Source organism: Zeugodacus cucurbitae, chromosome 6, assembly GCF_028554725.1.
Source record: "Zeugodacus cucurbitae isolate PBARC_wt_2022May chromosome 6, idZeuCucr1.2, whole genome shotgun sequence".
Lineage (NCBI taxonomy): Eukaryota > Metazoa > Arthropoda > Insecta > Diptera > Tephritidae > Zeugodacus > Zeugodacus cucurbitae.
This window is the reverse complement of record NC_071671.1, coordinates 62,837,895-62,960,773: the sequence shown is the minus strand read 5'-3', so window position 1 is coordinate 62,960,773 and position 122,879 is coordinate 62,837,895. Positions and strand designations below refer to the sequence as shown.

The 122,879-nt window shown below is 33.9% G+C and overlaps 2 protein-coding genes across 9 annotated transcripts; one reads left to right on the top strand and one right to left on the bottom strand.

Annotated features, from left to right (window-relative positions):
* Positions 1–23,749: 23,749 nt before the first annotated feature.
* Lgr4_0 (insulin-like growth factor-binding protein complex acid labile subunit) lies at positions 23,750–31,457 on the top strand. Of its 2 annotated transcripts, none has more exons than XM_011179655.3 (5): positions 23,750–23,772; positions 28,170–29,486; positions 29,542–29,758; positions 29,882–30,141; positions 30,208–31,457. In XM_011179655.3, exons 2-5 carry the CDS (start codon positions 28,225–28,227, stop codon positions 31,169–31,171), a joined length of 2,703 nt encoding a protein of 900 aa, XP_011177957.2. In that variant the 5' UTR covers positions 23,750–23,772; positions 28,170–28,224; the 3' UTR covers positions 31,172–31,457. The 2 variants fall into 2 exon arrangements, with proteins under 2 accessions (XP_011177957.2, XP_011177955.2); XM_011179653.3 differs by lacking the exon at positions 23,750–23,772 and adding an exon at positions 23,790–24,144.
* A 2,979-nt stretch (positions 31,458–34,436) lies between these two features.
* Positions 34,437–96,891, bottom strand: Shoc2_2 (Leucine-rich repeat protein SHOC-2). Of its 7 annotated transcripts, none has more exons than XM_054233447.1 (5): positions 96,786–96,891; positions 92,901–93,272; positions 75,540–75,604; positions 53,427–53,441; positions 34,437–37,494 (listed from the first exon to the last, which is right to left on the bottom strand). In XM_054233447.1, the coding sequence occupies exon 5, from the start codon at positions 37,363–37,365 to the stop codon at positions 35,197–35,199; it is 2,169 nt and encodes a 722-aa protein (XP_054089422.1). In that variant the 5' UTR covers positions 37,366–37,494; positions 53,427–53,441; positions 75,540–75,604; positions 92,901–93,272; positions 96,786–96,891; the 3' UTR covers positions 34,437–35,196. The 7 variants fall into 7 exon arrangements, with proteins under 7 accessions (XP_054089422.1, XP_011177947.1, XP_011177949.1 ...); XM_011179645.3 differs by having other exon boundaries at positions 96,726–96,877; XM_011179647.3 differs by lacking the exon at positions 96,786–96,891 and adding an exon at positions 96,538–96,675.
* Between the last annotated feature and the right edge of the window lie 25,988 nt (positions 96,892–122,879).

Below are 122,879 nucleotides of genomic sequence, written 5' to 3'. Positions count from 1 at the left end.
CGGCAAGCACAAGTTCGTGCTTAGCTCGGCGATGCAATAAATTCACACACGCGTGGGAAGTGTCAAAAATAATTCACTTTAGGAGCTCACGTCAGTTAGAATAGTGTGTGCATTTTAATATTGAATAAAAGTGTTTAATATTAATATTAAATATAAGTATAAAGTGTGTATAATTAATAAGTAAAGTATTAATAAAGTGCGTGTGTTTCTGTTTGCAAACATAACTTTTGTCTTACAAAATGCAATTTTCATGCATAAACGTGCACAAAAATGCAAGCGTCCACAGGTTAACGAAAATCATTTGTCATCGGCTCGCGTAAATTCGCTCGTCCAACAGTGCAGTGAAATGTACATATACATATGTATGCAAGTGTGCTAAATAGTCAATGTAGGTAAAAAGTGTGTAATTCATATTTATAAAATAAGTGTGAATAAGCAGAATAAATATGTATGTATGTAGAAAAAAGTGTGAATAAATATGTATGTATGTAGAAAAAAGTGTGACTTCAAATTGGAAGGTGCAAGTTTCAATATTTTTTATGACATGGCAAAAGTGCAGAAAATGTATTGTGGTAAGAAAATATGTGATCTTTCGAAATAATATAAAAATAAATACAGTTGAACTGTCAAAACTCGATCTCCATAATTCAAACTCTTGAATTGGCAATATTCAATTAGGAGACAAATGTCATACAAATTTCATTCCATAACTCAAATTTCCATACGTTTCTCTAACTCGGACGATTTTTTTTTATTATTATATTTTTTATACCCTGAACAGGGTATATTAAGTTTGTCACGAAGTTTGTAACACCCAGAAGGAAGCGTCGGAGGTCCTATAAAGTATATATATAAATGATCAGTATGTTGAACTGAGTCTATTTAGCCATGTCCGTATGTTTGTATATATACGAACTAGTCCTTCAGTTTTTAAGATATTGTTTTGAAATTTTGCAGATGTTATTTTCTCTTCAAGAAGCTGCTCATTTGTCGGTACTGCCGTTATCGGACCACTATATCATATAGCTGCCATATAAACTGAACGATCGGAATCAAGGGCTTGTATGGAAAACTTACGCTTTTTACTACATATCTTCACGAAATTTGGTGTGAGTTATTGCTCATAAAAATAATTTAATCTCCGAAAAAATTGTTCAGATCGGTTCACTATAGCATATAGCTGCCATACAAACCTAACGATCGGAATCAATGGCTTGTATGGGAAATTTTCGCATTTGACGTGGTATCTTCACGAAATTTGACATGGATTACTGCTTAAGGTAATAATATAATCTCCGAAGAAATTGTTCAGATCGGTTAACTATATAACCTTTATGTTTCTAGCAAACAACCCGGCTAAAAAGAATTAGTAAAATGTTTTCTTTTTTGTTTACTTACTTTTTCTTACGTCTTTAGATTTGCTTAAACCCATAGTTACTAAAAGAAATGCACCTGTGAAGGGTATATTAGCTTCGTTTAACGTTTTTTCTTGTTTTTATTTGAGTTAGGGAAGTTCAACTGTATTTAAAATTTTTGTAATTCCCTCAAAATGTGCAAGGACTGGCTCAAAGTTTTGAAACTATATTCTTAAGCTGTTATTTATGCTAAAAAATATACTGCAGAGCTATTCGAAGAAATTTACCTCCTGTGTAGTGTCTGAGAAACAGTGTTTTAGTACGAAAATACTATTTATTTTTCTGGTTTAAATTACGTCTAAGGTATTCGGTAAATTACTATGAAACAATGAATTTAATGTAGGCTGAACCAAAACGCGTGGGTATAAGGCCTGTACGCCCGCACCGCTGCGACAATGTCAAAGCTCATGTTATAAAATTTCTCAGCTGTTCGCAGGTATTACCGAAGCACATCTCATAAATACGTATCAAAACGTATTGCCATGAGCTGTATTTCACTGTTCCGTTTTCGTTTGCGAACATCAAATCGTAACAATTTCGTATGTGCCAGAAAACAAAATGGTCATATATTTTCCGTTTTGAAATCGGTCGGCCGTAGGTACGCGAATCATATATTTTATAGCGCGAAATGTGGAAAAATGTTGATGATTTGGTTATTAAAGAATAGTTAGTTAAGTTTTTCTATGTATGTATATAAAAATTTCATGTCACGTTCTTTGTCCCGGATTGACGCTTAAACGACAGAACCAATTTTAATGAAATTTTACACACGTCTGCAATTTGTTCCAACCTAAAAGATAGGATAGTTTATATTTCAAATTTTTGTCGCAATGTCCATCCGTCTGTCCGGTCGGTCGATTGATCAAGCGATAACTTGATCTACATATCCTAATATAATTTGAAACACTTAATCCTTATCGCTATGTGAAGGTTGGTATTGTAGATGGTCAAAATCGGATTACTGCAACGACTAAAAATATGCAGTTAAACAAAAAAGGGAAAGTTTCAAATTAAGCTAACTACGGAAGGGCATCAATGGTTAATGGTTGTTAGGCAAATTGGCAAGGTCACAGCCCAAAAGAGATTTTAAGGGACAAAGTCGACTACACCTTCCAATATGACATAACTTTAATTTCAGCTAAGGCCTATGTAGATAATGTCAGAATAAAACGTGGCAAAATATTTGAAACGACAAGCTTTCCGAAGGGGTTGTTGGGGAATATTGATTATATTTTCAAATAATTAGTGACTCCCTAAATAATTTCATTTTATCAAACAGTTAATTAAAATATAATTTAATATCTTACACACAGCAAATCGTAGCCCGGTCACTAGTATTTAATAAATAAAACATACAAAAAGTTAAATTGTTCACATAAAGTTATTCTAAATTTGTTCCCTTATATTTGCCGAATCAGTATGAAAACGGCCTGAACGGCAGGAACGGCTATCAAGTTCTATCAATGAAAAATATAAAATATGAAGCCGATATATATATGTTTTGGTAAGCACAGCACACATGTAAAGTATTAAAAATATATTTTCAGAATTTTTGTTGTCAATCTCTATATAATCTATTAGAAAACAATGTGAAGAAAGCGAAAGTGTTCTCCACATATATTTTTTAGAAATTTTTAACTGTCAACTATCAGGACGCATTTTTCTAAAAGACTATTCCTGCAGAAACCCTATTCCAATATTATTTGGAATTATATTTTATTCGTCCGTTTTTAAATCTAGCCACACTGCTCTGAAGTTTATATCGGCTTATTAAATCTACAACATTAATAAGACAACATTATTAGATCTACATATGTATGTGTATGTTATGAAAATATGACAACTCATACTGGCAATCAGCTAATAAATATTGTATGCCATTTATTCAAATTTAAGGCGACTGTGCGCAGCTAAAAGCTAAGATACATTTTTAATTTAAAAGTTTCGCGATAAAAAATTACCCAGAACAAAACATTGCATGCTATCGTATTGGGCAATATATCCACATACATACAGACTTTGAATTTGTGGTAACTCATGTTACGCTGCGGGTGGAGGGGTGTGTTGAGCACCAAGTAGAGGCTAGCCGAGGTACTCTTTTAATGGCATTCACTGATTTAGGACACCGCCTGCAGTCATGCACATTCTTTCACACATATATACATACATACATGTGTGAATTATAACGGCAAATGGCATAACTCACACCATTCCCTTGACTTTGTTAAAGGAGCAGCATTTCTACTGTTTCTTGTATTCGACAGATAACTCATATGCTTCGTTGTATTTCTAAGATGCTGCAGACTTGCACCCATACATATACACATAAGAAAAGTAATTTAACATTTTTACGAATATTTATTTCCATTTCGCTTATCAGCACGCGAAAAAAAATCATCTCAAGCAACAAGAACAACGGTAAGCGGAAACGGAGCACACATTTTATACTTTCGTAGGTAAATAAAAGTAATAAAGCAAATCAGAAGTAATATAGCGTAGCTCTTCATACATAACCTCACAACCGAACAAATGATTCCTTAGTTGGCGGGATGATTGGGTAGCTCGGTTGCTGCCTCCAACTTTTTTCGCGGTGTGAAAACTGCATAAATAAACCATAAAGCATTCATGTGTGTACCACTACACCGTTTCCGCTGATGCGATTTCCGTTTCGCTTGTTGTGGTGTGGGGGTTAGTGCCGCTCGTGGTGGCTATGATATGAGTACTGTGAGTATTTATTGTGCTGTTGTTGGCAATTACTGCTTTTATTTTTTCACTGTTGCCCATGTATTTACAAAATTTACCTCATTTGTTACAGCGGAACATTTAGGTGGTACTCATAATTCATTGCCAGCACACTATCGCTCTGAAGATGCATGAATACTGGCGTATTTCCTTTTAGTCACTATCTCTTTATTTTGCATATACTGGAAACAGCATCAAAGTCTTATAAATGTCTTACTGCATGAATGGAAATTATCATGATTTTTATTTCTTTTTTATTTTCCGATATGGATTTTTTCTCAGAGTTATTAGTTAACACTGCTGTTAATAGTGCTCTGAATACAAAGTCATAAATTTGCTTTGAGACATTGGCAAAAATGTGGAATCTATTAAAAAAATTACTGAAGACAATTCGGAGACACTTCCTCTAGAAAATTCTTAACTAGATAAATTTAATCTACATAAAAAGGCTTCTTAATGTTGTATAGTTTCCATCAAGTTCTATTGATTAGCAATATCCCAGAAAAGTCAATTATGAAACAGAGCACTTAATATAAAAAGGAGCTCAAAAAAATCTCGTTTGGATTGACTTAAACAATTTTCAAAAACTATGAAAATTGTTTGATAACAGTACACTAATCATTCATATTTGCATTTTGGCCAAAATGCAACAGATATTTTGCTTCCAAATACCCATTAAGATACGTTTTAATCTGTCATATAGTTCATTGAGAGGTTACATGGGTTTAGTTCGGCCTAATTACATAAAAAATCTTCATATTTTTTAGTGTCTTAAATATACATATTTAATGAGGAATTATAGAAATCTTTTAAGAAAATTATTAAAAAGTCTGCCATTGTGACCACGTATCCGGCGAATCTTCAGCAAAAAGGTGGTCGACATTTTCAAAAAATCGATTTTTTTATTTTTGCTTATTCTAAGTTTATACTTTCAAAATTAGCTTGTGAAAGCGAATAGGTCGTATTTGAATAGTTTTTGAATGGCATCGTTATAAAGAGCGACCGCTCGCAGGTACATGCAGCTATAGTGGAAACTTTAAACGTGTTTTTCTCGAAACGACATTTCTCAAAATTGCTGATATCATAACTCAATGAGAAATTTATCGATATGGCATTAAAAAACACCATTTCTTACCTAAAAAAACGATTTTTGCTTTTTTTCAGAACTATACCATTTTGTTAATTTTTGATATATTTCTAAAATCGTGGATCATATAGGAAATATCTTCAACTTTATTAACCTTTTTGAATTTTTATGTTTAATCTATTCATTCGACCGGAATCATGCTAGCAGTGGGGAAACTTTTTTTGCACCTCCGAAGACGGCACATAACTCCGTTATTTTTTAACATTTTTGGTAAAGAAAATCTTAAAAAGTAGCCGAAAATATACCTTATAATGTCCAAAACGGTTCGAAACATTCGATCGAGTACTTTCTTAAAAAAAAAAATCACGAAAATCGCCTAATTTTTCATGCGTTACACAGGTATGCCCCCTTAACAGCATAACTTCTAGTAGAATAATCTAATGTGAAAAAAAACGTACGTGTTTAGTTAAACGGGAACTTGGACGAAGAAGAAAATAATCAAAATTGGATTTTCGGTAAAAGCTTTTACGAAAAAAATTGGCTAAAATTTCGCTGCATTGAAAAAAATCTTAAGCATTGTAAATTGTAATTGTCTGAAATTTTATCAAGATCAGTTGTGTAGTTCTCGATAAATCTTGATAGCCGATTTTGAAAGCAAAATTTTTAGAAAATCGCATTTAAAGTGAAGTTCTTGAGTGACAACAAAGTTACCCTGGATAGAGCAACTTCTTCAGACTTAATAAATTTAAAGTTTTTCACTCTTAATATCAATAAGTCAACACTAATACTTTCTGAGATTTATGCCTGCATTACTTCCAGAAACAGACCATTTTACTTTATTAGCTCTGTATAGCACTTCATCATTAAACTTTTAAAAAGTACACTTCATTTGAATTTATCTTCTTCTCTATTGGGTTATTCCTTGGACATACATGAAAGCCTTTTGCAGGCCACAAGCAGTACTCAGTCGCTCCTTTAACCAGCAAATGGAAAAGTTCTGCGAAACAATTTATCAGAAGAAATAATAATAAAGCAAAATTGCACACGAATTATTGTTTAATAAAAAATTACTAACATAACTTCGGCACTTGAAAGCAATAAAGCACGCCAGTATTTTTCACCGCTATCAAAGGTGTTATTTCAATGAGCGAAATATTTACAAATCATAGCGTAAATACCACTACAGTTATGTGCACAGAGAGCATAGTAATTTTAATTAATGGATAAAGTTGTTTGTGCGAATTCCATTTGCGTGGCAGCAAATAAGGAAGGCGTGCCAGCAAGCGTGTGAATTCTATAATTTGCATCCAGTGGAGGGAGCAAGCCAAATAAATAAATAAAGAGATTCTTGCGCGAATTTCTTGGTTTCTCGGTTGGCAGCAGCGTTGGCTTGGTATTGGCTGGCTCTGGCATGCTTTTGGTGTTTTGTTCTTATCTTTCATTTGCACATAACTGAGAATTACTTTTTTCACTTCATTGTACTTGTATCATATATGTCTGTTTGTGCATGTGTGCAGCAAATATCCTGCATTACATTGTTTAGCTTTGTTTGTGTTATTTAATGTTTTTTTTTTTGTATTATGGGCGTGTTTTCGCAAGTTCTGCTATGACTGGAGAAGCTGGTGAAGGCACATATGTATGTACATAGATTTTCAAATGGGTGCTCTTTCTCCACTTATTTTTCCAACCCAGTGGAGGCTTTCTTTTTTTCTTAATACAATTCTAGATACAAGCCTTGCCTGACGTAGCCGTTGTGTTTAGGCTATTCCATCTTTTGTAAATATATAAAAGTATATCGCAGAATCTTCAGTCAATTCGATCGCCGCAAAGCCACTTCATCGAATGTTTGTTATCGTCCACTCTTCTGTTTTCTCATTTATAACTTAACGTAAATACCATTTAGTGAACTTAATGTTTCGCACAACCCACTTAATACTGTCTTTGTAGAATTATTACATGGTAGTTAGTTGGTTGTAGGATCGTCCTGCTTGCGCTTTGCAAATTCTAATTTTCCTAAAATCGGTTAATAAAATATATCTGATACCTGGTCTTCTGGAAATCAGCCCATTTTTTCACTGATTTTTTCTTCATTACATAGGACTACGAACGAAAATCACCAAACCTATTTTTATTCTCCTGATGAAAAACTCAACACTTTATCCTTCTAATCGACATCAACCAGACCGTCGAAAGCACGCTCTTTATGTCTGGAATGAAAGAACAATGGCACAAAAGTGTATAGGATAAGAGAAAATCTGGGACATCTACACTTCTTGATCTTAAACGATTTATGGCAATGTTTAGTCACCGGTCCAGAAATTGATTAGAGATTTATAAGCTCTCAATTTTCTTTAGTTAGAAAAATATGGAATGTCTTGATAGGTCAATTTCATTGCAAGATTCTTTATAGGTAAAGATATGCACATCTTAAAGCTTGAATCAAAGCTTAGATACAAAGACCAAAAATAGCAATATGTATCAGTGGAAGGCGCATTCATATACGTATGTATTTATATATTTTCCTCAAAGGAAATACTCGCAATTGAGCAGCGAATGAAGTGAAAACACTGTCAAAAGAACAAACGTCAACTAAATGGTGAACAGAATGTACCGCTAGTTAGAGTATTAAAAGGATAACGGCCAATTTGTTAAAAGGCATAACAGCAGCAACACATACCAGTACTCAGACATCTAATGAATGAATATAAGAATAAAACCAAAGCGAAAACTAAACGAAACACAAACAAACAAAGCGTCGCACAAAGAAACAAACTCTCAGATTTCAGGCGCATACCAATCAATGGCTGTCAAGACGCCGCCAACAAGCGGATGGAAGAATATACGTATACATATATATACATCCAAAGATGAAGAAAATTTTCGGGCAATTAATACTGCAAATACAAAGCAAAACTACTCACTACAAATGTGACCTTATCCCACCTCTCTCCCCAAAACAAAGCTGTGTCCACACCGTGTGATGTAACGGCAGGGGCGCTGTGGGCACTCATAGCATTAGTGACTTTTGTAATGGCGTTTGCCAAAAGAGCGGCGGTGTGGCGAGATGGTGTAGTCGATAACTAGTGGCCGTGGCACAGTCGCACATAAATAGTTTTGTGGCTTTGACTGATATGCCAGGGCAATAAAACTAATGAGCCTGCTTTTGGGCGCTGTGGTACATAGCGGCAGTGGCCAATGCGAGTCAATGATGCGACGATGATGACAACAACAATGACGGGGTTGAACGCTCATATACAGACACACTCTTATGGGAATGTTGATATGTGTGTGTGTGCTGATTGCGGTCGTTGGTGGCGTTTGTGTGTAAGGACATGTCACAAATTCCGCTTGAATGCAATAGCTGCGGTCGTTATTAGTTATTTCTAACTGCATTTGTTTTTGTAATAAAGTATAGCATTTCAGCTTTCGAACATTCGTGCGGCCATTTATATGTATGTCTGTATGTTCGATTTCGATTCTGAGTTGGTGTTTATGTTTGTGCTTTTGCGGTGTTGTTAGTTTGCTGTAATTTGCCAAATTGCGAGCGCAAATACAAGTCTACCGTAATACAAATGAATAAAAGTCCAATTAAATGGTCATAAGTAATAATAATACCACTTTGATTTGTGATTTGTGTTGAGTTGTGTGGCAGCTTTCGCGCACTGCCAAGCGGGTGTAATAAGATGATATTTGGAGAGAGTTTCTCCGAAGAGCCGGGCAGTACTGCAGTTTTAATATAATTATTTATTTATTTGCGTCCCGTTCCGAGTGTCGCTTTGTGGTTGTGTCATATTACATGTTGGTGGTAGATAAATTAGTTAATGACTTTATTTTGTGTTATTACCATTGATTCACCACTGGATGAGTATCAAGTGGCGGTGTGCCTTGCAAATTAAAGAATTATAAATGGATGTACGCCAATTACAGCTTTACTGGGCTTAAGTATATTAATTTATTGACCACAAAGTCTAGAGGAAATGTGATTTGTTTTATTATTTTTTTTCCTTTGAAATGGATGCATGTTTTTTTTTTGCTACAAAAACGATTTTTTTAAATTAAAATGCTAAAATATTTAGAATATTGTCTCAACATTTCAAGTCGATCCGAATAATAATTTTTGAGACACAATCTGAAAATATTGAGCGCTCCAAGGTAGCTGGGCATCACACAAAACTTTTAATGCATTTTTCTCGAAGCTGTGTTTTTAAAATCGGTTGTCAAGATTTCTCGAGAACTACGCTCTTGATGTTTTGAAATTTTATATAGGTCTTCGAGTTGTAATTTACAAAAACTTGGACGAAGGTTTTTTTCAATAACAATTATTTAAAAGAAATGCCACGAAATTTTGGACAATTTTTTTGTCGTAAAAACCACTTCCAAAATTCTATTCTTATTTTTTCGTCCAAATTCTAGTTTAAAGTCTTAACTGAACACGTATTTTTTATTTTGCCTTCGGATGATCCCGATGATGAACTTCTAGTTATGAACACACCTTTTTTCGAGGGTTCATCGAAAATACCGTCACAAGTTCTCACGGCTGAGTATTTAATAGTTCTCTTTAAAAACTTCAGTGCTCCCCGACGACCACACCTCTTGGAAAGTAGTACATATATTTTCTTATATAATCTGCTGAATACATTTTATTTTTTCTAAACTTCCCTCTATCCTAGAAATGTTATGATATACTTGGTATCTAGTTTTCTTTGGCTGAACATACTTTGTATCTTAATTTTTCCCCTTTATAGTCCCCTAAATTCTACAAACATGAAGCACACATCTCAGTAGCACACTCAGCAACCCCCCGCGCCTTTGCATTTTCCCAAACAAATAAGTTTATCATAAGTGTAGCAAAGTTGCATATGCGCTACATTATTACTGGCTGCGCTACGATTATTATTTATTTTCTTAATTACGCTTAAAACCTGCGTAAAGGAAAGAAATTTACCAACACACACACACATACTTTCACACTTGCGTACTTTAATAAGACACATGTGCTCGCACAGCTCTTCGCTCATAAATTGCCCTGATGTCCTTAGTCTTTAGGGTAAATCCTGCGTCATAATATACGAGTATTTGCTTTACTATCCTGTAAGGATAGCGAAACGCTATCAAATTTTTCTTGAATGTACTTTCAGCGTTACGCTGTGCAGGCACTTGGCAAGAAGTCTTCTAGCTGGTCCAAAGGATGTTTGGCGGAAACCCAGCGCAGCGCAGTGTTTGTGGAATTTCGGGCTGTCATAATGCAACTTAGTATGCTTGCAAGTGTTTGGGGAAAGTGCGTGTACTAGCAGTCCCTCCGTTACTAGACCAGCGCGCTTGCTTTACATACTACATGCAAGCACAAATGTGTTAGCGCGGCACACATGCTGCCAGTTTTGGCACTTCGCTAAGCTCCTGGCGTAAGTTAGCTTCCTATCACACCTTATCCTGCCGTCTTAGGTATTTTGCTTTCACATACCTTTTTTCATACATATTTACTGCTGTTCTGCCTGGATTTTTGCGCCTAGCGAACTCTTGCCTATCCTTTTGGCAAACTAATGAAGCTGCGTCTTAAGAACGCGCACTGTTTAATTATAATTTATGGTGATGCAACGAAATATATTTTTTGGAGATTATTGTCATAATTTGGAAAGTGGTGTGAGCCTAGAGTGTAGAGTAGCGATGAACATAAGAAATTATTTTTTTGAATGCTTTGAATTAAATGAGAATCAGTTTTTTAGCTTGTTACGCCTAACAATTTATTATCTGTTAATACTAAATATTGATAATTTTTCTATTAATATCATAAGATAACGTTACTAAGCCTGTTAGTTGTAAGATTACTCGTAAATTAAGTAAATAGTATAAATTATTTATAAGTTATGGCAAATTGTATTTTTTATTTCATCTTTTTTATACTCTCGCAACAAAATTGCTAAAGAGAGTATTATAGTTTTGTTCACATAACGGTTGTTTATGTCACCAAGAAATATAAGAGTTAGATATGGGGTTATATATACATATATAAATGATCATGATAACGAGTGGAGTTTAAATCCGGATATCTGTCCGTCCGTCTGTCCGTGCAAGCGATAACTTGAGAAAAAATTAAGATATCTTAAGGGGTTATATACAGTTAGACGGCCGAAAAAAAGTGAATTTTCCAGAATTTTTTCTGAGAAAACTTTTTAATTTATTGATCCAAAAATTTATACACATATTATGGTATCTTTTAACTGTATTTTAAGACTTAGTACTAGTAAAAATATTTATTTGGAAAAGAGCTACAGCTGATCTCCAGGAGCTCCTCTCAAAAAAGACGTTTTGCGATGACCACTATATCTCGGAACTGGATCATCCAAAATTAAAAAACCAAACAGATTTCGTTAAAATGATGTTAAATCTAGTAATTAATCGAAGGAATAAGCAAAATAAAATTTTTTGACAAAAAGGCGGTTTCTCAAAAAAAAAAATCGATTCTTCACCGAAATTTCGGCCTCAAAGACTCTGAGAGAAAAAATCTTCGATTAATTACTAAAAAATATATTTAAGAATCTCGTGTTAAAATTTGAGACTAATCGGTCTAACCGTTTTCGAGTAATGTTGGTCACCGACTTTGAAAACACCATTTTGAGAAAAACGCGTTTAAAGTTTGGAAATTGTACTTAAAAGCACTCTGAAACGCCTTTTCAAATTTTTCATTTGCTTGTAACTTTGAAAATATTCACCGGAACGATATGAAATTTTCTGTGTGTATTCTTAAATATATGTACATTAAGAAAATGAAATAAAAAAAATCGATTTTTTGAAAATTCTAACTGTATATAACCCCTTAATGACACTTGGAACACATATTCCTTGGCACTCTGAGGAGGTTGGCCAAAATCGGTCCACTGCCACGCCCACAAAATGGCGGAAACCGAAAATCTATACAGTGTCATAACTGGGCCATAAATAAAGTTATGAAAATAACATTTGGAACATAGGATCGCATTAGGGAGGGGCACATTTGAATGTAATCTCTCAGATGTTTTAATTTAATTCATTCCCTCTTAATTTTTTTCTTATAACAGTTTGTCTCTGTACCAAAAATTATTAAAATCGGGTAATAATTTCTCCCATATAACTATAAGCGTATAGTCTTCGGTATATTGTATCTTAGTAGTGAAAACGAGTGAAATCGGTTCAGGATTTACCTTAGTCCCTATTTATGATGATTTTCGTTATTCTATTGAACTTTATGCCGAATACATATATTGGTCAAATTGTGTGTTATCTTAATATAAGTATAAAATGTTCGGTTGCACCCGAACTTAGCCTTTCCTTACTTATTTTCCTTTTTCTTTTTACAGATCTTAATTTACATCATCTGACTGGAAATTTGTGTGACTATTTTAAAATGTATAAAATAATTTAATTTCAAAGCTTTGTTTTTGTATATTTAACCCTTGAATTATTTCGGATCTATCGAGCCATTTAAATACGTTTGAAAATATATAGCCAGCAGTGATTGTTTTATGGAACGAGTAAAACGGAAATTAAAATGGAGGTGAGTCTTAATTTACAAAGAAATATAAACTTTATCATTTAAAATCTTTCAATAATTACACACATTACCTCCTCCGACTAACCGTGGAAACAATTTTTATAAAATTAAAACTATATTAAGAAATGAAATATCATTTTGATTTGATATTAGAAAAGATTTTTCAGTATCTTAATATCTTTGCTCCAAATTTTCATTTCGTTTCGTATACTGCTCTTCAGGGGGTAAAATTAAGGATGCAAAAGGTTTTTGGGTTTAGGATAGCAAATATGTCTAATTCTCCGAGCTTCTTTTTCAGTTTATTATTAACCCAAACGATTACCCTCCTCCCGCCCAACCGACGCGTGGGGCGCAGTCCGCATACGAGCGGAATTTGCCGAGTCTAGAAAGGCAAGAGATTTTTAAGCGTCCGGTTCTCAAACTGCTCAGCTACAGAAAGAAACATTTCAACAGCTGAGATTTAAAAATATATAAAAACAAAAAGTTAAAAATTTCTGAATATTATTTATTAAGAGAAGACAAAATAGTTTTTTTGATGCTAAATATTGAGTCAGATGGATCAAATGTGCTGGAATGCGAATTAAAATCATGACATATTCGGCAGAATGGTTCATTTAACTCAAAATTTGTTCTAGAAGATTTTAGAAATAATGGTCTAAACTGCCTGGATGAACGCAATGGGACATTAAACTTAATATCAGACAAAAGAAATGAACTACAAACTGAACCATTCAGAAGTTTTACTAGAAAAATTATACCTAGCATTTCTCTGCGACTAGTGAGTGTGGGAAGACTTATAAGTTTTAAACGACTAGTATACGGGGGAAGATTCAATCTTGAATCCCAATGTAAGTGGCCTAAAGCAAAAAGTAAAAATTGTTTTTGAACGGACTCAAGCTTATCAGAATGGGATTGATAGCTAGGATTCCATACCACTGAACCATACTCCAATATAGGCCTTACCAATGTTGTAAAAAGAATTTTAGTAATATACGGATCACTAAATTCTTTAGACCAACGTTTAACAAAGCTAAGAGCACCTTTAGCTTTTAAGACAATTGAATTTACATGAGAATTAAAATTTAGTTTAGGGTCCATATTAACTCCTAAATCAACAAAGCTAAAAACTTGCTCTAAACTGAAGTTATTTATTACATAGGGGGAAAGATCAACAGTTCTACGGGAAAAGCACATCGTTTTACATTTTTTAAGATTCAGTGGCATATCATTTTTGTGACACCAAGTAACTAAATTATTTAAATCCGATTGCAACTCAGTCCTTTCTTTATGAGAAGTATATGATTTAAAAAGTTTTACATCATCATATGCTATTTGTGCATAGTAAAATAGATAATTATATTTTAAAAGATTTCGTGACGTCTAATTTAATTTCAATACTTTAGATTTTTACATTACACTCAAAATGTACATTAAATGCTTGAATAATATCTGACAATCTTTCCTAAAGTATCTCCGATAGTAATCTGTCTTATACCTGTTTAATTTGTTACCCATATTGCACTAATTTGATCGATTCTATTCTTTCTACAGACTCCTAACCTCAAAAAATATTTACTACTGTAAGATTTCAAAATCTCTTCTGCTCACATTATAGAACTTTTTTACTGAGGTAACAATCTTTTACCTATTTTGTTCCATCATCAAATAGGTTCAGATTGTTCTATAATGTGGCTTGGGTCTAATATCTGTGCTCAAAGCCAATGATACCGTTTTTTAAATATTTTCTGATCCAAAACCATTTGACCTTAATTTTCACTTCATTAACAAACTTGGAGTCTAAATGACTTCTGAAAAGCATGCCTGAAACAATTCCAAAAGAATTCTCCACAGCCAACGCAAATAAATTTCAAATAAAGAAATAGAGTGTGAAAATATGCATTTAATTCAATTTCGGCTCAACTCAATTCATTTTAATAAAACCCAAAAGAAATGAAAAGTTTTCAAGCACGTCGTCTTTGGTCCTTTCCGATGTGTAAGCGATTGTGCGTGCTTTTGTAAAAACGATTTTAATGGTGAAAGTTATTTACGACAATAATTACGCAAAGCCAAAATTACCCCCAAGAGAGTTACCACCTGCAAACACATGCACCCATACAATACTTATACGTGCGTCTTTCAGTATATTTAAGATGTATGGCGTTGTCCGCTTTATTAGCTCCAATAGCGCTCTACTGACTGCTTTCTTACCAACAGCAGGCCGCACAGAAGAAGAAGTCATGCCGAGTGTCCTAATGTAAAAATGATAATCCCATTGTCAAGCGATAATTCATAACCACAAACAAATACACAAACTAAACTCATTCAAACGGCGCCGAGAGGTTATAAATTTCCGAAAACCTTGGGACTTTTCCACCAAAAATTATGAAAGAAATGGCAAAATTGCAAGTAAATCCAACAAGTTGCAAGAGGTTAGTTAGTCCATAATGAAGTGAGAGAAGGTTGGAATTTTCACCCACTTACTAGTCATATATATCTTTAGCGCCACAAAGTATGCAATGGAAAAGTCGGCAAGAATATGCAATGCAAGAAAAGCATGTGATATGAGTTATGAGCATATATATAATTATATATATATTCTCCGATGAAAGTATCTACGTTCGTGGTCATTTTATGCATATTTTCTTTGCATAGTTTTAGGCTTTCATACTTAAGAGCTGCTTACAAGTGTGTGTGAAGTGAATTTGCTTAGCATTCTCATGCAAAAATTTAGTATTCTTATAAGTGTAGCACTTGTTAAACAAAAAAATATTATTTCACCATAATTGTCAGACACCTGCTTTGTCTTTAGAAGTTTTCCAGTTTTACGCCTGCGGCTTGCTATCGACGGCCGTCATCTCTGAAAAGTCGAGATTTCCTCATAACGCGGCTAAAGTGCCATAGCAGACGACAAGCAGAACTGGGAAAACGCTTTGGAGGTGGTAGAAGGCTTAAAATAAGTCAATGCATATTTACGATGGCAAACCAACCGGTTAGCTTTGGTTAGCTGAGCTGATGTCTGGTGGCGAACGCAAGGGGTGTTGCTCATCTAGCAAGATGTATGCGCTCGCGCTGCTGGAATAAATTTTATAAAACTAATACGAATTGATTTATTACCGTCTTTAAGCGTTTCCATTACGTCTAACCAACTGCACCGCAGTGATCTTACCTCCTGTCATACACCCGCTATTTCACATTTTGCTCTCGCTATTCTTCATTTGCCCCCCTGCTGGTGATTGCTTTGTAGACAATCGGCTTTGGAGCGAGCGAGTGCTAGCAGCGGGGTTTAAGTATCTGTATGTATGTGTGTATTTATGCGAGAAGAAATTATATGTCTTAATATCAAAGTCGGAGATTTTTAAATCAGAAAGGCTTGCCAACAGGCGTAATTCGAAATGCTATCTTCAGCAATGTTCTCTTGTCGGCCGTTCTAATGTGTGTGGGGTAATCGTGGTGGCTCGCCATTCATTTGCCGTGCAGGTGTACCAAACTCTCACACCTCCTCTGTGCCCGCTTCTGTTTCTCTACTTCTTCTTCCTTATGTAGGAGAGTGTGTATCTTAGATATTTGCTTGCCAAAACTTTTTGTATGATTTGGTGGCATGTTAAAAATGCTTAAGACCCATTTAACCCCATTACACTCATTACTCGCACCAAGCGTGTCTCGTGTGAGGTAACATTGTTGCTACTACCGAGTAGCTTGTGCTGCCGAAGGGGTGCGATCTAGCGCTCATTCCTCATAATTGTGAATCAGCAGTAGCAGCAGCAGCGGCATTATTCTTATGAGTTTATAATTCATAAAGCATTTAAGTTGGCGAAATCGAAATTTATTGCTATTTAAGATATCTGGCAATTCGCTGTCAGTTGGCCAAATACCAAAGCCAAGCGGAGAGATTTCATTTGTGCTCGTAGTTCGGGGAATATGGAATGCCTTTAAGGAATAATAATTGCGTTTTTGATTTTTTCTGTTTTTGTTCTTGTATGCTCGCGTACGTTTGGAATGTAAAATGTGGTAGAAGAAGTTATTGCTACTCGCAGCTTTAAGCGATATTAAAGGGGTGTAGAATCTTACTTTGTACATTGTGAGGATAAAGCTGAGTCTTTGTTCGATTTCTTTAATGTTTTACTTTTAATGCCCAAATTTGTCAAACGTTAGTTGCAGTAGTAAGATGGTATTATTTTTAAAGTTTAAATCCCTACTAAATTTTCTTCCTCAATTTGTATCACATTTTAGGTGTTGAAGATTTTTTGAAATGAGTCCATGGCTTAAATATATGGTTATGCATTTCCGAAATATTTAATATTTATACTAATTAAGTTAAATAAAACTAAAAAAATGTCCGGCCAATGAATATTCTCAAACAGAACACACATTTCTCCAACCATACAAGTATTACCCACCCAAAATGCCGTCACACCACAATATTCAAATCCGAGACAATAAAATGAAATACATAAAATCAAATAACAAAATGCAAATGTACGCATTTTTGACGAATCGCCTGCCAGATAAGCGCAAATTGTTTTTTTATAAATGTATTTTGGCGTTATATAATGTGTGGTGACTTCGCAGTATTCTAAAGTAGAAGGCATAATTGCAGGCGTTAAAGCATTAAAATAATCAAAACACCACAAAATAACAATAAAGGCAAGATAGCAAATGTATGCCGTACGTAGGAGTGACAGCAAATTGCTTATGTTGTGATTATGCGCGATTTCTTGCCACTTACTCACCCTCAGGCCGCAGGCATCAGACATTTAGACATTCATTGGACATTCGTCGTAAGCAATGGCGAATATGATTTGCTACGTATGCTATCTTTATGGCATCGCGGGAGCCAATAAAAAATACTGAAGTTGCTGTGCTTTATTCGCTGCCAAAAAAAATACTAAGCGTGTACTAATATTGTGCTAAGAAATCATTACTGAGTGGCAGCGCAAATGTCTGTGACAATTTCTAATCATAATCATAAAAGCAATTGTGTTTGCCACTAGCATGACATCAGCATTTGCTTTCCTTCCGTTACAGACGGCTGTACACTCGTAACTGTTAAGCGTTTGAAATCCTATCATTTTGTTATTTAGTCAGCAATGTCAGCAAATCTTAAATGCTTCTTTTTTTTAATTTTATGACTCCACCTTTGATTTTCGTCAACTAAATTTATTTGGAATTTAAAATTATTCTGACTTTTCATAAATTTTTGATGACTTAGACTACCCTGTGTTCAAGTTTGATAGGTTGAGGTCCGAGTTTCCCAATTTTATTCAATATGAGACTACTAACAATATCTTGATATATGAACTTGACAACATTCGCCATGGCACTAACAGGTAGTAATCTCTTACTGCCTTGTCCGCACTATAAGGTGAATGCATCAGAACCCCCCCGCCAAACTTACACGGCCTCTGGCGAAACACCATCGATGCGTGCCTCCTTTATTGAGTAAAGCTGGCCTCATCTGGACGATTGCTTCCTTCTGACGGTTCAATTATTGACATTACAGATCCGAATTAAAAATTTTCTGATTCTCTGTCAATCCTAGGAAAACATTCATGACCGCCAATTCAGACTTGGTCACCGTTGGCACCGACTCACTGCGTTTAGATCACGACAATTTTCACTTGACGTTGTCGATATTGAATCACTTTCAACACCAGTATTCATCCGTTTCAGAAATGGATAGATTTTGTTGCGATTTGGTCCGTGTATGACAGTCGGCATCGAGTCCATTTCCATTATTTTATCGCTACTTCCGACGATTGACCTTCCAGAACGTGGTGCATTTTCGATCTTCAGAATCGACTGTGCTTTTTTGTCTGTTTAAATACTACTCATATTTTCAGCCAACCATCTTGATTGATGGATTACACAGCCACACAGTACTACTATACTATTATTCTACTATAGATACTATAAGTTTTTGCGGTCGCTGAATCCGAATCTCAGGCCCATTTAACCCGATTAGATCAGGGTTTTGAGATAACCCCAGAAAACCAATATGGCGGACAGCGATCTTTGAAATTAATTCGCTTGAAACTCGTTATTCGGAGGTTTTCGGGGCCACTGACTCCGGTGTCGGTTTTTAAAAATTCAAAATGGCGGATCTAATAACAAAACTGTGAAATATGACGTATTTTCTCTTGGCTGAAGTCCATATTTGACGTGTGCATAAAAAGTACTGAGTCAAGCAACCAATAAACTTTCTGAGAAGATCTTTTAGTACAGAATATAAAGGTACAATTTTGTATTAAAAGAACTTATCGGTCAATTTATTGAACAGATCACAGTTACAGGTAATAACAGCCATCTAGGTAAAATAATGGATTTCCCTCTATAGTACTAATATTATTAATATAGTAATCAAAGAAATATTTTATTTTAACTTTAAATAATAAACTGCTACATTTTAAAAGCTTTAAAACCTTACACAAACACACCTCCTTGAATATACAGTATGACATCAAGGTCCAGCCGCAAGCATGTTTAAGCAGCTTACTTAGATTTTCACTTTTATGACCTCCTTTTATTCCAAATATACATAATATACATTCAAACGTACAAGCCACCCAATCATGCACACTCCTCACTAAACATCCATACCTAAAACAAGCAATAGGTACGTCCAGCATAAACATTAAAAACTCGACTTTAAATGGAAATGAGCCTCTTTCTTAAGCAAATCACCGCAGTAAAGCCAACTAAAGCCCAAATGAATATAAAAACATTTTGTCATGCAAAAACCATAAAAATTCTACCAAAAAGAAAAAAACAACAACTTTTTCACTTATTTCTTATTTTTAGATGCTTTTGTTTTCTTTTTGTCTTACTTGCTCGACAAATTTCGAAAGAAAAATCCCCAAAAAGCACGTGAATAGTAATGTAGGATTAGAAAATTTCGAAATCAATCCATTAACAAAGAACAGAGAGCACAACGTAGATACCAAAGTAAATTCGATGAATGATGGTGCTTCCCTCTCTCCAATCCTCCAACCATCAAGAGTCGGAGGGCAAACACTTGACAAGGGAATTAACTTGTGATTTCAACTGTGCGATTTCACATCGTCAACGTACTGCGTCGAGCCGCGCATACGCGCCTTAGCATTCAAAATGCGGCTAATTATCCACTACTGAGCGGTGGCATTGAAGCGCGGAAGCCCCAAAGTCGCAAGTCTTGCGATGCTTCATTAAAATGACAAAAAGCGTAAAACCGCGATTTTCTGGCGCTAAGCACTCTTTTCTCTGCTCATTATTCGCGGACTTATCGTACGTCCATCCGTCCCGGCAACTCTGTCACCCATCCAACACGCAGCTTTTGTGGCTCGTAACCTAGCGGTGCGTGTCAACTGAAAGATTCACTTTTCAATAGTTTCCAATCATTTTCATTTAACGGTGATGACAATAATGTTGACATTGAGTGCTCGCTGGCTCTGCTGTGGGATGAGCGTTGAGCTGTGAGCTCGGCCGTAGATGAGGCGAATGAGCGATTGCGACAGAGCAACAGCTGTCAGCGCAATAGTGATGACATTGTCGGTGATTATACGTCCGTCCACAAAGGTAAAGGTAACAGAACAGAAACAGAGGGGTGGCGCGATAAATTACCGTTCCTTTACATTTGTACGTATTTACCTTCGAACATCTTGCGTTGATTTTAAATCGCGCATATTTTGATCCTTTACACTTAAGTGTGACGACAATAAGAATATAAGAAAAGCGAAAAACCCACCCGCAGCTTCTTCAATTGTCATCACTGTTTCCGTTCTGCCGCGCCAGCATGGCTTTATCAATGGCAATTGGCAACGGAGTTGTGACTGCTTCAACGCCGTTTTCTTCAATATTGAACTTTCGGGTTTGCCATTTGTTATCCGTTTGTAGTCTGGCATATCCTTGTTTTTTGCTGAACTTTTTTCTATTGCTCAAGTCGTTGACATTTAGCCGCAGTTGTTGTTTAAATTTCTTTTTATTGTTTATTTATCTGTTTGTTTATCACTTCGCAAGTTTGTCTAGTATCTCATATGCCGACAATTGTTCATATGTTTGTTCGTTTGTGGCCTGACAGTTGTGATTCGCACACGCTTCATTACAATAATTCGTCTTGAGACATTGCTGTCGTAGCTGCTTTCCGCACTTCATCTGGTAACGAAGTGTTGACAGTTACAAGAGCTGAAACGACAGTGATGTAGCAATAAGAAATGTTTTCTAAAATTTATGTTAAGATTAACTTTTTTGGTGTTTATGAGAGCGTTATAACGAGATTTATTGCAACTTATTTTAGCACATGTCTATGATCTATTCAAGATAGGTTCCAAATATATAAGGAACCCTGGAGAAAATATGTGTATGCTTCTTCATTGGAACTATATTCGGTTTATAATTTCAGTTGAGTCCGAAATGGCGTACCAGCGTATTCTTTACTAAGAAGTAGGGTTTCTTCATCCATTCCTGATTTTCTGATTTTATATAATATATTTAGATTTGATGTCTAATTTCTATATGATATCTTCGAATCAGTCAAAATTGTGTAAATATCAAACATTTTACTTTCAACAGTGACTTTCCTTCGAAACCGGACTACAAATTGGTGTTTATTTATGTATTTACTGCAGTAATTTTTCGAGATTGGGCTTATAAAAATGAAATGAAAAAATTCTTTTCTTGAATGAAATATTTTTTAGATAGATTCCACATATGAAATGAGATATGATTTTATAATAATTTCTTACCGGTTTCTATGTAACGACTTACTATAGCTTAGCCAAAACTTCATCGGTAACCGCAGCTTTGTTGTTCTTAACACCCGCTATTTCTGCTCGATATTGCCTACAGTCGTTTAATAAAATTTCAAAACCTCATTTATAATAGAAGATTAGAAATCATGCTGTTTTTTCTTACTACTCTCAAAGTACCATAACATGTTACCTGGCCTACGGTCCTAAGTTTTGAGAATCTCTGCTTTTAAACCCTCCAAAATTTCTTCCATTACACTGTCTCTGCATTTGATCCTTTTAGCAATCAACCATATAAATAATCGTAAATGGCAACGGAAAGACAGTACCAGTACTTACCCAATCTCTGCATCTGTTAGTTGAAGAAATGCAATGAACACGCTTGCAGCGCGCAGCTGTAGCCAAAAATGAAAATGAGTGCACTTGTATTTAGAGCATAAATGTTTGTTTGTTTGCATATGCAGCTACTTATTTTTAAACTTAATAGTCGGTGTGCAGAATGTCAGCTCCATTTGGCAACGCGAATTATTGTTGACAAAATTTATTTAAGACGTTCGTACTCCTCCCTTTAATGCTCAAAATGTGGTACTACTTGCCTAACACTCCATGTATCTTTATATGTATATTCATTTTCACTCACGCGACTTACTGGTGACAACTGAGTAACTGTTTCAGAGAGAGGTGCAGTGGTTCTACTCAGGGTTCTTACTTAGGGTAGGGAGGTATTTGAATGCAAGGAACGGCATATAATTATCTACTATGGGTGTTTTGTTAGCTGGTTCAACTTACTATATTTTTCTACGATTTACTTTAAATATTCGTTGTAAAGCTTATATGATAGTGTACCCTTAAACTGAACTTGAAAAATAGTAGATACGAATGCAAAAAAATATGATATGTATATAATATTTATTTAATTTTTTTGGACACAGTTTTTAGGGATGAATTTTTAATAGAATAAATATCATTGGAAAATATTCTATAGCACTCAGTATGTATCTTTGCATTTTTCTTGGCGGTACTTATTGAACTCCCCTACTATGTATAATACAGCAAATTATGTGTTATATGAAAGTAGACATGTGTACAAAGCGGAAACGACAACTACAGTTGCAGCTGTCGTAAAAGTAATACTGATTAAAATACGAAAAAACTCTTAAAGAAAATTCTCTAGCACTAAATACTTTTTTTCTTTCAAATTCTAATTTTATTATAATTTATTTAGTTTACTATGGCATAAACTTCTCAATATTAATCAAACTACTCAAAATTAAATCATAGCAGAACACAGAACAGTGCGTTCGATTTGGCTTAATATATTACAAATCTGCCTCTCGACAAAAAATTGGTATCTGAAGTAACAACAAATAAATATATTAGGATAGTGTACGGATACCCCATTAATGAGATATATACAAACTTATCCTCAACTTAATTATTGCAGTCTTAATATTTGCGGTCAGTCAAATTGCTTGTTCGATTCACCACACTTTAAATTTGAACAACTGCTAATATTTTGAATTTAATAATGTTTTCAATCGAATATTTTTATAAATTTGCTTTAGACACCAATTTATATTATAATAATCATTTAATGCCGATATTTACGACTGACGACTTTTGAGGGGTATTTCTGTTCCGTTCTTTCGATCAATACGTTTGATCAATGTTATGTGATTTTGAGGGGTATTTCTGTTCCGTTGGGCAGTAAATGATTTGTTAATATACAAACCCTAATCATTCGTTTTATTATTCACATATAAAACGCTAATAAACCCAAGGATAAGTTTCTTGGACTTATCTTAAACTTTAATAACTCTTGCTTAATTTATATAAAATTTAAGAATAGGGTGACCCGAAAATACTAATTTATTCTCCAGCGGGAAACTTTCAAGTTGCTATAGGGCCGTCAACATTTCAATACTCTCCTCATTATATTATTCCACAGAAAAATAGTGCAACACTGTTCGTAACACTTTTTCACGCAAATATTCACCACTTGCCCATTTAATCTTCACACATATTCATATTCATACACACATATTTATATTTATATTTCTTGAAACGGAATAGGAGTCAAACTGTAGACAATGCGTACCCCGTTATCAATGTGGCTTATCTTATCGGAACGTTAGCCATGCCGGGCGAGAGTTATATGTAAAAGTGTTGAATGAAAGGAGGGCCGCCTATTATTTGGTGACTCTGTCCATGTGTCTGTGTGTGTCTAAGTGAGTATCTTTTGCTGATAAGACAACCCGATCCGTATGCTGAACGCAACAGGTAAATGCAATCAGTAATCGAATGAATTTCGAATGAGTCGCGTTAACGAACCGTAGGAAAAACGCGCCGTACCCTTTGATACACATACACATTGTGATAGCTGAAATATATACTAGATCAGCGGCGGGGTGCAGTGAGGAAGTGAAAGCTAAAATTTGAAATATGTGAACAGCAATAAAGAGGCAGGCATTATTGTGCAAGTGCATTACGGGCGAACAAAAAAATAAATCGAGTTACATACATGAAAATTCCACTCCGAACAAATACTTAATTATAATCAATATTTTTTATATAATTATATAAAAATATTTTAGTTTTTACTTAAAAAAAATAGTATTCTTCATAACGCGCACGGTGCTTGAAAGTATTAAGGTATGACTAATAATATGTTCATGATACATATCAACATACTTATATGGGTTGTGTTGTTTGTGCTTTTGTTGTGATAAGGCAAATAAATACCTCTCTTTGGTTTTAATGTGTTTTAGTACATATAATATGTATAATACTATAAATAAATACGAGTAATGCTAAGCGCATGCATTCAAATTTAATGTTCTAAAAAGCGAAATTATCTCCTTAGTGACGTTATTGCTGATAACTCGGTTTTTTATATACACTGCACAAATTAATTGGCATAAATAAACTAAGGATGCACACTTGTGTATGTATTAATTGTACACCTTGTTTGTGTAACTATATGTATACATATATAGTATCTAGTATACACATAACAATATTTGTATTTGACAAAGCTCTTCGGCGGACGTGTTTTCATTTCTGATAAGCTTCGTGTAAAGCAAAGAAAAATTAGCTACATAGTTCCGCTGCTCAAATACAGACCTCTACGACAGGTGTGTAAATTATATTTCGAGAACACAGGTTACTCTAATATTCTGTAAAATTGCTAGTTTTAACTCGAGGTATAACTTGATATGAATATAGACCTAAAAACTACGATGATATTGTGAAATTTCGAACAAAGAACTATAATGTTTAAATATTAGAGGAATATACATTAGGATGACCCTAAAATATCTAATGGATATTTTTGCAATCGCATCCGATAAATATAAAGATAAAAATTCACAACTCAGATATATTTTGGTTTTGACTTAGTACAATTCAGATAGATAATCAAATACAAAAGTTAGTTTTGGAAATAACGACGTGTCACATAGAGTTGAAAGCTCAAATTTCCACAAGAGCCCCCTTAAGAAATGAATTTTATATATGCATTTTTGGACAATAGTAGTACAAAATTAATATATAACGTCTTTCTATATTTAAGGACCATCCTAATGTAGACAAATTCATGATATAGCAGTTAATATGTACTTTTGAAAAAGTTCACTAATATTGCTTGAAAAGAAATATTTTATTCATTCCAATTATAGCCTTGGTAATAATACCACTTCTATTTTCTATTAATCAATTGAATGTTACATTAGTTAATGCGGCAAATGATAATTATGATATTATGGTAATCTATTCCAAATTTTCTTACAATGGAACCATGTGTTCTTCTAATTTCTTTGTGGAATGCAATGTACATACATATATATGTATGTATATAGTGTATGTAGGCTTATTTTATTATTATATTTTCATGCATTTTTACATTGATACGTAAAGATAAAGCTGATAAGAATTCATAAGCAAGTGTTGTTAATACAGTGTTGCATACAAATATAGTAGCAAGTGGACGCTTTTTGTTGGATATTTTATAGTTCGGAAAAAATGTATAATATTATGAAGTTTTATGAGCAAATAAAAACTGAAATAAGCATACTTTCAGTATTTTTGTAAATATAGTAAATTAAATATTTAGTTCAAACTCTTTTTACCTTAAAGATATATATTTAATAAATTAAAAAAAAAATTTAAAAAAAAAATCCTTCGTCAAAATACGTAAAAAGAACGCGCAACTTCTTCAGACATAACTCCAAAATATTACTCGGATTGACTGGATTGTTTTATAATTTAATACTATACAATCAAACAAAAAAATCAATTTTTGAAGTCATGTAACACCTTAGTACGAATTTAAATATGACCAAATAACTTCAATAATTATTGTTCATTTATATATAAACAATTTTCGAATATTTTCATAACAACGGAAACAGACCAAAACAACTTAACATACATATATTCAAACATACACAGCTGTCTGTAAATATGAAAAGCAACTTCGCACTATCGCTATCTTTTGTCCAGTAATCTGTATAAAACAAAGTATTTTTACTTTTCATTTACACTTGAAAATTGTCTATTATCAGAGTTCATTATCTCTTCAACACACATATGCAAATATAATACTTATTACATTTACATATTTACATATGTACACACATATATAAAATGAAAGAAATTCGCTATTATGGCGCAATTTCCAATGAGCGCTGAAGAACCTTGGAAAATTATACTAGAAATTAATTTAAAACAACTGACTTGACTAATGTTAATTATACTATAATCGTGCATACTGCTATACATGCGTAAATGTATTAATACATTTAATACACACACTTAAAGAATTGTTTATGCGCTTAAAAACACCCATACATTCATGCAAACATACATACAGACGTCAAAGATTGACCGATAACATTGTAAACAATTATTATCATGAATTTTCTGTGGAGTTGCGACATTTTTAAAACGTATGCAAATTATTTAAACAGGTGTATACGGATGTGTGAATGCATGTGTGTGCATATATTAAGAAAATTCATGTATAAAGCCATTTTTTTGTAACCATCCGCGGCTTTCTCGATTGATTATTTTTATTATCTGTGCTACTATTAAGTTCCTGCAGAAATGACTCAGCTAAACGAATAAAAGTTTTTTTGAGTGTTAAAGATTGTAAATTAAAAACAAGTAAGGAAGTGCTAAGTTCGGTTGTAACCGAATATTTTATACTCTCGCAATTTATTAGTTGGAAAATTTCAATCATTTTTGGCACGGAGGCATATTATTAGAAGAAAAATATTCCCTCTGAATTTCTTCAAAACATCTGAGACACTTACCTACATTTTCGGTAAACTTTTTATTCGAAGCTCTGAGGTCTTCATGTTCAATGTATGGGCCCTTGAATATTTATGGTCCGATTACGGCGACAGAAGGGCGATGCTATACTATAATTGCAGTATTTGTGCAAAATTCTGCTCCGATATCTTCAATAGTGCTCACTTTATATATTGTAAAGTAAACTATTCAGATCGACTTCAAAGTTCTGGTATATAGAAAGAAGGCTTGGCTGCATACCGATTTGGCCCATTTTCAAAACATATCATTGAGATGACAAGAAAATGTTATGAACCGAATTTCATTAAATTTGGTCGAGTAGTTTCGCAGATTTTATTTTTGAGCCATAAGTTGGCGGAGCTACGCCCATTGCAACTGTTTGCTTAAGGTTTATAGTGTTGTTCCTTAGTGAATTAAAGCATTTTTTACGGGAGGTGGGCGTGGTTATTATATAATTTCTTTCTTTTTCGAGCTATATAAGGAAATGGCTGAAGGAAACGACTCTAGAGAGTTTGGTCGATATAGGTAGTTTACGAGATATGTACAAAAACCTTAATAGGGGCGAGGACACGCCCACTTCCTCAAAAAAAAAACAACATCCAAATATAACCCTTAATAGTGCGAACCTTTGTACCAAATTTTATATAACTTTTATAACTTTATTTATGGCTTAGTTATGGCACTTTATATATTTTCGGGTTTTGCCATTTTGTGAGCGTGTGCATGTTCCGATTTCGTCCATTTCCAATACCAACCTCCTCAGGGTATCAATTTTTACTCAATTTATCTCTTGCACGAACAGACAGACATCCGGATCTAACTCTTTTATTTCTGGATGACATAAACAACCGTTATGTGAACAAAACTATACTCTCTTTAGCAACTTTGTTGCGAGAGTATACAAATTATTACGTTCTGAAATAATTAAATATTTTTTCTTCTTAATAATTATAAATGCCGTACCATCTATAAACAGATCCTTTAATCTATCAATATTTGCCATAATTTTAATTTTTTAAGACAAATTTTCAAATCTATTAATTTACTTCTAGCAGTAAAGAAAATTGTTTATTATTTATTATATAAGAATACCTATAAAACATCCGGAAAAAAATCCAGGACTTTAAGAATTACTCTGAGATTAGTCACTTTTTAGGTCCATTGATCATAGTTCTAGAAAGAAAACGAATTAAATTATTTGATCTCTAAGATTATAAAGAATGGAATGGAAATTATTATATTTATATATATCCACTATGAATGACTTAACGTTTTTCTTGGTATAAAGCTTGCCTATTCTAAATATAAAATGTCATGGGTTTATTTTCTAATACTGTATATGAATATTTTCCATATTTCCCTTTCAGCACATCTTTATGTCACATAACACACCAAAAAGATTGTCGCTTCATTGTGTAAAAAATGTCACAACTCCGCCATTACCTCAGTATCAGCCTGCTGCTCTATCTCACTATGTCAGCAACGGCGCTTAATTGTCCACAAAACTGTAAATGTTTTTGGGTGCTCGACAGCCTCTGCGTGGAGTGTGCACACAAGGGCCTAACGGAGTATCCCAACTTTGCGGATTTACCCATCGATCATCTCGATTTGTCGGGCAATAATTTCGATCATTTTCCCTCACAATTCGCCGACATCGAATCACTCGTCTACTTAGATCTCTCAAACAATAATATAAGCCAGCTGGATGCTGATGCGCTAATAGGATTTACAGCGCTACGTGTATTACTGCTCAAAAATAATAGTTTTGACAGTTGGTTGGATCTAACTCCACACGAAGCTTTTCGCAATGCCATTAGCTTGAAGCACCTCAGTTTAAGTGGCAATAACTTAGAAATCTTTACCGGTTTTAAGTTGGAACAAACGCTAATCAGTGAATCGCTGACCAATTTGGAACTGGAGCATTGCAGTATTACGACAGTTGGCGGTGATCATCTCATAAATGGACTGCCTGCGCTGGAGCGTTTGGTGTTGTCGGGTAATCCACTCAGCACCCTAAATAATATACCATCGAGCACCTTACGCGTGCTGGAGCTCAGCAACTGCAGTTTGCTACACATACCGTTATCGCTCATCGAAGGTCTGCCAAATCTGGAGACTTTAAACATTTCGTGGAATTTCGCTTTGGAATTCAAGGATGCGTTAATATCTGAAACACTCTTGGAGTTGGATGCCTCCTACTGCAATTTGGATGCAATAAATTTGAGTGGCTTTCCAAGTTTATCACGCGCCCATCTGCGTGGAAATATGCTACGCATTCTGGACCAGTATACCTTCGCCAATAACACTCAGTTACAGACGTTGGACTTGGCCCGTAACTCGCTGCGCAACATACAACCGAATGCATTCGTTAAACTCGCACATTTGACGACGCTCGACTTGTCCTTCAACGAAATAGCGCGACTCGATAAGAATTTGTTCCGTTCCAACGATGTGCTCGTTGCGGTCAACCTAAGTCGCAATGTTATGGAGAAGTTTACGAAACTTGTATCGAATTCACTGCGTGAAATCAACTTAAGCGGTTGCGAAATAATTATGATCGATGGCAATGCCTTCACAGGCTTATCGGTAATACAGCGGCTCGACTTGTCCAAAACACTTATCAAGGAGTTTCCATCGAACATGCACTCCGAAACGCTACAGCGCTTGGATTTGAGCAACTGCAAGTAAGTAGATTTTCCTCGTGTCCCAAACTTTTTGATAAAAATTTGAATTTCATAGACTATCGAGCATACGAAACTCAACATTCGCCGGGTTTCCGGAATTGGCTTGGTTGTATTTGAATGGCAATCGTTTTACGAACCCAATACCGGCTGAATATTTTCGCTCAAACCATTATCTGGATGCTGTCTGGATTAGCGATAATCCATGGATTTGCAACTGCCATGATCCAACCTTCATCGACTTTTACGATTTTCTGACTGCAGCTCCACAGAAGGTAGAGATAATTAGGCTAATAAAGGACTAATAAAGTTATTATATTATTTTATTTAATTTTGGATATTTCTATTCTATGAATACAAAATAGTTCAAACAAAATATTTCCTCTCTGTCATTTCAGTTGAAGGATCGCAATAATGTACGTTGTGCGTCACCCTCCTACCTCTACGGTAAGACATGGGAAGGCGCTTGTGGTAATGTCTGGATACCGAATGGACGCTCTTCCAAAGCGGAGCGAGCATGGACTGTGATAATGTTGTGTTTGTTAGCGTTAGGTGTAGGAACACTCTTATATACCGGTTTCAAGAAATTTGTGAAAAGCCGAAAGCAGCGACGCAATCGGGAGGAGTATCGACAAAATCGTGATGAAATGATGGAGATGTAAGTTTTTTTGCTTTGAACTACAAAATTTAACAATTTAAATTAATTCGCAATTTATATTTTCAGCCGCGAACAAAATCAACGTATGCTTGAGGAGGCCGGCACGCCGAATGCGCCACATCCTTACGAGAACAATTTGCCTTCCTACGAAGATGCCATACGCATGCCGAAGCTGGAGCGTCCTGTAAAATCCATGGTGGATCTGACCGAATCGGGCCACACGCGTCGCAACAAGTTACGACGCTCACAAACCAATCCCGATGGCGATATCGAGGATGCCGATTTGATGTTGGACGATCGTCAGCGCTTCCGCAGCGAAGAAATGCTGTCGAATCGTGTGAAAGAGCGCACAGAAAATATAACACCTTTCGCACGCACCGGCTATGTGGCGTATAGCAATTCACGCAGTCGCCGTTTGAGCGTTGAAGGTTCACGCTTCCCAGCGGCGCACTTGAAGTCACAGAATCTGCAAAGCGCCGAGAAAATAGCGAACTTCCAGGGCTATGAGCATAGTCCGTATACAAAACGACGGCCTAAAGTGGCCGAAATACCGCCCTTCAAACGTGCCACCATGCGCACCGACAGCGTAGAGTTCCTCACGGATCCCGAATTTGAAGATCATAGCAAACCGGGCAGTCCATTTGCGCGTCGCAAACCGAAAACACCAACAACACCTGCTGGAGCGGCAGCGACACTCGCCGACAGTCCATTGGCGCCAGCGGTGGAGGATTATTTCGGTAGCGTAAGCAAACCGCGCGATTCCATGTCGGATGACAGTGATTTCCAGGTGGTAATTGATGCGGAGCATTCCTCCATAGCGGAATTGCATAATACCTCATCGAGCGGCGGAAATTCAGCGACGAACTCTGCCGAACGCGGTAGACGCAAGAAGCGACTGAACTCGACGAATAGACGTGCGAGCGGTAATTTCACAGCCGCAGCAGCTGCAGCGGGCGAGACTTCATCAACTTCATCCGATAGGGATCCCATTGTGGTAGTGCATAAGCCGATGCGTGAAACGCTTTTCTAGCTGAGGTACAATAAGAGTTACTGGAGGACTACTGCTGATGCACTTGAGGGGGGCTCCATCACATACATAAATACATACATTTATTTATACAACTGTGTGTGTGTCGCTGCGTTTAACAAAAAGTATTTAACTTGTAATAGTATAATGCATATGCATAATTAGCAGTAATATTGTTAGTCACTTGACACTTAGAAGATTGTATTTTTTTTTAAATCCATTACAAAAAGTAACAATAATGTATTAATTTAAAAGACGATACTATAATAAAATAAACTTAGTCAATTTATTAACAAATTTCTTTTCATTTGGTGCACGCTATGTTAAATGGTTTGTGTATTAACTAAACGCGCATTATGGCGGCCGCTTTCTGTCTCAACCATTGTCGACAATTTCACTCACAGGTGGCGCTGCCAGCTGTGTATTAAGTTGGTTGTTGACTCTGCTCAGTGTGACTTGGCTATGAATTTTTGCACCCAGCAGCTGCCTACTGCTGTTTACGATCGCCTGGTGAAACTGGTAGTTGGTGCACGCGGCAATTTTCATGTAAAGCGCAGGCAGAGCGCAGCAACGTCGGCAGAGCTGCGTGACTGAGAGCGCAGTATGGGCATTTGGGAAGGAATTGAGCAGAATATCGTTATTTGACGCAATTTTAATGAAATTTTTTACAGAATTAAATTAAAATAAATTAAACTAATTAATTTTAATCAAAAAAATATTTTAAATTAATTAAAAAAAATTGAAATTGTTTATTTTTATTAAAAATTAAGTGTTTATTAATCACAAATAAATTAAATGAAGAAAATTAATAATTATAATTAATTATTTTAATAAAAAAAATTTTATGTACCTATTTTTATAAAAAAATTTTTTGAATTATTTTTATAAAAAAAATTAATTATTTGTATGAAAAAATAACTATTTTTATAAAAAAATTAATTATTTGTATGAAAAAAATAACTATTTTTATAAAAAAAATTAAATTATTTTTATAAAAAAAAAATTATTTTCATAAAAAAAAATAATTATTTGTATGAAAAAAAAAACTATTTTTATAAAAAAATTAAATTATTTTTATAAAAAAAAATTACATTACTTTTTAAAAAAAAATAATTATTTTTTATAAAAAAAAAATAAATTTTTAAATAAAAAATATAAGAAGAAAATTAATGACATTAATTCTTATTTTTTATAAAACAAGTTTTATATTAATTATTTTTAATAAAAAAATTGTAAATTGATTATTTTTAATAAAAATTAAGTTATTACTAATAAAATGAATTAAATGAATACGATTAATAATATCATTAATTAAATTTATAAAAAAAATAAATTAATTATTTTAAATAAAAATTAAATTGAAAGCAATGAAAAAACTAATAAAAAGTATAATAATTTTTTTTTATATATTTTTTATTAAATTTAATTAAAAATGGTGTGGAAATAATTTCCTTCACCGACCGACGTCTGCAGCATTCCAAATAAAAAACATTGCTTATATTTCGTTTTCTTTTATTATTTTTTTTATTTTTAATTAAATTAAATAGAATTTTAGAAATATTTTAATCATAGCAGTTAAATGTTTAGAATTTCTATACAATAAAACTAAAATGAACTGTTATACATACACATTTTGCGGTGAAGCACAAATAAATTAAAACAAAAATTGCTGTGAGTTTTAAGACTGAAAACTAATTTTGCAAAGAATTTTTTTAGGAAAAAATTAAAACATTTTTAATGTTTATATTTATGTATTTTTGCGCATTTTGTTTACAGGCAGCTTAGGTTATTTTTATGCAATAATTGTTGTTGTTTCTCTTTAAGACAAATGAAAAGCTCCTCTAATAAGTAGTTGCTGTTATTATATAATAAAGGAAATAATATATTGTAAGTAAAGAAAAGTAGGCGCAAATAGTTGTTTAAAGCAAACTAAAAATTACAATGCTTTAGAAACTCTTTTATGTATGTATGTATGTATGTATGCATAATAGATAACTTTGGTATTACGCTAAAATTACATTAAATACATTATAATTACATACAAACAAATTTTATTTTCATTAAACTAACTAAGAAGGAATCAAATGTTTAGTTAAATCAACTGCAGTGCTGCTAATTTATCAAATAAAAAACTAAAATTTTATTTTATTTAAAATAAAAATAAAAATTGAATTTTGAAAAAATCGAAACTTTCACAAAAAATATTTTTTAATAATTACTTTTTCGCTACATTTTGTTGACTCAAACTATTTGATATGCTTGTTGGCTAAAACACATCGCTTAAAACTAATTTTATATCAAAATTATAATATATTTTTTGTTTTTCTTTTTCTTTTTTCTTTTTTCTTTAATATTTTGCTTTTCACGCACAGCTCGTAGTCATTACATTTAGAATGTACATGTCGTTACAAAAACAATTTCGAAAAATATATAATATTTTCGCATTCACGTAGAATACATAACTGTATACATAGGCGTGTATTAAATAGTATTTTTTTTCTTCTTTATAACTACATATATATTTTTGTGTGTATATATATATATATATATTTATTTAGACTTTAATATATAGTTCGAAATATAGTAAATATTTTAAAATACAAACTTTTTTTTTACTTTTAAATATAAATTTTCACATTAGTTTTCTGCTTGCTTTCGCGCTTTATACAATTATATATGTAAGTATCAAATATTTTGTTTTAAAGAACTTTTGTTTTTACAAAACTGCATTTATCATTTACAAAAAAAAAAAAGAAAAATAGTTTTATTATTTAAATAATTTATGTATGTATATAATTAACCTATCACATTATAATGTTGCTTTTTCTAACTGTAATTTCGTTAGTTTTGTCTTCAACAGTTGGCTGATATTTATTTTTTTCCATTTTTTTTTAATTTAATTCGCGCAGCTTGGCTTAAGAAGGCCGTTTGGAGCGTTTTTCATACTCATAAGTGCTGGTTGGTATAAGGCTGGACTTCACTGATGTTTTTACGGAAATTTTTATTAAAATGTGACATTTAAAAGCTTTAAAAATCAAATTATTTTCCAAAATGGCCCTAAATTTCGAGTTTTTCACTGAACTCGTAATCTTGATTCTTGATCGGTCTCTGACTTTCTAATGTGACTTGGAGCTTAGTATATGTCCATAGTATATAAAAACATATTTTTGTATAATAAAATTAATTTTTGCGTTATTTGTATGTAAATATTCTTCATTTGAGCAAAAATTTACGAAAATACCGAAGTTTTTCAAGAGGAAAAAATCCACTTAAGCAAGTTTGGTTATAATGTCTGCGCGATATTTACGAGAATATATAAGAATATGTGCATATTTTCATTAGAAGCTTAGTAAACTATTTAATATTTATAATTTCTTTATTTATCTTATTTAATAATATTTTGTTGTTGTACCTTATTTTGAAACAAAGATTTCTTTAATCTAAGGCACTATTTCTTGGCACAAGTGTTCCGCTTTTTTCTTAATAGATTTACAATTATTATGTTACAGTGGTTAATAAAAGTATGTTTACAAAATAAAAGATAACAATAAATTATTTGAAAGTGCAGACTTGAAAATAACTGTGAAATATTTAAAAAATAATTTAATATATATACTAAGCTCTCACGCCAAAAAAAAAACTCCAATGAAGGTCATAGCTCAGACACCATTACCACAATATTATATTTATAACTTCAACCAGCTACTTAATAACGATCTCAAAGTGGTCACATCGTCAGTAAAACGTTTATGAACCTACTTATAAACTAGTTCATTTGACTAACACCTCAACCCTTCCTTCTCACCTCAATTGTAAAAAAAAACTTCCAAAGTCTCTTTTCCTATACAATTCGCGCTGCCAGATGTTTGTATTTTCTTCATTTTTAGTTGTTTGTATTTCATTAAAAATTTAATTTAGTAGCATTTAGTTCGTTTAGCACCGTTTCGACGCGTACGCGGCAGCACACTCGTGTTCGGCTCGCTTTCGGCACACTTTTCAATGCATCGCATCGCGTCACGCCACACCGCTTAGTGGCCATTCACCAGCGTCGCCGTCGGCGCATGCACACCGGGCACAGACAGACTGTTATCGATGCCGTTCGTTGCCGCTACAGGCGTCGTTATGATATCACCCGCATTCGATTTGCTGCGTGTCACCAACATCGGTGTCTTGGGACGGGGGGTTTCGGTCAACTTGATCTTGACACGTCCCGTTTCGGGTGAGTACACTGGCGAGTAACGTCCCAGCTTCGGCGACGAAGGTAGATGACTATCATCGTTGTTATTGTTGTTGTTGTGTTCGGCACCCTCTTGTGGGTATTGTGCATATTTGGAGGCGCGTGGCGACTTCGGTGTGGGGTAACGCGGTGTGATCGGATGGTATTCATGTGGTGCGGATGCCTCTGACACTGGTGCTGCTTGCTCTTTGCTCACTTGATCGTTTGGCGATGTGCCATTGCTGCCATTCAGCAGTGGTTGTTGTTGGCCGGGACCATCTTTTACATCGCTCGCGTCGTAGGGTTTCTTTTGGCCGGTGCCGTTGATCGGTTTCGCGAGATCAGATTTGGTTTGATCGCCAATGAGTGGCGCATGTTCGTTGCCGTTACGCAACGGTTTGCCCAAATTCTTTTTATCCATGTCGAGTAATTCGGTTTGGCGTGGATTCTCAGCGTCGTGTGCGGCATTGCGACTGTGCTTGCAGCGCTTGATGCCCACATAGAGTATCAAGCCGACCACAATGAAGCCGAGTACGGCCAATAGGAAATATGTGGCGTTACTGTCGTCCTTCTGTTCGCCAGCCACGTTTGCGGTCAGAACGGCGCTTGATTCACCATTCGTTGTACCTTCAGTACTTACATCGGGCACACCCTCGGCCTCCACGTTGTGGTGTACAACCGGTACAATGGCTTCCTCTGTAACAGGTTCCGCAGCTTGTGCGTTTTTCACACCACTTTCATCAGTATCGAATATGCCCATACCGGCGCCGAAAATATCAGCTGATTCCTTTTGTTCACCCTCCTCTTCGGGTTTGGGCTCCTCCACTGGCTTACTGTCGAATGCGTCATCGGTGTCATCCTCATCGGGTGTATCGAAATCATCTGTGATCAAGCGGTCACGTGCAATACTGGGTATGATGAGTATGCCAGCACCGCTGCCAGAACCATCATCATCCTCTTCCTCCTGCTCGATTGGCTGTGGTGGCGCATCGGTGGTTACATGTTCTTGCGAACTCTCCACGGCTGGCAAAACTGTAGTCATAGCTAAGTTCACAGGCGCATTGACATCACTCAAATCGCCTGAACCCTCAACAGTATCGAGTTGTGCGACATTTGTCTTCGCTGTGCTTGCTTTATCGAGTGGGATGAAAGCTTTACCCAACTCATCCTCATCGTCCTGATCACCGGAACCTTCAACTGGTTGATCGCCCATCATCAGTTCATTGTCCTCCTCATCGTTGAGGCGTCCGTTCTTCTCATGCTCACAAATGTCGGACTGTTTCACCTGCAACCATGACTTACCTTTCACTTCGACGGGATACGTACAGGTGACGGCGTGTTCCATGAAGACATGACGCTCCTGCAGCCAATTGCGCACCTCCAATGTTTCACATGAGCAATTGATTTGATTGTGACTCAATTCGAGTGTCACCAAATTTGACAGACGTGTCAAATCCAATGGCAAATATGTGATGTCATTATGTTGTAGATTCAGAACTTGCACATGCGCCGGCAGTTTGGACAATTTGCTCGATGTTATGCGATTATGCTTGAGGTTCAACTTCTTAATGCGACGCCCCAAATGACCGAATTCGTGCAGTTCATTGTGCGACAGATCGATGGAGGTGACGCTGGGTAACCGCTCCAGCGGGTGTGACAAGCGTTTCAAATTCAAGTAAGACAAGTCCACCGAGTGTATGGGCAGTGATGATTCTTTGGCCTCATATAGACGTAAACCCTCCAAACTGGTGCATTTCGCATGCAACATTGGGGTGTGTGTGTTATGCGTCAAAACGCATTGACAATCAGCTGGGCAGTTGTATTGGTTGTTGCTGTCAGTTGTGGCGGTAGCATTTACCGTACTAATTGCCTCTTTGCTAGGCGCGGGCGTACCTTCAACGAGTAGACAGCAGAGTAAAAGCAAAGAAGCGTAGATTATCGGAAGCTTTAGCGCTCCGGAGTGTGTACGTAAGAGCTGCATTGTGTTGTGTTTCTAGTGACTAGGTACGGCAGCAACTGGTTCGAAAGCGCCCAAGTGGAGCTGCTGGGCGTAGATAACAGTAAGCGGAGGAGAGGTAATGATGCACGAATCAGCTGATTATGTTGCGAACTGTGGAGTGGAGGAAGAAATAATGATTACGTAATTAGTAAAATGAAGTAAATATATTTTATTATATAATATATACATGTTATAAACAAATAGATAAAGTAGTAAGAATTATTATAAATTTTTATTTAATTAAAACCACAAATAGTTATTTTCTCACTTTTCGCTGAATATTCTAAATCGTATCAAAAAACATTGTGAACAAAATTTCGTTGTTATTAGTTCTATAACCCAACCCAAACTGAGTCTAGGCAAGTTCCGCGCTCGTTTGCACACTTGCCAATTCTTTCCACACCTGCTCCACACCATTTTGATAAGTTATCAATAACTCTAAAAATTAAATTCGTTCTCGCACGCTCTCTCTTCTTACGTCAACTGTTTTTTCTTAACTTCTACTAACTTAGTAGCGCGCTCTTCTTATCTATTTCAGCTGTAGGTCTTATGCTTAAAATGAGTTGTGACTTTCCAAAAATAAACGTTAATAGTTGCTTCTTAATACAACAACAGCAGGCACAGAGTGTATCTAGTGTATTCATTTATAAACTGCTGGCCACTAAATGCAAAGTTATCTTTATAATTAATGTGCTTAACACTTTCTTATCATATTCGCAAATAGAGGTATCTCTGTAGCTACGTCGGTTAGTTTTTTAATTAAATTTTATTTGACTTGTTATTTAGAATTCCACTTTTCTAGCGAAATCACAAAACATTTTATTCATATTTTGCATGGCAGTGCGTACCAAGTAACCATATTAATGACACACTCTTATGCCTGCTTGTCAGTTAATTACGTCACACGAATATATTTACAAGATAATGACGCGATTTGTTTTCAACCTGTTTTTTTATGGAATTTTAGCTTTGTGGGAACCTTCTTGAAGATCAATATGGATACATATCAATGAACAAATATTCAGATGCTTCTAGAGAGATCATATTACCGGATAAGAATATATATACATATATTAAGGAAAACCAGTTTACTAAGATACTTAACATTGTTATCGAAATGATAGTTGGAAACCCTAATATTAGGTATGGAGACATATTATTAGAAGAAATCCCTCTGAATTTCTTCAAAATATCTGATTTTTCTGCCTATATTTACGGTAAAAAAAAATTAGAAGCACTGAGGTCCTCATGTTCGATATATGGGGCCTTGAAAACTTATGGTCCGATTTCGGCGATTTTTAGAAAGGGAATGCCACACTATAAATGCAGTATTTATAGAAAGTTTTGTTCCGATATCTTCACTAGTGCTTACTTTATATATTGTAAATCAACTTCAAAGTTCTGGTATATAGGAAGTAGGCGTGGTTGTGGACCGATTTGGGCTGTTTTCACAAAATATCATTGGGATGCAAGGAAAATACAACCAACCGTAGTTTCGCAGATATTGTTTTTGGCCCATAAGTGGGCGGAGCTACGCCCATTTAAAATTTTTGTATACCAATTTGAATGCACCTCTTCTTTATGAAGAAATTTAAGTTTTCTGGTGTTTTCCCAGAATTGAATCATTTCTAGTGAATGAATTAAAGCATTTTTAGTGGTTTTCACCATAACTTTTGTAAGGGTGGTGGGCGCAGTTATAATCAGATTTCCTCCATTTTTGGACTGTATAAGGTAGTACTTAGAAGAAACGACTGTAGAAAGTTTGGTTGATATAACATTAATAGTTTAATAGTTTACAAAAAACATATTTTGGGACGGGGCCACGAACACTTTCCCAAAAAATTACATCCGGATATGGCTCTTTCTAGTGCGATCCTTTGTACGAAATTTTTCTTTTATAATTTTATTTTTAGTTAAGATATCTCAATTTTTACTCAAGTTACCGCTTGCACGGAAAAACGGACGGATTTCAACTCCATTCGTCATCCTGATCATTTATATATACATAACCCCATATTTAACTCTTTTATTTCTGTGCGACACAAACAACCGTTATGTGAACTTATGTTCGTTATGTGTTTATGTTTTAAAGCATTGTTACAGCGATCAGCCAGGAGATGGCGAACCCGATCCCCCAATCGATGACGATGGAACAGATGTTCCATTACCCGACCATGAAGAAATTCGAATAGCAATTACCCGCTTGAAGAACAACAAAGCAGCGGGGGCCGATAGATTACCGGCAGAACTATTCAAATACGGCGCCGAAGAACTGATAAGGTGCATGCATCAGCTTCTTTGCAGAATATGGTCGGAAGAAAGCATGCCTGACGATTGGAATCTCAGTGTGCTCTGCCCAATCCATAAAAAGGGAGATCCCACAATCTGCGCCAATTACCGTGGGATCAGCCTCCTAAATATCGCATACAAGGTTCTATCGAGCGTACTGTGTGAAAGACTAAAGCCCACCGTCAACGAACTGATTGGACCTTATCAGTGTGGCTTTAGACCTGGAAAATCGACAACTCACCAGATATTCACCATGTGCCAAATCTTGGAGAAGACCCGTGAAAAGAGGATCGACACACACCACCTTTTTGTCGGTTTTAAAGCTGCTTTCGACAGCACGAAAAGGAGTTGTCTTTACGCCGAGATGTCTGAATTTGGTATCCCCGCAAAACTAATACGGCTTGACGTTGAGCAACACCAAAAGCTCCGTCATGATTGGGAAGGACCTCTCCGAGCCGTTCGATACCAAACGAGGTTTCAGACAAGGTGACTCACTATCGTGCGACTTCTTTAACCTGATGCTGGAAAAAATTATAAGAGCTGCAGAGCTAAACCGAGAAGGTACAATCTTCTACAAGAGTGTACAGCTCCTGGCGTACGCCGATGATATTGATATCATCGGAAGCAACAACCGCGCCGTTTGTTCTGCTTTTTCCCGCATGGATAAGGAGGCGAAGCGAATGGGTCTGGAGGTGAATGAGGACAAGACGAAATATCTCCTGTCATCAAACAAACAATCGGCGCATTCGCGCCTTGGCTCCCACGTCACTGTTGACAGTCATAACTTCGAGGTAGATAATTTCGTATACCTGGGAACCAGCATCAACAATACGAACAATGTCAGCCTCGAAATCCAGCGCAGAATAACTCTTGCCAACAGGTGCTACTTTGGACTGAGTAGGCAATTGAACAGTAAAGTCCTCTCTCGACGAACCAAAATCAAGCTCTACAAGTCGCTTATCATTCCCGTCCTGCTCTACGGTGCAGAAGCTTGGACGATGTCAACATCAGATGAGACGACACTAGGAGTTTTCGAGAGGAAAATTTTGCGCAAGATTTATGGTCCTAAGAACATTGGCAACGGCGAATACCGCAGACGATGGAACGATGAGCTGTACGAGTTATACGACGACATTGACATAGTTCAGCGAATAAAAAGACAGCGGCTACGCTGGCTAGGTCATGTTGTCCGAATGGACGAAAACACTCCAGCCCTGAAAGTGTTCGATGCAGTACCCGCCGGAGGAAGCCGAGGAAGGGGAAGGCCTCCACTCCGTTGGAGGGACCAGGTGGAGAGCGACCTGGTTACACTTGGGATCTCCAACTGGCGCCGAACTGCGAAGGAGAGAGAGAGATGGCGCACTATCGTCGATTCGGCTATAACCGGCTAAACGGTTGCAACGCCAATCACATACATACATACATACAGCGATCTAGCAAAACTTGAATGCGAAATCCAATTAAAACAAAATATATCTTTACAAAATGTGACATTTTCCACTAATTGAGTAATATAGATTACATATGTATACCTGTAAATATTCATCTACATACAACCAACTTAAATGCCACCATAACAATTCGATTATAAACGATAAGGATCTCTTGCAAATTTCCACAAGTTTAACCAAATAGACTGAACATCAATTTTAATTTCATGGCAACTAAATTAGAAAATACCAAATATGTGCAGCAGCCTGCTTCTGTCTGTGTGTGTGTATTTATGTATGTAATGACAGTTATTTGTATAAAATCCGAACTCTTGCAGTTTACCATATCAGCGATCGCCGCATTCAGATACCGATCGCAGCGCATTATTTATGTGTTTGCACATATAGAGGTGGTGTGTGCGTCGGCGCACTCACTTTACGCTTGCGCTGACCAGTTTGTTGTGGCGTGGTGCACATGAAAATCGCAAGTCGAAAAGGAAAATGAAAAAGAAAAGGCGTACAGCAACACACGTACTTACATGGTCAATTACGCGCAACAAGTTGCTTAAAATGCAATTTTCCTAATGCAAATGTGTTAAAATTGCTCAGATAAATGGGTGCGCCTCAGTAATTTCGAAGATACGCGCAAATGGAGATAGTGGAGCACAGATGCACATATGTACATACACAGAGCGATATGTATTATACAGTATTGGTAAGCTAATTAGAAATGTTTTGCGAAAATTTGTAATGATCGTTATAACGGTAAATTTTGGTAATACAAATAATTGGAACATTAGCGTGACTTTGAAATAATTATAGCAGCGTACTCAAGACCTAAACAAAGTGCCGATGCTTATAGCTGATTTGCTTAAAATCTTTGGCAAGAGTGATTTCTAGTTTGTAGCTTGGAGAATAAATAGTAAAAATATAATAAAAATCGATTGTTCTTTCAAGTATTGGCTTTGTGCCGAAAATATGTGTGAAATACGCTTAGTTCCCTAAAAATATACTTTTACAAAGATCTATTTATTTATTATTTAAAAAAACTTGCTAAAATATTAAAACTTCCTTTAAAAACAAATATAATAAGTTCCAATAACAACAACAATTATTTTTTCCAATTGTCTTTTGTGACTAACGAAATTTATAAAAAACAAAATTATTCAAAAAAAAAGATTTTAATTATAAAAAAATAATTAAATTATAAAAATATATACATAATAAAAATTAAAAATATTTGTATAAATTATATTTTTTTGTAAATTTATAAAATTTTTATATGAATAATAAATTTTTTCTCCAAAATATGTATTGCCTTATGTAATGATAGAATCACTTTCAGTCGCGAATGTCGCATACCATTTATTGCAGACTGTTACTGTCGTTTGAAACACCCAAGTAACGCGGTCCGTTACATACACCCACACACATGCGCCGGGCAGGTGGAGAAATGCAAAAGCAAGTTTGTAAAACGAAAAACGATTGCTGTGCTTTATTTTAGTGTCAACAACATATTTGAAATGTGGGAAATTAATGAAGTATTTGCAATAGCTGCGGGAGGCAAGTCAACATAACTAAATAAAAAAAATCAGATGCCGATGTTAATAAATCACTGAGCATATTAATAATTGTATGTTTGCGTGAATTTATACGAAATATGCGAAATGCGAAAAGCCATTCATATTTTGGGTGAAAGCTCTAATTGGCTGTTTTCCACGAGAGCCTGCCGCATGCAGATACATATGTATATCCCAGCGAATCGACCCGGCTTTTTACTTTACTATTGCGTTAGATAGTTTTCTGTACACTTGGCCTCCAAATGTCCGCGGGCCAATGGCCATGTGACAGTTTTATTATTTGTTATTAATTTATTTGGCCGGCTGTCGGCCAACTGTTGCCGCATACGATTGTTTGTTGCAAACAGCAATGTCAAGCTGTTAACTGCGGGAAGTTTATTTGAGGCAAACATATATATATTATATAAAATTTGTATATGTACAGATGCACTTATATGCAGTGACTGTGCGGGCGCTTAAGTGATCGTCAACGACTTTTTGCCTTTCGACTTTTTCGCCTCAAATAAACCCAATCAGAGTCAACCTAATGGCTTTTGCCACTGATATGGCATCATGCAACAACACCTACGCAGTGTTGCAAATCGCCTGCGCTGTTATAAATCACTAAAGCCACGACCACGAACGACAACCGCTGTTTGTTGCGTTGGCTGCTCCTGCACTGTCACTTCTTGGCACAGTGAAATGGTCAACATATTTGGTCACAAATCGAGGTGTAGGTATGTGTTATAACGGTTGCAAAAAGCGTAACTAGGCGTTCACGGAGATATATTAAAAGAAAATGTGGCAACTAGTTCGTATTGAAGATTTTCCTTGAACATATTTTTTTTATTTTAAAGTGGGTCTTTAAATGTTTTTAAATGACAATTGAATTTCAGTTTTTGAAAGCATAAGCACCCACACTTACTTCATGGATTTATATACAAATATGAGTCAAAGCGCTTAAGCTTTATAACTTTAGAGTTATATTTGTTAATTTCCCATATGATCAAACAATTGTCAGCGCTGATGGCGTTTTTTTCCTCATTGCTTTTAATTAATAAATTTAATTCTAAAAAATATAAAAAAAACTCTGTCCGAAGACATCGCAATGTCATTGCTGCTGTCACTGTCACTGTCGGCAAAGTGAAAACACGAGTTATACCACTCAAAAGGCTGCAAATATATTGTATATTAAGGTGACCATTTTTATTGTGATTTTTGCTAAAAGAATACGATTTTTTTGGTATTAAGTAATGTACGAAATGTAGAGAATTTTTTTTTCGAATATATCTAGGTAAGTTCGACAAAACCTGTGGCATCACTCTTTCAACACAAAAGAAAAAAGCTTTACCTTCACTGTCCGATTGCAAAAAGAAAAAATAAATATGTCAGCACTGTTTGTGCCACCCTAATAGTACTAACTACCCACTTCCATTAGAGTTATATAAAATTACGTATTTTAAATACATATGTATATGGCATATCAGTACCGTTGTATGTTTGCCTCTTAAGTTAATTAAATTGTCTGCGATTACTGCTTTACTTTATTAGATTGTTAATAATTATGTGGTGAGTATGAGAACGGCGGCAGTGATCAATTTAATTACGTTAAACTAACCAATTCAACCTACACAAATCCTTTAAAGTTGATATAATTTTGAAACCAAATATTCAAGGTTAGAGCTCGCAAAGATATGAATCATGATTGATTTTCTGAAACAACGCTCAACAGTATGATTTTATCATTTCATACAGTGATGACGAGTATAAGATATTATGAGAGTGCACTTTTAAATTCCTAAGAGAACATATCCTTGTTTTACTTAGCAGATTTTCAGATTTACAATTTGACATTTCACAAAATCTTGAACTGAACACCCCTCTAGTTTGTAATAGAAACCATCATATGATGGTAATATAAGTAAATCCAACAGACACAAATTATTTTACCAACTTTTCCACTCACAGAATTTGGGTTTGCAGAACTTAAAGTCAATATAATTAGTTTAATATTAAGTCTACAACTTTGCTTCCGCCGATTTTTTTGTAAATTTAAGGCTTTTTTTCACTTAGGACAGTTTCACCGTACGTATCCGAAAGCATGCGATGAGCCTCAGCCGCACTTTACTTGGAATTAAAAAAGAAAAGAAAATTTAATTTTACAGAAATGTCCAAGATCGATATAAAACAAAAATTGATTTAATCGACCAGTGCTTGACTCTAGAGACATTTATTGGAAAACGGCGGAAGTAAAGTTGTAGACCTAATAAAATATTTCCGAAGCTAACAGCTTCTGTGTTTGTCAAAAAATATAATAATAAAATGTAATAATTTATTTTCATAATTAATTTAAAATTTGGCTCGAAACACTATTTATAACTTTAAATTTTTGATTCTGTAAACGAGTTATTATTAAGAAAAATAATTTAAACAAGTAAGGAAGGGCTAAGTTCGGGTGTAACCGAACATTTTATACTCTCGCAATTTATTTATTTAACTTTATTTATATTATATAATACACAATTTGACCCACATATTCGTCATATATATTGTATAAAGTCCATTGTATTGAAAGTTGGAAAACATAATTTTAGGTTAGAAGCACCGAGGTCCTCGTGTTCGATATATGGGGCCTTAAAAACCTATGGTCCGATTTCGGCGATTTTTAGAATGGGGCTGCCCACTATAAACGTAGTATTTGTGCAAAGTTCTGCACCGATAACTTCACTAGTGCTTACTTTATATATTGTAGAGTAAACGCTTCAGATAGTCTTCAAAGTTCTGGTATATAGGAAGTAGGCGCGGTTGTGAAGCGATTTGGCCTATTTTCACAACATATCATTGGGATGTAAGAAAAATATTAACTATTACAAACCAAGTTTCATTGAAATCGATCGAGTAGTCCCTGAGATATGGTTTTTGACCCATAAGTTGGCGACGCCACGGCCATTTTCCATTTTGTACAAAAAAATCTGAGTGCAGCTTCCATCTGCCATTTCTTATGTGAAATTTAGTGTTTCTGACGTTTTTCGTTAGTCAGTTAACCCACTTTTAGAAATTTTTAACCTAACCTTTGTATGGGAGGTGGGCGTGGTTATTATCCGATTTCTTTAATTTTTGGACTGCATTAAGAAGTGGCTAAATGAAACGACTGCAGAAAGTTTGGCTTATAGAACTTTATTGATTTGCGAGATAAATACAAAGAACCTATTTGAGGGCGGGGCAACGCCCCATTCTCCAAAAAAATTACATCTAAATGTGCCCCTCCCTAATGCGATCCTGTGTTCCAATTTTTTTTAATATCTTTATGGCTTATCTTTATGGCTTAGTTATGACACTGTATAGATTTTCAGTTTCCGCCATTTTGTGGGCGTGGCAGTGGACCGATTTTGCATTTTCGAAAGCAACCTCCTCAGGGTGCCAAGGAACATATGTTCCAAGTTTCATTAAGATATCTTAATTTTTACTCAAGTTATCGCTTGCACGGACAGACGGACAGACGGACGGACAGACATCCAGATTTCAAATCCACTCGTCATCCTAATCATTTATATATATATAACCCCATATTTAACTCTTTTATTTCTTGGTGACACAAACAACCGTTATGTGAACAAAACTATGATACTCTGTGCAACATGTTGCGAGAGTATAAAAACTTTCATAATTAATTTAAAATTTGGCCTCGAAACACTATTTATAACTTTAAATTTTTGATTCTGTAAACGAATTACATTACTAAGAAAAAATTGTAAAAAAAAAACACGTGCATGAGTAATAAATTCAAGTCAGAGTATTTTAAATGATAAGCATAGACACCAATAAATAATTATTCAAAGTAATAAAATTATTACTAAATAAACTCAAAATATATGTATAAGAATATATATATTAAAAAAAAGATATATATAATATATATATATATATATATATATATATATATATATATATATATGTATATGAATGTATATCAACGAAAAAAATGTAATAAATCAAAGTAAATTCAAATTGATAAAAACTAAATTAACAGTAATTAAAACCAAGGACAGGAAATGCAATATGAGTTTGCGCCAAAAGCCAATTCACGCTGCACCAACCGGTATAAACATACATGCATACACACAAACATCTCTGCACAAAATTGCATTGCATTCCCACTTACCAACATTATATAAACATTTTACAGAAGGCGTTTGAAATTCGCAGAATTTCAGACAAACAGCATTCAAAACATTTTCATACATATGTACGAGTAAGTACGTGCGCACCAAGCAAGGCAGCAGGCAGGAAGTCAACAAGCACACGCACTGGCACATAAAGGCGGCTTGCCATATTTCTCAAACACAGGAAACTATTTGCTAAGCAGCTAAAGCGCCAAAGCAAACAATTTTGCGGCTGTAGCTTTTGCATTGAACTTGAACTTGACCCTTCCTTATGCATGTGTTCATGTGTATGTGTGAGCAACAAGTGGCTGCGATTGGTGATTGAGTGTAATGCTTGTTGCCGCGTCATGTATCGCACTATCAGTGACACACAGCACATAAAATCAACAAAATGTGGGCAAATATTTTTGAAATATATTTTTTCAGGAATGTACATAAATTCACTGCCAGACACAGACACTGCTGCTGGCAGCGATGAACTTGAAGATACAATGCGGCGTTTCGCTAAGAACACAAATGAATCGAAAAAACAGCAAATCACATTTTAAATCTGTATTAACATTTTCAGATTCTTAATCAAAAAGCCATAAAGTGCAATTAAAAAGAAAAAAAATTAAAATTTTTACGTTTTTCTATCTTACTTCTTATGCTGTCATAATTTAAGTGTGTTCAGTTATTTGCAGTATAAATGCCGAGGCGCAGACAAATATATAAATATAATAATAATAAAATAATTAAAATAAAATACTTCAGTAATATATAAGAATGCATACACGTACCAGTAATGTATAAACAAGGCGAATTAATGTGCGTATATATTATTTTGCGCGCAACAACAATAACAATTTTTGTGGCCCGGTGCCAAGTGAAATGAAATCGGAAATTAATGTATTCTTATGTGTATACATGATGCATTAGGACGTGGCTGGTGGTAGCCATGGTGGTCTAGAGTGCAAATATACATATGTATAAATGCATATTTTGGTTTGAAAGTGAATTTTTGCAGACAATAAAGAAGATAGAGAATATATAGGTAGAAAATAAAAATTCTGAGGCATTCTTATTATGAAATATTTTGTTTAAATATGTATTAGAATGTTCAATTAAAAACCAAAAAAAAAATTAAATTAATTATCTTAACAACAGTTTTAAAGTATTTTCGGACAATATACATAATTCTTCACGTAAGGTCTTTAATCTAGCAAAATCAAAATTTTTTGATAACTTTCATGCCTAGAATATCCGCCCATCTCCAAGATTATAAGATCTTTAAAATATTTGAACTCATTAAAAAGTAATAAAAAGTTAATTGTTTATTGTATTTTAAGAAGAATAAAATTATATTCTAGAAGTCATAATATAAAAGGAATATTAATTAAAGGGTCACATAGACTTTGTCGCATAAAAAAGGCCTATTTTCAATAGTTTTTTTTTCATGTAATTCAAAATTTTTTCTGTCTTCTAGATACATATTTAAAGAATAATTTCTGAAATTTTCAAAAAAAAAAAAAAACGTAAAACTCCTCCATTGCGACGTCATTTCCAGTGACCGCTCGGAAAAAAGGAGCGTCCGCGTTGTCAGCATAATTCCTGACAGGATCAGCCAAAATGAAAAAACAAAAATAAGTGTTTTAGGTTAGACCATAATCTCGTGCTTAAACGAAGGAAAGACAAAAAAAGTGAAAATTGGAATTTTGGCAGACATTTTTCCAAAAAAAAAAAAAATCGGTCAAATTTGCTTGACATGTTTTTTTTTTTGTTAAATAGTTGTAATTGAAAACAAAAAATCCTTCGTTCAAGCATGAGTAAATTGTATCTTGAACACCTGTTAAAAATTTCAACAAGATTGGTTGAGTAGTTTTTGAAAACATTTGACAACCTATTTTGAAAAACAGGTTCCAAGAAAAACGCATTTAAAGTTTTGAGTAACAATAATACCTGACTTGGAACGCACACCTTCAAAAGACTGTATCTCCGAAACTATTATTCGGATCGACTTGAAAATTTAGGACAATATTGTCCTATTATGAGATGTTGTAGAAATTAATAAGCCAAAAAACAAAAAATTGAATCCACGAAACCCATGTAACTCCTTAAGGCAATATTTGTTCAAGAAAGTACATATGACTCCTTCTTTCATACGAGATTTAATCAGAATTAGTTAATAATATGAGTTAAAATTTGTGATGCCTTCCTATAGTCTAACACACTCACATAACTCATACGCCATGGTGTCTATGATGAAAGTGGCAACAATATGTCCTTCTAAATTATGAAAAGCTCACATCACTATCACTTTAATTTAGGTTTGCATAATATTGTATAAAACATTTATATTTATTCACATTAACTTTCGCTTAATTCTATTTAATTAAAATCAACTAAATTTACATATTTTCTTTCCACAAGTAGGTGTGAGCTATATTGATGTACCTTTGTATGTATGTATATTCATCGAATATTTATATTTCGTATTAATATTAATATATATACATTTTACTGTTACACCTTTAACATTTTTCTAACTGCTATGTAAATAGACAGGGCATTTAGCGTTGCTATCTTTTTACTATAAATAGATGGAGGTTTGAATGCATGAAAGTAAATACGTCTATAAAGCAGGTGCTACGCACAATTGCAAACGCAATCAAGTGATTAGCAACGTTTTAACGCCTGAATTAGTGGCTTGTTTATATACGTGAGCACAGTGGCGAGGGAGCGTGTGAGGTAAATAATCACAGCAGCACGCTTATCAATACACACACACATGCATGCCTACATTTTCTAAGAGCCATTTAATACATTTGGAGGAGGATGTGAAAATTTCCGTAATTTTTCGCAAGCGAACTCACGAGTGGCACTTAACTGTGAATGAAACATTTGTTTGTGCAATAAAAAGTGCTGAAGTGTAATGTAAACATTTTAATATTTATATTTTCTCTATGGTTGAAATGAAATAGTTATTATGTAAATATTTGTTTTGAAATTTATTGAATTTAATAGTAATACCGCCAAAGCATACAATTGCACTTAGGCGTAACAAAAGTGATTTAGTACTTGAATCGAAAGTATAAAAATCGAAAACAAAATTACAATAGACAGGTCTCGCAGGTAAACGCGAACTACAACGAGTAATATTAATTCAAAAATAATAATTATCTCTGAGGGTTCAATCGCAGTAGCGCTTTAAGTTGCTTCTACCTCAAGTATGCATGTATTTATTGCATGACTGTAAATATGACGTGTACAAAATTCACTATTTGTTGAGAAGTGTCGTATGTGGTTGTGAAAATACCGTCTGGTGGACTAAGTGCAATATATAAAGTAGTCATAATACATATGTATCTACATATAATATTTATATGCATGTTTATACAGCTGAATGATTTTCTATGAGAACAATAAGAGACTTATGAAACTTTAAGCGTGATCTGTTAATTAGTACTACTGCAACAAATAGTTATGAGAAAGCTCATTCAGAAGGCGTGCGGTAATCATTGCATAGTGTCATTTTTATTTTGTTATTCAAACCTATATTTTACATTTCGACAATACAAGGGGTTACATGGGTTTCGTGGGTTAAAAATTTATCTTTTTGCTTATTAATTTCTTTATCATCTTCTTTTCTTTAACATCTCAAGAATATTATCCTAAATTTTCAAGTCGATTCGAATAATTGTTTCGGAGAAAGAACCTTTGGAAGGTGTGGCTTTGGCTCCAAGTCAGGTTTTATTATTACTCAAAACTTTAAACGCGTTTTTCTCGGAACCGTGTTTTTAAAGTCGGTTGTCAAATGTTCTCGAAAACTACTTAACCGATCTTGATGCAATTTTGTATAGGTGTTCGAGATACAATTTACTCATGATTGAACAAGGATTTTTTTCAATTATAACTATTACTATTACTAAAAAAACAAAATGTCAAGCAAATTTTACCGACATTTTTATTTTTTAGGAGAAATGTCTGGCAAAATTCCAATTTTTACTTTTTTGTCTTTCCTTCCTTCAAGCACTTATTTTTGTCTTTGCATGTTAGATGATCCTGTCAGGAATTTTTTTCCGAGGTGTCACCGGAAATGACGTCACAATGGAGGAGTTTTAATTTTCTTTTTGAAAATTTCAGAAATTATACTTTAAATATGTATCCCTAAGACAGAAAAAAGCTTGAATTAAATAAAAAAATTTTTGCATAGAAAAATATTGAAAATAAGCCCTTTTTTTAACCGAAAACCCATGTAAACACTTATATTCGTTTATGCTTAGCTAAACCTTCTAATAAGAGCTTAAATGTTCTTACATATGCGGGAGATCTGCAAGCAGAAAACAATTATTTTTGAATCTTACCGATTACTCAGTCTAAATTTAAGGACTTTCAAGTTTACGAAAACTACTAGTTCAAAATAGAAAGATGTTCCTCCCATAAACACAAACCGAGTTTGATTTTCCTCTGTTGCTTAATTTTATTTACTTATATAAAGAACTTCGACGTAAAGAACGGAGCTTATACAAATCAACCCTGCTTTCACATTCAAAATTGTGCTTTTCATATATATGTATATTAGGTTAGGTTAGGTTTTTGTTTTAAGGCACTGTATGTTTTGGCTCCACATCTTTAACGTTCTCATTTGAAAACAGTCATTAACTTAGATATATGTATGTACATATATCTTTAAAAATTTAGTCTTTGCAGTATTGCTTGAAGCGGGTGTTACACATACTATGAGTTGGAGTAATTAACGCAGTTTTGCTTCACTATTTATTAGTTTTATATTTCTATGCTGGTTGTTGAATGTGTAATATTATTATCTAGCCTAATTTTGAAAGAGAAAATATTTTTTTAAGAAAATTATACATATTCAAATATACCAAGTACATCATTAAATTTTAATAAACGGCTAGAGATGTGATAATTGACATAAATAAAGGTGAGCTCATACTAAAAACTTAGCTACATTTTCGAACTGAACTCAAGAATGATCGCTGTCGAGAAAAAAAGCTTCAAAGCAAAGATACCCCCACTTAAATGAAATAATGATACGCATGATAATGATTTTTTCGTCATTTTGACTTTTGTAGGCCTAAATTATTTCTATAAGTGTACATATGAATGTATGCACTCACATATAGTGAAATTGTCGGCGCGAAAATTAAATTAAAGCGCGAAATTTGACTGAAAGTGCGTTAAAATTTCATTGGTTCGACAGAAAAAATCTTTTAAAAAACTGCTATATATGCCAATGTAAAGTTCAACAAACCGTTGAACTAGAAAAAAGGCATGACTAAGAGGTTTATGGATATTTTACGAGCGTGATTGCGCGTACTCACTTGTATATTTGCTGTTGCTTTGCTTTTATTTGATCAGCTATTAAGTAAAGTCTTCGCAAATTCTGAGCTGAGTTTGCTGGACAAAATGAAGTTCATTGTGCTTTATGGGAACGAACAGACACACAGACATTCATGAGTTGATAAATGTATAATATGTACTCATATAATGATGTGTGTGTATGTCGACCGACTTTTTGGTAACCTTAAGGAACTATGCATTTAAATAAATCAATGAAAGCTAAACAGTTTCAAAGTGAAATTGTAGAAAGTTTATTGTTCGATTCAAGAAATAAAAAAATAAGTAAATGAAGGATCGAAACAAGTTTTCTTATATTTTAAAACGACAAATCTCAGTAAGAGTCCAAAATACGTGGCAAACTTGATTTCGAAGACGAAAGGAATCAGAACTTAACGAGATGGAACGAGAAGAAACGTATTTGCTGCTTAGAGAGCTTGAGGAAGAGTTTCAACTGAAACTTTCAAAATATTGCTCTGATAACTTAATACTTCATCTACGCTCCGAATTGCATTTAAATCAAATAATAAATTATTGCAATAATAAATTAAATTTTTTTGTATTATTTTTCAGCTTGACACCATTAAAATGCAAGCACAAAATACAAAAAATTCAGATCCTTGAAAAGCACTTATTTATTCCACTAGAGTTTCACTTTCAACCATTATGAATTCGTATTGCGTCACCTATTCTCATAATAGATATTCGCATAAAATGAATAAATAGTATCACCGACAATATAATATGGTAACTATGGCGCTGATTTGATGATCATGTCATAGTGCTAATAATAAAAGAATGCTGCACAAAAGCAAAATGGAAATTAAAACAAAATGCTAAATTACAAAAATAAAACAAAACAAAAAAAAATCACTTTTTTCTGCTAACGAAAAATGATACAAATTTTAAAAATAGTTGGAAAAGAAATGTGAAATATGAGCGTGAAAAATTTGCTAAGTGACTGAAACGAAATGTGACAGCATAAATTCAGCAATTTACTAGCGGGGAAATGACTAGTTGACAGAAATTAGGCATACGAGACATACAAATTGTAGAGTCGCGTTTAATGGCATTTGTGCATGTGTTTGTATCTCAAAATTTATTAGTGTGCTGATCATTTATAGTCTCGTATACAGAATATGGCACGCGCGATCAACTCTAGCTTTGCCATTTGTGTATGTTTAATTGTGATAAATTTGAAGGAATAAAACTAAAAGTGCTGACATTTTACAAACATTTGTACTCATGTGTCTCATACATACCTTTAGTGAAAGTAGCTGCAATAGAAAAGCACAAAATTAAGAGATTAGAATCATTTTTGAAATTATTACATGTAATAAATATATTTGATGAAGAGGTATTTAAATGTCATCGTTTAAAAAGTTCGCTTGGAGAAAGTATATGGATAATGTCAGATCTAAATATAGAGACGCTGGAATAATGATATCAAGTCAAATGTTCTGAATGGAAACTTAGAAATATTTCATAGATTGCTGTAGTTTTGGGATTAACAAGTATTTGGAAATTTGATTGAAGGAAAAGTTTTTCATGGAATAAATTAGCTGGCGGCTTAAAGCTCGAAAGATCTCAACCGAAATTCCAAACAAAAAATATTGTTCTGAGATAAAAAAATGATTATTATTTTTCTTAAATTTTTGTAATCTCATGAATAGGGATGTTCAAATAAGATCTGTCATATATGACAAGCACTCGGATACTTTTTTTTATTTTAATAAATATCATTAAATTTTGTAATCACAAAATTGCATAAAGTTTTCGTCTGCCTTACTTTTTTTATTGTAATTTATCGTTTGTGTCGAATTCAATTTTCATATTTTTTTGCTATGACAGTGAGTCAAGGTTGCTCATTTGTCATCTGTCACTTTTTGCCGGAGTTCAGTAGCTGCCAGTAATAATAAGCAATTGTTGCGACGATGTTGATTTTGTACAAAAAAATATTTAAAAAATCCAAAAAAAAAAAAATAACAATTTCATTAAAAATTATATAAATTGCGAAAAACTGATTTGGCATTGTACTCAAACCATTTTTGGTAGTTGATGCTGATATTCCTATTATTATTATTATTGCTGATGATGTAGTCAGTCAGTGTATGATATTTTTTTTTTTGTACAATTTACTTTGGAACAAGGCAGACATTTGGACACTTGAGTTAATTTTTGATTTCCTTTTATATAACTTAAGCACATGAGCAGCATAAGAATTAGTAGCAACATACATATAGTTTTGAGTAGTTTGGGTGGGTAGACAAATATTAGTATGCAAAACAAAAAATAAAAAAAAAAAATAAAAATAGAATATTCTTATATTAAACAAAATTGCAAATATAAGAAAAAAAATATAAATAATATTTTAAAGTAATTTATACAAATTTTCCAATCAATACTCCTTGCAAATCTCAAAGCAAAATGCCCATCAATTAATGTAAAAGCACTGGAAATCCGAAAACTCACACCTTTTCCGCTATTTGTTTATCTGTCAGCGGTGTTTAACTTACTTTACTCGCCATCTCTTTCGCACCTTTGCGTGCTGCCAGCTGTTGTGCACAGCGTTGCATGCGCACTTAATTTGACAGTTCGTGATAAATGAGTGCTGGCTAATTGTGCGCTTGTAAATAACAGGCGAACAGGTTAAACATACAAATTTTCTCAAATCTATTGGTTGTTATGGAGTAAGAAATTGAAAAGCAATGTGTATCCTGCATGTAACAATTAGCAGCGGAGAAAGTGAGTGAGTGTGCAATTTGTTAGTAAACTAAAAGGAAAATGTGTTGGAATAAAAGGTATTAAGTTGTTTTCTATATCTACTAGATTAGCTAACTGGAGTAAATGTTTTAGTTTAGAGAGCAACAGGAGAAGGTGAGGAAAGCCTTCGTATTATCAATAATCATTTTCGATTTCCTTGAGTAAATAATATTAGTAAAGAATTTTTAGTCAAAAATATAAAAAAACGTTTAGATCGAATCCAAACTTATAAATTTCAGTCCAAAATAATCATATGGGTTGTGAATATTGCTAAAGACGGTTAATGTCTTTCTTTACTCTAAGTCACTAGTGACTTTACTGAAAAACTATCAATTTTTAGACAACTCAGCAAGTTCTTTTCCGAAATGTTGTATCCATAATAATAAACTTGACTAGAATTGAGAAAAAAATCCAAAGAATGACAAAAAGGTTTATTTTAAAAATTTTAAATTTTGGAAAAATAAAGGTTTGGGAAAATATTAAAATGCAATTAAAAGCAACAAAACAAAAAACCAGAAACTTCCATTTTAATTGAGAGTCAATTAAAAACAAATCTTCCTCCTAAAGTAATAGCAAAGTCCAAAAAATATATATACCCATTTAAAAATCAATTTATATTAATGATTGATATGTATTTCTTCAATCAATATTTTGCAATCAACAATTATTAAAAGATAATTAAACATCTGTCATAGTATCTCCAGATAACAACGAATCAAATTTATTGCTACATCCATATCTAATATTTCGTGGCGCACAAATTGAACGACTTTACACCGCTTCGACTTTTACCGAAGAGAGTTTGTTGTTGTTGTACGCTGTTTACGTGATGGCCATATCTGTCACAAGGCTGTCACTGATTTACGCTAGTGTGACGTTTTAATGATCACATCAGTGTTTAAAAATAGTTTGCACATATTATTTGTATCATTGGCACGTCTACATATGTGTATATGAATATAGATATGGAAGTGCATAGGTGTGTAGCCTGGCTGTGTTTTACTCATGTTTGCAGTCACACCAGCGCAATCAATACATAACATCATGTCGACATGACAAACGTTTAAGGCATGCAACAATGCGTCATTTGCTTTCGACTCTTTGAACGTCATCAATTTTCAAGTGTCAAAGTGACTAGATATTTTTTTAAAGATTGTAGTTTTTTTCCTAAATCTAATATTGAATGCAACAGTGGAAAAAATCGACAAGTCAGCAAATAACTTTGTTCGTAAATCGATACGCAACGGAGCTCGGAGCTGATTAATGCACTGTGGCTTTTCGTTTATATTTTTTCATATACAACTCAACTCATATATATGTATATAAGTAATGAAACCACAAAAGCCGGCAAAAAGTAACTTCATACTTCTACCAACACTCACACCTGCACATATATACACATACATACATACATATATATTTGTATATAATTAGCAATATGCAGGTATGCAACTACCCACAAAACTACACACTCCCACCTGCCAATACACCGTTAAATAGTTGCATCATTCAGCAGTTGTAACAAAAAAAACTCACACACACTCACTCACATACAAGGAGTACATATGACAATTGTCATGTGTCACGAATTGTCACTGAGGCGACATTTATCTATTTAAGTAGCGCACTACTCACTGTTGCAACGGACCTGTTGCTGGCTAACATTTTATTATTGTTGTTGTTGAATAATGTAAACTGGCGGCGCACTCATTAAATGTCATTAACACTTTTTTATACATGTTTTGTGTTGTTGTTGTTATTATTGTTGTTGTTGTTGCTGTGATTGTCGCTACTCTTGTTTGAAAAATTAACACTGTGTACATTTATCATTTCTGTCTGACTGTTTGCATTGCATTTACTTAAATAAATGGCAATTAATGCCACTTCTTGCAAACTTTTTTTGTTTTGTAAAATGTCACAAAATAACAAAAACAACAATAATAATTATTATATAAATTCAATAAATATTTGCAGTAGCGAAATTGATATTCAGCTCGGTTATAGCGTGATAATTGGCTATTCTAATGAGGATATATTGTGGGATCACATATTTGTGTTTAGAATTTAGCATATTTAAAAGTATTTCCCGAAATGGTTGGAAAGATCTGTTACTTAAAGTTAACGAGTTACAAAACCTACAGTATAAGTTAAAACAAATTAAAAATAAAATAAAATTTTAAATAAAACAAAATATAAGCCGGTGTGATCTTAGAAGTTGCCATTTTGAAAGCAATTCTCGTCCCTATCGTCAAAAAACTGGAAAAGTAGATTTCCACAAGCTTTTCTTGAGACGAATTCTTCACTATCAAAATCATTCTCCACAGACAGGAACTGGTAGTTATTACTTGATGCCAGATCCGAACTACAAAGTGGTTGCATAAGAACCTACCAACCAAGTTCCCGAAGCTTCTGGGGAGTCACCATAGAAGTGTGTGACCTGGTGTTCTACTGATGGAACCTCTTCTAGTGGTCTAAGCCGCTCATCTGGGCGCTTGCTTCCTTCAGACGATCTAATTGTTGAGAGTAAAGTTCTGGATTAAGAGTTTCGGCGTAAGAGAGTAGCTCATAATAGATGATTCACTGGGAGTCCCACCAAAAACATAGTAAAATCTTCTTAACATTCAATTCGGGATTGACCGCTGTTTGCGAAGCCTAACTGTGATGGGATCACGACCGTTTTCGTTTGATGTTGTTCTAAGTGTAAAAGTGTCCAAGCGCTTTGTCAAATCGTGAGGATCATTTGATCCGTTAGGAGTATTCGAGTGCCACAAAGAACAGTTGTGAGCTGTCTAAGGGAGATTATCTGTAGTCGTAGAGATCTGCCCCTTGACCTAACCTATTTAAGTGATCACCAGAAACCATCTGCTTCGGAAATGGATCGATCTTGTTGCAATGCGGCAACGATCCGCAAAATAATAATGCGGCCATGTGGTTTTGAACTCGTGTGGTACCCATACACCGAGCTTCTTTTTGTATCCAACCTTATTCAAATGGCACCAAACCCTTTTTTATGCTTTCAAAATTAAAAGCTTAACTCATATCCAGTACCTACTGTATTTTGCATACATAAATTTATAATTACACATCACTTTTCCATTGCAGTTGGCATGACTTGAACTCAAAAACTGTAATTACTTGGCTTTCTTTGAACCAAATTTCAGTGTTAATTATAATGATTTGACCTCAGCGTTGGATAAAAATGAATTGTTTAACACTTTTCATTTAAAGCGCATATGTATTAATAAATACATTTTACTTTCATTTCAGCGGGTAAGCAAGCAAAAAAACGGGCATTGTATGTACGTTGAACTTATGCTTTCATTCATTTGCAGATTTCTGCTAAATCTTTCACATCAAACATCAATAGCTCAGTAAAAAAAATTGGCTAAGCGTGCATGTTACCCTACAAACCAAATGAAGTAAGCGCGCGCAGAAAAACAACAAAGTTAATAATCATTATAACCATAAGCGATCGACGTAAGTAAATACATATGTATATATGTATATAACTATATGTATTTGCATACAATTTTGTAGCATGCTGGCTTGCTTTTTGCCAAAGTCTACAACCAGTTTTAACGGCATTGAAATTAACATACGCGCGAGTTCATTCAAAATTCACAGGTACGCAAACAAATATACGCATGTTACTATATACAAAGTGATATACATATATATCATATATGCTTGCGCGAAAACGTTATGTGGATCTGCTGGTGTGAGTAATCCAAAAATCATACGATTTTAGGGTTTGAAAGAAAAGAGAAACATATATATTTACATATACATATATGTGTAGTTATTTATATGTATATCTAAACCAAATATAACAACAAATCATTTTGCCAACGGAAGCAACAGCTTTAAAACCGGAGTTTGACGAATAAATTTAGAAAAGGCAAAATGAGTTTGTCTGCTCGCACACAAACTCACTCGCATGTATAAATTGAGCATATTTATGTAGATAAACATATATACATATATTTACTGTCTCTGGAAGAAGAATTGTATTCGCAGAATTGCCAAAAAAGAAAATGTTAAACATATTTAAATAAATTGCCGTAAGCACTCTTCAAACAGACACGAAATATAACTTAGAAATCCACTTACACCTACATAGACACAAGTGTTAATATATGTGTATATATTGCGCTTATGCGCAAACTGGCTCTTCATTCATTCCACTTTTCTTTACACAAAATTCACAAATACACTATACATATATCTGTACACTCTCATCTGTGCATTGTTTGTGCAAAGTTTATTATTTTGCCACTTAACGTGTCGCCGGCTTAATTCAGCAGCTTTAAAGTGCGTTAGTTTAAATTTTGCATAAAATTTGTGGCAAACGTGTTCTCAGCTCCGAATGTATATAATCATGCAGCACTGAAAGTAGACTACTTACTTTGTACTTTGTTTGGCAATATTTTTTCACTAATTTGTTTTTGTAGTTACTTTTTTCTGCTATTTTTTGGGAATCTTCATACAACGTACTCATTGAGCAAATTAGCACAGCGGCGGCAAACTGTGTGGAGAAATGCTTAATTTCAGCGAAACACAGTCGGATCGTGCAATGGGAACTCGTTAAACCACCACGAAATTGACGGGATTAGGTCAATGTTATTAAAAACAACAGTTTATATGTATGTATGTTGGTAAATCGCATGTGTCATATGGTTGCATGCGTTGTCAAAAAATAATGATTTTTTTTTTAAGCTCAGGGTTGTAAACAGCCAAACAGCCAGGTGTGGCTGTGACAACTTTCAGCTGCTGTTTTTGTATTAGCTTTTTGAAAAACCGTAGACACATAATGCACATCTGCGCATGCGCAAACGGAAATCATCAGTTTGATGCGCTTAAAGATCGTTTACATATACATAAACACTTCAAAAATAATTATAGAATGTCAAAAATGTTTTACAGTTATGTATGTACACATAGGTTTTTTGTTCGAAGTGCATATGTGTGGTTCAAAAAATAGGTGTAATTTCCGTTTTTTGAAAAAAAAAAAAATATTCGTTCGTCTACATGTTGTCACCTTCAAAATAGTGAAATTTTAATTTTTACAATTCCCGTTATTTTTTTTTTGAACACAGCAAACCAATATTAGCTTCGAACACATAGAAGACTAGGAACCCTTCTAGCTCAACAGGATGATAGAATCATATCGGGAAAGATTTTAAGTACCTAGACCAGTAGATTTGACTTTGTTAGACTACAATGCATGGGGGTACGTCAAGTACCGTCAAGGCCATTAGATTTGGACCATTTATCCCAGCAACTTGTGGGCAGTTCGATAACAACATTAGTAGCGCTATTGACGAAATAAGGTCGGCTATGCTGAAAAAGTCCTGTCAACATCAATCGAGAGGGTGGTCTTCATAAGATACAGTTACAGACCGAGATCTACTCAAACCTTCAAACTAACTACAAACCAAAATAGAGTTAATAAATCCGAAATACTAACAATTTCATTATTTTTCTTCTGTTCGACTTGAATTATATGTTTTACATCTCCAACAAATTCAAAAGGGCATCTTCACAGTTTAATACTGCGACTTTTTATGGTAGTTGGAAGCTTTTAAATTGGTCTTGGGGGGAACAATGAAATAAAATATCGAAAATTTTGTCCGTAGTTTATACCATCGCTCTGTAAAACCAATATTGACTTATACTTGACAAGCTATTAACACGTTGACTGCCAAGGCCATTTTCTGAAAACTGTCCAAAAATGACATTTTGATTTTGTCACATTATATTACTAAAAACTCTATTTCTAGATCATTGGTATCATCAAAAATCAAATATGATGTTTTTTTATGGAGAAAACGGACCTACGAGTTATCTCGTAGTTGGCGTCTGGGAAAGAACGCTACGAATTATATCTTAGTAGGTAGGCACTTCTGTCCAGCCTGTCCAGAGAAGCCAGCCCTTTGTGTGGGAAATTGTTTTAAAAACTACCACAAATAATAATATATTGCTTTATTTATTGTATTTGAGTTTTTATTTTCCCAGAAGCCATTTATCGATACTACACAAAAAGTGGTAGTTTTAGGTAGTACGAGATAACTCGTAGTTGGCTTCCTGGAAGGGAAAACATACTACGAGTTACCTCGTAGTTGGCAGTCAACGTGTTAAGTCACTTTGGGGGCTTAAATATATGATAAAAGTTATATTTTGAATATATGTACATTCATATTTAAATCCCCGAAAGCAATTGAACCCCGTTATATGACTCTCAACCGCCTAGTTGATGTACTCAAATACTTAAGTATAAAGTACAATGACCAATTGTAAAAAGTCAACTCTACATTTCCACTAAATTGTATTAATTTACCACATTTGCCTTGAGCTACACAATCAAATTATTTATGTATAATGGAAATTAGAACGAATATGGGCGCTCAAAGAGAGATCAGCTCAATTTTCATAAAAAAAAATAAAAACGAATTTTACAAAACCCATTTAACTGCCATACAATTCAATTAGGCGACATTTGATCAATAATTCTCGATGTACATATACATATAAGTATACTCGTACAATTGCACTTGCAATAAAGAATACTTGAATTGAGTTCAATCAAACGAACCAAAGGCGAACGATAAAGTGCAGCTGAACGACAATTGGAGGAGGCCTACAGGCGAACACGTGTTATGTGCCTATTAGCAGCAGCTGATCGTAATATAAATGATAATTTTACTGATCGCTTTTCATCTCTTGCATGCGGTAGCAACTACAACAAATGCTACAATAGTCAAACAACAAAAGCGCAAAAGTGATAATAAAAGATAAAAAAGATGTGGCATATCAACAGTAAAAAAATAAAATACATATTTACATATATATAAGTATGTAATTAGGTGCAAAAGATATCTCTGGTGCGTTGTAAATGTCGCAGTGTTGCATTACATAAATGAGTTTTAAATGAATTTGCATGCATTGTTGTGGAGGAACTGTTGAGTTGGGTGGCACGCCTATTAAATTTCATTTACAACTGTTTCATTGTTGTTGTAATTCTTTTTACTCTTCTTTTTATTTATTTATTTTTTTAATTTAACAAAGAGACATTCAAGTGACTGATGAACTGTTTGGTTAGATCGTTTTGTTGTCATCGCCGTTGACAATTGACCAACCGTTCCATGTTCACTGTATAATCCATGTCAATTGTGTTGCATCAAATATATGTTTGTGTATGCACTAGTGGCTGGACAATCAATGCATGCACGACTGCGTGAACCATTGGTCCAATGCAGTTGTGAGTGAACGGCGGTAGGCGTACACTACAGACAACTACATCAACTTATTTTAGTTTTCAACTTTTATTTTTAAGTTCTGTTTTTACTATTTTTAATACTACAACAACCGCAATGCATTTGTGTGCACTGCAGAATGTCCCAGTTTGCCACATAGAATTGTGTCTCTGTGTCAGGCTTTGTATCGCCCGCGTGCGGATATAGCAAATGATCGCCGTAAGGTGAGCAAACCGCCATAAATTGTCTAAGCGGCAAGGTGGAGGCTGGCGACGGTGGCGATACATTGTACCAATTGACGCGTGCTATACTGGCTCTGACAGCTTACGTATAAATTGTGCATTGTAAATCACAGTTGTTGATTGGAACATGTTTTTTGTCCATGTTTATGTGTGTGTGTGCTTTTTGTATGCTTAACAAACTGCATTTTGCATATGATTATTTCACTATTGTCACTATTTTGCATCAATAGTCTGCTGGTGGCTTGCAGTAATTCAACTGATTTAGAAATCCATGTATGAGGCATACAAATGAGGTAACGGTAAGTTTTTGTCGTGTCTCAGACAAATGAAGATCACTGAAGTTCAATGGATTAATCAAACTAGGCTGAGGAAAACATGTGATCCGTGAATAACTTACAATTGTACTTATACACTTATGAAGACTGAATTTAAAAGGAAGTGTTTTTAGATTTCTGATTATTATTAACACTCTTAACCCTGGACGGTCATCCTTTTTTTTTGTACATTAACGTCATCCTTCGTCAATATGACGACGACTTATTTCAAATCTATTTTCAGCAGGATGTGAGTCGAAATAATGAACGCGTTTTATTTTTTTTATTTATTTATTTCATTATTAATAAATACAAGTCAAAAATAAAAAGGAAAATTTTATTCTTTTAACTTAAAATTAATAATTCACAGTCTTCTAAAAATATATTTACAGTGAAAATAAAATAGTTCGTAGTCATTTTGACGAAGGATGACCGTCTAGGGTTAAATGGAAGCGTAACTGACCAGTTGTGTTAGATGTTGACTGTTTGCAGTTCCTTTAACGAGGTTTAATACAAAATAAATAATTATCTCTATGAGTTCTCTTAGTAAGTTCGCTCGCTCACCAAATATAAAAAAAATCTTTATTTTTTTTTTTAAATTATGTTCTATATCGATCCAAAAAACATTTTTATGTTATTGATATAATTCTACAAATCACATTACTAAATTAAATATTCATGTCGAGAAATTTTGGATACTGTATTTGATGCTGTACTTTTTCTCTGAGAAATCTTGGATTGGTAGAAGTGAAATTTTTTAAATATTTTGGTTGAAAATAATAGCAATCATATGATGATTTGGATGATTTGGAATGTCCTAAATGAAAATCCATTTTCCATAAGCTATTGAAAAAGATTCAATGGGAGAATCATTACCAAATGGTTTAACCAATTTGAAAGTTGTACAAGTGCGAGGTCATTTAATTTCGATTTAATTTAAATTTTCATTAGTCCTTTCGTTCAATATTTCCAACAAGTTTTTCTACCATTTTCAGCCCATATCAAAACAAACACCACAAGAACCTTTGAATATATAATATGAATCGAGAAAATCAGTGGGAAACCCCTGTATAGGAAACTGTTACAAGATATATGTAGATTTAAACGGTATATTTTAATGATCATGGAATCAACTACATAATTAATTAGTATTAGTAATGTTTTATATTTTTCAATATTTAATTAGTTTTCTTAGTATTTTCATTGCCTTTGGTCTGAATGTATGAAATAGTCACCTGTCATTAATTGCTTGGGACTTAAAACTACTAACCCATATTGGAATTCATTCATTGTTAATTAAAACTTATTTCGTTGTAAATACACTTAATCAAATAGCGAGTATAATGTCGCAATCTTTCTGAGTATTTCAAAAGCATTTTCAACTCAATTATAATTAAAGTAATTGCTTTTTTTCTTCTCGAGTTGATTATAGGAAATAAATATGTAAGTAATTATTATTAATAACAGTTATTTTTATAGTTAGTTATGTTGGATAAAAAATAAAAATAAATAAGTATTGTTTTTTGAAGATCCAAATAAACATGGGAGTGAGGCAATAAGATAAACAAATATTTTTAGTGACGCAATTAGCCAAAAAATTAGCACAATACTTTAAACAAATATATAAAGATTAAATTATACATATTTATATTCCTTCTCTCTTTTTTAACGCAAAGCGACAAGCAAAGGCTGAGGCTGATCGACTTCGCCGGGGCCCGAAATATGGTCATCTGTAGCACTAGATTCCAGCATAAGAAAATCCATCAAGCTACTTGGCTGTCCCCGGATCGAATCACTCGCAACCAGATCGATCATGTTGTGATAGATGGACGACATGTCTCCAGTGTTTTTGATGTCCGTACGCTTCGTGGTCCCAACATCGACTCGGACCACTATCTTGTAGCAGCTAAGATACGCACCCGCCTCTGTGTAGAAAAGCGCACACGTCAACAAACACAAGGAAGGTTCGACATCGAGAAGCTGCAATCACAACCGACAGCCGAACGATTTTCTACTCGACTTGCACTCCTGCTCTCTGAGAGCACTCATCAGCATCTCGGTATAAGGGAGCTGTGGGACGGCATATCAAACTCCTTACGTACAGCTGCAACCGAAACCATTGGCTTTCGGAAAAGCCAAAAAAACAGCTGGTATGATGAGGATTGTCGTCTCGCAGTGGAGAGAAAACAGACTGCCTACCTCGCAATGTTGCGATCGACCGCAACACGAGCGGGATGGGAAAGATACCGAGAGCTGAAGAGGGAAGCGAGACGCATTTGCAGAAAAAGAAAGAAAGAGGCAGAAATGCGTGAGTATGACGAGCTTGACAAGCTGGCCGACAGGGGTAATGCTCGAAAATTTTACGAAAAGATCCGGCGACTAACTGAAGGTTTCAAGACCGGAGCACACTCCTGTAGGACCCCCAGCGGTGATCTAGTGGTTGATGACCAGAGTATACTGTGTTTGTGGAGGGAACACTTCTCCAGCCTGCTGAATGGCAGTGAAAGTACAACACCAGGAGATGGCGAACCCGATTCCCCAATCGACGACGATGGAATAGATGTTCCATTGCCCGACCGTGAAGAAATTAGAATAGCAATTACCCGCTTGAAGAACAACAAGGCGGCGGGGGCCGATGGATTGCCGGCCGAGCTATTCAAATACGGCGGCGAAGAGCTGATAAGGTGCATGCATCAGCTTCTTTGCGAAATATGGTCGGAAGAAAGCATGCCCGACGATTGGAATCTCAGTGTGCTCTGCCCAATCCACAAAAAGGGAGACCCTACAATCTGCGCCAACTATCGTGGGATAAGCCTCCTTAACATCGCTTATAAGGTTCTATCGAGCGTACTGTGTGAAAGACTAAAGCCCACCGTCAACAAACTGATTGGACCTTATCAGTGTGGCTTTAGACCTGGAAAATCAACAACTGACCAGATATTCACCATGCGCCAAATCTTGGAGAAGACCCGTGAAAAAAGGATCGACACACACCATCTATTTGTCGACTTTAAAGCTGCTTTCGACAGCACGAAAAGGAGCTGCCTTTATGCCGCGATGTCTGAATTTGGTATCCCCGCAAAACTAATACGGCTGTGTAAGTTGACGTTGAGCAACACCAAAAGCTCCGTCAGGATCGGGAAGGACCTCTCCGAGCCGTTCGATACCAAACGAGGTTTCAGACAAGGTGCTATCGTGCGACTTCTTTAACTTGATGCTGGAGAAAATTATAAGAGCTGCAGAGCTAAATAGAGAAGGTACAATCTTCTACAAGAGTGTACAGCTCCTGGCGTACGCCGATGATATTGATATCATCGGAAACAACACCCGCGCCGTTAGTTCTGCTTTTTCCCGCCTGGATAAGGAAGCGAAGCGAATGGGTCTGGTGGTGAACGAGGACAAGACGAAATATCTCCTGTCATCAAACAAACAGTCAGCGCATTCGCGTCTTGGCTCCCACGTCACTGTTGACAGTCATAACTTTGAAGTTGTAGATAATTTCGTATACCTAGGAACCAACATTAACACCGATAATAATGTCAGCCTTGAAATCCAACGCAGAATCACTCTTGCCAACAGGTGCTACTATGGACTGAGTAGGCAATTGAAAAGTAAAGTCCTCTCTCGACGAACAAAAACTAAACTCTACAAGTCCCTCATCATTCCCGTCCTACTTTATGGTGCAGAAGCGTGGACGGTGTCAACATCCGATGAGACGGCACTAGGAGTTTTCGAGAGAAAGGTTTTGCGGAAGATTTACGGTCCCTTAAACATTGGCAACGGCGAATACCGCAGAAGATGGAATGATGAGCTGTATGTGTTGTTCGACGACATAGACATAGTCCAGCGAATAAAAAGACAGCGGCTACGCTGGCTGGGTCATGTTGTTCGAATGGATGAAAGTGCCCCAGCTCTGAAAGTTTTCGATGCAGTACCCGCTGGTGGAAGCCGAGGAAGAGGGAGACCTCCACTCCGGTGGAAGGACCAGGTGGAGAAGGACCTGTCTTCACTTGGTATTACCAATTGGCGCCAAACCGCCAAAAGGAGAGATGCGTGGCGCACTGTTGTGGACTCGGCTATAACCGCGTAAGCGGTTTCTACGCCAGTTAAGAAGAAGAAGACAAGCAAAGTCATTGATAATTACACCTAGAACTGCCGCATTGAATAAGGTTCTACTGTCATTTGTAAGAGATATACTCGTGTTCACGTCACTGTAATATTAACTTTTCAGCAGTTCAATGCTAATTGACTGCAACAGATCAATTAGCACCGCACTAAAGACCTTCACTCTACCTCGCTAGCCAGCACTGCAGTTAGAAATGTCGAGTAAAGTTATATAGTTTGTGATTTTTAAATGAAATCAAGTAGTTTATGTGCACTCAAAACGGTTAGTCGTTATGGAAAAACTATTATACATATATTTTTTTTTAAATTTTATACATATAATTTTTTTTTTATATTTTTTATTATGTCTACAATTTTGCTTCCGCCGTTTTTTTTTTTTTTGAAAAATTAAGGCTTTTTCTTGTATAAAAACGGTTACAAATGTCGATGAGCTTCAGCCGGACTTTTCTTGGAATTAAAAAAGAGAAGCAAAATTTCCCGCAAATGTCGAGAATTCGGCTCAAAAAGTGACATTTTCAGTTGGGAATAAGTTTGAGATGCAAACAGATCTCTACAAATATTTTGTTGATAAAAATATCCAAGATCGATATAAAAAAAATCGATTTTAATACGGTCAGTGCTTGACCGTAGAGACATCTATTGGAAAACGGCGGATGCAAAGTTGTGGACCTAATATTATTTTAGTTAAATTTTTATATACAAAATCATTCGATTAATCATACATATTATTTATGTTGCTTGAAAACATCACAAAATATATATATAAAAAAATGCTAAAAATAAACCTACAAAGTCCGAAAGCAAAAAATTCATTCAAAGAAAGCAGACAAATACATATATAAACCAATTCAAAGCATAAACACATAAATAAAGATCAGTCTTCTTACAATATATTACCACAGCGAATAGTTTTGTCAGCCTTAATGAAATTGAATATGTTGTTTTAAACACTTAATGTTGACAGTGCGACATAAAGTGGCATGTTCAACGATAAATAGCGCAAAAAGCTAATCAACAGTTCCGTCCGAGACAATCATATAAAAGATATTGAAAAATTCGTCGCTAAGAAAAAATAAAGAAAACAAAATAATTTTAAATTTTAGCGGCTGACAACGTCTCGAAATAATTTTATTTTCATATTTTTTATCTATTTTATTTCCTTCAAAAACAGCAACAACAATTAAGTGAGCATACCACGCGTGGGTGGTTCATAGCTAAATGCAGGAAACTGTCCACAGAAAATATTGCTGACGTGCGTGACTGATGCGGTAATCAGCGATTAGAAGCGTGTCCTTCAATGTCATCAAAAAATATATTTGACAGTTTTTCACACAATAAAATAAATAAAATTCATAGACAAAGACATTTCTTTTTTTAGAAAATTCGCAATATTTTTTGTGCGAAAATATCAGCTGATTTCAGGAAATGTCTGCCGGCAAGAGTGTTTACTGTTTCCTGTACTTTTTTTTTGTTTTATTATTATTTTTTTCTGTTTTTCTGCTTTGTTACTTAAGATAATTATAGAAATAGCTGCTTGTTCATTTAATTCCTGCATTAACTACTTATTACATTCTAAAGTGTATTATACACAGCACTGCCTTGTATTATATTCATACACTACTAATATGTAAAATGCTTTTGAGTAACAAATAAAGTATATACTACAAGTTACGCGACCTTGTTGCAAATACTATACATATTTATGACAGTAATTGCGAAATATTTGTTTTTCAAATAATGCATTCTATATATTTAAAGGGAAGTGAGGTGACTTATGCGATTTCATTAACACTTGAAATGTCGTACAGATATTATAAAAAAATATAAATATTTTAGAACTAAGCAAATACTCTGTGAAACAGTCCAGAAAAATTCCCACCATAAGGGTAATTCAAAAAAAATCACTACTTTCTATTGAAAATGTGACTAGTAAAATAATTTATGCTAAGCAAATTCAACTAAATTGATTGACTAATCGGATTTAGTTTCGATATTCGCAGTTAATGCATAATGCATATAACACTTATACAGCAATTGCATGGAAAATGATTTACTGAGAAATAATAAGAATTTCAAATCAAACGATGACTAAAGTAGGAGTAGCAAAGAATGATTATACAAAATGTATATTACATAGAGAGGCAAAAAATGTAGGATTTAAAACAAAATACAAAATGAAATAAAATAATTTATAAAATCACCGCCAAGCATTTATTATTGATATAATACACCATACCTACAATGTAACTAAGGTTAAAAAAAGTATATTTTGCTCAATAATACCTTTCATTAGCAATTTTCCATATCAATGAACTAGATCTATTACAAAATTATTATTTTACAATGCGATCTATATGTACGTATGCATGTCTAATTTGTATGCAAAAGCGTGGCAATCATTATGACCGACACTGGACCAAGAACATTTTCAGTTTTTTCTATTCAATATACAAATGCTATCAAACAATCAAATCAATTACCCGCACAGATTAATCTGTTCTAGACATATGCCTGCAAATATAGTAAACCTACACACACATACATATAAATCATCAAGTCATTTGAGATCAAGTAACCTAGGGTAAGTGTACTACAAGTACAACCGCTATTATATATTACTGAACAACGTTTCCCAGTAGGAAACTATATAGCCGAAACATCCACTGTAAGACACTCAACTGGGGGTTTGATCAAACTAATATTTTTTGAAAGGACGAGTTATAAGAAAAACCACCAAAGTCTTCCATCAACAACTTCGAAATTGATCTTACTATCAACTATTGAGACATAAGTAATTAAAAGTAGTTAACCACTAAAAGTTAGTTAGACACTAAAATCGAAATTCGAACTTCGAAATTAAGCCTACTATTAACTATTGAGTCATAAGTACAAAAAGGAATTTTCCGTTTTTTCGAAGTTGGCCACCAAACTCGAAATTCGAACTTCGAAATTGACTTTACTTGAAACATTACCGAAGAAGTCAAAATTTTTTCTTATTTAAATGGCGTATGAAACATTTTGGTCAAGCTTAAATGACAGAAGAGATAAGACGTCAAAGTCGGATATTCGAAAAAAAAATTAAACTAAAAAAAAGATTATTGAAGTTGTTACCTTAAGTTGTTTTCGAAAAGTTTAAGCAATTTTCATACAAAAAAAAAAAGGCTGATGATAAATGTTAACCTATTTCTTGCTTTCTTATTAAACAAATTAACTCCATGAATGTTATTAAGAAAATGTAGTCTCTAACTTTATCACAATTAATTTTAAAAAATATATCAAAATGTAGAAATAACTCTCAAATTCTAATTACAAACTATATTTTTGAGCTCATGAAACACAGCTTCAAGGTAAAATTAACACTTCAATTTCCTATGGGGTATTTCCAACAACACGTGGATTACATTAACCGCCAGACGCCGTGTTTTACTTAGAGTATATTAGAGAATTACTGTTATTACAACCACTAGTAAATGATAATACACTCGTTTAAACAAATACAAACACACAAGTGATGACTTTACGACCTTGAACTAGACACAATTCAAAATTAGACAACAGAAATATAAAAATAAATCAAGAATAGAAATGATGTAAAAATAAAAAAAATACAAAAATATTATAAATAATTCAACCACAAAAGGATCAGTGCGGTGACATTGCTGACAGCTTAGTTAGCGCGTAATTGTTGCAGCGGCAGTCAGAGCCAGACGAATCAAGCCGGCTGCAAAAGCTCTGCACAGTTGTGGACTGACATTGGCGGGAAATGATGATTGAATTGCGGCGACTGCGGCAGACGGATGTGTGGGAAGACAAATCGGAACTGAACTGCTGCGCAAATGAAGCGCGGCGCTGCAATCACAAGCAGCTCGTTCGCTCGGACGGCGTGAAAGTGTTGAAATGCCGCGGATGCGATGGATGATGATGCCGCCAAACGCCGACGCCATGTTACGTAAACCGGAAATGTGCATAAATGCGAGCATTTGCACAGCTATTACATTAGTTTTGCGAAATAAGAACACTGCAAAAGCGACTAAACCGAAAAATAACAAAAATAAAACGCTTGCCTTTACTCAATCGTCAACGGACATTTATAAGCTGCATTGCACGCTTTTTCTGTGCAATTGAGTCAGAAGTTCATTTTGACTAAAATATTTTGCAATTGTCATTGCTGCTATGCACTTTCGTATGCCCCTAGGCGAATGTCAAGCCACCGAAACGGCAGCATAAACACACACACACACATGCTCGCATGACTTTGACAGACAATGTTGATTGCCCTCAGCGGTGATGTGCGACGTTGCAACAACTGTGCAATTTTTGTGTTGCAATAATTGAGGCGGTATATATGTATAAATACTATATGCATATGTAAATATTATAGACAATGGTAGGGGAGAGTAAAAACGATTGCGCATTTTGATGTATGCAAACTAGCGACTGCTGCCTGTCTATTGATAGGCAGACATGCCTACACGCAGTCAGGGCATTGCGTAGCGCTTTCAAGTTGCATAAACAATGGACAGGAGGCGAGGCCCACATGGCAGTCGAAGCAGCAGCGCGAGATGACCAGTGAGCAGTTGTGTTGTCGAAACAATCGAAATAAGGTGCAATGAGTTTGCTATACTACTATAAGCTATTTGATACGCTGGTTAGTTTCGCATTAGGGTGGGCCAATTATTAAATGTTAAAAAAAAAATTGTTTAAATTATTAAAAAAAACTCTTGCCGTGCACGATTTTATGGTGCGTACGGGCTTGCAAAATCATAAAGGGATACAAGAAGCGTCCAATACGATTATGTGATAATGCTTGAGACTACTATAAATTATTATTTAGTTGGAAATTGTATTCTTTAGCAGAATACGACTTTTTTTATTGGAAAATAAACGATAATTGCGTTTATTCCACAAAATAATTTAATCTTTCACTTTGGAAATGTCATATTTTCTCGCACAAAAAATATATTAAAATTTTGTGATTATTTTTTAATAATTAAAATTAATGTATCATTTATAAAATATAAAACTATTTCCAAAAAAAAAAATTTTAAATTCAAAAATTTTTTTACGAAAAAAATTACCCACCCTAATAATACAAAATACCTCACTGCTCATTGCATATTAGCCATATGTGCTCGGACAGTAATTACTGTAAGGCAGTTGCATGCAAAATTATAAGTTGCATGCCACTACATATACATACATACTGCGAATGCAAACAAGCGCTTCCACATAAATATTATATAAAATTGGCATTTTTTGCATTTAAACATACGTAAACACCGCAACGATAATAACAAAAGACACACGCCTTTAGCTTTAGCTTGGATAAAGAGTGCGTGTAACAACTGCACAATATCAGCAGCTCAACACTAATTGCACGCTTGATATACAACAATAACAAAAATGAGTACGGAACGCTTACAGGAAAGACCACAACAACAACTAAAATGATATTTAAGAGCAAAACAAGTCTACATGTCATTGACAGATGACTATAGAATTATAAAATAAGCAGCAATATTGTGGTATGTGCTAAGAAGCGAGGAGAAGATAATTATTTGGAATATCATTATACTTTCTGCTATTAAAATTTCAAAGAAATGTATAAATATATTTACTGAGATTGTAAAAACTTATAGTTTCGTTTAGCTTTTATCACTTTTATTAGATTTCAAGAAATATTGACTATAATGAACTGTCTTGATATAACCGAAGAACATAGACCTGTGGCTATATACCCCACAGCGCTGATGATTCTTTAAGAAAATCCATAAATTTATGATGGCTAGATCACTAAGCAGGGTTCATTCTTGTTTAACTAGTAGAAGTTAGTCTGCAGTCAAAAGTACTCGAAAGGATCTAGTCTGGGAGAGGCACCAGTCTCTATCAATTAGCCAATATCAAAATGTTCTATCCAAATTTTAACGATCTTCCAAACTCGAAGTGAGTTAAAAAGTATTAAGAGCCATGAGTGAGTGAGGCATGTGGAAAACAAAAATCTGGAATAAGTCATCAAATATAAGATCTTAATAACTTTAAATCAGCATTTTCATGGGGATATGACATTCAGCATAGTTGAATCCGAGGTGTTTCAACGAAGCTCTGAAGATCGCTAGTTTTAGCTTCTCGGGACTTGAGATTGTATCAGAAATGACGCACAACGTTAATGTTGGAAGGAAGACACTTTCACTTTTCGGTAAATATCAACCGTACAATTCGCACTACCACAATTTCCGCTTAGTTCTCTATTGCTGGTTTACAAATAATTTACTTCATTTTTTATTTTCACAGTAACATTTATCTGCCAATTTTTTATAACCGCCATCCTTTCCAACAATCTACCGGTATTATGCACATTGAAAGTGATTTTGCATTAAATGTACTTATGAACATCAAAACTTATGAAAGCAAACATGCTTGCTTGGTGGCCTACATTAGCCCACTTGGTATACACGTAAATGCCAGTACCACCAGCATGCAGAGTAAAAATTCTTCAATTTCAATTCATGGATACATGGATACAACGCCAACTAAGTACTGCCAATTGTAATTTGCCCTCGAGGCGAAGCTTTAAGTAGTCGACGTACGCTCGGTTTCGACTTGCTTGCTGCACATGTTGCTCCCTCCCAGAAGTGAGTGAGGAGGCGCAAGCGATCAACTGGTGAACACGTGCGCGCCAAATGAACAAACAGAAAGTCATTGCCTATATCTAGATACATATGTATAGCTGCTTTGTTGCAAACACAATTGGCAAAGAGGAGTCATGCAACAGGCCGGCCGCCGCGGGCGAAGTGTCAAAAGTGCCGACAAAAGTGGAAAATCGTGCAATCAATGCGGCAAATGCAATCGAAATGGAAAAGTAACAGTGAAGTGTCAAGTTGTTGGCAACATTTGGTTGGAGTGTGTGTGTGTGTGCGGGTGAAAACAGTTAGCAAGTGATATCGAAAAGTGCCCGCAACAGTTGAAAGAGTCAAATGTACTTACACGTACCGACTCGAGTCATTCACTAGACAATTTATCGGCCAATCTGCGGGTGTTCATACATATCTACAATATATATACACAGCGAAGGTGTGCAAAAGTAACGTAGACACTCACCCAAAACGCCCAACGAATGAGCAAATAGAGAAGCAAGAAAAACCAACAATCAAAACAGCTGCATTGAAATGAATATGCGGCAATTGCACCGGCGGGATTACAGGCGACTGATAAGCGCACCGGCTGTACGCCGATATCGTTAGACAAAAAGTCGGGTTTATTCTCGTGCCAAGTGCTGTTCACCTGCAGCAGCACAGCAACACTGCAAACACTGGCTCGTTGGTGTCTGCCAATGCCACCACTTGATATTGACTGCTGCTGCAGTCGTCCGCCTGTTTGCCCAAATGGCAATGTCAGCCTTGACAGCTGCGCTACCTTGCAGAGCTGCAAAACAGATTGCCGATTTTATTGATCGCCGCAACTTATCTATGCGATACTTTTACCAATTTCGGTTAGACAGCACGACTGCTTAGGTTGTGGGATTGCTTGTATGGGCTACCTACCAGCAACCAACAACAATAACAAGTCGACGCGAAAACACCGGCGTGTTGCTCTAAAGCGCAATTCAGCGCTCGTTTGTCGATTCAAATCGATCGAGTTATGAATGCCCAAAAGCGCCGGCCGGCTTACCGCCAAACACCCATTGGAGGTAAGCGGTAAGAAAAAAACAAAGCAGCGCCAACAACTTGTTTTGACGTTTCATTGTTGGCGGTATATGTTGTTTCTTATTCCCCCACTTGTCTCAGCAGCTACGGCTAGCTGCTATTCAACTGCTTAGCCGGCTGCTGGTTGGTGTTTTTGCTATCATTGGTGCTGTCAGTAGTGCTGACTTGACTTTGCTTGTTGACTGTCGAGTGGTGTCGTTTGGTAGAGTTGAAGCATTGCGTCCCGCTGATGACTTACGTTGCTCTGTCTCAGGGATCGTGGTTTGTTTTTTCACAACTTCTGAACTGGTTTTGGCGATTTACTCACTCATTGTGTGCCTGTCTAAATGTGAATATATACATTTTCTCACACACGCATGTCTTTCTTTGTGCGATTTTCATATCGCCTGATCTAGCCTAATGAAGATCGTGACTAAATTGGTGCTCTTGAAATTGACATTTCGCATTGGTGTTCAACTCATTCGTATTTATTTTTTATTTTTATTTTTGTTGAAATTATTCACAGATAAACGATTAGGTGTCTTATGTATGAAATAACTGTGCTTTCTAATATTGTTTTTTTTCTAGGGTTTTTCTATTTTTTATTGTCAGAAATGTAAAAATTCATGAAATGACACAAAGAGTTGAAAGAGAGATATATTCCGTAGAGTTCAAAGTAATTTGAGATAGAATATTTGGGTTTGATTTGAGTTGGAATAACGATGGTGTTCTGCTTTAGAGCGATATCTGTGCGTTGAGTAAGATACTATTTTACAATTTTAACTCTCTCAGTACTATTAGTTATGAAGAGAAAATAAATAAGACACACCGATTAAAATAGTTTCAAATGAGACTTTTAACAACTAAAGACCATTTATATCTTTACAGTACGCAGTAATATTTTGCTTTCTGGAATAGGGAGAAAAGATGACGGCATATCTGCATATCTAATGCTATTTTTTTTTAATAAAATTGATTTTATAAATATTTACCCACCTTTATAACGGCGAAAAGTCCGAGACGAATTTCGTTTTTATGTTCAGCTGTCAGCTAATCAAGTTCTGTAAAGGAATAGAAACAAAAGCATAAGTAATCAATTCAATTCCGGCATATAGACAGATTCATCTTTTAAAAATATAAATTATCATGTCTTATCAATTTAAATTTGAGGTTACATCAGTTCAGTTATTTTCTCGAATATAATTCATTTGTAGAGTATTTAATATTTATATGCGATTGGGATCTTAAATTCGTAAAAAATTTTTTTTCTTCAACAAACAAAAACCGATATTTTTTTAAATAATGAATTCTGTACTGTTTTTATAATCTCGCAACAAAGTTGCTAAAGAGAGTATTATAGTTTTGTTCACATAACGGTTGTTTGTGTCACCCAGAAATAAAAGAGTTAGATATGGGGTTATATATATGTATATAAATGATCAGGATGACGAGTGGAGTTGAAATCCGGATGTCTGTCCCTCCGTCTGACCGTGTAAGTGATAACTTGAGTAAACATTGAGATATCTTAATGAAACTTGGAACACATATTCCTTGACAGGTTGCTTTCGAAAACGCTACTACTAAAAACGCTTTAATTCACTAAGGAAAGCATCAGAAACCTTAAATTCCATTACAAAAATGTTACTCCGCCCACTTATGGGTCAAAAACCATATCTCCGAAACTACTAGACCAATTTCAATAAAATTCAGTTAGTAATATTTTCCTGGAATCCAAATTATATGTTGTGAAAATTGGGTAAATCGGTTCACAACCACGCCTACTTCCTATATACCACAACTGTGAAGTCAATCGGAATCTTTTACTTTACAATATATAAGTTAAGCGCTAGTGAAGATATCGGAACAGAACTTTGCACAAAATACTGCATTTATAGTGTGAGATCGCCTTTCTAAAACTCGTCGAAATCAGATAATAAGATTTCAAGAGGCCATATATGTATACAACCTCAGGACCCCAGTGCTTTTAATAAATTTTTTACCGAAAATTTAGGTAAGTCTCTCAGATTTTGTGAAGAAATTCAGAGGGTATATTTCTTCCTATAATATGTCTCCATACTAAAAATCGAGTCATAACTTCTCCCAGCACCCATATACCTAATATTAGGGTTTCCAACTTTCAATGGACTTTATACCACATATATGACGAATATGTGTGTCAAATTGTATAAAATGTTCGGTTACACCCGATCTTCGTCCTTCCTTACTTGCTTTATTTATGTTTCAATAATATTTTTGTAATTAACAAAGTCACATTTTTTTTAATTTTTTATTGCACACATTTTTCTTCCACGCATGAAATCAACAGGTAAAACGTAATGACATACTTTATACTTTAATTCAAATTTTAAGTCAGGGGAAGTGAAATCTATTAACAGTGGGCCAATTAAATATGTAATATAGTCATATGTATACTTTTTTTTAAACAATAATTTAAGAATTTTATCTAAGCATTTGTTAAATGCCATGAAAACAAACATGAATTGCATTTAACATACTTTTCCAATAGCATACCAATAAAGCGTACACATTTTACCTAGAAAACGCTATTAAATGAATGACTTTAAGGAAATCGGTATTACATACCGAAACATATGTATATATGTTTGTGCTGTAACATTTACAAACATTAACTTTAGCTTATTTGGCATATGCAAGCAATATTCATTGACTAAAATTATCAAATAATAATAAAAAATGCTAACGTTTTTACAACTTAATTTGTATGCATATGGCGAAGCAAATGCAAAACTCAGTTCGTTGGAAGCACCAATAAATGTATGTTTGCTTGTTGTGGTGTAGACGAGCATTCTAATGTAAATATTATATATAGGCATTAAGTGAAAGCTAATTCTTTTCAAGCAATGCAATTAAATAGAATATTTTAAAAACAACAACAGTATGTGGGGAATTTACGTAGCTATGCATGCAAACATGGAATAATTATGTATGAGCAAATGAGTGGTAAAGCACGTGATTGCATTCAAAAGCATGGAAATTATTAATATTTCATATGAATGTGCGGTGCGGACAAAAGAGAATAATACATATACATATGTACAATATATATATGTAAATATGTTTAATACAGCAAAAATAAAATATTTTCTGCAATGCAGGCTTATCATACAGAGGTAGGGCTAAATATATACTTGAAATATAAAATTCTAAATTTTTAAAATACACAATAAATCAGAAAAATAAATTTAAAAAAATAGAATTTTATTTTTATTGAAAAATTTATTTTTATTATTTTAACATTTTATATACTCACTATTTTATCTAAAAAAAATTTTCAAATTTATCTACCAGCCACTTGCAACATTTTGATTAACTGAAATCTAATTATTAGCAAAAATTTATAATTTTTATTTTAATTTAATTTTTTATTGTTTTTTCTCTAGCATTGATGACTGTGGGAACATTTTGTTGTTAAAATCATCGATATAAAAATTTACAACACACATGTATGCATGTCAGTGAATTTGCATGCAAAAAAATGCAGAAATAATTGAATTAAAGCAGAAATATGCCAATGATTCGCTATGATCACTTACATTGCAAGTAAAATAGATATATATATATATATGTATGTGTGTGTGCGCTTTTCGCGCTTTGTTCGTAATTTGTCTGCAGTTTCAATGAGTACGTACACACATGCAGATACGTGCATGTAAAGTTAGCGCGTAAATGCTTTGCGTAATTGTGGCGTGAAAACGTAGTTAATGTTGCAACACAATAAAAGAGAGATAAAAACCGAAATAAAAAAATAAAAAAATTCAACCGCAAGCAACTAAAATGCAATGATTTTATACCTCACATGTTAGTGGCTGAACGAAGAAAATGCTTCACAAAAGTTGTGGAATCAAAAACTATTCTGGAATATTATTTTGAACAACTGAAGAGTTTTTGGATGGATTGTTGCACTCTTACTGATCACTGATCCATAAATTTCGAACAGTCACCCCAGATAACCGATGATAAATATAATACTGACAACTATAATACTACCACAATTCGAGTGATAGAGCAGTGAAAAATCAGCAAATTCAATACGATCACATTTAAAGATTTTTCAAAATTTTTCCTTCAACAAAATTTACTTACTTAGCAGGTAGTATCAGAATTTAAATGCGGAACTTAAAAATTCCATTATGTTAATGTTAAACTCGTAATAATTATGCTTATAAATTGAATTCAGACACAAAATCGACTCTATAAGGTGCAAGCTTAGGCGTCCTCAAAGATTTCTTCAACCCAAGATCACAACTTCAATTATACTTTAATAATTGCTTAAACATTTGCTACTTTTTATACTCTCGCAACAAAAGTTGCTAAGAGAGTATTATAGTTTTGTCCACATAACGGTTGTTTGTAAGTCCTAAAACTTAACGAGTTAGATATAGGGGTTTTATATACCAAAGTTATCTGGGTGACGAGTAAAGTTCAAATCCTGTCTGTCTGTCCGTCCGTCCGTCCGTCTGTCCGAGTATCCGTCCGTGCAAGCTGTAACTTGAGTAAAAATTGAGATATCTTAATCAAACTTGTAACATGTGTTCCTTGGCACCATAAGAAGGTTAAGTTCGAAGATGGGAAGAGTCGGACCACTGGCACGCCCACAAAATGGCGATAACCAAAAACACATAAAGAGCTATAACTAAGCCATAAATAAAGTTGTATGTATGTATGTGATTGGCGTTGCAACCGTTTAGCCGGTTATAGCCGAATCTCTCTCCTTCGCAGTTCGCATAAATAAAGTTATGAAAATAAAATTTGGAACATAGGATCGTATTAGGAAGGGGCACATTTGAATGTATTTTTTTTTGGAAAAGTGGGTGTGACCCCGCCCTCAAATAGTTTTTTTGTATATAACTCGCAAACCAATAAAGCTATATAAACCAAACTTTCTGCAGTCGTTTCTTTTAGCCGTTTCCTTATACAGTCCAAAAATGAAAGAAATCGGATAATAACCACGCCCACCTCCCATACAAAGGTTAGGTTGAAAATGACTAAAAGTGGGTTAACTCACTAACGAGAAACGTCAGAAACACTAAATTTTACAGAAAAAATAGCAGAAAGAAGCTGCACTCAGATTTTTTTACAAAATGAAAAATGGGCGTGGCATCGCCCACTTATGGGTCAAAAACCATATCTCAGGAACTACTTGACAGATTTCAATTTCGGATGAAATTCGGTACGTAATACCTTCTTGATACCCTGATGACACGTGTGAAAAATTGATGAAATCGGTTCATAACCACGACTACTTCCCATATATCTCAAATCTGAATTCCATCTGATTCCTTCACTTTATAATGTATACATAAGGAACCAATGAAGATAGCGGAATAAAACATTACACAAATAGTGCATATCACATCTGGCTTCACTTGAGAAAAAATTGTCGAAAACGGACTATAACTTTTCAAGACCCCAGATATCGGACATGTTGAACTCAGCGCCTAAGGGTAAATTTTAACCGAAAATATTGGTAAATCTCTTAGATAATTTAATGTAATTCAGAGGAAATTGTTTTCTTCTAATAGTGTGTCTCTGTTCCAAAAATTATTAAAATCGGGTCATAACATATCCTAGCTCCCATATATCTAATTATAGGTTTTTCAAAAACACGGTGGGCTTTAATCTACATATATGTATTGGTTAATATGTGAGATACTATATCTTTGCGAAATTAAGTGCGTGTATAGTTTTGGATATAGTGTACCTAGCTGCTGAAAATGAATGAAATCGGTTCAGCAATTACCTCAGCCCTCAAACACTATATAGGACGATTTTCGTTATTCTATTAAACTTTGTGCCGAATTTATAGGTAAATTTGGGTGTTATCTTAATAAAATTTCTTCAATAAATTGCGAGAGTATAAAATGTTCGGTTGCACCCGAACTTAGCCTTTCCTTACTTGTTAATAAATACACTTCTTTTCAGCATGTCGAGTGGAGTATTTGAAATTATCGAAATCTTCATATAACGGTATAAAAATGTATTTATTATATTCATACTGTGTACTTTAATTTAATGTTAAACAAAACTTTTTAAAAATTTACTATAAAAATAATTTTTGCTTCGCTTTTGCTTATACAATAATTACAATTTTATTACGTGAGCTCATGTTGTTGCCGTGTAGTAGCAACGATTGTGGGTCAATTAAAGCACATCTTCATGTTGTGCGCATGCGCAATAGGCCAGCAGGCACAACGCAAACGCATTAGCTACGAATAAGCGAGCGCAAGTGTTTTGCAAGCGACACACACAAAGTGAAATAGACTAAATATAAATATACATACGAGCATATCTATTATAATACATAAATGTATATAACAACTAGTAAAATATGAAAGAGCATAAAACCACAAAAGTAATAGAGTAATCACATAAAAATTATATGACTACATATGACAGAGGATTTTAACAAAGTTAAACTACAATTTCCAGTCTAAAATCCATACAGAAATTGACTGAAATGGCAATTCATGCGTCGTTGGCAATTCTAGCTGCAGTTACGTACATCTGTGTGTAGTTCGCTCTCGCAAAGTTAGCTAAGTTAGCGCTTAAACTGTCTAATCAGCGTTTGCGCGCTTTTTCCACCAATTCAGTCATTTTGGCACATGTCACTTTGTTGTTGCTGTTGTTATTTTTTTTTAAGCTTTATTAGCAACTCTGCAACATCAGCGCGTGATATACACGGTTTCGGCGCTGAGGTCAACACACTCACTCACTTTAGCTGCCAACCAAGTCAAACGACACCGATTTCCTCCGGTAGTCAGTTGTCTTGTGTCTTGAGTCTTGAGCCGTGTTGTGTGCCGTTAGTGCTTCATTTTAAACGCTTGTGTTTACTACTTTCGGCAAAGAAAAATGATTTTTGTAATTGTGAAACGATTAAACGATTTCGTCAGCAATTGATGGATGGCCGCGCTGCGCTGTGTGTTGTTATTTTTCCTCTTTGTTAATTTCCCATTTTTCCGCTGAAGTGCAATCGTCGTAACTTGATTTACTTAATTGCTGGCAATGCAAATGTTATTTACGCGCGTTTTTTCGATCTTTTTTTTTCAATTTCATTTGCATGTGCTGCAGTTTATCTTTTATAACATACTATACACATCTAGGTATTTTTTTGTGTATTAAAATTGGGAAAAGTTTATTTAAAACCTCGTAACAATTTCCGTTTTATCGCCGAATATTTGAAATATATTCAAATGTGAGTTTCTTCGTGGTATAAAATAAATTGTTGCCGGCATTTTGTTGGCGCGCAATTAAAAATCCTTTAATGTTTTACCGATTTTAAAGACTCTCGCGAAAGTTATTTCTTTTCACTTTTTATCGATGCAGCGCAGCGTGACGTGCAATTATTGTTGAAATTTGGCAATAAATACTTGCAGTTGAATTAATTTGCTGCGGTATTACGATATTTATTGGCGGGAAAATAGATATGGGAGAATTAAAATCAATCGTAGTCTCTCATTCCACTCAATTAATCATTAGCTGCAATTAATTGCTCTGGAGAAAAAATGGTTGGAAAAATATTTTCGGATAGAAAAGAGGAATTTGAAAGCTTTTATACGCTATAAAAATAGTGAATTTGGAAATTTTTCAATTTTTTCCCAGAAATTTTAAAAATAGCCGGTATATGAACATATACAATAACATACAGTGCCATCTAAGCCATATAAACTAATTATATAGACGTTACTTGACCAATATGGAGGAAGTTTAAATTTAATCCAAATGAAGTGCAAATTAAATTCATGCGGGTCACTTTTATTTTTGACAATTAAGACGTTAATTGAGACAATTAAGACATTAATTTAGTAAATTAAAACGTTAATTGAGACAATTAAGAGATTAATTTAGTCAATTAAGACTTTAATTGAGACAATTTAGTCAATAAATCAGACAATTAAGTCGTTAATTTAGACAATTTTTGTAATATATTAGTACAAAATTCAGCTTAATAAATTAGTATTCGAAAATTGTGCTGCATCAGCTTTTATTTGAATGGGTGAAACTTTTTCTAAATAAAATCAGCAATAATTTCACTTTGAAACCAATTTTATTATTTATCTGCCAAAAATATTAAACTTCTTCCCATAGGCTTGTTTGGGATCTTTTATAAAAATGTATTACTCCAATATGCGGCAAATCGAGTACAATTAGAAATTAAATTGCTGAAATTCACGTAATTGCTCAATTAGTAGTGTGTTTGAACATTGTACTACAGTAATTTGTTTTAATATATTTTAATTCTTAGTTAATAAGATCTTTTATATATTTAAAGAGTTTTATTGCTTTTTTAGATATAATGTTCTTGAATAGTCTCCTTTTATGTGGTTTTAAATCATTTGCTCGAATTGTTTTGCGGTTAATATGTATGTGAATCGCAGTGCTTAAGTATTTCAGGGTCAAGTACATTAATGTTACATAGCCATGCTCATAAAACATATTAATTATTACTAGTAGTAACTAGTAGTACGCGCGAGTATAACAAAAAGTCGAAACTTTCTGGTTGGGTTGGGCCAACTTTCTTGTGACAAATATTTTAACAGTATATCTATTAAATATATGCAAAATTATGGACATGTTTGCAATATTTTATATGTTTATATGAGCAATATTATTAATATTAGCATTTTTAATGGGAAACTCGTTTAATAAATTCAAAGTTCTTTAAATTAATTAATTGATATTCGCTATGCTTCATTTAATAGCAGTTTCTTACGAATTTAAGCAAATTTGATAGCAGAATATATACTATATTCATGCTAGTAAGCAAAACAGCTGATATAATACTTGTTAAGGCGTAATAAATTAAAAATCTAAAATTTAATAATGAGCATACATAAGTATTTGTGGATTAACTTTACGACGGGTTGGACGCTTTAATTTTACAACAACAAACTCACGAAAAACTTTAACAAAAAATCTATTAAATTTATAATTTTCACGTGCTTCAATTTGAAATATATGGCATCTACTTCATACTGTAGATATAGTATATGTATCTGTGATTGTTTTAATTTGATTTTTTTTCGCATTTTTAGTTTGTCAAGATAGAAAATACACAAAATTAATTATGATCTTTTCGTTATCTTCATTAGTTTATTGACACGATATCGTACACGATCCGCGGCAATCTGTTTGCGAAACGGAATCTTTGAGACCTTGTCTACAAGTACAAATATATGACTAGATGTTTTTATGTACATGTGTATATATATAATATAAACTCTAATAGTCATAGCGAAAAAGCGTACAATCGTAAACACAATTATTACATTTGAATAATTTAAATAAATTAATTTTAATAATCAATTAGGAAAATTAAATTTTTATTTATATTATGAAATTTCAATTTGTTAGCTTTGATAATTAAGTAATATCTAGATAAGGTAATATGTAAGAGATAAGAACAAAAAATACACAATAGCATCTATCTACCTTTCTGCATACATTTAAAAATAAAAAAAACAAGCAACATAGTAATAAATTTTTATAAGAGTTCCAAATTCAAGTAGAAATCAGACTAAATCATTTTATGCAACTCAGAAACTACATCATATGAAAGCTCATATACATAGTCGAAAATATGCCAGCAGCTGATAGTTGTGGACCGCTAAATCCTACACAAACTTGTCAAAGCTAGACGAAAAAAATTTTCAAAACTATGCACTAAAGCTTCGACAGACCCAGTATGCTAACACAGAATATACTATAAAACAGTTTGAAGAATGTGAGGCAGATAAAATATCAAAACAAAATAAATATTTAACCAAAAGGGGAACAAAAGGCTGCTATCAAAATAAAGCGTTCATAGACACAAACTATTGTAAATGAAAGAAAAAAAAATTTTTTTTTTAGGTTTCGACGCCAGCATGTTGAACCACAATAACAAAGCCATATCTATAATTAGCAAATGTTAGACAGATTTTCAGGTTTTTGTTGTTGTTTGCTATTTGTATTTATATTTTTGTATTTGTATGTTAGGGTGATTGATTTATTTAGCTGTAGCGGATTAGCGTTAGAATTCAAGTAAGAATCAAGTTTTTTAGTTTGAAGAAATAAAGTGCTTACACGCCTTTATCGCTAATAGTATATAATCTAATATGGCAGGGATTTTTGAGATAGTATGATTGATGCAATCTATATTTAAGGGAATTTTGAGTTGTGAATGGATTAAATTTACTTTTATAAAGATTAATTCTATCAAATACTAGGAGCATTCAACTTTATCAAAGAAGTGATCGATCCGCGTGCGTTTAAAAATATTTTTTGGAAGACAGGGAAATTTTGGTAGTTAGTTTAAGGTCAGATAACGTCGAAAGAGGCAATGATTTCAATTATATTAATCGGGATTGTTTCATGAAAATAATATGTTTAAGACCTGACGTGGAAAAACTGAAAACTGATAAGCTTCGGTCACAAGAAAGAAGAGCAAACTGGAATTAAAACTTTTTACTAAAAAAATTTTTATATAATTAAGCTTGATGTGAACCTGCAAAAGCTTTAGAGCTTTGAAGATATATGAAAGCTTGCCATTCGCACTGTTACACTTTTTAATGCTTTTAATGCTGTATTTAACCTATTATTTGCGACTGTCTTAGCAGTTTTCGGAATGTGAATATTTGCAACCGGAAGCTTTCAAACAGAAGCTTTCATTGATAAATGCATTTTTTTTTGAATGGTGGAATGTGCATATTTCTGCATCTACAGGAAGTACTGCAGCTGACAGACAGATAATTTTTTGCAGAGTGCATACAATGTAAATATTGCAAGAGTTTAATAAATTTCGCTGTAAAAACAAAGTCATATATGTACTTCCATGTATATCCAAAGTCGATAAGATAAGCGTGACGGGAAAGGCTAAGGTGGCTACGAAAAATAGAACAAAAAATTTGTTCCAAGCAAACACTTTGAAAAAATATCAAATTATTACTAATACTGTAAATGCCTATGTCAATATATTTATAGATATTAACCACGTAATTGATATTTTTTGCCAACTTACGTCAACTACAGGTGCTGCTATTTCCCAATAAATAACACATAACTAGAACACAACCATAGATAACCGGCGTTATCAGTAGATAAGTGAGTTTTATCGCAAATTTTGTGTTTCGTAAAAACCTAAGTCTATTATGAGCGACAAGTATTTCAATGCCACAGCGCGATAAAGGCGAAAAAGTTGGTGAAATATTTCGAAATTACGCCAGCAACCGCGAGCAGAACACCAATACTCAGTGCCAAATGAAAAAGTCAACGGCGACCACCAAATTAACACACCTTTATTTATTCTAACATTAAGTGCTTAAATACATTACGATAGAAATAAACATATATATGTAGGTATGTATTTGATTGCACATAGTTCGGTTGTATGAATCTAGGTTGTTTGATAATGTTGCATGAAACCCACAGAAATTCACCAGAAGTTATTTATTTCGCATTCACTATCGCCGGACAAGTCTGCTTAGCAAAAGGGGTTTTATGGAATTCGCCTAGCTTCTGCACTTGTCACATGGCATTAACACCGATTTTGGGTCAAATGCATAACGATTGTTTTTATCAATTGGAAATATATTGTATGAAATGAAATACATATGAAGGTTGATCGTTCTCTGATAGTGTCACTTTTTAGGTGCAGTTACGGTGATGGGAGTATAATTGGGTCCAATAAGCTTTATTAACAATTATATTATAATTAAATAGAAAAAATATAATTAAATTGAAATGGAATTTCTAGTCAGAATAATTAAAGTATCCAGAATCGGAAAAGTAAAATAAAGAAGTTTAGATTATGTGATTTAATATGGAACATTTATAAATAGTAAAAAATTTCTAGCGAATGCTTTCAATATTTAAAAACTAATACATTATATTTACATAGAAACATTGTGAAGTGTATGTATGTATGTAACAAAAGCAAAAGTATTACATGGTTAAAATCGTTCAACACAGATGAGTAAGCAGTAAAGCTCAAACAATTGCGTCACACCGTTAAACGCCAACAGTCACGTCGAAATACCGGTATTTTCAGTACAAAAAATAAAATAAATAATAGTAAATATAAGTAACTGTGTAAAGTGTAAAAAATTTATGATTAAATGCTTGCAAATATTTTTCTTGTTTTTCTTAAAGATTTTTTGTTGTCACATGAGCCTGCACTTGTTTCGTGGAATAAATTTTATTAACACGGCAATCAGCAAGAAGTTCTTATTACAATGCTATGGGTAATTCCGAGGATTGGATTGAATTGATTCACTTTGGTTTTAACAAAAAATACTGGTTTTATTTTTTATTCCAAAAAATTTTTGGAATGGAATTAAAAAAGTTGTGTTTACAGATGACTAATCTGAATGGAAAGTTTTTTTTTAAAGAGGCAAAATAAACAAGTTTTAAAATTGTGTTATATTAAAAGAATATTGAAAAATCACATCTTATGCATATACACTCAGGCACAAAAGTACCACACCGAAAAGTGAATTTTTAGTCACACTAATAAAATAAATTATAATAATAATAATAAAAAGTCTTAAATTTTCAATAGGAAATGCTATTGTATTATAAAAAATAATTACTAAATTAATATTAAAATGTATTTTATTATAATTATAATATTGAAGAAATAATAATTTAGTTAAATGTTGGAATATAAATTAGTTATAAATTTAATAGGAGAAAATTATAGCAGAGAAATTTCACAAATATTAAACCAAGGGTATATTTTCCCCACTCTCCCACCTTTTATAGTTTATTATTATTTTCTAAGCGATTCCATTTAACTCTGTTCAATTTGCATGAAAATCAAATATTTCTCATTATCTTCCACAAATAGGAATCAACCATAGGAAAATACAGAAGTCAGCATGATAACTTCTTCTAGACACAAAAGATAGCACGAAAGTAAACAAGTACTGTTATATTATTAAGATAAACATACATGTATCTACGTACTATCAGCTAGTTGAAAAAATAAAAAATACTATTAAAAACGAAACACAAAGAAATTGTTTCGTTTATGGAAAAATCAAAGCGCTTTTCGCCAAATCGTCGCTCACTCACTCGCTTATGCCTCACTACGTACGTACTCACACTCACTTGAGTGAGTAATGATGCGCAAAATTAACACGAAACCTGAAAAATATTTTACGCCTTCTTGATTTCCGTTTTCTTGCACAATCCAAAAGCTGCAGAAAGTATTATTTTTTACAATTTTTTTTACACACAACCAACAAAAGGTACCGCGGAAAAACGAAAACAATACAAGAAAAACATTTCAGACGATTTTCAGTTTGGTTTGGGTGAGGCGCCATGGCGAATTTAACACATGAACCATAAACAAAATGATTTTTTTTCGCAGAATTCACGATCTAGTATCCACATCTATATTTTCACAAACTAATCACTTCTTTTTTATAGCTTATTGTGTGGTAAATGTGTATATTTGGGTTTTCGGAAATCGTAAAAAACAAAAACATCGTTGTTTGCCAATTTAATGACACTATGATTGTGCGGCGACACACTCACTCACTCACGGCGACACACTCACTCAGTGCTCAGCAACAGTTTCTTATATGAATATCAGCTGCTTCTACTCGTAATGGCACTTCCTTTTGATTTTCCTACGCTTTTTTTGTTGTTTTACTTTTCCCACTGAGTCAAAGGCAATACTCCTCCTCTTCAACACTTTTCATTGTCACGCTGAAATCTAATTGCCTAGAGTTTACTTTACTAAATAAAATAAATAAACACTATTAAAGGTATAAAAGTATTTTTTTACACTATAATTACGTATATTTATTCTATTTTTTGCATAAAGTTTTCACGTTAAAATTTCCGTTGTCATGCCGTTGCAGATCATTACGTTTTTATGAAATCAGTCGATATTTTACTTTCATTTTTGAATCCACTGATGCATTAGTTGATAATGAAATTTCATTTCACTTTATTCGTCATATATATTTGTTTACTTAGTTCAATACGAATATGTAAGTTCTCATTTGAGTTTTCATTTTATTTTTTGAGCTTACACATGAATGCTTTTAAGGAGGCAATGAAAGCTCAAGCAACTCAAAATGCTTTTATCTCTTAATGCCTAAGACAGACATATGGTTTCTGTACTATGATGTGTACTACAATAAAAGCTCAAGAAACCATATACCAGGATAGTGACACACATGTAGTATTGTACTATGTTTACATCCATCAGCTGATGCAAATAAATTCAAGCAAAATATAATTATGAATATCGGGCAGGAAAATTGATCCTGACTGAGTTACAACTTCAAGCAATCTTAAAATATTATTGTCCAATATAATTATTACATATTACACATTTTTCACATAATTTTTTCAAATTTTGTTTTTTTGATTTCAATATTATTTTGAATTTAATTTATTTTCTGTATGTCAAAATGTCAGAAAACATATGATTGTGACAGAAGAGCTTAAAGCTTTCGGTGTGCTCAATGCAATCCATTGTAGTACATTTCACAACACCACAAAATTTCAATGGTTTCTAGAACTCTATTGTAGTACTGAACACCATTTGCTTTCAAACAAAATTCGGAAAACCGGTGATACACATATGGTTTCTGAATCATACTACAATATATACTACATGTCTGTCTCAGGTATGAGATAAGTTTTTAAGTTTTCTCTAACATATGAAATTATTTATGAAAGCTCAAAGCTACTTCATTAAAGCGTGAAAGCTTTAGTCAGAAATTAATTTTTGTATTCTTCCAATATAAAGTTTTACTTAATTATTTGTCTTATTACAATAACTTAAAGCTTAAATTCTTATTTTAGAATTATTATATGAAATAATAAAATATATTAAATTTGTCCGTTTCGCCGTTCGAATTTTTTTTTCGATATAGTGAGAATTTAGTTGAAATTGACGTCTGGGAAAACTGATACATATTTGCTTCAATTTAGTATTTCCATTCCCACGAATTAATTCAACATATTTTAAATTTGCATAAGCTCAAAAACTTTTTATGAAGTGAATAATATTCGCGCCATTTTTCATTATTTGCTAAACATTTAATCATTTCACGCCTATGCAATAATAAAATTACCAAAAAAAAAAATCTTAAGACACCCACTGATTGCGTGAACAACTCAAATTGCAGCTGAACATATGTCGTTTTGCACCTATAAAACCGACATAAACATCTCTTGTAAGCAAAAAAAAAAAAAAAACATAGCGTAGATAACTCAGAAAGATATATTTTGCCGTTAGGTGGGCGGCGAAGCGACATTTAACAGAGTAGCACCGTGGTCACTGTTCATTAAAAAACGCATAAGATAAGTATTTAATTTATGCATGCAATTAAGTTAAAATTAAAGTAAACAGAAGACGTGAAACAAGAAAATATCAAAATTTTAAATAACAAAAAAAATAATAATTTAAATACAATTAACATAAGAATTGAAAAATAATAAGTATGATGTCAGTAAGACGTACTACCTTATTTGGATACTAGATCTATTTCGTTTTGTTTTTATTTACATTTTTTAAATTTTAATTTTTTCTTTTTCCTATTTTTATTTTCTTTTGTTTTATAGTTAATTGATTTTTTATATATATATATATATTTTTTTTATCAAAGGTCACTTGGTACGAAAATGGCCTGCTCAAGTTCCGGCACAGCGTTAACAAAATTAGATTAGTAAGCTATTGAAAAGTGATTAATGTGATTCATACGCCTGCAACTTGGCTACCAACTAGCAAAGCAATTAGGCAGTAAAACAGTGAGTCTAGTAATGCATTAAATGCCGAATTTGAAATTCGTGGAAATGAAAATGCACAGAAATTTATTTATGTATGCAGTTTGTGTGGGTATTTGAAGGTGGGCTAGTTGCTAACTTTGTATATATTTGATGTTTTTGTTTTATTCCTGCTGTGCCATTCAAACTATTAATAGAATTAGAGCACGTATGTACACATTGAATTGATAAAATTAAGAGACAAAGAGAATATAATAATGTTAATGAACATATAATTAAGTGGGTTGAGGGATTAGTGAATGGGCAAGCAAACAAATTTAAAATAATAAACAAATTTAAAAAGTAATAAATTAAATAAAAAAATAAAAATAATCTAAATAGAAAATATAAAAATGAATACATAAATTACATAAAAAAAAACAAATAATTAAGAATTAAAAGAAAAATATTAAAGAATAAAAATTTAAAATAATAAAAAAAAAAATAAAATAAATAAAAAATATAAAAATAAACACATAAACTATATAAAAATAAAAAGCACAAACAATTAAAAAAAATATTAACATTTAATTATCAAATGTCAATTTGATTTCAAATGAGCTATTATTTTGCTTACAATATTTACCTAATAAATTTTCAGATTTTCTGCATTAAAAATATATGTGTTCATTAGAAAATATTCGCTATTTATATGCAAACATTTGCTTTAAAAACTCACATATATACTACAGTACCTCTTAAAAATATTTATATAAAACTCTAAACATATATTTTTATTACTTTTTCGTTATTTATTTTCACTGATTTTGCACACTGAAAATTTAAAAATTTTCGTATACAAATTTCGGTTTACACATATTTATTTACGCTTTAATTGTTAATTTTTCTGTTTATTGCATGCACCGACTCAAGCAGCGGTGGTAGGTAATCGCCTTGCGAGCGATATAATTGCTACATTGCCATTGCGGTTTACTTTCAAAAAAATATTGCAATAACCCAGTGAACAGACGATAAAGAAAGGAAAATGGTGCATATGAACAGTGGTGCAGTTAGTGAAAAAAATATATTTTTTTCGTTCAATATGAATAAATTATATTGTATTTTGAATATTGATATTTTGAATTTCAAGTCGATAACATTTTTTGTAGAATAAATGATTTTAGGAGTTAATTTTATAAGAATGGATATTGTTAAATTTATGTGTTTTTTTTTGGTTCCGAATATCCTTATCTTGCTAAAAGCTTTATGAATCGTTTTTTTTATTATATTTAATAGTTCAAAAAACATTTGTATATATTTTTTTCTAAATCTGAGGGCTTATAAATTCAGAAAAAGTAAGAAAATATATATCTTATACTTCGAAAAAAATTTTATTATCGAAATTTTCGAAGTTTTTTTTTTGATAATCCGACAATCGTTATCGCATAGAAATTTTTTGGAATAACCAAAAATCGCTCTGACCGCTAATAATTTCAAGAAATTTAGTTTTCTTCTTTGAAAAAATGTGGTGTTTGACGTTCTTAGCAGACTGACCTATAAATGTGTACATATTTGTATTAAAAAAATTTTATACAAAAATATTTGCTTTAACAAATGCTGATAAAATTGTGCTCTGATATTTTAACAAACTTTTAAATGCACAATTTTTACTAAGATTCGTTTTAATTTTTTTTTTCGTTTTTATTTTTTATGGTATTTAATTTTTTTATATACCCAATTTTTCGGTTACGCCCTTAAAGTTAACGTTCAATGTCAAGTAAATTTACAGTTCGTTATTATTTTTTAATATTTTAGCAATCAAAATTTTTTTATTTTCGTATGCAATTCCGTAAAAATATTATAAAAAATTATAAATAAAATGAGGTCAAGTTTGTAAAAAACCATAGCATGACAGGCATTTCACTTGCTCGCCAGTGCCCTTTTCAACTACTACTGTTTAATTGCATACCTGCTGATTTTATTTCATGTTTGCGGTATATTGCTACTAAGCGTATGTATGTATTGTGAGTGTGTATTATAGCATATGCAGTTGTACTTTTAAGCATTTGCAATGACAGTTGTATAAATATATTAAGTTTTAAAAGTAAGCAAATAAAGTAATAAGGAATTGTAGGGGAACTGCAAATTGTTTAAGCAACTCAAAGAAATCTATATAGATATATATACGAGTATATACATATGAACAACACAAAACTTAATATTCGCAAAGTTCAAAGTCGATTTAAGCGCTCGCATGTGCATATCATACTAGCACATGTGTGAGTATACGATTTCGTAATAGAAGTTTATCGCTTTTAACTTCTACTATTCATATTCATAATTTTATATACACATATGTACTAGCATATACTCATACATGCCTCAGCGTGCGTAGTCACTATAGTTTTCCCAAGTTCATAAGTACCACCTAGTGTTTGTATGTATGTATTACTCAAGCCATATAAGCTAAAGTCCAACAATTACAACACACGCACACACGGCTTGCTCTATTGCCACAATCTTTGTACTATTATTGCATGGCAACTGTGGAAATTTCATGTAACTTCAAACAAAATATATATTTTAACATTAATTATATGCAACTAAACTCACCCTTCTCACCCGGTAATTGGTAGCTTTTTTTTTTATAGATGAGCGCGTTTTTGTTTTACTTTTTTTTACAGCTTAAACTGCTTAGAAAATATATTTTTTATTTTTTTTTTTGCTTTGTTTTTGTGTGTCACAATGACGAGGTTTCCTTCTACTTTCTTTACTTGTTTAATTAGAAACTATTACACGGTGTTTGTTGTTGTTTTTGTCAAACACTTAGCATTGACTCGCACAATTCTATTTATATTTCTCAGTAGTTTTAAGCAAATATTATTGCCTTAATTGAGGTTTTATTAATCCGCACTCGTTGTTAGCAGGTCCACATGCATATGTAGGTATGATCGAGTACGTTATATATGTATGTATGTATGTATACTGTAAGTTGAGGTGATATATGCAAAATTTAATTAGAATAATTTACAATAAGTGTATGCATGTACATATGTATGTATGTTGGGAGTGATAAAAAGGTCACACGTGTCAGGGTTGCTGTTTGTTCATTCATGTAGTTTAGTTTAATTCGCGCAAATGTTTGCAATTTATTATTTTTTTTTGCTTATTTCAAATGAATTTGTTCGAAAAATTTATCAAAGCTGTTAAAGTGTGATCATTCATTACAAATAATTTGCATACAATTAATTTTTAATTTACGACACAAATTAGCAAAAAAAAATATTTAATATAAATAATTTGTATGTGGGTATTGTAAGTGACTTTTAATCTGACTCATGTGATCTTCGCTGCTCTGGGGGGTTTTCTGATGCATGCAAATTATTTATTTGCTATAAGCGGAGGTTTCTTTGGCTGTAATGCCGTCTGTCAATGAGTTGATAAATCATCACAGTTATTTTAGTATTTCGTAATATCTACATATATGTTGGAAGTTTGAGTTATCAAAAATTAAAAAAAGTATAAGAGATACCCTTGCCAATGATGTTGGATATATTACGTATTTTAAAGATTTTTAATGAATTAAAAATTTATTTAATTTTTTTGTTTTCGAATGAAGTATGTACATAAAAAATAAAAACGAATATTGAAACAAACTAAAAATTACATATTTATATTTAAAATGTTCATCGTCTAGAATTTATGTAAAAATAAAAAATTTAAAATTGTTGCATTTAATTGCAAAAAAAAAACAAAAAAATGTTTCAGTTATGTTGATGTTCAGATTTAAAATTACAATTGCATAAAATAAAACAGCTATTTAAAATTATAATTTTTTTTTTAATATTTTTAATTTAATTTTAGTGATTTTCGAATTTTTTTTTGCAATAATTATTTTGTTTGTTATTTCTTCTTCTCATTATTTATTTGTATTTTATTAAAAATTAATCTTTTCATTACAGTTTTATATGTTTATGTATAAATTTTTTTATTTTATATATTGATTTTTTTTACTTCTTGGACATTACAAGTTATTTTTTTTTACTAACGAAATTTTATATATAGTATTATTATTTTTTTCGAAATAAGGTTTTTTTGAAATATTATATTTTTTATTTTATTTCATTTAAATGTAAATATGTATTTTTTTTTTAATTAAGCGTATTTATTACATAAAAATTTTTTTATATAATTTTTTTTATTTTATTCCATTATTTAAATTTTTTTGTTCCAAAAAATAATTGAAATTTTTTATTTTTTTATTAACTTTTGTTTTTTTTGTGGTCTGTATTCTCCAAACATTAATTTATTATCAATTATTAAGCACTTAAAAAACAAAAAAAAAAATATTATTATTTTTTTAAAATCCTGAAATTTTCTTCAAATTCAAGTTCGTGAACATCACGCATGCTAAAAGCCATTAATAACAAAAAAACAGGTAAGTCCAGAGCATACGAACAACCAGTAGTGATTTATTGACTGATGCAAATTTTAATGAAGTAATTTTCGTATATTATTTTGTATAATTTTTTCGAACAAATTCATGATTTTTTGGAGTATTTTTTCATACAAATAAATTAAAAAAAAAAAATTCACACTGATTTATTAGTTTGTAAACACTTTTCAATTGTAGTCTCTTCACATGCGGAACTGTTGGTTTTGTTTTGCGATTTTTGAACTTTCAATTTATTGTGCAATTTATATATTCAACATTGTTTTCAAACCCTTTCACTTTTAATTCAACAAAGCTGTTGCAAATTTTCAACAAATTTCAGCAATCATAAAAAGATCTGAAACACAGATTTGCATATCTTTGTTGTTATCTTGTTTCAATGTCACACATGCTAAATTTATGCACCAAAAAACAGTACATCGAACACACGCCTCGAAACACGAAAAACAGGCAGTTAAAAGTTGAAAATTTAGAATGTAAAAAAAAAAAACAACGAAGATGAACACGAAATTCTTGCAGACAGTTTCGGCGACTGCAGCCAAAAACCAAATGTCAACGAAAGTCCTTCAACGCGTACAAAAATATTGGGCGCAGCACAATGCTTTTGGCGGTGATTATTTTAATTTTATTTTACATTTGTTGTTGTTGGCGTGTTTTTATTATTATTTTGTTTTTGGTGGGATTTTTGTGGTTTTTTTGTTGCACATCTGAGTTTTTGTAACATTTTAATGTATCTGCTTGTGTGCTTATTCTGCATTTAGTTAGTGTGGCTGTAGAAGATTTTATGCGCCTATTAGACGGTTGATTTCCACGCACAAAACACTTCACAGCGGCGACGCGGCGCGTTTCAAAAGCGACAAACGACTGACTGCGCCAGCCATATGTCGCCGATATCAATGGGTGTTGCTGCCACTTGGTGGCTGATGCGGTGACAACAATAACAACAGCACACAAAACAACAACAACATTGGCACACCGAAAACGAACGCAAAACAATAAAAGCCAAAATGTAAGGACAAACCGCCGAGATGAGTTAATTTTTTGTTGTCTCAATAAATTTTTTACATATTTTTGTATTTTGTTTTTGAATTGAAAACACAGCCAAAACAACAACGAATGTCAAAATGTTTGCGCGACTGTCGCAAATATCAAGCGCCCGCAACAACAATGCGAAAAAGTTGCGAAGCAAAAAACCGAATGATCAGTAGCAAACAGCAGCACAAATACAAAATACAAAAACAAAGCAAAAAAATGGTTATAAAAATAATTTATTGTATCTTTTTTTCTTCAAATCTGACGACAAACAAAATTTTTTTTTTATTTTTTTATTTTTTTTTTTGCAAAAACAACACATTTTATTTCCACTCAATTTTCACTGAAATTACTCTTGTTGCGGGCGAGTGTCGCTGATTTTTGCTGTCATTGTTCTTGTTGTTGCAGTGTATTGTATTGTATGCTGCCATTTACCGTTGCGCTGCGAAAGAACCAATTTCGAGGTGAAATTTGCAAAAAAAAAAAAAATAAAAAGAAATTGCGACAAAAAAATCAATTTCAAAAGCAGGCGAACTAAAAATGCGAGCGCAACAAGTAAGGTAAGCAGCACAGTGGGCGAAAACTATGGCTATACAGTCACAATTTCTTTTTTGAAAAATTATTTTTTTTTTTTTTCAATTAAATTTTATTTTAATTAAAAAAAATTATAACACTTTATCGTACTTTATTCGTTTTTGTTGTTTTTTTTTTAATTTAAATTTTTTTTCGAAAAGTTATAAAGAAAATTTTAACACTTCAACGTACCGTTTTTCGATAACACACAATTTTCGTACTCTTTATTGTTGTTTTTGTTTTTTAGTTTTATTAGCAATAAATAATGCAAATTATTTTTGCAAATTTGTTTAATTCATAAAATTGCAAACTTCGTAATGTTGAAAAACGCGTGACACCACCAACAACGACCGACCGACAAGCGGGAATAGCAAACTTACTAGATCGCACAGCACACACACAATAATCGAACGATCGAAACGCTAAGCAAAGTAAACCACCTAAAAAAGCAAGCAATTCACGCCGCACCAACCGCTCAACACGAAAGCTCTTCGACAAGTAAGCGCTCGAACGCAAAAGCAACCAGCAGCGCCGCCACTCAGCCGACAAACAAGCAGACAGCCAGCGAGCTAGCAAGCCAACAACAATAGCAACAAGCGCCAAACGCTAAGCTAAGCCCACAGGCAGGCAACGGTGGCGGTGGTTGTTGGTGTGTGTATAGGTACTCAACGCTTGGAAACACACAACCAAAATTATTTAGTGTAAAAAATAAAAATAATAATAACAATAAAAGAAATACATACACACACGTAGTAAAAAAGACAAATTAGCCGCACTCGCAGTCGCAGCTGGAACACGCGGACTCAACGGCAGCAGACGCACATACAAGCAGAAATGGCAATAAAGCACGGGCGTACGAAGAATGGAGCACGGTGAGTAGACTGCACGCAGCACATATATATACACACACACACACATACGCGATCCTCCTCGCTGCTGCCGCCACCACCCCTTTCATCAGCATTATGGCTGCAAACACGCTAATGAGGTAGCCACAGCTACATTTGTGTGCGCTCGCGGTGCCTTCGCGTGTGTGTGTTTGTATGTGGTGAAGCCCGCGAGCACACGGCAGATGCACATACATACAAAGCGGTGGCTGAGCGGCAGCGCCAACGGCTATGAATGGACAACAGCAGTGAGCAAAACCGGTGAGGTGGTCGCAAAAAATCTGTTGCGTGACGTCGAGCTCAAATGCCACCAATACGTAGGCAACTTAAGCGCAACTGAAACGCAGAGACGCACCGTTCGAGACCCGTGTGAGTGGAGAGCAGTGCAAATACTCGGAGCAGCACCAACAGAGCACATGTAATCGAAAAGTGGTGCCGTGGTTCAGTAGGTATAAAGACTGATAAGCAGGTCGGTAGGAAAAAAAGTGTCGATTGAGATTACTATTTGAATATTTTGAACTATTCTATATTTTGAACTATTCTATGTTTTGAACTATTATATAGGTTATAGTCGATAAAACGATTACTTAGGAACCCGGCGAATTCTTATTCAGGAAGTACGTAATATAAAGCCAAGGAAATATTCTGTGTTTGGTGGGGGGAGGTGTGCTATTATGAGCTTCTAAAATCGGGTGAAACTATTAATGGTGAACGCTACCGACAATAATTCAGCTAGGAGGATCGTGCGATTGCCGAAAAACACCTGGAATTTGCGACTAGACACGAGACAACAACTTTCTATCATGACAGCGCTCGGACTCATGTTGCAAGACTGTTAAAAACTATTTAGGAAACAGCGGCTGGGATATTTTCCCTGCTACTATTTGTTCCGTCCTCACAGGAATACGTTTCACAATAGAGCACGGTTTCAATAATTAAAAATTGCAGAAAATATTTAATACCCTAAACAGATTTGTGATAACTCCGATGTACTTTGTCGAGACTTTATATGAAAACTCAGGAGTTTTTCGAGTTTCACAAAGAACTGTCTCAAATTAACCAAGTGCTAGCCCGCTGCATTCGGATCAGCCACAGAATAGCATGTTCATCCTTCATATTGATAAGCTTTTTGACTTACCAAAATCTAAAATTTAGGAGTCCTTCGAAATAAGATCTCAAAACATTCTTTATACTCCTTGCATTGGAAACAAATGAGGTGGTTTATTAAGGTAGGGTGTTGTTATGATAGGTTAGATTTTTATTCAAATACAGTGGTAATATGATCTCAGCTATCTGATAATTAAACATGCTTAATCAAAATCACTTTCACACAGTAAAAATTTCCGCACGACCCTTAACAGGTGCTTCATTCGCAAAAACTGGCGCACTCATGATCACTTCGGCAAAATGAATAAGACATGATAGCTTTAAAAGCTTCACTCTTCAAATTTGGAGTTTTTTCAACAAACTCTCAGAGATCATTTCGGCGATAGAATGAGTAACCGCGCAAAATAGAGAGACTACTTAAAACTCGTATGTATGTAGACTTGTGTATATAACTGATAAGATATGATAACTAGCACTACGCACTCACACACTTTAGCTTTAGATGAAGTTATTGCAAATGTCTGCTAGACTAATAGTACTTGTTACAGTTTATATTATTCACTTTTAACTTGCAGTTTTTTTAATTTTCCACATTTTCTTTTTCGTTGCAAAAAGTCTCACCTGCCTCTGTAGTGATATCTTAGGTAACTTTCAAACTCACATGCTAATTGGAAGCTTTATTTAAAGAAGTGACTTGCCAACTTTTGCACAATATATCAACTGACTATGCCGCTCTCGTTGTGCTCTCTAAACAACGCTTCTTTTTTATTTCCATTTACTAGAATCAAGAAAAAAACGAGCAAAGCTTTGCTGTGTGTGCGACTCTACGTGGGCATAATCATTATCTTATCAGTTTGTAGTTTTAAGACTGTGTACTCGTATATAAATGTGTGAGTGTGTGTTTGTATTTGTAGAGGCTTTGTTTTGATACACGTATGTGTACATACGTGTCTTATATTTATTTTGGCGCTACTCGCATTGATAAGATACTTGCGTTTACAATTTGATGCTATAGCGATTACATATTCACCGCAATGCAATAAAAGCTTGCGGTATTCTTTTTCAATAGAATTTAGTTATGGAAGGTAATTCGTATTAATTGATTTACAAATACATCTTCTTCTTGACTGGCGTAAACACCGCTTACGCTGTTATAGCCGAGTCCACAACAGCGCGCCACGCATCGCTCCTTTTGGCAGTTTGGCGCCAATTGGTTATACCAAGCGAAATCAGGTCCCTCTCCACCTGATCCTTGCATCGGAGTGGAGGTCTCCCTCTTCCTCGGCTTCCACCAGCGGGTACTGCATCGAAAACTTTCAGAGCTGGGGCACTTTCATCCATTCGAACAACATGACCTAGCCAGCATAGCCGCTGTTATTTATTCGCTCAAATACATATAGTTCAAAATTTCTGACAAATCAGTTATTGGGAACCGTTTACTTGAACCCTTTAGAATTGGAACCCAAAGTCTTCTGCCATAGAACCATGATTATCCAATCTCATATAGGAATATATGAAAATGCTGTCGATTGAAGATCGTGTAAAGTCAGGTGACAAGAAGTATTTAAAATCACGAACTTTTCTTAAATTAAATCTTAGGCTACCTGATCACTGTATTGACTTTCGAAACTAAGAAGAAGCTCTTTAGGAAACCATGGATCAAGCTTTAAATATAATACGAGAGTGTCTTCTCTAGCTTTAATATAGAATTTATATTAGCAGATGTGAGGATCTTATAAACATACTGAATAAGCCCATTCTGCCTGAAGCTCAAGTACTCAATGACCCAAATACCGTAGTCTCAATGTTAGTGGACCTAATTATAGCTACTATTGTACTAGGGAGTTGAAAAACATTTCTATGGAATTATCGCATCACCCTCCAATGAAATTTGTAACGATGGAGCCCCGAGGATCTTGGCAATAAGGAATAAAAGACTGCATTAACAAGAATTCGATATCATAAAATGACAACCAGTTATTTTTAGTTAATTCAGAACAATGATTCCATATGCCACACATTCATATACACCTTAGCTCATGAAACCCAAAGCATATTTCGCAAATTGCAACAAACAGCGTGTTACGTTACATAAAATTCCACAGAATTAAGCAATGGAGGCATATAAAATCTTCAGTCAACTTTAACGAAATGCAAATAAACCGTTAAATACAGTGACACACACAAGAATATTTGAAAAGCTAAAACAAACACCAATATCGTTACAGTTGAACTCACAAATATTGCCCACCCAACCCACACAAACCGATTTCGCACCCTTTTAAACTCGCTTGAGAATTTATTGAACAAATATTTTTCGCCATATCTTATCTTCGATACCTTTGGGTGTTAATGATAAGCTGAACTTGTCGACTCATATATTACTCATACAATGGCCGCTGATTTTTTAAACTTTTGAGTTTTGGCGTTGCATTTGAGCGTTAAATTACAAAAATTAACAAAATTTAGTTGTAAAAGACACTGATTGTTAGCGCTAGAGAGTAGCAAGTGTTGTTAGTAAGGTGTGTAATTCAAGGTTATCTAGTTGATATTGGTATATGACAAGACAAGTTCTACATTAACGTCAAATAACTAAAATCACAGTGAAAATCCATATTTGTATTTCAACTCTTAGGGAGAGAAGGAAAGAAAGAAAAAAGTTGATTCAAGCTTAGATCCACTAGATTAGATTTTTCGAAATGTATGCAATTAAGAGGATAATCTGCATAAGAAACTGAGGTATATAAATAATATTTATATTAAGAAAATCTGATTCCTTTGACAAATAATCCCAGAGGGATTGAGCGTTAAGACAGCATAAATCTAAATTGACATGGATTATCATGTGTCAAACCAAGGAAACTAGTTTCGACAACTACACGACCCATCAGAGAATGGATCTAGTCCAGTCATTTAGGGATCAATACCATGTTCATCGGTTCTAACAAGCTACAGGTCGACTTTACAGAGTTCTTCCTCAGTTGAGACAACAATATTTTCATCTAAATTGAAATATCCAGTTTTAAACCAAGGAAACTAGTTTCGACAACTACCCGCCCAATCAGAGAATGACAATAGTCCAGTCATTTAAGAATCAATACTATGCTCATCGGTTCTAGGAAGCTACAGGTGGACTTTACAGAGTTCTTCCTTAGTTGAAACAACAATATTTTCATCTAAATTGATATGTCAACACACTAAACTGTGATACCACAGTGAATACTAAACTTTATTTTACCAAACTACAGAACTTTTATCTTCCCTCTCGACGGTTAAACGGTTGTCTTTTCAACATGATAAGCAATAGATCACACTTTCAAGAACGGATTGGTATAGTTCGAGATTTTTTAAGAAAAAGAATGAATGATATCATCAATGAAGCACTTAACAAACAAAGAGTGTTTTTAGAGGCATTAAGGAATTATCTTCTCGAAGAAATGGCGAAAATATCTAAAAATATTTATCGTGTTCGTTTCGATGTTGTAATGGGTCCCAACCCAACAAGTTACTCGATGGTAGTGTATCTATTACAAAACACTTTTTTCGAGAGGCTTTCAACTTATGGCACTCAGAGAAGTTAGTTACACTCTTAACACAACAGAGGAAGTGATAAATAATCGAAAATTACCTGGTGACAGCTCGACATTGGTGCGCACAAGTGTAACTCTCTGGCGTTTAGTGAGTAACACAACAACATCAGGCAAATTAGTTACTACACTTACAATGTTTATTTGAATAGTTATCAACACTTTTCACTGTTCATTAGATTTGTTTAGACAGTAAATATGTGAACGTAAGCACCTACGTGCGGTTAATGAACAAGTGAAACACAAAATATACAAACATTTAGCCTTGAAAAATGATCGAACAAAAGCCAATTGGAACATATAGAATAACAGTATGTGACACTTGTTGCATTCGATTACAATGGACGGACAGGAAAACTGAGAATTGGCAGTAAAAGTGTGTTTGGGCAAATGTTCTGCCACTTTAACTTGACATTGGCGCATATCAGCTGATTTGTTCCGATTACAATTAGCTAGAAAATTGTAAATAAATAAATGCAAATAAACAAAAATTCTATCAAAGTGAATATTATGCGTGGCCATGTGATACGAGTGACTAGTGAGTGCATGTGATAATTTGTTGAAGCATTTTCATCATGCGTTCATATTCAACGACTGGCCCGAGTTGGTCGCTTCGTTATGTAGGAAGTCTTGAATGTCAGACTCAATTTACAGCATAAGCATTCTCACACAACATTTTCAGCTAGAAAACTCACTTTGCACTTTCCACAAGCGCACACGAGCTCTTACATACATACATACGAATGTATTTCAATTTCATTGTTTATCACTTCACAGCTGTTGACTGTCAGAGCAGCGCCTCAAGCGTCAAACTGCATTCACTCATACGCATAGTTGGCCCGGCGCTTGTTGCATGCACCAGAAGAGAGTGTAGTAGCTGCCACATGGACGCCTGCATATCGAATAAAACAACAATAACAAAAACACTTAAAATGTTAGTGTGCAGCGAAGAGATGTGTTGCTGAGGTTAATTAGATTGAAATGCCGCCCTAATGTCAAGCAAACACATACATACATACGCACAGTGACACACTCATCCATTGGCGATGCGAACAGTGATGCATAGAGGCTGCATACCGTGAATATTTTTGATGCTAAAAATAAAACTTGTTAAAATTTGTCTGTCAGTAGGGGCACATAAATAAATATCTTAGATATTTATATAAATATAGTTTGTATGTATGCGGGAACTACCGCGAATATGCGTTGCGTACTTACATTTTTATTTCGAATTCACAAATGAAAATCTGCGTGGGAAATTTTGTTTACACACACAAACAATGAGTCAAAGCGACGCTGTATATAAACACATAGATCTGTAAATGTGTGCCACCGCAGTGCGTCTATAGGTCAACAAGTCAATTGTACACAATAATAAGGCACGTAGAAGTGAGAATTTTAGTCGTAAAATGGAAAGTTTATTTTAGTGAAATTTTAACGTTCGCCCATAAATAGCTAGTGGTTGAATTATTTTTAATAATGTTTACACAATTTACGGCTCTTCGCTGTGGTATACTCACTCACATATGTATAGATAATTCGCATGCGTCAGGTGGTTAAATAGTTTTGTTTGGGTTTTTGGTGAGTATAGTGTGTTCTTTGAAATAAGAAAAAAAAATATTGTTTACATTCGCACTTGCGTCTGAGAAAATATTTGGGAGAACTAGAGGAAGTACAGATATATATTTAGATACCAACAACAAATATAGTTGTATATGAGGTGTGTTCAAAAAATAACGGGAATTTTTGTCTTTAGAAAAAAATATTTATTCATTTATCAACACAAATTTTGTCGCCTTTAAAATAGTTCACATTCGCTATAAAGCACTTATGCCAGATCTTCTTCCAATCCTCGAAGCACTTCTTAAACTCGATTTTTCGCACTTTCAGGAATATGTCACACCGAGTCATGTCTGGCGAATATGGAGGCTGGGTCATCGTTACAGTTTTGTTTTTGGTCAACATTTCACGAATAAGCAACAAAGTGCGAGCTTTTAATAAACGAAAATGGTGAACTCTCTTTTTCATACTATTGGATTTAGTTCTAGGCCGAATTTGTAGGTCTAATTTAATGAGAAAGTCTTGGCAAATCTTATTGCCATTTCACATAGGGGCTAATTGATCAATTAACCGGCCTCTGCTCGATTAAAACGCTGATTAAGATCGATTTACCATACAAAATAAAAATCTTTTAAGTTGAATTTTAGTCGACTTGAAAATGAAATGCAACTCTGCGACAAAGATCGTATTTGTCTTTATATATACGTTTTTTGTTTGTGAGTTGTTGTTCATGCTACACGATGGTAGATGTCGCTGCTAAAAATATCAGTCAGTTGATGAAACTTGCCAACTTCTTATGAAAAGCAAGAACTAAAATGTAAAACGACTGATCGATTGATCGAAATTTTAAACGATCAATTAATTTGGATGTGTGAAAAGGCTATTAGTCGGAAACATCAACAACATCATTAGATCACTGAAATAAATTGTATCAAACTTTTACCGATGAAAATGAAGCAACTTTCTGAAGGTCAATCAAGTGCTTATGTATTGAGTATGCAAACTGATAGCAAATAAATACTATTAAGTGCAATCAAAGTCAGGCATGCAAATTAATAGTTCTTCATACGAATGAGATTCGAGAAAGTGAGTTTTACAGGTATTCTGAAGTCACGTGTTTTTATGTCAAAGTGTAACAAGAGAGTGAGTTGTACACCGAAAAGAACATATAGTAAATACTAAGACAATTTTCTACAAACTTATTATTGATTGAGTGATTTTTAGATTTCTTAAAAAATGTGGTACAGATAAGTGGAGGTAGCACTGCAAAGTCATTAGAGTTGCTTTCAGAGATTTTAGATTTTGGACAAAGCCATGATCAAATACCTTATAACAAATAGTTAACGCGTTTCAAGTCAGAAAAGTCGTTGAATTTTTGAAAATTGAACAAATTGTACAAAATGAACGACACTCCCACAACCCACTATCTACTTCACATACATAGTATATATAACAATACCTTAGCTGTAGTATCGTATGCTGTTTTGGAAATTACTTCGGTTCGAATATTTATTATTTCCTAGCCAAATACGTCAGCAATAAACCAACACCTCTCGTACAATGCAAACCACATAACTTTCGGTGGCTGCTTTCGCCACACTTAAGATACTGAGTGTGAAATTTTTGATAGCCGTGGTGATGGCGGTGAAGGAAGTGTTTTTATTGTTATTACTATCGCAACGTGAATGAAATTCCGAAAATTCCCATTGCATATGATGTATACTCGATCACTCGAGGCATTTGCTGTAGAATTCTGGCGATAAGATAAATATTTAAATTTAGCACAACGCTGGAGAGGAATTTCACCAAGAAAATCTTTATTTTTGTGGAATATTACTCGCAGAAAACTACTAAACATAAGGTTGTAAACTATTTTTATATTTTCTTAAATAGTAGTTTGAATTGACGATTTTCTTGTACATATCTTAGATTTTCAATTTATAAATATCATAACGCATAAATATAGGTGGCGACCTAGCGAGTTATTTAATGACCTAGTATCTCTGTTGAGGTTATTATTTTAAAACTTCACTTTTACTTTTAGTATTGTCAATACTAGAGAAAACAATAAAGTAATGGACAACAAGTAAGGAAGGGATAAGTTCGGGTGTCACCGAACATTTTATACTCTCGCGATTTATTTTTTTTTTTTAATTTTTTAATATAACAAACAATTTGACCCACATATTGAAAGTTGAAAACCTTAAGATTAGTTATATGGGAGATAGGAAAGTTATGACCCGATTTTACTAATTCTTGGCACGGAGACATATTATTAGAAGAAAAATATTCCCTCCGAATTTCTTCAAAATATCTCATTGACTTACCTATATTTTCGGTAAAAAATTTGTTAGCAGCGCTGAGATTCTCATATTCAATATATAAGGTCTTGAAAACTTATGGACCGATTTCGACGGTTTTAGAAGGGAGATGTCACTCTTTAAATGCTGGTGGTTTTCCTTTCTGAATTAAAAAGCATTTTTAGTAGTTTTCAACATAATTTTTGTATGGGAGGTGGGCTTGGTTATAATCCGATTTTCTCCATTTTTGGACTGTATAAGGTAGTACCTAAACGAAACAACTCTAGAAAGTCCACGTCCAGTTCCCCAAATAAATTACATTCACATACATATGCCCCTTCATAGTGCGATCCTTCATACCAAATTTTACTTCAATAGCTTGACTCACATGGCTAGGTCATGTTGTTCGAATGGACGAAAGTGCCCCAGCTCTGAAAGTTTTCGATGCAGTACCCAGTCAAGAAGAATAAGAAGAAGCTTGATTTATGGCTTAGTTTTAGCTCTTTATAAGTTTTCGGTTATTGCCATTTTGTGGGCGTGGCAGTGGTCCGATTACGCCCATCTTCGACCTTAACCTTCTTATGGTGTCAAGAAATACGTCTTCCAAGTTTCATCAATATATCTAAACTTTTACTCAATTACAGCTTGTACGGACGGACGGACAGACAGATTTAGGACTTACAACCAACCGTTATGTGAACAAAACTATAATACTCTCTTATCAACTTTTGTTACAAGAGTATAATAAAAAAATTATAGCAAATAAGGGTAAATTTTATTGTTTTGTGTTTAAAGTTAAAAAGATTACGTTTATATAAACATTTATTTCGTTTATTTAATTCATTAGCAGTACGGAAAATTTTCTTTGATCTATAGCATGGCCTCGCCATGACTCCACAGATCTAAGGTCAGAAACTTTCTCTCATGTTAAATACTATTTAATAACCTCGACTTTGGTTGGTTTGATTTATAATGAGACGATTCAAATTGTTTAGCTTGCATGAGTAAAGCTAAAGTTATGTAAGCTTAAAGGTGAAATTATCTTTAAATCTCGGAAAAATAGTTCGAAAAGGTCGACGGAAAAAATACATACATACAGTTGAACTTCCCTCACTCGAATCACCATAATCCACAAAAATACTTCCGAGTTTGAGAGACTTTGAGTTTTGAAGGTAATTTGTATGAAAGTTGACTTCTATTGCCAATTCAAGAGTTCGAGTTATGGAGAACTTCAAGTTATAGAAGTTCGAGATATGGACATATATATTCCTATTTATCCAGCAAGTAAATAAGGACGTCCGGTAAATATACAACAAAAACAACACTCTGATTCATTTTCAGAAAACAATAAAACGTATGTATAAACTCTTCTATATATTAATAGTACTTCAAGTAAGAGCAGCAGCATCACAGAACAACAAAAATCATTAACAATTCATACACCCAAAGCATAACACTTTTCCTTAACAACACAACACTGTGCTTATTAGAGTATCCGATTTTAATTTTTATTTTAGCGGCCATAAAATCGATGCTTCGCAGTTGCAACAATGCCACAAGCAAACGTTTTTGTTATTGCAACAGCTGACACGCTTTAAAAAACACTAAAAACTACTCAGCGGTTGTTGTCTGTTGTGCAGAAGTAAGTCATGAACGCTGCTTGCTTTGATTTCATGTTCCGTATTTTGGAGCAGAGCGAGTTTGTCTATTTCCTCAACACTGAAGAAGTATCTGTTTTTATTTGTTTGTTGTATGTTTGTGTTTTTGTAATATATCGCATCATAAATGTAACACTTGAACTCAAGCATATGCAATGGAGTGCATTAGTGAAGCTTTCGTCATATTCTTTATACTCTTCTTCTTCCTCTAAATCAGAGCACCATTACAGAGCATGGCGATTTTGTTGCAATCATAATTGTCATTACATTAAAAGTGATAAGTTTTCAGTTGATATACTTATGTACTTGTATGTATATGATTCACTTTTTTGTCGCCATAATTATTGTGAAATATGAATTGCATTCGCGATAACGGTTTGATAAGTGGAGTTTTCATTAAAATGGCGCATTGTAACACTCTGATTATTTTATAAATTAAGAATTAAATTCAATTACTTACTAATTCGTCAGCGAATTTTAGTTCCATCCCAATATTGTTTAAGGTAATTCTCCTCATGGCGAGTGTCAAAGATTAATCACAAATTACGTCATTAATTTGTACTTGATAGCTATTGAAATCAGACAATCTCTCAAGTATATATCAATCATTTTAGATGACTAGTTAGTGATTTGATGAGGTCAACACCACAGAAATATGCACTAAAGTACATTTAATAGAAGCAGAAATGAGTAAGTTATAAGGAACTGATTTTTGTTATCAAATAAGATGAGAATATAAGATAAACTAAGGAATAGTAAGGTTTGCGCGTCGACATAATTAGGAATTCCCAAAGAATGCATTGAAAAACGTAAAATAATCCCCGGCAAGTCATATTCCAGGAGCTCCCTCATTCATGGTATATTCAAGATAATTTTTGCTAGATTATCAATGTATAGGTCGCCAAAGAAAAACGGGCTGTAATGAGAATTCCGCTAAAAGCTTATTTTGCATAAGAAAGTTCGCTTATTTGAAGAATTGACAAGAACGTACTGCATACAAAGAATTATAACCGGATGTCGTGGGATTGGAATATAATTTTTTTATATTTCTAGGAGCTAAAACCTTTTATTTTTATGCTCACTGTCACATTTCATTTGTTTTAAGCTAGACCAGACGTACTATAAATACTGCTTTTTTCAGACTGGATAAGGAAGTGAAGCGAATGAGTCTGGTGGTGAATGAAGACAACACGAAATATCTCCTGTCATAAAACAAACAGCGCTGACTGTCTTCGTATCTTGGATCCCACGCCACAGACATAACTTTGAAGTCTTAGATAACTTCATCAACTGGGAAAGTGTGCTTGATGCTGACACTAACAGTGCCAGCCTCGAAATCCAACGCAGAATCACTCTTGCCAACAGGTGCTACTTTGGACTGAGTAGACAATTGAGAAGTAAAGTCCTCTATCGACGAACAAAGATCAATCTCTACAAATCGCTTATTATTCCTGTCCTGTTTTATGATGCAGAAGCGTGAACGATGTCAACATTCGATGAGAGGACACTAGGAGTTTTCAAGAGAAAAGTTTTGCGTAAGATTACGATCGTCTGAATGTTGGCAACGTCGAATACCGTAGTCGGTGGAAGGATGAGCTGTACGTGTTATACGACGTCATTGACATAGTTCAGCGATTAAAAAGACTCTACACGCTGGCTAGGTCATGTTGTCCGAATGGACGAAAACTCCAGTTTTGAAAGTGTTCGTTTAGGTAAGCGCCGATGGAAACAGGGCGCAGAAGAAGATCTCCACGCCGTTGGAAAGATCAGGTGGAGAGCGACCTGGATACACTTGGGATTTACAAACTGGCGCCGAATTGCGAGGGAAAGAGAAGAATTACGCGCTATTATCGACAAACGGTTCCTTCGACATATACATACATACATTATCTTCTTTTAGTGGATGGTATTTTGATACCCTACGTCTTACTAGTTATAAGCAGACAGAAATACATTCTTCGGCGTCAGTCTACATGTGACGATAAATAAAATGAGCAAAATTAAATAGTAAAATAGTATTTCAACAACTCAGAGAAGAAGAGAAAGCGCTCATTCAGTTTACTATCATTTGAATCTAATCTAATTAGATAAACGACACATAGCATATATTCCGTGTAACAATTTTCTACTATATAAATTCACAAGTATACCTTACACACAAGGGAAAAAATAAATAAATGAGAAAAAAAAATAATGCACACGCACACCTTCCTCCTCCCAATTCGTTTTCAATGTAACCAAATACTCATTAACAAAAAATATCAGCTACTGTCATCAATTTCCACCGAGTTTTGCTGACATGTTTACGATCTACGGGTTTTTTGATGTCCGTCGAACTTTTACACCAGCGCACACAAATATACACAGAGTGTCATACATACCAGGTATCCACGCATGGACATGCATGACCAAATATGTAACGGAATTGCGTCTATTTTGAGTTGCTAGCGCTACTTAAAAACATATATGAAACGTATAAAATTTCAATCACTGCCCAAATCTGTTGACGCTTGTAACTTTTACTCAAAACTAAATGAATGAATGTAAACTGACGTTACGTGCCACCGATTTTGTTTTTGTTATTTTAGTAGCTATGCTCATACATACATACAGGGGTATGCGCCAAGCGAGGGCGCGCATGAATGAGCGGGTGCGACGCAGTGCGTGCTCATAAACATGAAAGCATAGTTTTCGATAATCACCTATGAATTCATATTTAATGAAGAAGAAGGTACAAACAAAGTAAGTTCAAACAAACTTGAGATACGTAGAATAAATATGCGCACTGCTACCACCACGTGGTGCGCATGCGCAATGATATCATAGACAAAGGGTTTTAACTATTTTTATGCTAGTTGACTAATCTAAGCATATTTTGTTTGAGAACTTTTAATATTCGTGGAAAATTCTTGAGTAAGTAGTAAAAGTAAATTGGGTGTGTTTTGATATTAATTTTATTAATGAAAGCTAAAAATGGGTTGGGTTCGGCACAAAACGTAAATATTTTTTATGACTTTGTAATGGTACTTTTATTTTACATGGTTGGCTACCAAAACTTTCAATTACCTATTTAAATGACAATTTTATAATCTGCAAGCAAAAAATGATCAGTATGTTGAACTGAGTCTATTTAGCCATGTCCGTCTGTCTGTCTGTCTGTCCGTCCGTCTGTCTGTATATATACGAACTAGTCCTTCAGTTTTTAAGATATCGTTTTGAAATTTTGCAGATGTTATTTTCTCTTCAAGAAGCTGCTCATTTGTCGGAACTGCCGATATCGGACCACTATATCATATAACTGCCATACAAACTGAACGATCGGAATCAAGGGCTTGTATGGAAAACTTCCGCATTTTACTACATATCTTCACGAAATTTGCTGTGAGTTATTGTTCATAGAAATAATTTAATCTCCGAAAAAATTGTTCTGATCGGTTCACTATATCATGTAGCTGCCATACAAACTGAACGATCGGAATCAATGGCTTGTATGGAAAACTTCCGCAATTTACTACATATCTTCACGAAATTTGGTGTGAGTTATTGCTCATAGAAATAATTTAATCTCTGAAAAAATTGTTCAGATCGGTTCACTATAGCATAGAACTGCCATACAAACTGAACGATCGGAATTAATGGCTTGTATGGAAAATTTTCGCATTTGACGTGGTATCTTCTCGAAATTTGGCATGAATTACTGCTTAAGGTAATAATATAATATCCGAAGAAATTGTTCAGATCGGTTAACTATTTAACCTTAATGTTTCTAGCAAACAACCCGGCACTCAGCCGCACTTTTCTTGGAATTAAAAAGGAAAAGCAAAATTTCCCGCAAATGTCGAGAATACGGCTCAAAAAGTGACATTTTCAGTTGAGAATAAGTTTGGGATGCAAACAATTCTCTACAAATATTTTGTTTTGTTTATGTTGACAGAAATGTCCAAGATGATATAAAAAAAAATCGATTTAATCGACAAGTGCTTGACCTTAGAGACATCTATTGGAAAACGGCGGAAGCAAAGTTGACGTTGTAAAATTTATCGTCGAAATAACATTTTCGATCCCTTTGAACTCACTTACCGACGCGAAAAAAATACATTCCTCGGCAAATAGATGTCGAAAAATCTTGATCGCATCGAAATCGAAATCGCAGCGGATTCAATGATTAGGCCCATTTATTTATTTGTCCACGTTAATATTGTCGCCTTCAAAATAGTCCCCATTTGACATTATACACTTATGTCAGCGCTTCTTACAATCACTTTCTCCGTCGGAACACTTTTCAAACACGATTCTTTCAGCGATTTCTCGTATGCTTGTAAAACGAAAGTCCTTCTCTTTATTAGAATTGCGAATAAAGGGGATTCCGAAGAGGCGGGGAGATCGTTACAGTATTGTTTTTTAATTCGCGAGCAGCTTTCGAAAATACAAAGAAAGCTCTAAAAAATAAAATCCGATGATTTTGGATTTAATTCCGGAGAGACAAGATACATATAAAGACCAGACACAATATTTTCGAGAACAGTCTAACAAATGTGAAATTTAGAATACAAAAACCAGTTCTTCGACCTTGGCGAATGGTGCTTATAAGAGATATCCCGCTTGACATTCTCTACACAAGGGTAATCTTACGATTGCATTATCGCTATCAAAGTGACTCGCAAAAATTTACAGTTAGTGATACTGCTGCCAAGAAAGATAGCGCGGATAATAAATCACTTCTTTTTGTTATGAATATCTCATAAGATGATTTAATAATTGTCTAATTAATGATTAAAATGTGCTACCGCACATTTCTCACAATAACAGATGACAAAACTTCCAACGTTTGTGCTTCTCAAGACTCTCCCAGCAATTATATAACATTCGCATTAAATCATTGGTGCTCAAGGTTGTTAGCGGCACACACACACACACATACAAGTGAGTACAAATATTTGTTTTATTTATTTAATTATTATTATTTTATTTTTTTAGAGTGTTGCTAACCATTTACGCGCAGATAACAACTTATGTCATCAATCCGTATCAATTTGAAAGTAAACACAAATTATTTGCACAAATACGAGTATGTACTAACTTTAATCGATCGAAGACTAGAAGAAGAAAAGTAGAAAAAAAATCAAACATTCAATGAAGTAGAATGGTATGAAAAGTGTCAACTTTATCATTTATAAAAGTAAATAAGACTTGTTAATGCCAAAGCGCTGACACATCATGTGCCTACACTAAATTATTGTAAATACATACAAACAATATTATTTATTTGCTAGATAATAATTTCCGTTAGTTAAACTAATGCCACGAGTAACGGCACAAAAGCAGTTAGGAAAACTGTCAAAAAATCAGCTGATCGCAGCTAATGTCAACGAACTGCTATGGCAGCATATTAATTGAACAAATTGCTGAGAAAAATTCTGTTGCTGGTGTTTAAATCAAGTTTAGTGCAACGTTTTGCATTACGAAAAGTCAACAAACCGACAACTTCACTTTTCAGTTATTCGATATATTTGGGGTATACATAATCACATACGAGTATACTCGTGGTACATAATATCATACATATCTTATACCGCCACTCCCGGTCGTTGTACGCGCACTTCTTTCTTTTTTTGCTTAAAAAAGCGATCGAGTGCCAATAAATATTCAGTTCAAGTTCAAATTACACATGTGGCTACTAACCACTTAAAATCTCAAAAGACATAAATCAAAAACAAAAAGCACGCTTGTCACAGTATTTATGTCGTGAATTTGAGCGTACGAAATAATGGAATTTAAGACAGTTGAAAAGCCTTAAATGAAATTGATGGGTTTACGAATTTCTTTTCAATTTCGATTTTAACTTTTATTTGTGCGCAGATGACGCAACTCGTGTATTGTGGTTGACAACTGACTACATACGCTGTGTCGAATTTTTAACAAATATATATATATATAGGAGTGTATTCTGCGAAAGATTCCATTGCAAATTAAGTTTGATTTGCAAAGTCAATAAATATTGACTGCATGGTTGACGAAAAATCGTATGAAAGCAAATTGGTGTTATGTAAGTTTTACTGATTAGCACAAGGCGTAAATTGTTGGGTCTTCGTAGAAATGGCAATAAGTGTGAATATTTTACACCAATAGTGTAGAGAATAGAAAGTAATGCATAAACATATATACAATTAATTCATTTATTAGTATTTATATATAATTTTCAATCACAAATGTGCCTTATGAATGGCGTAGTGTTGCTCCGATTTATGATGTGCCACCTGAGGAAAGCGAAATTCTTTCGTACGACTGAAATTTGCTTCAATAGGTTAGCATTTCATAGCCAGTTTTCACTTCTTTATTATTGCTTAACCGAATTATTCCAATCTGAAAATTTTCTTAGATAAACTATGGGCTGCATTTTATAAGTCTGCTCCCAATCTTCTGTTTTTATTCGAACTCTCGATAACGTTTCCTTAAATAACGATCTTGAAACTAGAAATGGGTAACTCAATGGGTTTCACAAGAAAATTATTCTATCATAAGTTCGATCAAATACCCTATCTCAGCACACAATTTAATTATTATCGTTGTGGCGAATTTTGCGGAAAGATCTCGTATATTCGTGAATTAGGCTGAGCAACAAATCCACGAGTCCCCATTTTATCCCAAAAAAATTACGGTTTAGCCGGCGGTGTCATTGTGCCGCACTTCTAACGTTATAATCTAGATTGGCACGTTACTGGGAATGGGAATCACTACCGCTCAATGATAACCGAATATTTTTGGCCCGAATTTGATGATTTGGACTTGGACAATATGTGGTTCCGACAGAACGGCACCACTAGCCACTAAGCAAATATCACAATCGATTTATTGAAAACCAAGTTTGGTGAACGTGTTATCTCACGAAATGGCCCAGCGAATTTCCGGGACTACGTCAAGTCTATGGTCTATGCCAATTAGCCAGCGACGATTGATGAACCTTGTACGAATATCGAACGTGAAAGTGCCGCAGGATCAGCCGATTTATGCTTGAAAACCGTAGAAAATTGGGTTCAACATCTGGACTTCTGGAAGCGTGTCCGTGGTGGCCATGTAAAAGAAATCGAGATTCATACATAATGGCATCGACGAAATTCTTTCAGAGGAAAAAAGAACTTTCTTTGCGCTCTTATTGAAAAACTCTATATACCATCGGAAGGACACCATACTAAAGCTTTCTCTTTTTTATTAGTGACTCAAATAATTTTATTGGTTTGTTTAATGGATCCGGGCGTCCTAATCCTAAAAAATATTTTCGATAATTTCTTTCCGAGGTGTACTAAGTTCTCGACCCCAAAAATACTAATAAACCATATTTTACTTCCAAATGTTAAACATTTGCCAAAAATATATCAATGTCTGAAGTAAGAATTAACTGCTAACTTAATAACAGATCTCTTTGTAGACCGTGGTAAACTTTAGATTTTAGAGAGCATTTTTCATCCCCACGCATATTAATCTGTCGAACCAAGAAGCATCATTTAATTCCTTCAGTCCGAAACAATAAACATTTGCGAGAGTGAAGCCATTAATTTTCGGTGGCATTGATTAGACAATTTTGCCACCGTAAAATTAAAATAAACAAATAGAAAAAACAGAGGCTAAAGAACAACGACTCAACTTATTTGATTAGTTTATCAACTATGTATATGAATGAGTTGATAGTAAAAACATCCACTATATTACCGGCAACTAACTGACTGTTCGCTGCTCCCCAGCGTGAATATCTGCTGTTTAAACCCCACACGCCGGTGGTCCGCTCTGCAGTTGCTGTTGGTAAAAGCAAAGCGGCAAAGAGGTGAGCAAAATGCATTGCAACAGGCCAGACAAGATCATCTACAACAAAAATTACTGCCACTTCAGGCAACGAAAAATAGTTATAATGAATGAACAAATTCAAACAAATCCCAAGTTAGTTAGCCACGACGGTGTCTGCTAAGGATGCCTTAGAGAAATGTGCGACTCTTCACACGGCCCGGCTGGCATTGTTGGCGCATTGATGTAGCTGTCCAGTGGCCAAAGCGTAACGCTTAGATGTTTGAACCCCAAAGCAGCGGCATAGATATGTGCACGTCCCCACATGTGGAGATACACTGAGTTCAAAAAGTTCGGAAAATGAAAGTATTTTTTACTTTCCATATAGTTAAGGTAAAGAACTTGGAGCAGCTAAAAACCTGAACATTGTTAGCGGATGGGTAGGTGATCACGGTCCAAAAAGCTGATCGAGGTTTTCAAAATTATACAAACATCAAGAAGCATCCGTGCTCTGGGAACAGATGCAGGATTTTTGAAGAAATTTTAATTGCCGATATTAGGGATGATCTCTAGGGAAAAATTATAACCAGGATATTCGAAATTGTCTATTCCTGAAATCAGATTTCATTCCATAATCAGCTAGAAGATCTAATCTGAATACTTATTGCACAGAGTGTACGCTCAACAACAGCACACACCAATCGATGGTGTTGCTAAGTTGTGTGTTGTACTTCGGTGGTGACACGCCGTCATGGCAAACAAATGACAATGAGCTGGAAAAGCATCACTAAAATGCCAATAAGCGATAACAACAGCAACAACAACGGCAACCATCAACTGTTTGCGGACAGCACTTGCAGCTGCATGCGAGGACTTTGGGGCATATTTGTCCACCGCTGTTGACCAGATGCAAACGCAGATTTTATTGCTGCTTCTACTGATTGCGTATTGGATTGTTTGTTGCTGCTGCTGTTGTTGTTGCATAAACAAATTGTGTGAATTTGTATTTCATTGTACATGCAGACGATTTGTTGCAACCGAAGGTGTTTAGATAGTTCTATTGTTGTTGTTGTGATTGGCGCTACAACGGTGTGGCAAACCAGACTTTACCGTTATATTGTCGATTGTTGCACAAGGTCAACTATGCTGGCTGGGTCATACGGTGGTCGCACCCTGCACATTCAACCAACGATTTACGGTATTTGGCCAACAACGCAACAAGTAACACCGTAAAGTGGAGACATCACCAACGTGGACACCTCAGTTGACACCTTTGGCTAGCGACGTCTGGCTGAGGTTTAGACTTCGATGAGTTTTTATGTGTATATATACAGTTATAACTTGCATTGTTTACGCTAAATGCTCATAGTGTAAGTAATAAATTTAAGATAAGTTGATAAGTTGAGAAAGTGAAACGGGTTTGCGGAGAAGAAAGTCTCTTTATGTGTCTATGAAAATTAAATATTATTTATGAATCTTAAATCACAATATGATAAGCAAATTTATAAAATGGCAACGTTAGTAGATGCTTGGACGAGTTTCTTTTGAGGTTTAACTTTTGCGTTCTAAGAACTTTCGGGAATAAACAAAGTATTTTCCTTACTAACAAACTAATTAATGGGTATCAGTTAGTAAGTTATGGATCATTTTTGGACTGAATAAAGCCGTTCCCAAATGCAAGACAAGATTGGAAGTCCAAAAAGTCTTAGAAAGATAATCAACCCAGCCAATATATTATAAAAAAACTAAAAAAGTTGGGATCAAAAATTAAAAAAAAAAAACATAGATCTAGTCAGGACTTTGCTAAAAACGATTTACGATCTGAAGGTCAGAAGTTTTTAATTATTTTGTTATGGAGAGATCACGTTTCGAGTCAAAGGTCCAATCGCAATGATTATACTTTCGAAACAATGTCGTAGAAGAGTTCTGTGCGATAAATACCATTTAAACTTCGTTAATAATTTCTCATTAATATAATGTAATTATAAAAATTAATAACAATTACATCAATAACAACCAATAAACAAAATATTCCAACAGGAAACATTAAAACGGTAGTTAATAGCTAGTTAAAATAAATTGTCGCACCAAAAACGAAAGCAAAAGCACAAATATTTATGACATAGAAATTTGTCAATAACAAAACTGTCAACTATTGCACATTATTTGGAAGTATCAACTATGGTACTGCTATCTAATACATACTTTACTACTACAAAACAAAGAATCGATTTTGATTTGTGTTAAATCTGTACGAGTACTAGGCTAGTTGGTTAATTTTACGCTTGAAATATTAGCAGTCGGACGCTCGCCGCTTCCGGTTCAATGCATCCGATCTATTGGGCAGGCAAAGACCACAATGGAGCTGGTTGAATGATTTCGAAGTTCGGCGCGGGCAATAAGTGGAAAAATAGGTTACGAGTTTGTTATGAATTTGCATGGAAAATCTTAGAGAAGTAGTAAGTGAACTGCATTAGGAAAAAGTAATGAGTTTCGTTTTCTATTACAACACATACGAGTATGAACAGCAAGGGCTGGCAGATTGAACTAGTCTCTTTTTGAATTTAATGAAGGCTTTATGGCGCATTAATATGCAATTTAATGGATGCGCATTTCGAAAGCGAAATTGAGTGCGGTTATATAAGAAGTAGAGCTCAAGATAAAGACGCAAAAAGATTGTGGATATATGTATGTATTCATGAATGGCATTGTATACATATATGTATGTACTTGCAATAATTTAACCGCAAAATTATGCGTAAAATACGATAGAGTGGAGTGTACGGTAGGAACCAGAGAGAAAATAAAAAAAAAGTATATGGCGTACAAGGCAACTGTTGCAGATTTTAAATTTTTTGTTGGATAAATTGAAAAATATATGAAAATCTTAAAAACTTACATTCATTTTTCGAAGATAGTTTATCACACAATTGATTGTTTACTTGTATATCCGTTATCTGAAATTGAATGAAGAAAAATTGTTTGTTAATAAATTTTTAAGCAAAATCTATCGAGTAATGAATAGAATAATTTTTAAAATAATTTAGAAATTTTGTAAAAACTTCCACCATGTATACATCGTTAAAAATGAAAGTGTAATTAAATCAGATTCATTTAATATATTGGTGAAAAAGAATTTCTGAATAAGTCGTCATTCTATGTGGTCCTACTTTTGGGGTTCATCCAGGTTCTGTGTTGACAATTTTTTGCATTTAAATCAATAACATGATCTCAAAACAAGTAAAGAAGGACTAAGTTCGGGTGTAACCAAACATTTAATACTCTCGCAATTTATTTATGTAATTCTATTATGACAAAACACAATTGGGATCATATATTCGGTATAAAGTCCACTAAAATAGCGAAAATGATTATTTATAGTACATGGAAGCAGGTGCTACAAGCTACACTATATTCGTTCACTTAACTTTGCTAAGATGTCTCACAAATTAATCTATATATCGTTCGGTATAAAATCCACCGGAACTTTGAAATGAAGTATGTGAGGTATATGGGGCTGGAAGAAGAATTGAACAGATTTTGTACATCTTCGGCACAGAGACACACTATTATAAGCAAAAAACCCTCTGTGATTCCTTAGAATATCTGAAAGATTTACGTTTATTTTCGGTAAAAATTGGTCGCAAGCATTGAGACCCTCATTTTCGAATCTGGGGCTTTGAAAATTTATGATCCGATTTTTAGACGGGCGATTGTACACTATAAATAACGTACTTGTACAAAGTTCTGTTCCGATACCTTCACTGGTGCTTAATTTATAGATTGTAAAGTGAACGAATCATATGGACCTCAAAATTGTGGTATAGAGAAAATAGGAGTGGTTGTGAACCGATTTCGTTAATTTTCATACTGATGATTGGATGCCAAAATAATGAACGAACCCAATTTCGTTGAAATTCCTGAGATATTTAAAATTTTGTATACCAATTTGAGTGCAGCCCTTCTGTGTCTTCTTTACGATGAAATTTAAGGTTACGAGATATGTACAAAAATCTTAGTAGGGGACGGGGCCCCACTCACTTCCGTTAGAAAGTTACAGCCAAATATGCATCTTCATAGTGAGATCCTTTGTACAAAATTTAATAACCTTATTTATGGCTTAGTTATAGCACTTTGAAAAACAATTTTTGAAAATAATTATTTTTTAAATTTTTATAATATTTGAGAATCCCACAAATAGTTATATTCTCCAATATTTTCCTATTGGGAGTTGATAACTTAGTTATCTTTGCATCTTTTGCAAACTCATTGTAGGTTCAATTAAATTTCAGTGAATAGAAAGTATTCTGCAATATTAAATTCTGCGACGAGAGCCAACGTTAATACATATGACTCATAAAAAAACAGTAAAAGTGAGCTTTACTATAACGTTACATGATTAGAAAATTTTTCAGCGCATTATTACAATATTAATTAGAAGAAAAAATTAATCAAAGGAATAATTTTTAATGAAAAAGTGACACACACAAAGCTTTGACTCCCCTACACATAATTAAAATCAGCGCAATAACAACAAACATAGCCAAGAGCCCTAATACATATATACGTAAATATACATATAAAAGTTATAAGTTTGACTATGCGTGCATTTAAAAGTATTTTAATGTCAAAATAACCGTTGCTCATCCGGTCGTTCAATTAGAATTTAAGCACTGTTGCCTTTTCACATGTGCGGGTACTTCTAAAACAAAATAGTGCCGAATTCGGTGCATAAATGAATGTTCGGCAGGTTTACTTTTTTCAACGCTTGTGTACGAATATTTAATCGTTTGCTTTTTTATCGTAACGACAATCGCCAAATTTCGACCCGTAAACCCATCAAAAGTGTGTCACTGCACCGTTGCTGTGTTGGACACTGTCAGTCAGTCAGTACCGGCCACGCTGACAGCAAAGCACGAAGCCAAATGCGGCACCGAAAGTGCCAAAAATCCAAACCGCAAAGTGGAAATAAAAACCACACAAATCGAATGTGGTCAATTAAGCGTATGTTAAACAAAAATAAAAATAATAATAAACAAATAAAAGGTTGCACTTGCGCTGTAATCAATTTTGTTGCTTGCGCTCCGGGCGCATTGTCAATGACCTTATGTGGTATCATTTTGCACACAAGCACTCCACAAAAGACCGCAGAAACACCGTTGTAGTGTCACAACAAAAGATTCCTGCCTTGCCCTTTTAAGGTCATTCAAAGCGACTCGACGACTGTTGCGACAATTCAACTCGTTGCATGCATAAATAAATGCGATTTGCATATAGCTTTCCTTTGCGTTGCATGCTTCTTATTCGGCATATTACTAAGTAAATGGCGATTTGCATGTCGTCAATTAAGAAAATAAAATCCAATTTTTTCTTGGATTTTAGGAAAATGACATTTTAAGCATTATTTTGAGTAAATACTTCACAATTATTATTAATAAAGTCTATTATGTATATAGGTAATTGAGGTATTGTCAAATTGTTGTCATAATTCTGTCATTATTGCTGACAAATGGTCATGTAATTTTTATAGAAATTTATGGACACTACATTCAAACCAAATCATGAAAACCCCTTATTTTTGAATTATAACCATATTTGGGATTCCTGTGATTGAATTTGACATAATAAAAACCGGCCATTTTGGGGAGATATTTCACCATGTTTTTTAGTCCGAATACTGATTTTTTTAAATTAATGATATTGAGATGCAATTATTTTAATAAATATTTTGAACCGAATACCTATCTGATAAATTTTTGGTCCTCATACTTTATTTTCTTGAGGTAAATATGTGATCCAAATAGGTAATCAAACAAATCGTGAATTGTATCTCAAAAAATTTTATATTCCGATAATTTTTTTTCATTTAAATATGAAATTATTTTGGGTGAGATCAGTAAAGGGGCTTTTCATTTAAGGGGTTACGTGGGTTTCGTGGATTCAAATAACCTTTTTTTTTTGGTTTTTGCTTATTAATTTCTACAAAATCTCAAGAATATAAACGTTTCGGAGATACAACCTTCGGAAGGTGTGCGCTCCAAGTCAGGTATCATTGTTACTCAAAACTTTAAACGCGTTTGTCTCGGAAATTGTTTTCAAAGTCGGTTGTCAAATGTTTTCAAAAACTACTCAACCGATCTTGATGAAATTTTGTATAGGTGTTCGAGATACAATTTACTTGTGCCTTTACGAAGGATTTTTTCTTTTTTAATTACAACTATTAAAAAAAAAAAAACAAACGTCAAGCAAATATGACCGACATTTTGGTTTTTTTTTAATGTCTGCCAAAATTCCATTTCTTAGTTTTTTTTGTCTTTCCTTCGTTTAAGCACGAGTTTATGGCCTAAAACACATATTTTTTTTCATTTTGGATGATCCTGTCAGGAGTTAGGCTGACAACGCTGACGTATATTTTCCGAGGGATCGTCGAAAATGCCGTCACAATGGAGGAGTTTTAATTTTTTTTTTTTTTGAAAATTTCAGAAATTATTCTTCAAATATGTATGTATCTATAAGATAGAAAAAAGCTTGAATTAAATAAGTAATTTTTTACATGGGAAAAAATATTGAAATATTGAAAATAGGTCATTTTTTACCCGACAAAACCCATGTAACCCCTTAAAATAGCATAAGGTTCCATCAAAACTTCCAGAAAATTGATCAATCCGTCTTTAATTACTTCTGTTGTATAAATATGCATATTCATTATTTCTTCTTCTAATTAATAAATAGCTCTGTGAATTTTTTAGATGATACGTAAGCCTAATTGGTATGTGTAATGCGTAATCTATGAGTACTACCGCATTGTTCTAGTACTTTTATGTACACATACGTTTTCATATTTTGATTAGATTAACTCATACAATTCTAACTATTGTTTGCAATACTAAATCGATTACATAGCCATAGAATTATACGCATGAATGGGCGGCAAGAACACAGAAGAAAGTACGATGAATACATGTTTCAGACATGTACAATATTTCTATTGAATTAATTATAGCGGAATCAGATACTACGAAAAGTTAGTTGCTGAATGATAGACACATTTCTCAAGCAATTAGTTTTTATTTACAAATACCAGACAGTCTGACAGGCTATGAGTAGAATTAAATGCAATGACATTTGTTTGAAGTTAGACCGACCTACAAAGGACATTTGTAAAAAGTGCCGGAAAATTGTCTCCTTCGATATTATGTATTAATGAAATAGAATTTATGAAAATTCTGCTGATACGAGAGAATCTATAGAAGATTATGGTCGGCACTCACTAGTCAAAACAAAGTCCACATGGTTTGCTGAGTTTCATACGAACTATATCTACTCCGAAGACGAGGAACCTAGTGGCTTACGGTGGATAATATCATCAATATAATTTGATGATAATTTTTGAAGACTTTGAAATAAAGTAGGGAAAATAGATACTAAGCAGATATCGATAGGACTGTGCTAAAACTCAGCCGCTGCTGTGCTTTCATGAATCTATTTCAGTTCTAACACCTCAAACAGAAAGCTCGCTGGAAGGAAATTCAACAACAATGAAGAGGAAATCGCAGATGCTGAATAATTTTAAATGTTCAATTTAACACTTAGCTCCGACTAAGCTGGATCACTTAAAAGCTGAACGCGTAAACTATACAAAGCGAGCCACCGCGCAAA

What these genes read in the sequence shown, in the direction of transcription:
- Shoc2_2 (XM_054233447.1), bottom strand. Translation starts at nt 37,365, where the DNA reads ATGCAGCTCTTACGTACACACTCCGGAGCGCTAAAGCTTCCGATAATC.
- Lgr4_0 (XM_011179655.3), top strand. Translation starts at nt 28,225, where the DNA reads ATGTCACAACTCCGCCATTACCTCAGTATCAGCCTGCTGCTCTATCTC. An exon ending in TTGGATTTGAGCAACTGCAA is followed by an intron (nt 29,487 to 29,541) that starts GTAAGTAGATTT and finishes TGAATTTCATAG; the next exon opens with ACTATCGAGCATACGAAACT. An exon ending in CGTGATGAAATGATGGAGAT is followed by an intron (nt 30,142 to 30,207) that starts GTAAGTTTTTTT and finishes TTATATTTTCAG; the next exon opens with CCGCGAACAAAATCAACGTA.